This window comes from Carassius auratus, chromosome 3, assembly GCF_003368295.1.
Source record: "Carassius auratus strain Wakin chromosome 3, ASM336829v1, whole genome shotgun sequence".
Classification (NCBI taxonomy): Eukaryota; Metazoa; Chordata; class Actinopteri; order Cypriniformes; family Cyprinidae; genus Carassius; species Carassius auratus.
In genome coordinates, this window is record NC_039245.1 from 17,183,864 (window position 1) to 17,328,042 (window position 144,179).

Below are 144,179 nucleotides of genomic sequence, written 5' to 3' on the forward strand. Positions count from 1 at the left end.
ACCTCTATCGTGCACATCGGCTGAAATAAAAGCTGAGACATCAGCAAACCTCATTACTGCGGGACGCGGCTTTATGGATTCATATCGTTTCACTAAGTTTGTTTCTCTGTTAGATTACAACCCATTCTCCATTCACCGACTGAGACGGTTTGTCCATTTTCTTGGTGGCCAGCTTGACCTCTTGCCTTGTCATACTAATGTGTACAAATGCAAACACTGTCCGCCAAGGCAAACCTTGCTCAATATAAATGGCTTTGTAAGGACGACAATCTAATCTCTGAAATGGCTGTGCATTTATTTAATTACACGGGTAGAAAAGAATGGGTGTTTTTTTTTTTTTTTAGCTACTGAAACACACTAGAAGAATGTGCCTATAAAGATGACTTTGCAAAATCCCCTCGTCCTCATTGAGAAACTTTGCAGCCCAAATGAGCCGAAAAGCGGCTCCATTGAGTCTGAACAATAGACGGCTAACTCTTACAGACAAAACACATTCCTTGGCCACAAACCTTCCTGTGGAACCTGAGGACTCGGACGACTGGAGAACACAGACACTGATTTGTAAGAGACATCCCAAAAGTGAGCCAGTGCTTTGCCAAATTTGGACCCCTTATCCAAATTACTATCCCCTCCCAACACCACGGCCTTCTCCGAGCTCTGCAGCGCTGCTATCACAACCTGTTCATGTAAAATACAAAACAAGAGGCAGAAAACTCAGCAGGGGTTGTGATTGTTAGGAGGCCTTGTTTGATATTTCGCTGGTGTACGAGGACAGAGATTGCTCTGCAGCTGAAGGCCACTATAGTTCACTGGCTGACTCGAAACCAGGCAAACAAGACTAAAGGAAAACAGCACAAATAATGATCGGTTCTCTGCTGGGATCGGTGTACATCCCGGTGTTTACTCACATGCAGGTTAGTCTGAGAGCCACAGCTTTGTTTTAGTTTGTGGAAAACAGTGAGGAGTTCTGTGACCTTGATCCTAAAACACTTGCTGCCTTCGGGATCTCTTGAGAAGAACAGTGAAAAAAAAAACAAATAAAAACATAATAATTTATTAATAATATAGATAGATAGATAGATAGATAGATAGATAGATAGATAGATAGATAGATAGATAGATAGATAGATAGATAGATAAAAATATTAATATTAAATATTAAAAATATTAAAAATATTAAAAATAAAAGTAATAAAAATAAAAGTAATAAAAATATTAATAATAAAAAAATAATAAAAAAAATCCTTAATATTACTGTATATTATTATATTATGTCATGTCAGTTAAATGTATTTTTTTTACAGGTTTTCAGAGAGTGGATGCAGTTTCACTCTTTTACACACACACACACACACACACAGCCAGAAAAAATAAATAATAATACAACTATTTGAATAAATGGAAGCTGAGGGTGCAAAAAAAAAAAAAAAAAAATCAAATCTAAATATTGATAAAAACACCAGCTACTGTTTTGCAACAAATGCATATTTCTGATCAAAAATTACGTTTTTATATATTTACAGTAGAGCATTTGCAAAATATCTTCATGGAACATGATCTTTACTTAACATCCTATTGATTTTTGGCATAAAAGAAAAATCAATAATTTTTACCCATACAATGTATTTTTGCTACAAATATACCCCAGTGTCTTAAGACTAGTATTATGCTACAGGGTTACACACACACACATATACAGTATATACATACCCTGTATGTATATATATATTCAGATGTCTTGCATGGCAGAAAATTACCAGTACATTTTCAGTCAAGTTTGCAGACATTTTATTTATTCATCCCTACAACACAACATAATGCGTAATTTATGGGTAAAACTCCTGTGTAATAGGCTACGATACACTGGGCCTTATTTGTTCTGGCACTGAAGAAACACAAGATACTTAAAAGCTGTCACTTATTAGTCCCAGTAAAAAGTTTTGTAACTGAGAGAAGGATCAAGATGAGGGAGCCACGATGCTGTTAGTCCTGAAGCTAACCAATGTGCCACAGTTAGTCAAACACAGACTCGATGCATTATTGAGGAGCTTAAAATCAACACGGCTGTTTTTGTGAAGCACTACTGCTGTGAAGGGCAGCGAGACATCGCAGTGAGCCGACAATATGAGATACCATCGATCCTGACAAATCAATGTCACTGAAACTCAAGCTGTTTTACTGTTAGCTCGCAGCTCTGAGAATATTACCAGTTTCATAAAAACGAACCTTTGCAACACTCTTCTTTATTGGTATGGAGCTGTGGAAAGTCATCATTTTCATTATAAAATTGAACATTGACCTTTCTCACCCACAAACGCTCATCCGAGTGCCATTATGAGACGCTTTTCATTCATTGGCTCCATATTTTCTTGTAGCTCTTAAAACCATGTTATCAGCCATTAGAATGAACCAATTCTACAGCTCTTAAGATACACATAAGATACACATTTTCATTATTTTAAGAGAAAACTAACCTTCAAAGAGCGGCCAGTTTACCGTCAGCATTGCTGCAATGACTCTGCTTTCTCAAAGTGAATAAAGTCACAAGTCACATAGACAACCACTTCACTAAGGTTTTATATTTGCCATTACTAGTTGGATGAAACTCCTATGAATAATAGTCATATGAATAATAGTGATTGATTTAACCAATTCCACGAATTAAACTAAACGTGCAAAAGAGAGAAAACAAAAAAGGCTTGCAAAAGTATTGAATGCAAGGAAATAGTTTAAATGCTTGATTAAAGCACAGCACAAAGCATGTTTTCCATCATGAAGTTTGAGGGCATTTTAAAGTCTGGATTTCTTTCGCTCTTTGTTTAACAAAACGGTGGGCTTGAAGGCAATTATTTCAGAGAGACCGAGAGGAAGCGATCTCAGTGGAGCCATGAAACGCTGATGAAGCAAACCAGTGAGAGAGAACCAATATAAAACACGGCTCGCTCTGTAACGAGCGGAGGATTAGCCAAAGTTTCTGAGCCTGCAAAAGATTGTTTAAATTATAGATCTACAGCTTAAGACGATTAAATGTCAGTCCCTGATCAACACGGCAGAACATCGACTTCAGACCTGCTTTCTAAAAAACACAATGCATAAAGGATCTGTACTAACAGTAGTATGTGAGATTTAGATCAGTGCATCTTAAATTATAGCACATTGAGAAAAAAGTGCCAGGACTATTTTCACACATTAAATCCAATTACACTAGTAAAAAGTGTGGTTTAATATGTCTACTAACTTGGCCAAGGTTGTTTAGATGGTCAGCAAACCAAGTCCAAGTCAAAAACTCCTTCAAAACCATCACACTATACCATTCTGGCATGTTTGGTTGAACGAGCCGTTTTAGGGAAGTGTGGTTGAATCTTAACTAAAAAAATAATAAAAGCTAATATATAATATAAAATAATCTCTTTGGATTTGAGACATTAGTCTTTGCAACTTTACAGACCTTCTTTATGCACCAAGAGCTTTACCAAAAAGAGAAAGAAAAAATTCAAATCGCATCATATGACCCCTTTAAAACTATTTTAAAATCCCAGACTGCCTGGAGAGAACAGTCAATACAAGCTCTCGCTCTGAGATGTGCATCCCTCAAAGCAAAGACTTCTGCTCAACACCAATGGACTCGTTGTTTTGAAAAACTTTTGTCCAAAGTAACTGCCTAAATATAAAATGGGGAATGATTCTGCAGTTCAGAGACTTGGTCTACATATGTATGCAAATGTATATACAATGTTATCATATTTGGCCAATGCACTGCAAGCATGCAGCCCTAAAGTACATACATTAACGTGATTTTTCCGTTTCAAACCTCAGTACTCAAGGAAGCAGAGTTCTTTCAAGTCTCTGATGTGTTATAAATCAGGTATACAGCTTTTCTAGCTTTTAGATAGACAGAATCCTAGAATGGATAGTCAGAATGCTAGAACAACAGACAGATAGATGGAAAAAAAAAACAAAAAAAAAAACACGGACAACATTCACTTATGTTCTAATAATTTATCAGCAACTGCACAATAAATCATCGCTAGAGTCCTTTATGTTCACATACTAGAAGACTTGATCCTTACTGCTGGCTCTTCAATACAGAAACATCAAGCACACCCTAAACTCCCTCTCTGCTGTCTGTCTGTCTGCAGGTCATTCCCGCATTGAGCAGATCGGGAGCAGAACGGGGCTGATTTCACATGCAGCACCAGCAGGGTGTCTGGTCTCGACTCGGTCCCCAGAGATGAGGTTTGCTTCTCGACAGTCTGCTAATACAAACCTGCCTGCTGCGGGAACAAGGGAGCGACCGCACCAACCATCCTGAATACTGATGTCCTCCACTGTGCAGGATGTAACTCAATGCATGCTTGAGTCGGATACCTGCCTCTTTAAACCTCCAAGAAGGCCATTTTCACGTAGTTGCTGCGCTATCAAAGACCTGCCTGCACTGGCTTTCTCATTCTCTTATGTGATGAGTCTGTCTTTTCTCAAGGAACAAGACATGAGTGTCTCAAGTTTGACGCAGATCTGTATCTGACAGGCAGGTCAGGTAGTTTTGGAGTCTTCCAGCAATTACCGGCCTGTCCAGGTGAGCTGAAGTGCTGTGGAATTAGGCGATGATCTCTGGTGTAATCACACTCACAAGTCAGTCCACATCAGTGCCTGCTCAACTTCATGCTGAGAGAGAGAGAGACAGAAAACAGATGAGCAGACAAGGCTCTGACAGGCTTAGAAGAACTCTATAATCACCAGAAGTATGAAACAAATAGCACACAATGGGGCCGATTGAGTCGGTCACAGACTTCTCCACCTGCCTGCCTGAATGATTGTGTACCTCAAAGCATAGAAAAATCACAAGTAAAATTGCTTTAATATCTTAGTTGTTTCTCCTATTATTTAAAAAAAAAAATAGATTGCAAAAGGGGTTTTTCATAACAATGCAGTAGAAGAACCTTTTTGTTTTGGTTCCCTTAAGAAACTTTCAGTAAACAATTCTTAAAAGAACAATTTTTCTTCGCAAAGAAGATTTTTTAATTTAAAGAACCTAATTGGTTCACCAAGGAACCCTTTTGCGTAATGCAAAGATTCCATGGAAATCTTCTTCATGAAACTATCAATCACAATAAGAACATTTATTTACAAAACCGATTCCAAAAAAGTTGGGACACTGTACAAATTGTGATTAATTTAAAAAGGAATGGAATAATTTACAAATATCATAAACTCTATATACTATATACTATATAAAATAGAATATAGATATATCAAATGTTGAAAGTGAGACATTTTGAAATGTCATGCCAAATATTGGCTCATTTTGGATTTCATGAGAGCTACACATTCCATAAAAGTTGGGACAGGTAGCAATAAGAGGCCGGAAAATTTAAATGTACATATAAGGAACAGCTGGAGGACCAATTTGCAACTTATTAGGTCAATTGGGAACATGATTGGGTATAAAAAGAGCCTCTCAGAGTGACAGTGTCTATCAGAAGTCAAGATGGGATGAGGATCACCAATTCCCCCAATGCTGCGGCGAAATAGTGACACAATATCAGAAAGGAGCTTTGCCTGTATTAGACAAGAATGGGACAACATTCCTATTCCTAAACTTGAGCAACTTGTCTCCTCAGTCCCCAGACGTTTGCAGTAAGTTATAAAAAGAAGAAGGGATGCCACACAGTTGTAAACATGGACTTGTCCCAACATTTTCGAGATGTGTTGATGCCATGAAATTTAAAATCACTTTATTTTTCTCTTAAAATGATACATTTTCTCAGTTTAAACATTTGATATTTCATCTATGTTGTATTCTGAATAAAATATAGACATTTGAAACTTCCACATCATTGCATTCTTTTTTTTAATTCACTATTTGTACAGTGTCCCAACTTTTTTGGAATTGGGTTTGTATAAAAGAGTAAACAGCAATGGGGAAGAAACAAACCCTCATGTTGCTCCAATCCTGTATGCTGCATTTCCTCTCCATAAAAGAAACATTTGAAGAATCTTTATGCAGCTTTTTTTCATGTGATCACATTTATCATACTCCAAAAAGGACTAGTGTACTGTACGTCCACGTCTTCTGAAGCCATCAGACGTTTTGGCATGAGGAACCGACTGAAACTCAAATCATTATTGACTCTCAAATCAAAGCAGTGGCGGTTCTACACGGAGGTCTAGCGAGGCCCGTGCTTCTATAGACATGTCCCTGGCCTCCCTTGTGGCCACCCCCGTGCTGAACAAAAAGTAATATGATTTTACACGCGAGCGCCAAAAGCGGAACTAACGTGACGCAACGTTCTACATGGGTAAATTAGTGCAGTGAACCCAAACACTTAGGAACTTTATCATATTCAGGGATGCAAACATTGCGCTTTTCGGCGCCTCCTGTTTTTTTCACATCAGTTTGGGTAACTTGGTCATCTGAAGCAATTCCATAGCTTAATGTTATGGACAAAAGACTATTTACATCATTCAATTAAAGTTTACGAAAACCTTGTTTTCCCTCCTCTGTGGCTGTCAATCATGCTCCATTCAGTATTCAAATAGCGCGCACCTCGTCCATTTACAGCAGGATGCATGGTAAAACTCTCTCCAATATTATATACTCACATTATAATGCTTGATCTGTAGATAAAAAGGCTGTGGATTTGAATAAAATAACTTTTATTTTGTGCATTTTTATTTTATGTTTGTTGCTGTTTTTAAAAGACTCGCTTGTGCCTGTTAGATCACACACGTTTTAAAAGCCGTAAACTTTTAAAATCACTTTGTGAGCTCAGTTTTGAAGCCTTTCATATTATTATGGTTTTGCGCACTGAAAGATTATTAAAAGCTTATTATATTTTTAGCCTGCACAATACATTTATAAAATAAGCATAATTTAATTGTAGATTATTTCTGTGTAGTGTAGTGTAATCATTATAAATATACACACTTCTGAATTCTTGACATTCATATGTAAATATTAAATTTTGAAATGTATGTTTGCCTGATAGAATTTTATAAGAGTACTAATAAAAATTTGTTTTTATTAACATGTTTAGATAATTACTGTGTAGATTTTTTCAATAATTATTTTTTGTATTTATTTGCATTACATTTAAATAAAATATGTTGCCATTTATGGTTAAACACTGGCCCCTCCTTGGCCCCCCTAGTAAAATTTGTCTAGAGCCTTCACTGCTCAAATGACTCAAATGATTCATGAACCCGCTCTTAAATCGCGATCCGACTCAAATGATTCGCGAACCAGCTCTGAAGTCGCGATCTGACTCAAATGACTCAAATGATTCGCGAACCCGCTCTTAAATCGCGATCCGACTCAAATGATTCGCGAACCCGCTCTGAAGTCGCGATCTGACTCAAATGATGCAAAGGATTCAGATGACTCAAATGATTCGCGAACCCACTCTGAACTCCCGATCTGACTCAAAAGGTTCGCGAACCCGCTCTGAAGTCGCGATCTGACTCAAATGACGCAAATGATTCAGATGACTCAAATGATTCGTGAACCCGCTCTGAAGTCGCGATCTGACTCAAATGATTCGTGAACCCGCTCTGAAGTCACGATCTGACTCAAATGATTCGTGAACCCGCTCTGAAAGCGCTATCTGACTCAAATGATTCGTGAACCCGCTCTGAAGTAGCGATCTGACTCAATGATTCGCAAACCCGCTCTTAAGTCGGGATGTGGTATAGTTTCCACATACTTGTCTAAGTCCAATTTGAATAAAGAAAAAAAAGTTTTATAGCCAGTAAACTTTTGTTTATAAATGTGAAATTTAGCTAACAGGAAACATAAATTAATTATGTAATATTCTCCAGTATTCTCTTTTGAATGGTCAAACAATCCAAATGAAAACAAAAAGAGAAGTCACTTACAAAATAAAACTGAATAAATGCCAAAAAGTCTGACCAAAATTTTTCAGTGTAGGAGCATTGCCAAAATAAATGAATGAAGACTTCTTCAGAAGAATGACAAAAACAGCAACTCACGTCAATGTCTAACTTTAGTTGGGTAACATTTGTGAATTAACTTAAATGTTATTAATTTTACTTTGTTGGTAAGCAGATATCTATGAGGCAACGTCCATACTTTCTCCCAAGGTATATTCTCCACAATGCTATTCCTATAAGGTATTATCTGAGGAATTGGCATTATCTCTCTCTGAAAGAGAGCTCTAATTTTATAGTTATTTTTTTCTTGATCTGCAGAAAAGCAATCATTTCCGATCATTGTGTCAGTTAAATTCAGAGTGTGAGTACATGGCTTAAAATCACTTTGTGAGCTCAGTTTTGAAGCGTTTCATATTATCATGGTTTTGCGCACTGAAAGATTATTAAAAGCTTATTATATTTTTAGCCTGCACAATACTTTTAAAATGATCATAATTTAATTGTATATTATTTCTGTGTAGTGTAGTGTAAGCATTATAAATATATACACTTCTGAATTCTTGACATTCATATATAAATATTAAATTGTGAAATATATGATTGCCTGATTGAATTTTATAGGAGTACTAAAAGTAATTTGTTTTTATTAACGTTTAGATTGTGTAAAATTACTGTGTAGATTTTTTCAAGAATTACTTTTTGTATTTATTTGCATTACATTTAAATAAAATATGTTGCCATTTTTAATGTGCCCCTGGTTAAACACTGGCCCCCCTAGTAAAATTTGTCTAGAGCTACCACTGAATCAAAGCATTCATGCAAATAATTGTGGAGCTCTCAAATTGAATAGGTGCAGGCTTGATGTCAATAACATCAAACCTTGTTGGTTCTCAAAGATCTCAAGCACTAATGTCTCGAACTGTGCTCTAATTTATTAAGATATGAATTAGATGTCTGCAATCAAAAGCCTACATGCATCATCAGATTATATCAAGCTTAAACAATCTGAGCTGCCATCTACATTTTAAACTAAAACACACATTAGGCATCCGAGATGATACAGAGACGTAACAGAGAAGTCTCCTGGCCAATAAAATCTTCATGTCATTGCTGATTTCTCAGCATGAGATGCAGAAAACTATGAAATCACAAATTTCAGGGAGGCTTGTGCTGAAACGTCCTGCTTCTCAAATGTTTCTCCTGAGATAATTCAACAAATCTCAAACTGTGCTCAGATTTACCAAAAAATAACCAAAGGTCAACAGTCGAAACTTAAAGATCTCAATATCTCTTTAAATTAAAGAACTCAAACATTTCTCATATTTCTTCCCAAGATCAAAATATCAGAGCTGCTCCACAGTCCTTTTATGTTTCTAGACACTTTAATGTATAAAAACTAGTGATAAAATTCTGTCTCAGTTTTAATTTCACTAAATGAAGCTTAAAAGAAATCTCTGAAACAAAGTTGATACTTGATACAGGGTTGAAACGAGACATAACTGAGAACTCCATTCAGTCTCACGAGTGATGAAAGAGCAACATCTGAGCAGAGGAGAGCTGAGCTTCATATAGTGAATTTAGAAAGGATCCCTTCTGGGGCCAAACCCACATCCATAAATATGGATCGACTGTAAAGAGAGATGCGGAGAAAATACACCTGCTAGCTTAAGAGAAGAGCTGCATCACAGTGGGATATATACAGTAGACATATGCTTTTATGTGAACAACAAACAGCACATCAGACAACATAAAATCTGGAAGAACTGCAGCCGGACACACTGAACCTGTCTAAATGCATCACTGCTGTGTTGAAACTGGACACCGATCTTTTCAATCAAAACGGTGTGCTGATGCCAGAGAGGTTGAGATCAGGACTTCATCGAGCCTATTTTCTGAGCTGAAACCTGAGATTTGTCTCTCTGTAAATAAAAGTAGCTGTTACACTTACCGGACGAGTTTTATTATATTTTGGACCACAGTGATCTGCACTGTTAATATCAGAGCATTAGTTTACAGTAAAAGAGTGCTCTGCTCTCAAACAAGTTTCAAACCTTTTCAGGCTATACTTCTATGGGTCCAGTATTATACAAACTAATTATTTGTGAACAACGACCTCATCTAAATTAAATATTCAATAATTTGTTCTTCATTCATTCAGTGAGAAACATTCAGTGCTATTCCTGAGGAAAGATAGGCCTCCAGTGGCGGAGAATAGAAATACATCCAGAAAACTACAGGAACGTTATGAAAATAACAAGATGCAGCTAGAGCTCAGAGAGGTGAATATCTATCTAGGAATAAATAACAGGGGTTATTAGTAGTAGAAGAATAAGAAGACAAGAACGCTAAAAGAAGAAGAAAAATAATATTTAAGGTGAAGGAGGAAAGTATTATTTTATTTTATTTTTTACCGGCAATGAAACGATAAGTACATTTACCGCCAATCAAATATCTTATTTAAAAGTGCGCGCGCTTAGCATAAACGTGATTGTCCGTTGGTGAGGACTGCCGCGCTTTTCCAACGGAAGACCAAGTGAGTAAAACATACACTGAAGACATACACTGGAAGAAAATGTATAGTTTAAATAACTTAAACCATGTAATACCATTAAACCCTATTACTTTAACATAATATATTCAAGAACACCAGAAAGAGTCGTTATAAAGAGAATCCACCATGAGTGTATATATGTCAATCATTCGATCCCAAAAACTACCACCTAAACACAAAAATGTGTAAATTTTATTATATGAATGAATTAAGGCCTGTTTGCACAAAAATAATGACTGTGATAACGATATAGTTTTAAAACCGGTCTAAATTTGAGTCCACACCACAACAGAACAGAGGAATGATATGATCGGAATCGCTTACAAACTTTTTTTTTAATACATTAATTGATCAGCAGATGGATGATAAAATGAGTCTATCCTGCTTTGAAGAGCTTGATCATTTAAAGCTGAAGAGGAAACAACTGCAGTGTGTGCTGAAAATAAAGTGTTATGGAGCGTTTTCCTTTTTGGTGTTAACAGGCCTCCAACCTCTACAAAAATCGCTCCAACAAAAATATGACCTGCTTGTTTCTGCTTTTACAGAAAAGTCTGCCCCATAGATTTCAACATAATCGATGCCACAGATAACCAAATCTAAACAGAATTTGTATTAAATTTAGAACAATCCTATCAGAATTCACATATTTAGAAGCCTAAAGAACTTATAACATATTATAGATTCTGTAGGTTTGTTCACAAGTTTGAGCTCATACAAGTCCAAAAGACATCTTCTAAATAAAGGACATCAGAGCACTACAGCAGACTTTTAGAATTGATTTTCTTTTCATAAAAAAAAAAAAAAAAAAGTCATATGTCCATCTATCAGATTGCATCTCTTCAGATGTTCAGATGTAGATAATTCCCACTGTAATTGAATTTACAGCAAACCAAACTTTGTTTGAACCTCTAGGATTAATATTAGATCAAAACCGCTCTGCTAGCATAGCAGTGAACACCGGGACACAGCGCCGTCAACAAGATCAGAAACATTTGCGTTTTGTGTAATAATTGATAGCAGTCTCAAGACAGATGCCACATACATCATACATCGTTTAACTTTTCATGTCTCTGAGCTATATCACATCAGTTTATATTTCAAAGGCGAAATTTGATTAGATGTCAAAATAGTGTTCGACTTACACGCAGAAGGCAAAGCAAGCATGTTTTTCCATTGGGGAACATTTAATGACATAGGAACCATCAAAACCAGAGACGTGATATTAAATCAAAGGCTTTGTTGGCGGACTTTAATGACAGCTTCATCAGTTCCTATTGGAGGGAAAAATGATGATGCAGTCTTCATCTGAGTTACAGTTAAACAAAAGCATAATGCCAAACATCTCTCCCAAAGGTTTTTGCTCTTATTTAATGGCAACTTATAAATGATCGCAATTAACTTTATTCTATACAAAATTGTATAACTTATGACTACATGGTGAAAAGTCATCTTTTTTTCCTTCACTGTGAAATGTTACATCATGGAAGTAAAAATGGGTTGCAAAAACTATTTCATGTTGACTTTAACGTTCACCCCAACATCCCAGTGGTGAAAGAGTACATCTTTACTCGGGCCGTACTTTCATCCATTTTTCATGAACGCTCTACAACTTGAAGCATATCCTCAGCCTTCCTTTCTCAGCTGTATTTTTTAACTGGAAGACTCAAGTTGTGTAATGTTTAATTTACAATTTCAAATCTTTTATAAACAAATGGTCTGTAGCTGTAAGATGAGTCGCAGCTATTTCTGCAACCACCATAAATGTGAAATTAGCAAGTCTCATGCACAACATAAATTACATATACATCTATTGAAAACCAAAAAATATGCATCTAAAATGCATAACGTTATTCAAGTAATAAAAACATTTTTTTAAGAGAATCTAAGTAGCGTTTGCAGAGGAAGTGCTAACCAGATTTTGCAAAGGGCGACTGAAAATAATAATAGACAAACAGTTATCCAGGTTTACGTTTATTTCCCTAAAATAATTAGAACAGCCCAAGCTGATCAACCATTTCATAGACCTAAAATAAAATAGTACATACAGAAATGTACAAGTGCTTCTTTCCAAATATCACTGCACTCAGTTTACTTGCCAAAAAAACATACCGGATTCAAACTAAACTGAAATCCTCCACTTACAAATGAAAATGCCCAACCTGACGTCTTCCTTTAGTGCTGAAATGTTTCTGTTTCAGGTGTAAAGAAGCTGGAGGGCTGAAATTAAAATGGCAAACATTCAAAGGTTTAAGGTAGAGTACTTTTCCACCATCAACCTGCAGCTTGTGTCAAATCGATCACAGCGGGACTGACTCCAGATCTGATCCCAGCCAGGAACCAATACGCTGCATTTCAGTGTTCACTTGAAACTCAGATAATCTCCAGCTGCTTTAATTTCACCTTTTCCAATTGGAAACCGCAGACTTCTACCCAACATGACCCTTATGATACATTTAGGCCTACATTTTAAGATCATAACCCACTGGTTCAGTTTTTCCCCAGCCTGCATTCTGATTGGTTGGGTTGATCTAAACTTCAACCTGATTGGTTGTCCGTCAGTTCGTCTTAAGTCGTTTGACGGCTGCTTCCTGGTTAGGGTCATCTTGCTCTCTCTTGGTGACTCTGTTCGTCTCTTCTGGTTGTCGGCTCGTTCCGGTCTCTCCATTAGATGGAGGCTCAGCAGTTTTCTTCATCTCTCTCCTTTCTCTCCTCTCCTCCATCTCTTCAATCTCCTCTGCAAACAATGCCTTCAGAGGTCGAATGAGCCGGGGAAGCATCGGGAAATCTCCAAATCGGATCTGGAAGCACAAGAAAATAACACATCAAACTTTACATTTGGTTCAAAGTGGAATATAAATTACAATTTGATTGCACAGCATTTCTCAGATAAGAAAGTGAGGTAGGAAAGAAAAATAAACGAAGGCAAGGAAGGTTATAAGAATGTAATTAAGGAAGTAAGGAATTCAATAAGGAAGAAGAAAGGAAAAAGGATGGAAATGAGGAAAATAACTAAGGAAGTATGAAAACAAGGATGGCAGGAACAAAAGATATAAGTAAACAAGGAAGTAACTAAGGAATGAAGGATGCAAGTAACAAAGAAATGAATATATATGGAAGGAAGTTAGAAAAGGATGCAAAGAAGAAAATATATAAGGATGGAAGTTCGGAGGAACATTCCGAAGGAAGGAAAAAAGTATGGAAGAATTGCAGGAAGTAAAAATGGAGGATGTAAATAACTAAAGAGGGAATTGAGCAATAAAGGATGTTAATTCATGTAGGAAGTAACTGAAAAAGACAAGTAAGGAAGGAAATAACTAAGGATGGAAGTAAGGAGGAATGTATGGAAGTAATGCAGAAAGTAAATGGAGGAATGTATGGAAGTAATGCAGAAAGTAAATAAGGACGTTAAGAAAGATTCAAGTAAAAAATGAAATCACTAAGGAAGGATATAAGGAATGAAGGCAGTAACTGAGACAAAAAAGCAAGGAAGGAAGGAAATAACTAAGGATGGAAGTATGGAGGAGTTTGGGAAGGAAATAAGGAAGTATGGAAGTATTGCAAGTTAAAAAATGAAGGATGTAAATAAGGAAATAACTAAGGAAGAAATTAAGAAAGGAAGGATATAAGAAGTAGAGGAAGTAACTGAAAAAGGGTTGACAATTAAGGAAGGAAGTTACTAAGGATGGAAGTTAAAAGGGAAAAAACGAAGGAAGGAATGAAGTATGGAAAGATGTAATGAATTAATATGTAAATAAGGAATTTAGTATGAAAGGACAGACGGATGGATTTTAGTTAAGATAGTTAAGTAATGCAGGAAGTAAGCATAAGGAAGGATATGAGCAATGGAGGAAGTAAATAGAGAAATACCTAAGGAATGAATTAGGAAGAATGGAAAGATGCAATTAAGAACAGAAGTACAAAAGGATGGATTTGAATTAAGATACATAGGAAGAATTAGCTGCGAGTTATTTGGCGATATCCTCACCCTCATGTGGTCGAAAGAGATCCCTACTTTGCTGTTGAAGTCATCGCTAAAGAGAGGGATCTTAGCGTACCGCTGACTGAAGTGATTCAACACGATGAATTCAGCGTTCATCTTCATCCCGATGCCGATAGCCTGAGACGTGGTGCTGGAGAGAGTTTCAGATTCAAACACAGATTACTGACAGAATCATGCAACTTCTCTGAAACAAAAACCCAAAATCTGAGGCTGAACTTCAATTCTCAAACCAAAAAGGTCTTCACGGACAGCACTGAAGTGATTTCATCAATCATTTCTCATTTTTAAGGGCTGATGTAGGATCTGTTTCCTACGAAGCCTACAACACAAATCTGTACATTTGTGAATTTTAGCGGGTAAAGCTAAACCGAACCTGAACAAATCTGGAAGACGCTCTCCACTCTCTCAGGCAATCAATTCCTCACTGAAACCCAAATGAATCCCCCACAAAATCTTCAATCGATTTCACTCAAAAGCTCTCAGCATTATTCCGCTCTTAAATTGGAAAGGCCCCAGTGTGAGACAAGGTGCGCTCCAGTACTCAAGGAACCCAATCAATGCTCATCTAAGAGGAGAATCCCACAACTTTATGAGAGACCCGCTTTAAAATAGTCCTCCATCAGGAAGCACTTTATCTCCTGGAAAAGCTGACCACTTTAACTTCAGAAGAATTTCTCCATCTGACTGCAATTGACAGTGTTTTTTATCACTTAAATCAAAAGATAGAGCTATAGTGTTTGACTGTTGCATTATTGATGGATAAGAATTCATGCTAAAATGCATTCATTACATAGGAACAATGTTGATAAATTATGCCACAATGAAAAGGCAATCCCGTTATTACTTAGTTTATATGTGAATTACTGCTCAAAAGTTCAGGGTCGGAATCATTTTTTTCTCTTTTTTTATATACACACACATTTAAATGGAACGAAAGAGGGTGTTTTTACATGCTTTTTTTATTCTCAAATACTGACAGACGCTGAGATGCATTTTTGTGAATCAGTTTCAGATAAAAATATTCTTTACTGTTCTGCTGAAGAAAAAAAAAGTTACTTATATCTTTGATGGACTGAGGGTGAGTAAATTAACAGCAGTTTTTTGTTTTTGTTTTTGTTTGGGGGCAAACTAACACAATCAGATGAGAACAGAACTGAACCGAATTGAACTGAATAAGGACACTATCTTGTTCTGCTTCATAGCTCAATCAAACGGTTCATACTTGACAAATTTTGCAACACTGACACTTTTGTCGTACTGAATTGAATCAACATTGAACTGACTTCAGCCGAAAAACAACACTACTGTCTTCAGTAAAGCTGCTTAGCACTGAACTCGTTTCATAACGGATTCATTTTAGTCTAGTTTTTAAAGTTTATCACTGATTCGGTTATTTTCCTATTTAATACTGTGAATCTGCTTTGTATCGTATAAAGCGCCATATAGAGTTGACCTGACAAACACTGTAACAAAACTGAATTAAAAACGCTTGCTATGACCCTGCAGATCTGAAGTGTCCTTGATTACCTGTGTCTCTTCTCGCACGCTTCTTCCTCCATCCCGTCCTCCAGCGTGGCTTCATGAATCAAAAGTGTAGCGTTCCTGCCTGAGAGCAAACCGAGAGATGAATCAAACACTCTCCACCACACACACACACAGATAAATTACAGCGGACATGCTGTTCCCTCTTTTCCCCAGTGTAACACACACCAACACACACTCAATCAATCATGAGAACCCCAGCGAGCGCTGAGACAACAAAGGCCTTTCCTAATGAGAGAGTGGGGCGAACCATCTCCAGCGTTCAGGAGGGGAGCTCTGTTCAGGCAGAATACCCTCAGGAGCCATTACAGAGGTTTCTGTGACTGGAAGAACAGCGCCGAAGTGATCGATTGCATTGCTGATAAACACAGGAAGAAGCATTTAAACGCAGGCTTCATTCGTATCGATCCGAGAGTCACTATAGAGATTTAGGCGCAATTACAGACTCTCACTTTCCTCCTGCTGGACTGATGGGCCTTCAATGACCAGATTCTGGACTGACGGGAGTATTTTAAGAGAAAAATCTCTGCAGAAATAGACAGCGTTTGGACAATTCAGACTGAAAATCGACTGCAGACTTTAAAAAACATAACTGTGTATCTCAATATATTAATGTCAGTATTTGTGTGTGTTTGGGTTCATAAATGTCAATAACACTTTCAGGCTCACATTTCACTTTAAAATCAACATGAAAAATAAAAATAAAATAGCTCTATTCCCCCCAATCCCTCCCCCTCAAATTCTTATTAAATGTTTTGCAGATTAACAAATAATTTAGATTAACTTTCCAACAATATGGTCCTATTAGTTAACGCTGGTTAATGTTTTAAATAAAGCATTAGTTACAGTATTTTTATTTTTTGTGTTATTTCAGTACCAGTTTGTGTGTTATTACAAGATACTATTTTAGTTTTTAATAATACTCTGAATTAGTTTTTATTTTATATTTTTTGCTTTCAATATAATTTTTAAAGTTTTAGTAAGTCGGTTGTTTTTTTGTCATTGTATTAGTTTTTTGTCTATTTCGTTTTTCTCTTTTTATTTACTTTTATTTCAGTTAAAGTTTATTTTATTTCAAGTTATTTCATTATTTTATTTTATTACCATTAGTTATTGAAAATACAAAAGATAATTGTTAGTTCGCACTCTAAAGTCTATTTAATAATATGAACACACAACTTGTTTTTATTAATAACATTTAAGTCCATGTCTAAACTAACATTAAGACTTAGAAATGCATTAGAACTAATTTTAACAAATTAAAACTCTTTATAAACTATTATCATAATTTAAATATCATGCCAATGTCATTTTTAACTTAATTTAAACAAACATAAACACATAATTTCATAAGTATCATCAAGGAAAATACTTACAACCTTTGAAATGCCAATTGTAGTCAATTTTACTCTTGCATTCACTTGATTTATCAGAATATTCAGGCCAGTATGATTACATATATGTACATACACATGTGCAAAAGCATGAGTGGTCCGTGTGTGTGTTTTTACCAATATTAACGACAGCGTCGCAGGGCATGGTGTCTCCGGAGAACACGATCTGCCAACCAGACAGATGAGTCAAACTGCAGGCGAACGCGTTCTTACAGTGACGAACATAACACGTCTGAAACTACACATTCACCAGAAACAGAGGTTAAATCACCACACGCTCATGCACCGTCTATTCTCTATGAACGGACAGTAATCTGAAGATATTTTAAACATATATAATATTCTGTTGTGAATATTATGAATGCAATGATGATTTTAAACCCATATATTTCTGAGAATCAGAGTGCTAGAAGACAGAGAGAAGCTACTAAAATAAAACTTCACAGCAAATGCATAAATATGAAGATATATAGGCTATTGGACATTAAAAATGAATGGCAATAATCCTGAGAAAAGCCTGCACAGTCCACACAGACCTTGAGCAGGTCATTGTTCTTCAGAACAGCCTGAATGAAGGATCTGGTCTCCACTTTGGGAATCTCAGCCCCATCAAACAAACACTTTGACGGGATGATACTGAAAAGATGAAAACAAACGGGAAAGGTGTCAAGTGTCAACATACTTAGTTTCATTTCATTTTGACGAATGCGTTTAGTTTTAATTGCGAGAATCACAGATGCTCTCACAAAACATTATAGAAAAAACGAAAGACTCGGGCTACGTTAACACGACATCGATGTAGTCAAAATCAGAAAAAAAAGTTGTCTCCTTGTGTTTTTAAAAAGTTCACATTTACACGACAACATTTTCAAAACGACCCGCGTTTACACATCCACGAAAAAGGACATAAACGCTGTATTACGTATGCCAGGCCAGTAGTTGGCGCTGTCATCTTGTTAGTAAACAATAGCTGTAGGGAAGTGACGATTATATGTTGTATATGATGGGTCTCCGCTGCTGGCTGTAATATTGGTGAAGTAAATCCACACTTTGCTGAAGAAGCGTTAGCAAACGCTTGATCAGCAACAACAGGAGCATGTACTCCTCCATTGTTGAGTATGTTTGTTCGCACTTGCCTTGAAAAGCAGCGAGTACTGCGCTTGTCTACACACCTAACACATACTACACACGCGCATGACGTCACCGCCTTCAAAGATTCCCGTATTAGTGCGATAACAGTGCTATTTTAAAAAAACTTGCACTTTAAAATCAATTTCAGTTTCAAAAATATGCAATTTTAGTCCCCAAAACGCCATCGTCGTGTAAGCGAACAGACAAAACGCATCAAGTTTCCGGCTTTTGGCTGACAACGTTGTCGTGTAAACGGCCCTCAGTGGTAGTGTCCGGTCTCACTTGATCTGGCTGAGGATCTGCTGGCAGTGATTGTGATACTGGTTCAACCACGTCATGATCTGAACCGGAGCGATCAGGTACACGGGACTGAACGCTTTACCTAGACTCTTCTACAACACAGAAAACAGCATTATCAGCAGAATAAACCACACACACAATAAAGATCAAATAAAACAAACATGCACTGTATATACATACCAGAGCTCGCTCTCTCTCCAATAATAAATGAATCAAACCCTGCATAGATGATAAAACAGACAGGAAGGTCAGCAGAGCAATAAATAATTCTGGGTTTCTGTGGTTTAATAATGACACTACGCTTATTCATTCAGGATAATGTACCGTCACATGGTCACATAAACTGGTTATCTCGTCTCTCACCGTGTGATGATCTGCGTGAAGGTGCGACACAAAGATGGTGGAGAGTCTGGAGAGGATCTCGTCCACGTCATCTCCGTAATGACGACACAACTGACCGAACGTACCCTCGCCACAATCCAGCAGCAGCGACTGAGATGAGCTGAGGAGCACCGGGACACTCAGACACGCTTCACTTGATTATATTACAGCAATCACACACAAGAGACTGTGGCTTACTGCAGCTTCACCAAAGTCTGGACGTGGTTCTGTAGCTAATCTGAACCAGAGAGACTAAAACCCCTCGACCTCAGTAAAAACATCACACTGCAATGGACGGATGCATGCTGCTTTTGCCTTAATACGACAGCAGCACACTGCAAAATATGACTTTTCAGAGTTGTAAAAAAAAAAAAAAAAAGTTAAGAAAAAAATTTCACTTTCTACTTCAGATTTTCACATTTGCTTCAACATGTTACCTGTCGTTTTTGTAATTATTTGTCAGGCAAAATATTTCTAAGTTAAAATGGTTTAAAAAAATATTAAATAGTTCAAGTCACATATAATAAATATAAATTATTTTGGCACATACACACACACATATGTATGTGACAGTAAAATGTAATATTACCTGATGTTCACTAAAGTCCCGCTGACGTTTCTAATCTTCATCGGTAGAGACGAGCCTGTGCCCAAAAACACGATCTCAGGAAACTTCTCACCTTTACCAGCACAGAAGACAAACAAATATGATAAACATCTGAAACACAGAACAAAATTAGCACACACACACACACACACTCTATAAGAGTTTATTTTATAAATTCATATAGTCCTTATTTATTATGGCCCTTTTCCACATTTAACAAACACAGCTCGCTCGATCGGAGGCGTCTGATACAGATACAGTGGAGAGGGAACCGGAGAAGTGAAGAAAGTTTCACTCGGAGGAAATTAAACGTCAGGCTGTGGACGTGTTCTTGTCTTTCTGCTCTTCTAATTCAATCCTTCCCTCTCTGCTCACCAGACGTGGAGATGGACGCAGCCGTCTGGAACTTCCTGCATTCCTCGACTTCTTCGGAGAAGTTTGGCACTTCTGCTGCTTCCTTCACAAACTCCTCCGAGTCGCAGGACGGGATGGCATCTCTACACACAGAAGAGTTCCTCAAATAAGATCAAGTCGGGCATTTCGAACAACTAGTTCCTTGATGCTTTGAAAATGAAGAAACTCAATTTTCGTCTCGTTTCACACTTTTACGCTGCAGATCAAGCTTGTGTGTTTACAGTGAAACGATCATCTAAAAGCTCATCTGTTTCTTGCTGTTGAACTTTGACCTGAACTGACCTTTGCCACTCCAGTTTGGGCCGAAGCTGAAACTTCATCAGACACTCGGCTCTGACGACAGGAAGGAGGAGAGACGCCCGCGGCTCCTACAACAACCACCAGAGACAAACGGATTAATATTGATTCCTTTCATACTGGGGGGAAAAATAAATGCTATACACCGGTAATTAAACAAGAAATAAAATTATATATTTAAAAAAATATTAAATGTAAATATATATTTGAATGAGGAAAAAAAAAAAAAAAGAGTAAATTAAGCATAAGCATAAATAATACACTGAATGTTAAATATACAAAAAAAAAAAAAAAAAAAAAAATCTAATGAATAAATTGAATATTACATTACCAAAAAACAAAAAACATAAAAACTTAGAAAATATTATATCGAAATACAAATAAGAATTTACATCAGAAAAAAAAGGTTCCCAGAAGCAATGGTTAAAAAAAATCTAATCAAACTATTTAATATATATATATTTATTTATTTTTTTTTTTTTATTTTTTTTTTTTTATTTTTTTTTTTAATTACATTAGAAATGAGTAATAGAGAAAATCTATAAATAAATACATAAATAAATATATAGGTATAAAGACATTCAATAAAAAAAATGCATTCAATATGGAATTAAATCAGAAATTACCACACTAATAATTGGAAAGATTTTAAGATATTTAAAAAATTGGGAAAAAATGTAATACTGAAATACCTTAAGAAAATATTAAATTACACAAGAATATACTCACAAATAATAAGTTCCTACCGGCAAAGGCTAAAAGCTAAATCAAAACGACCTTGTACCTTGTAATATTAAATAAAAAAATTAATAAAAATGATATATACTGAAAAAAAGAAAGAATAAATTACAAAAAAAAGCAAACACTGAAAAAAAAAAAAGGCCATGGTATAAACTTCATGAAACGGAGACCATTTTAATTAAATTAGCATTCAATATGAAATTAAATGAGCAGAAATGTAAATGGGTGAATGTAGCCTAAAGGTGGGTGGTGCTGTACTTTAGTCTTGTAGGGTTTGAGCGGAGGGAAGATCTCAGGATGGATGAGGTTGAGCTGCGTCTGGAGTTTGTGACTGCGAGTGTTGTGAGGCGTGAACGTCTGCTCGTTCATCACCAGATGCTCAGTGCTGCTGGGAAACCTGACACACAACACACAACACAAGACAAGTCCTGGATCCCGTCTCACACACACACACACACACACACACACACACACACACACACACACACACACACACACACGACCAGATCTGTGTAGTTCAGCTGTACCTCTCCATCCAGCTCTTGTACTGATCCGTGTCCAGCACTGATTCAGGCGTCATGTGAACCACGAGAGCCGCAGACTCCTCAGATCCGCCCGTCTGATACCTGCACACATGACCGTATGAGAGACATTCAGAGAAAACAGGCCTCGTTCTCTACGAGAGACATCTGCTCGCCTCTGTAAGATGTGATTGGTGCAGAGCGGCTGGAGGAAGTCCTCTGACGGACAGTCGATGACGATGAACACTGGCCCGGGGTCAGTCGGTGTGCACAGCTCCTCGGGTCGGATCTGAAACACACAGCACACGGTCAGCTGGGAAACCTTCAGATGAACCATGGAGTCTGATATTGTGAAGGACTGGAAAATCAACCTCTTTCCCATCATGCATCACAGTTTTTCCAGCTTTCAGGGCTTCGATTATGGGTCCGATGGCTGCGGTTCCTCTACAGAGAAACAAACCATGTGTGAGTTATTTATTTTAGTCCTAAAAACAAAGATAGATGAACCGAACACGTCAGACACTTACACCGGCAGGCCCATCTCTTTAGCTTTCAGTGCCAGGAAGTTCCCTTTCTTTGAGTGCAACTGAAGAAACATTCGACAGAAAACATGGTTTTGAGCACTATATGCTCTAAAAAGGTGAAAAAAGACACATTTACAGACATTGTGTGGCTGGGAAAAATATTTCTGCGCACCTTACACACGTAAGCCACCACGAGAGATGAATCTCTGGTAACCTTTTCGTTGACTTCTGTGGAGAGGAAAAAATTATTACCGGTAGTTCTAATAATAATAATAATAATAGTAATAATAGTTATTATTATTATTTCTGCTGTTGTTATTACAAAATATAATACGACAGAAAAATAGGAGATTGAAAATATATTTTAAGAATTTATAAGTCGCTTTGGATAAAAGCGTCTGCTAAATGAATACATTTAATTTTAATTTAGCAAAACAAACCATGCAATAAAAATTATTATTTTACTCCATTATTAATTTTATTTCAATTTTACATTTAAAATTTAGAAATTTATCAACACAAATTAATAAAATGCAAAAGAATTTATTTTAATCACTTTGTTATTATTATAGAATATTATTTAATATATTTAATATAAAATTTGACAGAATGAAAATTATCAACAAAGTATGCAATTCAGGTTAAAAATTTCATTTTATTGAACAATATATAACAATATAATGGTCGAAATGAAGACTATAAATATAAAAGCATGAACATTATTTTAATTACATTTATGCATTGAATAAAATGAGAATTTTTCACAATGACTCACATTGTTTTTAAACGAGATGGTTTATGTAAAACATGCATCGTCTTCGGTCTAAGTTTCTTACAGCAGTGTCACGTGTGTGTGGTGATATTTAATGTGCATCTTGTCCTGATTAATGGTTCAGCTGTAGTGGCGTCTCACCTGGACCGGTGCTGAGACTCTGACTCTCCTCCAGGACGTCCCTCTTCTGACTGCTGCTGCGGCCAGAGCCTGGAGAACATCTGCCTGCCTCAGCTTCACACACACACACACACACACACACACACACACACACACACACACACACACAGACTTCAGACGGGAATCACTCTAAACGCTGACGGTGGGGAACAGTGTGTGAACGGGGTGACACTCACAGAACAGAGGGACTTGAGTGACAGTCATCGTGTCGTCTTTATACTGAGGTTCTGTGTACGGTCTGACAGCTGCACACAACACAGATAAACAGAACCTCACTCAGATGCACGAAGGTACAGTAATCAGAGTTACTTCAGTATTATTTAGATATCACTGGAGTATTTGTTCATTAACATTTTCAGTTAGCTTTTATTCTAATACTTTCAGTTTAATTTTCTTATGTACTTTTTTCATTCATTAGTTTTTGCTTTTATCAATATTACTATTTCTATTTAATTTATGTCAATTTGAGTTACTATTTTAGTAAGTTAAATTAATGTTGAGTTAAGCTGAGTGAAGTAAGTAACTAAGTTAAGTTTAACTTTTAAATTTAGTTTACATTTGTTTAGTTTAAGTTTTTCACCTGATATTTATATGACATTTTATCTTTTTATGACATTTGAACTATTTCTATTTCAATTGCTATTTATTTTATTTCAGTTTTAGTTACTTTTAAGTTTAATTTAAGTTGAGTTTAGTGAAGTTAAGGTGAGTTGAGGTAAGGTAAGTTTAGCTTAGATTAGTTTATTTATTTGATCTGAGTTTAGTGGATTCAGTTTAGTGGTAAATTTAGTTTAGGTGAGATCGGTTGAGTTAGGTTTTACTTTTAATTGAATTGTATTAAATTAATTGTTGGCCTTATTTCAATTAACTAGAACATTTGAAAAAGTTACATTTAGTTAAGCTTATTTTAGTTTAGTTTTAGAGTATTACTTAGATTTTAGTCTAAATTTGTGATATACATTTTCAGTTTTTTTTTTTTTATTAACGAATGATTTTTAACAATTTATATTTAAGTTGCTATTTATTTTATGTCAGTTTTAGTTACTTTTAAGCTTAATTTAAGTTGAGTTGAGTTTAGTTAAGTTAAGGTGAGCTGAGGTAAGGTAAGTTTAGTTTATTTAGTTGAGCTGAGCTGAGTGGATTTAGTTCAGTGTTGAATTTAGTTTAGGTGAGATGAGGTAAGTTGAGTTACTTTACTTTTAATTTCATTTTTTTTTAGCTCTTGTTTTAATAAACAGTAACACTGCACAAAATCGATATGAGACGATAACGGTGGACGTTTACCAAGTTTAATGTCCTCCAGCTGCCCAGAAAACACTCGAATGGCTTGTAAAAATTGGTCCTAAAACATCAGAACACAATGCAGTTAAACAGCACAAGATAATTCATGCAAATATCCAATTGCTTTGATTTTATAACAAATCTTGTTGTAGTTCAGACTGTTTTTGTTGCATGTGTCTGTGCTGTCTCACGCACCAGCTGAGGCGGTCCTGACAGGACACACTGAGGGACTCCCGTGTCTTTAAGGGTCAGGATCATCCCTGCACACACAAAACACAGAAGCAAAGCCGTCACACAGTGAGCAGTGCAAACACACGACCCCTGACCCCGCTGACCCTGCTTCATATCTCTGAGAAACACTGAATAAAGTCACGGTCTGACCTGATAAACCGCCGACCGTCTCCCAGCTCATCCTGGTGAGGAAGATGTTGTCCAAGCGTGCGATTTTCATTCTGGATTCAAACAAGGCACACAACAGACACAAAATAGATTATAATCAGCAGTCATTTATAATCATGGTTTATCATGCTTTCCTCTCTGATCAGATCTCTGCAGATGTTGTTATTTTCTCTCTTACTTGTGTTCCTGCATCAGTCTCTGTGTTCCTTCACCACAGTTAAACAGATACCTGCACATGAAAGACCTTAATTATTAATGACCCTGCAGAATTATCATCATACTATTATTATTGTGGCCAGCCTAAGGCACAACTGTGCAATAATCACGCTGTCTACTCAGCATCTTGATTTGCCACAGCTGTGAGGTGGATGGAGAAGTGCTCACGAACATAGATTTAGACAGATTTGTGAACAATATTTTAAAGAAACAAAAACAAAACTCTTAATTTATAATTTAATTCAGTATATTTATAATCATTATCAACTTATGTACTCACATAACATAGATTATGTCATATAAAGATTAACGGTACATTATCATCATTATATATTTGAAATAATATACTCATAATAACTTTTGATTTCTTTATACAAATGTAAATAATGCATCTATATGTTTATAAAGTGCTGATTTGTTATTTGATATTAACGTTTGTTAATTTTATTTAGAAAACTTTATTATTAATTTGTAACTTTATTACTAACATTACATCAATTTATTTAATTATTTATCCATTAATAATTCAGCAAAAAGTGACACGTGTATCAAATAATAATAATAATACATAAGAAAACATACAATGACATTTTACATATTGAAGTTGCACAACACTGTATTATTATTATTACTATTATTATTATTATTCTCAACTACAAAAATGATTCATGTTTTTTAAATGGAAGTAATATGATATTTTTTAATAAACTGACATTGTATTGATCTCTGCTTCTGCTATTTGCCCATACTTTGCTCAATATCAAATACTTGGCACATCACCCTAATCTCGAACACTGATGATAAAGTGTAATATTAAACTCTTTTCAGAGATCGGTGCTCACCGGTTGTATTCGGAGAAGACGTACAGCGAGGCTCCGTTGTCTCTGCTCCCGGCGCCGGTCACCTGCACATAGACGGTGGAGGGCCCGTGCAGCTCGCCCTGTCTGCGGCTCTCCTTCGCCTTCACATGGCGCAGCGTGTCTCGGACTCTGACGGGCCTGCTCTTCCTGGAGCACTGAGTCTCCATCAGTCTAACGGGCTGTCTACCGACTCCGAGTGCGGACACACAGCAGCGGAGACGCGCGAGCATCACCCACGCGCAGCGGCTACGAGCAGCGGCTCATCAGAGCTCTCGGATCAATACACGCGAATGTCACAGCCGATGTGCTGTTAAAAGTTTGTGTAGAGAACAACAACAGCAGTGTAGAGGACTCACGTGTGTGCTGATGATGGACGCGCTTCCGACGCATGAGGATGACGTTTGACGCACGTAGAGAAATACCAGCTCGAATGGCGTACAAGTATTTACAAAGTTACTCAGATATAATATAATATAATATAATATAATATAATAATATAATATAATATAATATAATATAATATAATATAATATAATATAATATAATATGGTTGATCCATTCTGGCAGCGCTGAGAAAAGTAACAGGAATCGTTTAATGGACATTGCATTCTTATTTGCATTACACTTACCAGTTCGCTTTTTATATTATTATTATTATTATTATTAAATTTGAACGATTATACTTTTAAGTGCGCAGATCTCCGAAGTAAAACTTAAAAAAATATATATTATTTTTCAAATCATTAAATAACGTACCTTTGATTAAAAATAATGTGAATGAAATTATTTTTTATAAAGCTGCCATTTTATACAATTAAAAAGTGTATAAATAAAATAAATAGTATTCATATTACTCATATTAATACCTTTATTTATACTTCTATATTTAAAGTGTGAAAGTTAAAAAAATAAGTGTTATATAATTATTTAATAATTATATAACAAATATAAAACAATACAAAAATTTAAGCATTTATAATTACATTATAAATTAAAAATACATAGAAAATAAAATAACAATGAAATCATATACTTAAAAATCTGTAATATAAAAAAATTAAATCTACATTTATATTATTTGTAATTATATACTTAATATTTTGTTTAGATTACAGTACAAATATAGAACAATAAAGATCTTTAATATAAAAATGTGAAGAATTACATTATAGAACAAATTACACTGTAAACTGAATTATTCATAATAAAAGTTATTAAAGCCATTAATGTGTAAAAACCTGAAAATTAATAAAATGTAAAATCACTTGATAAATGTCAAATCAATGGATTTCTTTCTTAATAAGATTAACTTTATATTTAAAAAAGCACCAAACATCCTTTCCATATTCCTCAGTTTTATTTTAATAACATAGTCGTTGTACAGTGAGGATTACAGAAACCCCGGACACCTCTGCATCATCATCATTCACCTTAACATACAAAACACGTTTAATATCACATACATGAAGAGGAGGGACAGGACACGAGCAGATTTCCAGTACGTCGAAGGCTTTCCGAATCATATATTCCACAAGTGATTTCAGAAGTATAAATACAATTCCAGGCTTATTTATTATTTATTTCATTACTTTATATCTGTTTAAAATCACTATTCCGCATCTGCGAGAGGCCAGACCTCCACGCGTCCCATCAGATACGTGTGTGTGTGTGTGTGTGTGTGTGTGTGTGTGAGACAGTAAGAGCGAGACAGAGAGACGAGGGTAGGAGGTATTTTACAGTGGAGCTTGTATTGAACACCGCTGTGTTCTCGTGTGTTTTCCTGGTTTAATACTGCCGTTCTGTGAGAAAGCAATGCGTCTGGTCTCAGTCCACGTACATGGGGGAGCTGGGGGACGTGGGCATCTGATCCAGGATCCTGCAGACGTAGCTGGCCACGTCTACCGTACGCTCCTCGTAGATCTGAATGAAGGGATGTTTCTGAGAGACAGAGAAGGGAAGAGTTTACTTCAGTCTTATTCTTCACAGTTTCACATGCACGTCTTAAATGAGCTGTGCTTTTATAACATTTGAAGCATGATTCAAAACCAGACTAAATTTGCTGAAACACCTAAAATGACACGAGCTGACCTCATGATAGTTCATATTTTATTTTGTCGCCTCAACAACTGTCAGATTTAAGAGCCATGATTCCTGCCATCTTGGAAATAAAACTTGGATAAATTAGGGTGTGATTTCTGGACTGGGAAGAGTCACTAAAATTAATCAAATATAGGACATGGAAGTTTATACGATGAATATACTTTTCTATTATTATTATTATGTTAAACTTTTAAATATTTTATTAGGTAGAAATTGCTAAGAAAATGCTATCTGTAAATAATAATAATAATAATAATAATAATAATAATAAAATAATAATAAATGTAATTCTGAAATTACTGAATTTAATTATTATTATTTTTGTTGTTATATAAATTATTTTAATTATTTAAGTAAATTCCCACTCTTTAAAAAAAACACAACGTACAAATTAATATAAATATAAAGCTATATATATATATATATATATATATATATATATATATATTTTTTTTTTTTTTTTCAAATGTCAAGCTTTTAGGTTCATTTATAATATTCATAAGGGAAAGTGCATTTATTATATTTTTGAAAATTAGTGACAAATTATTATTTTTTGTGATCTCTTAAATAATATGAGATCATATAAAATAACAACAACAACAACAACTGTTTTGTTCTTTTTTGTTATTAATGAGAATATTTCCTTTAAAAAATCATTAATAAATACTATTCTAAACAAAAAAGAAATGTATTACTAAAATAGCTACTACAACAATAATTTCATGAGTTTAATTTACAAGAATTACAAAAAAATGCTGTTTAAAAAAAAAAAAACTTACATACCCAAATTAGTTTCCTCTTTATTTTAAAAAAATAAGTAAAAATAATGTACAGAGACAAACTGCAAATTCTAGCCAATTAAATAAAGCAGAATTTCCATGATCAAGACTTCATAGAATTTTCTCCAGTTCTAAATATGAAAGAATTCCCTGATATGCCCAGGTTTACCATTCCATTCAAACTTCACCTCAACAACCCGTTTATTATCAGAGAAACAGTGTGTGGCTTCAGCAGGAAACAGGAACTCACCAGAAGCTCTTTGTACTTTGGCCTTTTTGACTCGTCCTTTGTAAGGCTGTTAGAAACAAACAAACAAAAATGAGCAGCTTTAATGAAAACCCTTGAGGTCAGACTGACAGGACGCTGAATCTCCAGCCCGTGCAGTTGCTGTGAATGAGCAGCAGGAGGCGCTGTGTGCATCATGTGATCGCAGGATAAATCAGAGTAATTACTTCCCTTGAGCTGAGTCAGCAAACTCTGACAAACAGGAAAGGCTCGTGTGTGTGTGTGTGTGTGTGTGTGTGTGTGTGTGTCTCTCACCACAGGTTGACGAAGTTGATGAATTTGGGGGAGAACTGTCTCTCCTCTGAGCTGCTGAGCTGCGGCGGGTCGCCCTTCACCACCTGCGTCAGCTGATCGAACACGCTGTTCCACTTTGGGTAGGGGAAGCGTCCTGTGGCCAGCTCATACTGCAGCAGAACACACACAAATCACCTTCAACATCACACAGACATCCCGTCGGAGATCACATGACCACACGATCACTCGACTCCCTCACCAGTGTGATTCCCAAACTCCAGACGTCTGAGCGCACATCATACCCCTGTCTGGAGGCGCTGGGGTCTATCCTCTCCGGCTGAGGGAGGCACACACAGACACATGAGACACATGGCCTTCATGCATTACAAATACATACATTAAGCAGCTCTTAATTTGGCATGATGCATGCAATACTAAAAAACTATTACTATTATTATTACCGTTTATGATGATGATTAGTTAATGATATTGTTTTTTTTATTAAGAAATAAATGTACTCCAATGTTTGGAACAGATTGTTCTGCTGAAGCACTGAATCATATTAAACAAACAAACAAACAAAACACTTTATTAAGCAATAAGCAAAATAAAATGAAAAAATAACTGCTGAGGTTAAAAGCATTTTAAAAGCTGAATATTTATTGAAATGAAAATGGATTACTTTTATTTCGCTGCTCTTATTTTAGCACGAATCATCAGTGTATCTTATTCTTAAGAACACTTATGTAATATTTACCATTATTATTATTATTATTTATTCATTTTATTAATAAAAGGTCATCATTTCCTAGTGTATGTTATTGAAACAGAAAAAAAAGAAGTATTAATATTATTATTAGTTTTATTATTATTGTTATTATTAATAATAATAATAATAATAATAAAAATAAAATTTTCCTTCATTTCTGAATCATTGTCGTGTTTCAGTCAGAAATACCTCACAATTTTGAGGGTACATGTGTCGCAAATGTTGTCTAATGATTCACTGTCAGAACTATTTTCATTGTCAAGACTATTTCATTTATTAAATTTGGCATGAATCAACAAAGCATTTATTCTGAAGTCCTATATATATCATAACCCTGAGACCATGGGTTCATTCATCAGTACACACACACACACACACACACACACACACACACACACAGTGATGAAATGTCTTGCTCTGAATAAAGTTCAGCAGGGTGCTTTTCCAGAACATCAGACTGTCTGCTTCACCGGCCCAAACACAACCGAAACAGATGTGCTCCCGACACACACTTCCGTCCACACAGCAGCAGGAGTGTGTGTGTGTGTGTGTGTGTGTGTATAACAGCTGTGAGTATCGGTCAACACACTGATGTCATAATGCAGTGTGAGGAATCTCCGGGGAGGATGATGATGAGCTCATGGCTCAGATTAGAGTATGACATCATCATCATCACTGCAGAGCGGAGCTTCATTCAGACGCTCCTGCACTTACATCACTCTCCACACACTCGGCTTCACAAAAGAGGAGAGGAAGTTACTCAGTTCCTATTTATGGAATTCACTTTTTTGGCCAATAATTATGAAATAAGTTGTTGTTTTTTCTAAAAATGTTACAAAAAAGTGATCAAAAATAACACTGTTATTAAAAATAAAATAAATGACTGAATAACACTTATTGTAGCAAAACAAATTATGTCTGCATTAATCCATGTTCAAAAAAACATTATTATAAAAACATTGTAATATGGAATAAAAACTTAATTTAACATGCATATTTACTATGTTTATTATATTTATGTTTATCTAAATAATATAATAATAATAATATAAAAGTGTGTGTGTGTGTGTGTGTGTGTGTGTATATATATATCCACACAAATACAAACACACTTTTATTCAGCAATCATGCATTCAATTTATCAAAAAGACATTAATGACATTCACAATGTTGCAAAAGGTTTCTATCTAAAAAAAAGAAATGATGCTCTTTTGATCTTTCTATTAATCAGAGAAAGAATCCTGAAAAATAAAATGTATCTCAGTTTCCACGCAGCAGCACAACACTGATAATAATCAGAAATGTTTCATATTAGGCTGATTTGTGAAGATCATGTGACACTGAAGACTGGAGTAATGATGCTGAAAATACAGCTTTGATCACAGGATTAAAATAAAATTTTAAAATGCATTAAAATAGAAAACAGTTATTTTAAATTGTAATAATATTTCAGAATTTTACAGTTTTTACCATGTTTTTAATCAAATAAATGCAGACTTTGTGAGCAGACGAGACGTTCTTCTGTTCAAAATCATTTAAAAAATCTTTTCAACCTCAACATCTGAATGCTAGTGTTAATATACGAATATAGAAATGATGAATCTTACTGCCATGTACGGTCTGCAGCCTGCGTCCCTGGTTTTGGCGATGGAGTCGACCAGCTGTCCGCTGATGCCAAAATCACACAGCTTAATGTTGCCTTTCCTGTCCAGAAGGATATTCGATGGCTTTATGTCTGCGGAAAGACCATGAAAGAGCTTCAGTCTGCGTAAAACAGAGCTCGTTCATACCCAAACCCACTTACACCTCCTCAAGAAACACATTCTCATCAGACTGCCTCTCTTACCTCTGTGAATAATTTTCAAGTTTTCTTTTAAGTGGTTAAGTGCTTTCACAGTCTGAAACGGCAGCGAAGAACAAAGAGCGTGTTACTGAACGCCTCGCTCGGGAAACGCCAAAGAAAACTGAACAGATGACAACTCACAGCTAGTGTTATCTTCCCTAAAATCTCCTCGGGAATCACTTCGTCTAAAGAGGAATAAACGTATTTGTAGAATTTGTCGAAGGAGGTAGACATGAGCTCCATGCATATCCAGCAATCCCCCTGAGGAAGAAGCGTTGTGAATCAGAAACACTCTCTTAAAAACATGAGACGGCTTGCCTAAAACCACACACACACCTCTCTGAAAAGAGCCCCGTAGAACTGGACGATGTAAGGACAGTCGCTGCTCCTCATGACCACATCCAGATCCATGAGCAGCTGCTTCTGTTCGCGCTCGTCCACCGTCGAGCGGATCCGCTGTCACACAAACACACGGATGATAAGAGACTTCTATTCTGGGTTTTGGATCTAAAGCCTGAAGCACAGCTGCCAGCGGTCAGTAACCTGTGACGCGTGTCTTACTTTGACAGCCATGATCTGTCCGCTGGGTTTGTGCACCATCTTGTTGACGGAGCCGTACGCTCCTCGGCCGATCTCGCCGAGATCCTTCAGGTCTTCGGCTGTGAAGTCCCAGTGCTGCTCCGGAGAGATCTTCAGCTTCCCAGACGACTCGATACTGTGTGTCCGCAGCCGCTCTCTGGAAACACACACACACACACACACACACGCTTGTGAAGGCCATCGTGGCTGAGGCTGGAAACACACGGTCCACAGAAGCTCCAAAACTCACAGGCTTTTGATTAGGGGTGCAATTAAATATCCAATAATCTGATGACTATTTGAACCAATTTGGATAGAAAAAGCTAAAAAACAAACAAACAAACAAACACAGATCCATTTCACTGGGGAGAGCAATGTTATGAACAGGAGACGTTTAGCTTGAAGCAAGCTTAAACTATTTAATCCACTCCACTCCAGCCCATCGAATAAAAGCCAAAAGCTGCATGTTTGTGAGAAACTAATGCATCATCAAGATGTTTTTAACTTTGTTTTTAAGTACTCTAGCCTTAATATCTCCTTCTCCAGTGAAAGAGTCGTCTCATCTGAATCAGGAGTGAAATATGCACAGATCAAGCACTGTTTAATAAAACAAAAACAGACCAAAACAGTGGATTTTGAAGTGAGAGGATGACAGGAGATGGACCTTTTTCACTGGAAGAAGTGTTATTATGGATTATAGACTCGCATTTTAGCTAGAAGCAAAAGTTAAAACATCTCAATGATGGATTTGTTTCTTACAAACACAGCTTTTCTCTTCATTGGACACTAACTGAGTGCTGTGGATTATTGTGATGTTTTTATCAGCTGTTTGGACTCTCATTCTGACGGCACCCATTCACTACAGAGCATCCACTGCTGAGCAAGTGATGCAATGCTACATTTCTCCAAGAAACAAACTCATCGACACCTCCGATGGCCTGAGGACGTGTACATTTTCAGCTATTCTATTCTTCAGCAGTTCATTTTAGGGTGAAAGGGCCACGAGATGGTCTGTACTCACATGTGTGGGTTCTGGAAAGGAAGTCCGGCCGTGTTCAGAGTGATTCTGGAAGTGGGTTTGATTGGAGGATTGGCAAAATTTAACTTCAGGGCTTTACGTTTACCTGACAGAGGAGGAAGAGACCGTCAGGTTAAACACCACAGTCATTTCACGCCCAAATCAACACACTCAGACAGCGTCAAGATAAAGTTGCAGGTGTATTTGGTTCAGGTTGCCACAGGATGAGATCTCTAACTAAACCATGGAAGATGAGGGAGGGTCGTGTGAAGAGAGACATGCACAGGAGAGGAACCAAAGAGCCAGATTTCCTAAAGCCATCAGGACATCTTCATCACACGATGTAGAAAACACATGGAGGGTGATGATGGCTTTAGCAAACCTGGCAGCAGAGGACAGGGACTGCGTTTAACACGACTGAATCAGCACATCTTTCCCCAGATACATCCACTCGAGGCAGACAACCGAGGGTTACAAAGATGTGATCACATCCGGACACAAAACAGAAGATCCAAATCAACATCGGAAGAAAGAAACTTAACTTCACCACATGCAAAACCCAACATAACCCAAACACAAAATGATGCATGAATCTGTAAATCTGTATGGTTTATTCAGAGAGTGAGGTGTGCTTCATAAGCACTAACAATACCCACCGCAAAAATAAAGCCAATCCAAACAACGTGGGAGAAATAGTAATCATAAAAAAACTGAAAATAAAGTTTCTGTAATTATATTTGGGGAACTGAACTTTTTATGCTGTTCAGGGCTTCTTGATATTTAATCTGAACAAATTTTACTAATTACTACCTGAGAATTATTTCTGCTAAATGCATCAAAATGCATGATCAAATAAATTATTTTGGTCCGTTTCCACCTAAATGATTTCATCCAAAACCAAAAATAATTTTATTTTTTACTGAAACACAGAAACCACAAAATATATATATATGACCCATAAAAATAAAGACGCAAAATGTGAGAAAACTAATCGAACACTAAGGTGTTTTTGTAAGGAATAACATAAGACTGCTTAATTATTAACCATCTCTTTAAATGAATAACATTCACATTATTTTATATCAATTGTACACCAGTATTTTGAACAGTAACCCTATTCAGCTTTTCCTACTGCTCTTTGTTCAAAAACTTTAACTTTATCGTTACCGAATGATATGAAACATTATATCGTGATTATTTTTAGCTATATCGCCCAGCCCTAGCGAATAAGTGAAAATTACACGACAAAAGAGAAATGAAAACAATGTTAACATAAAACAAACAACCCTTTAGATTCATGGAAGTAAGTGGAAAATGTGAGTAAGCACCTCTCTGTTTCCCCTGCACCGCATGAATCCCAACATTTCAGAAACCTCACTTCATGTGCGTCCATGTCCCAACAAGCTGGTGTTTGCTCGAGATGCTCATGCCAAAAACATCCCAGCAGTGCTCAACACTAAACAAAATGCAGACCCCAGAAACAGGGAAGACAGCTACAGCCCCCAAGGCAATGTTGACTGCACCGGTTAGTAGAAAACCCCTCCTAAAACACCCGAATCAACCACCAGCAGAGCTTCCATTACTGTGTGTGAACCACTGATCAGTGAGGAAAATACATGCTTGATTATCACTGAAGAGATCTTGATCAAGTAAAGGCTGGTTTTAATTTCAATCAAATGAAAGTCAGGACCAATCGACTGTCCCGGAGTCAATATTTTTGCCCCAAAGTCAATGGAAGCTCCAAGCTTTAGACTTGTGCCGATTTCTCACAGAGCTCCTCTTTATGTGCTCGTCTGAAACTGATGTGTGGAGATACGGGTTACAGTGTGGAAATACTGACTAGTGCTCGACTGATTTAATGACTTGAACTGAAATATCTAGAGAGAAGGGAGGATGAAATAATTCTGATATAGACATAATAATACAATCTGGTGATGAGAATGAGAGAAAAACTTTCTCTGCACAATAAAGTACTTTTTTTTTTTTTTTTAAGTACATTAACATTCAAAAGCGTGGGGTCAGTATGATTTTTTTTATGCTTTTGAAAAAACTATGCCCACCGAGATTATTATTATTATTGTTAAATATTATTGAATAATTACTGTATTCATAATTTATATTGATTAATATCATATACATTAATATATTAATTATAAACTGCATTACATGTTGAATTATATATATTACATGCAACAAAAAAAAAATACACTGGTAAACTAAACATGTCTGTTAAATACAAATGGCATATAAATTAATGAACAATTAGATTATTTAATTAGTTGTCATTGTAATAATAGTAATACAAAAATAAATTTAAAAAAATAATAAATAAATAAATAAATAATAAATAAATAATAATAAATAAATAATAATAAATAAATAATAAATAAATAAAAAACTAAAAAATAATAATTAAAAAAATTATATATATATAAATAAAATTAGATTTCCTGCTATACAATTTTTTCCTTTTTATTTTTTTACTGTAGCACCTTCTTAGTGCAGTCCATCAAAACTATCACGATGTATAAGAACTCAACTAAATAAATAACTGAATTAAGCATTAAATAATTATTTGCATTTTTTACATCATGGCAGTAGTTGTTGTTAATTTACTAATTAAGGTACGTGATTGCTTTACTCTTTTTCTTTAGGTAACATATTTCTTTATTATTATTATTATTATAAAAACAATAAAGTTTTCTTCGTATGTTTATTTTGGTCATTTTGGGGTTAAACACATCAAATGTTCCACCTTCTCTGACATGATAATGATAGGATGCGGCTCGTTGTGTCCTAGACCAGCACAAGTCTAGCAGAAACCGTGTGTGGATGGATTAGTGTCGAGCAGAGGACAGGCTTCCCGAAACCAGCAAACAGACACGGCTCAGAAGGGTTGGCTTACTTTGAGGAGGTCCAGACAGGTTTATCTGAAACCCTGGTGGTGAGAAGAACAACGACACATGGTTTGATCCGGAAAAAACACCTTCATCTGTTTCAAATCCACCTAAACCTGCTCTTCAAAGCAATGAAGCATCTGAAGCTCGCTCAAACCAAACCTGTGTGTCGGGATGTGCATCAGTGAACCGCTACACATGAGAGATGTGTGTGTACATGCAGAGGAGATTCACACACAACAGCAGGACGCAGAAATGAAGACGGCAAAACAAAAATGAAACCATTCAGATATAAACAACAGTTGTTCTGGCTCTCACCGTGGTCCGGCATCAGGGAGGATTGTGGGAAAGAAGAGGCAAAGAGATAAAATATCATGAAGAGAAATATCGAGTTTCATTGCTTAAACAACAGATTTAAAAGAATCCGTCCAGCTGGAACGTCAAACTGAAAAAAATAAAGTCAGGGTTGGAAAAGAAGTCACGTTAAGATTATTGCATGACAGACACAATGAAAAAAACTAAATTTGGAAATCTGAAATTGCTAGTAAACTTAAAAAACTTAATTACAAGGTATCACAAGCAGCACGTCAAAATCAAATGTAACGTTATGACGCTGAAAGACTGTTCTTGTAAAATGCACTCCATTATTCTTATTCAAAACGTATTAATGACATTAGACAACAGTAAGGAAGTTTTGCAACAATGATGCACAAAAGTTAAACGTGTCATTTCTTACGCAGCTGGCTTATCTGAACACAAGAACGCAGAGATTAACTTCATAAATCATGTGAAGATAATTCATGCACTTCCTCTTCCAGTGTAAAAGCGAAGCCGGTGAATAAACCTTCCCAAACCAAGCCAAATACAGGAAATACAGGAATGATGGTGTGGTGGACGAGGAGATAATGGAGAGCCACAGAAGAACAGAGAGAAGAGGCAGGTTTTTACATCCTTCAAACTAGACACATAGTCTTTATAACTGTATAAAGAGACCGAAACCAATGCAGAACAGCATGAAAATGAATTATATAAAACACTAGTTCTACACATAAACCAATCAGGAAACACACCAAGAAGTGAATCTCTCAAAAAACATGTCAGCTTCATATTCACACCAAAATCTGGTGGGAAAATGCATTATGCATAATTCTCATTACTGTTTCATAGTCACTTTTATATAATCACCTTTCAGTTTGCAGCCTGTATCTTTAACCACTGCACCACACCACGTCCAAAATAAACCACAGAGAGAGTCACTATTATCTAAATGACTCATATTCAATCATGCATATATCATGTGGTAGATTGGGTCATAAAACTACCCAAATCACAATCATAAACATGTTGTGATTTATGCTTTTCAAAAATGCGGGCCAGGGGGATGCTTGGGGGTTCAAGGAAAAGTTTTGAGATAACCTGTTTAAAACATGTAGAGGTAGTAATGATCATTATAATAAATTATCATAATTGAGTAGAAGTATAAATAACAATAGGATGCAGTTAAATAAACATTGATTAAAATAGATGAATTAGTAAATAGGTAAATAAAATAAGAAATACAAATAAGAAAAGAAGATATAATTTTTATATATATATTTTTAAAAAATCATTTTTAATAGTAAAGTACTAAATGTGTGGGGTGGGGGGGTGAACACGTAATAACTTAACAGAAAATAAATATTTTCTTATAAAAAAAAAATACTACAGTATAAATTGGGGTTTCCAATAAACTAACTTATACAGTATAACGAGAGGATTGTCATATTTTGGGGAACCCAGGCATCTCAAATAATAAAAAACCCTTGGTTTATGATATTTAAATCATACAGATTAGCGGTGATTTTACTATTTTTACTAAAATTACGATTTTACTAAAATTACACTGTCTAACAGTGTAATTTTCTTCACGAAATCAGGTATTCGTATATCTATTGTCCATAAATAACTGAAATACCATCTTAGTATTTACATTTATTAAGAAACGACACTTTAAATGCCCCTCGCATTTACCTGAAGTTCGCATTAGCATTATTGTACCGCTAGCCACCAAGCTAAAAATGTCAACAAACTTCAACGACAGTCAGAATCCAAACGATGACATTAAATCAATAATTATAACATCAGCTGCGACATGGACTTAGAAAATGTTAATTTAGACTTGGGTTAGTAGTAAACAATGCAATTATCACGCTGAGAAAATGAAATATTAATGGGCCTGTCCCTGTTTGACTGAAGCTGTTAGCCGTGCGGCTACAGGACACTGAAGTTACAATAAAACTACTCGTGAAGAGCAGATAAACAGATGTTACTAGTTTAAAACACACACTTGAGAGCGTGTAAACGCGACTGTAAGTCGAGAGCTGAACTTGTATTGCGGTATGGTCGAGTCTCAGGTGGTGTGTGTACACTGTCACCGGGAGCATGTGCGGTTCGGCTGGTTCTGACCTTGCATGCTGCTCATGGTGCTGCTGTGCTGGCTCTGGTTCGGGTGGTGCTGCACACTGCTGCTCAGGCTGGAGGCTGCTGCAGGGTTACTGCTGGGGCTGGACGTCGCCATTCGGGTTTGACTTCCAGCAGCCAGCGCTGGGCTGCAATCATAGACTGGCTGCACTGCAGAGACAGAAACAGAAACAGCAGAGTAACCTACAGCGCGCGCTCGCTCGCTCGCTCGCTCGCTCGCTCTCTCTCTCTCTCTCTCTCTCTCTCTCTCTCTCTCTGTCTCTCTCTCACATTAATGTCAAAGTATTTTACCTGTGTACAATACAAAACATGATTGAACCATCAAAGTAAAAAAGAGACAAAAAAGAGTAATAGAGAAAATAAATTAATAAATACAATAAAATCTCTTGCACACTTTTGTTTACTTAAGATTTTTGATGATTCAATACATTGCTTGTACATTGACTGTATTTAATTACCTTGTACCCACATGTGCAATGACAATAAAGTTGAATCTAATCTAATCCAATCTAATCTAAAGAAGAATTTAAAGTAAAAAAAGTCTCTCTGTCTCGCGTGCACACACACACACACACACACACACACACACACACTTGCATGTAGTTTGCAAGAAAAATATTAAATAATATATATATATATATATATATATATATATATATATATATATATATATATATATATATATATATATATATAGATAGAATATAATAGAATAGAATAGAATGAGATGGAAACACTGCAGAGTAAACAATGGGGCGAGGAGATTTTACATGCATAGAAAAACATTTACAAAATATTTTTTCCAAAATTCATGTTCAAAATTCATTCAGATTCATAAGTGTGTGTAATATGTAGTACTCTCTGAATCAGTTATGATTACATGAATAATGATGGCGATAACTATTTGTATTCAGTATTATAATCATATTTTATTAGTGGTTGGTTTCAGTGTATTAATTAATTTATTCAATAAATTTTGTTGTTAATCTAAATGTTAATCTAAATGACTGAATGAATCACAGTGTCATGGACTTCATTTCCCACAATTCCTAGCTTTATCCCGTGGGCCGTCAATGTCATATCCGGAAAACCGTACAGTTATAAAGTCCAGTGTTTCGTTTCAGAGAAATCTTGATAAACTTCTTTGTATAAATGCACAGGAGTCCAGATGAAGAACAGGATGAGTGTCTCGTGCTCTCAGATCATCTGGAGAGTTTGTAATTTATTCATGTCAGTGTTTTTCTCGCTGGCAACTTATGTGCAGGTAAATGTCACTTTCAGCTTTATTTGCACACACTGAATGAGCGATGATCATCAGATGAAGCTCTCGTTTATGTACATATGAAGTCATCAGTGATAATTAACAGTTTAATCGCTGATTTGTTTGATTATCTTCAGATAAATGATCCGGATGCTGTTTTGTGGATGGTAAGACTCAAATAAGAAACATTTCTGCCGCTTTAAACACATGTATGCGCCTTAGATAGGTTAATTCTGTGTTTGTTTCTGCAGGTCGGTTATTCAGTTCCAGCTGGACTGTGTTTTCTGCTTTTCTGTCAACCACAAATAACAGGTAAGAAAGTGAAAAGTTCATCAGAAATCAAAATGAGACGCGAAGCTGCCATCTAGTGGAGGAGAAATATTAAAAAATATCACGTAAATAATGGAAATACCGTATAAAAGTGAAAGTGACTTTGTGAATAATAAATAATAAATGTGAATATTAAATACTTTTGTTTTACATAGATTTGCTATTGTCTGTGTTATGTAAAATATTTTTACAAGCATGTCATACATCACAAAGTCAATAATATGCTATATTTACTTCATTTACCACATAAAGCACAATGTTTTGCATTAAAAAGACAACAGGAAAGGGGAAAAAAAGGAGTGAACAGAAGAGAAAGAAGGTAAAAAGAGGAAAAACTACTTTCAAAAAATATTACATCTTAAAAATAAATGTTAATTTGCATAAATGTATTAAAAGTGTTTGAATTGAAAGACAAAGTATAAATAAAAATACAAAAAGTCAATACAAAAATGTGTGCAAACAAATTTATGTAAAAAAATATATACAGAAGACACAAGACATGAGTTTAGTCTGCATGTATTTTTCTCACAAAATGTCACTTCTTGGAGACTATGGTAGATTTTAAAGTTATAAATTCATGTATGTTATACTCTTTCCAGAGTCACGCTTCTGGAGGAGAATAGCTGATCTGCATGTGCTTGTATCCTCTACGTTCGGAGTCATTCTGGGCTGGAAACTTTATAAAGAGGGAATTACAGACATTTTCCAGCAAGAGGAAGGAAGGTAACAACCATTCAGAGGAGTTCTGACTAATATTCAGTTACATTAGGAGAATAAAACCGATTTATTTCATTTATTGCATAATCGTTGCTGTTAGGGAATGTTCTGGACTCATGCTGACGGTCTTCTGGCTGCTGTTGTGTCGACATTCAGGAAGGTAAATGCATTAGTTTCTGATTTGAATTATTGATTGTGAGTGTTTGTTAATGTTTCTCAGCTGTATTAGGATCATGAATGTGTGTGTTTGGTCCTGTAGGAGTTCTGTGGGCTCTGTGAGGATCTGCACTGCTGTGGGAATCACTGTGTTTCCCTTCATCACATGGATCTATTACTACATGAACACAGAGCTGAGGAAACACTGGCCTGAACACTGTACGACTGCTCTCTGAGGAGAAGAACAACACTCGAGAAACCACATCTCAACTCGGGATCAGCAGGACATACAGATGAACTAAACCTGGAAAATCACTTCTGTTTGTAGCTGTTGTGTCTTTAAATGGACTTATACTTTGGCACAAAATGACTGAAAAGAAATGTTGAATAAATAAGCTTTTAACATTGCAAAATAGACTCTCCAGACTGTTGAAGTTGGTTTACGGCTAGGATCAGGTAGTCTACAGCTAATTACAACTAGTCTTAAAAGCAAATCATCATTACATGAATGTAAAAAAATATGATTCCACAATTAGCAATTCATTTAGAGCTACTTAAAAAAAACAATTGTGTTGTGCCTAATGAAAGGGAGCTTTGCAAAGACACACAGACTCCTTGCACAAGGAGGGCATAACATAAAAGCTCATTACAAAAGAGACTGGCTGTTCACAGAGTTCTGTGTCCAAGCACATTAATAGAGAGGGGCAAATAAAATACACAAAGATTGAATGAAATTCTGCCTCCTCGTTATTGCAAACACAATTACATAACTTAAATAGTAGTAACAACCAACTTAATTTAAGTTTCTTTACATATTTAACATATAAATACATTTAGATGAATACATGAACATTTATAAAGAAGAGTCCATAGAATTGATGAGAAACAGAAAATGTATGAGGTAGGTTGTGGGTGATAAGTCACAGACACATGACTCTTCTCTGGCTGGTGCTGCTGAGTCCCACGCAGTCTAAATGAACGGTAGTGTATGTTGTATAGGACATTTCTGATTATCGCAAGCAAACATGTCATCAAGCTCTTCAGGCTGTCTGTAAAAGCACAACAACACAGCCTTTTCACATGCCCTTCTTTTGGGCTGGAGGGTGTTACCTTGACCAGTCGCTCTGCTCGTAAGGATCGAGTCCTTTGATTCTCTTTATTTTCTCGTCATATCTCATCTTTGCATTAGGATTTAGTTTTAGATGGTATGGTCCGACAATGTTTTCTTTAGCCCGCTGCATTTTTTAGGATTATATTCTGTATTTCACAATAATTTTTCATTATTTTCATGGCAGAACACTAGCCTGCTATGCCAGACCATATGTTAACTGGCCAAACATACCCATAATTCTTTGCGTTCTGATGACATTGCCGCCCAGTTGGTCACATGTGTTAGCGATCTTATACCTCCGCTCACGGACGGCACGCCTCCAGGAGCTCAGCTTTTTCTGGAAAGAATCAGGAAGCAGTATTTTTCTTTTATAAATATGATTAAGCTTTTCTTTTATAACTATGACTTTTTTGGAGATATGAAGGATGCAGTACTACTCTATAGGTACTCAAGATTAACATGAGATTAGGCGAAACTGTGTATGTTATGTACCCTCACACCAAGCATCACTTGGATACAGAAGATTTAAATAAAAATAAGACACTTTCATGAGAATTTTATTTAATGCTTGTGCATGACAGCATACTAATAAAAATGATGTGCCCCCACTCTCTATTATAGATCAGTGTGTGTCCCATGGTAAATTAAATAAATATTACGTGATAATGGTTCAATGATCTCTCTCTATCTCTCTTCATGTAAGGATTCTAAGATAATTTGTACTAAAAATAATATAACATTTTATAAAATTATAATTAAGTGCAGTTTAATGCAGTTAATTGATTTGTTAATTTTGAAATTATAATGTTTTGACTTGCCATTTCAAAGATTACATTAAAACAATAATGCACTTAATTAAAATGTATGTTATTATTTAATAATTTTAATGCGATATTGTATTCATCTAGTTTATCATGGGTCACATAATATGCTGCCAGATCTTGCCTGATTAGGGCCACATATCACTGGACTGATCTGAGCCACACTCCTCCCATCAACAGTCGGCCCTCATGTTGTTTGCCTGATCCACGCCGTGCCGTCATTGCCACACATGGCCCTGCTCTGGCTGAAAGGGTACATGCCATTGCCAACAGGAGGCCAGCAGTGCCAGCTTGAGGCCACATTTGGGCCAAGTCCATTTGTGGGCATTGGCAGAGGGACAAGTTGTCATAATGCAAACCAAAAGGATATGACCTCCTTGGAAAAGTAAAGGAGGTGGAGAAGGAGCCTCGGTCATATCATATCCAATGCAATGGGAGTACATACAGGAGGAACCAACAACACTTCCTTCCCGTTGCAGAATACCTGCTCAACATGTTTTTATTTCCGTATTGCCAGTATCATTCTTTGTTGATGTGTTTTCTTAATGCATACAGAGTATCAAAGGTTGAATGGTTGTAATGGCTCTTTAAGAACATTCTCTCCCTCATTGTGCACATGTACTAGGAACACACAACCACAGTTTCAATGTGTGATGTGTCGTGTTTGACACAAGCTCTATTAATAAATATCCCACTCCCATGCGGCTGTCACTGCGTTTATTCATGGGACAAGCATGGTCATTATAAAGGCGTTGAAAACCAAATACATTTACTTGCACATATTTGGGAATCAGAATATCATACATTTCCTAAAATAATTAACAGGTTTGTGAATATAAAAAAGAAAAATGAATATCACTTATTCACAGCTGTTGTGTTATGTGGTCATTCGTAGTGTTATGTGACAAGCAGGCCACATTGCCATTGAAACAATAAAGAAATACATTCTTAACAGGCTTTCAAAAAAAAAAAAAAATTATATAAAGATATCTTTCTACTGACTGAAAAACACCAGAGGAAAGATGCCCAGGGTTCCTGATCACCTGTGTGAACATGCAGTTCTGTTGCAACCCCACCTTCAGAAGCACCACAGAGGACAAAGAAACAACTGTGTCTCGAGAGAAAAAGAAAAAAAACTTGCATGGGTACAGGATGTTTTAATGAAATTAATCTACTCTCTAAATATACAAGTTCCGGTCTTTTTCCTAAATGTTGACATATAGTCTTGGAACCAACATTTCCTTTGCTAAAAACACAGAATCTTGTTGACTGTGAACTCTACATGTGTATCGTCCCTCATCTTCAGCTCTCAGATTGTCCAGACGGAGAGAGAAGTTTCCATGTTGAATCTGATCAGTAAAGAAATGAGCTCTATCATTATAATCTTTGTGCTGTTCCTCTGGTCGACTCTCACCATCTTGATACAGATGAACCAGAGTCTGAGTCTGTTCTTATCCATGTTTATTTGTATTTTTGCTCTCTTAAAGCCACACAAACTGACTTATAACATCTAATTAGATTTCTGCATGCCACATGATTGAACTGGCCCAAAACTAACTTGGTGGCTGGTAGCTTGTGCTTGGGCTTTTGGTTTTAAATTAACATTAATTTATAGTTTGGAACAGCTATTTCATTATAGTTTTGTCCATTTTTGGACGACCCATCAATAAAAATGTGTTCGGTTGAATATGAATCTTATCTTTTTCTATAATTTACGTTCATGTTTGAGATCCCTCTGAAACAGTTTCTATCATGTCACTCCTATTAGCCTCCTCATCTTTATTCAGTAGAGGAATTATTTCATGTGATTCTGTGGTTGTCTGATGCTGGTTTAATCCATCGGTTGGGGTTTCTTCAGATCTTGCTGAATTCTGAGTTCAGGTTAAGAGATATAAAAATAAATTAAACTATATCTACATTAAAAAAAGATGCTTTTCATTGTAGGACACCTTATATCATTATGATCTTATAAAAGATATTCACCTGCGAATCCCAGTTCTGGTCTGATCTGGTGACTGGAAGGTCAGAAGGCCTTGCTGCTTTCTGAATAAGATTCGTAATATACAATGGGAGGCTTATTGAAAGCTAGATTAGGAAACAAGCTATGCATATTAAATATAAAGTACATTTCAATGCAGTGATACTAACCTGAAAACACTGTAGACACTTCATGTCTGAAATCCCTGTGTTAAGAGCAGTGAGAGGAGGATATTTTAAAGTAAAGTCTCAAGCGAAGACTACAAACGGATTTGACATTCAGTTTTCACTTATCACTCGTCATTCTCATTTGGTCATCCATTCCTGCTGATTATCAAGTTGAAATTGTTAAATAAATATACTGAATAAACTGCATGATTTGTAATAGTCAGTTTAGTTTGTTATTGCTGTTCATCCTTCATGTAAACGGAGCATCTCTCAGTGAATTAAATCAATGACTGAGAGTGTTTAAATTCTGAAAAACACACTGTTAATCAAACACCAACATGCATCACAAAGTGAGAGATAACTGAATCCTCATCAGAATATAGACTCTTGACATTCCTTCTATAAACTGCTTGGTCAAGAAAGATATGTTCCATGATAATTCCAATAAGAGTTTAACATGTTTTCTCGTAAACATATTGATTAAACAGGTTAGAATTTGTAATGAAACCAAAGAAACCGCTTCAGTTGTACTTACAGGGTCCAAACATGAGTAAAATGAGCAGAGAAAAGGCAAAGAGGCTCTCAGAGGAATAGACGATGACTCTCAGATCTCCCACTGCACGCTCGCCATTTACTGAGGATGAGCGCCATTACACAATCACACAGTAAACAACAACAGCAACACAAGTTCATTTGAAAGTTTTGTGCTGTCAATGCATAACATAATAATCAGTAACCTATCTGAGCTATCTCTGAAATCTGAACAATATAGGGATAGAGAAAGATGTCAGAAAGGTCCATCTATTGCCATATAAACCAGAAAATAAACACGTGTGCAAGTTTTGAAATGTTTAGAATATTTAGAACAGAAAAAAAGAAAGGAAAAAAAAAGGTTTATCTGGTAGAAATGAATCTTTTATAAACATTTAGAAAAGGTTGCCATGATGTTCAAGTGTTTTTGTTCTTTACCTGTTTTCAGTATCAGTTCAGTCATCAGTGAACCAGAGTTCAGTAGAACAACGCCAACTGATCCAAACACATACAGCATCTTTTTAAAGAGGATGGCTAGATCTGTAATACATGAGATATTAAGTACAGTATAAAAATAGTGTAAAATAGTTGTTTATAAAAGATATTTTAAGCTTAATGGATACATTTATATATTAATTAGTTTTTATAACGGGTACAGTCGTTTAACTGAAGTGGAAGTTTTATCTAAAATAAATACTAGATGGAATAAATAGGTTATGCTATATTAATTCAATTTCATTTGTGTTTTTGTAAATTATAGAATGATCACATGAAAATAGTGGGGCATGCGTGTGTGAAAATTACCTAAGTCTAAACGCATGTATTCACATGTGGAATTCAAGGATGTTGTTTTCCCCCTATTTCCTGTTTTCCAACTGGCAATAAATATAATAATTGCGATCATCCACAGGGCTTGCTGAAATATAGCCATGCAGATCCATCCTGCACCATCTGTACAAAAAACAAAAAAAGTATGTTTTTATTACATAAAGATTGAATAAAGGTAATTTAATAAAACATATATGGAGCTTTAGCTCAATAAAACAAGATAAAGACGTTTTAACAATTTCCTTTATTAGAAATATAATTATACCTCTTTTATTTGTCAGTATTGTGATGTAGTAAAGAATCATTACTGTATCAGTGTTAATTTCGTTGACTAAATATTTTCGTCATTATTTTCGTCACGAATATATTTTTGCCGACGAAAACGAAACGAAAACTAAAATAGAAGGCACTGATGGAGACTAAAACTATGACTAAATTGATTGACATTATCGTCAACGAATAAAGGACGAGACGAAAATAGATTGTGACGAAAATCAAATCAGCAGACGGGAGAGATGCGAGGAATGAGCAAAAGAACCGGCAAAACAGAACAGACTGCATGAGAGAAGAGAACCAATCAGAGCCTGACTTATTGAGACGTGAAGCGAAGGTTTTCAGTTTTTAAATTAGCTCCCGCGAAGTCGGCATTCGAAGAGGTGATAGGGACTTTAAGCAACAGCCTCTGGTGGAACGGCAACGCCAGCGCCTGTGCGAATTTAACTGCTACTTTCTGACGATCTAATTTAACGGTCTACTACGGGAGAACAGCTGATTTGCCAGAGTCGCTACAACGTGAGAGGTTAGGTAAATAAATGTTATGTTTTTAGACTTATTTACATCATACAATATTAAAAACTCCTCATCTGACAAAAGATTGTCATTTAACGCCAAAAGCAATCCTTCTCTTGCTTTTTTAAATTATATATATTTTTAGATCTCAATAAATGAATTAATGCTGCGTTGCGCTGTTCTGTTTTACCGTTGCTTAGTGACTTTTACGTTCTTGGCTACAGCGGTGTGACGGCAAACTTCCGGTCGCTGTAGCCGTTCCATTCGCAGCTGTTGCTTAAAGTCCCTACTGTCTAAAAGAGCGACAAAATGTCCACAGCTCACTTCACGTTTGACGACGAACAAAACAAAGTGTAAAGCACGCGGAGCGCTCATTCGTGGCAAGAACACAACCAATTTGAAAAGACATTTACAGACGAGCCACCCGGACATTTTCTCAAATGTAATTTTACAACGATGTTCTTTTGTTTATTGAGCTAAGCAAAATTGGAATAGTGCAGTGCGTAGATGTTGTAGCATTAAATATTACGAACTGAAAAGTACTGTAAAATAGCCCCTTCTTCAAATTAGATGCGAGCACAATACTAATACGTAATATCATGATAAATACATTTGATTAATAATAAGGTTTAGTATATTTTATAATGTTCTACTTGTTGACAATATCACAAATATTTCTATATTAGTCATGTGAAACATGAATGTTCACATCCTATCATTATACATACAAATCTAGCAATATTGTAGTATTTAAAACATACAATATTGCTAGACAAATGAATATCTTATAAAATCTTGTTACTTTTTTTATCCACCTAGCTGCCAACTTATTAAATATTTACTTTAAATGTATGCACTTATTGTTCAGCTCAGCTGTAAGCTTTAAGGTCCTGGACCTAACTTTATTTTTCTTTTATTGATGGTCAATTGGCAGCTAGTTATTGTTTACATTATCATGACAGTGTTTGTTGCTGCATAAAAGCTTTTGAAATTGTGTTGAAATAAAGTTGAATTTGTGTTTTATATATTTTGGTTAAGTTTGTTTCCTATACCAGCTGTTAAAAATTGTCTAGTAAATCTGTTATTGATTTTAGTCTTATTTTAGTCGACTAAAATACCAAGCAATTTTAGTCGACTAAAATACCAAGCAATTTTAGTCGACTAAAATAAGACTAAAATTAAAACAAATCAGATGACTAAAACTTGACTAAAACTAAAAAGAATTATAGTCAAAAGACTAAGACTAAAACTAAATTAAAATTTCGTGTCAAAATTAACACTGTACTGTATTCATGATAAACATGTAGATTATCCATGCTGTTTTATTGAGTAATTCTAAACCTGAAAAAGATGTTTAATCATTATAAATGAGCTGACTAAATACTGTATGAATGTGAAAATAATCTACAGACAAAAGAATACATCACATACTTACAGCTTTTCCCTCCCCGTAGTTTAAACAAACAGGAAAATGAGAGAAAATAAAAAACTGGGACAGCTATCGACACATAATACCCTAAAAAATAAGATTTATGTAAGATTTACTGACAGATAACACCTGTTTTGTAACTGTTTGTCTAGGTTAATTGTCAATAAATTGATTGTTCTCTATTAAACTGATGGGTCACTGACCTCCTCTGGCAGCTCCAAAAGCAAAGTACACAACAGCAAATTGCAATGAAGGAAGAATTAAAAAGATGAATCCAGATGCAATTGCTAATTGATCCCATATCCAATTACATATCGCTCCATGACATGACATCTTCTTCTTTTTAGACAATACTAGAAAATAATTATAATAATAATCCACGCTTTCTTCTATTCTTTGTTAGAAGTTATTAGTTACTTATGGCATGAAAATTAATTTCACACAGAGTTTCAAAGAACTTTGTATGAAATAGAAACTTACGGTAAATGATGCCGATGACAATAAACAGAATCATGACGCCATACACAGCCAGCACCACGATTTTGTCAGACTTGGCATAATTTACAACTGATTCCCAAGCACGACGCGTAAGAACTAAAACAGAAAAAATGAATAAATAAATCAAGGCTAAAAGAATTACACACTTTGTTAGGAGATTAAACATGATCACTGGTATATTAAACATGATAATTGGCTAAATATTTGTATTTACCAACCTGAAACGTAAACTACTATAAAAATGACGATTTTGGTGAAAAGAGCTTCACCTGTAAAAAGAAACAGAATGAATGCACTGGTTGAATATTGGGAGTGGGGTCCCGCTTTCTGTTTATCAAAAAATTAAAGCTGCTGTAGGTAACTTTTGTAAAAATATATTTTTTACATATTTGTTAAACCTGTCATTATGTCCTGACAGTAGAATACGAGACAGATAATCTGTGTTTTTAGCTTGTCCTGAATCACTAGGGTGCACCTATAATAAGTGTTTATATTCGGACTATTTTAGATTGCTTCGGGGGTACCGCGTAAAAGTGCCTTTGTGATTCTTCATAGACATAAACAGAGAGAAGTAGTTCCGGCTACGATGTTCATCCGCAAGACGCAAGCAGTTCTGTTTATTAACCGCTAGAGCGTCAAAAGTTACCGACTGCAGCTTTAAAGAATCTTTCAATAAATAAAAACAAAGTTTGAACAGTAGTGTATATCATGTTAGATTTTAGAGAATAGACATATCAATAATAAAAACTTTTAGTATGCATGCAAACAAATTTAATGTTATGAATACATGTTATGGAAAAATCCAAACCTGACATCTTCTCTAAATATGGTGCAACATAAAGCAACATAAGAGGTCTCAGTATATAAAGAGCACAGCAAGAGACCGTCTCGTACAGAAAACCTGTAACACATTCAGATCCTTCATGAAAATGATTGGCTAATACATTCTAAATACTGATAGTCAAGACAGTAGTCATGACACACTGCACTGAAACACACTTGTGAACAGAACTAATTCAACTGAGACATCAGAATAATGTTGTTTTTGGAACAGTGTGATTAATAGATCTGAAAGACTCACCTTCAGTAACACCCCAGAATACAAAGGCCACAGACATCATAATATTTGGAAGAAACACATGAAGATAGCCAAGGGTTCTGATACGTTTCTTCACAGCGGAGTCGCTGAGAGCTAGAAAAAAATATGTACATTGATTACTTGTTTGAAATAGTTTATAACTTTAAATTTAGTTAATTGATTAGCAATAGCTATCAATTATCTTGGTATGATGCATATATAAAAAAATAATGTTTTTATTATCAAAATAGACTTTTTAAACAGATTTAAGCGAGCAATAACCACCATATATTATCATCAGTTCTCTCTTCACAGCAGTTCAGTCAGTGCACTGTTTGAGTACATGAATTACTCCGGGATATTAGTTTGTTTGAACTCAGAGGGAGTGTCAGCCACATTAAACAAGTTAACAGCTTAAGTCATTTGTGGATTAATGCATATTGGATACGCAAACCGTTTCAAACTATTCAGTTCGATTTGGTGAACTGGTTCAAAAAGATCTGGTTACATCGAGTGATTCGTTCGCAAACCGGATATGACAAACTGCTTTGTTTTGAACTCTCTCACAACAGACAAGGAAGAGAAGACAATGATGAATAAAGTCGTAGTTTTTGCAATTTTTGGACCAAAATTTATTTGTGATGTTTCAAAAAATTCTAACTGACCCTCTGACGTCACATGGAATACTTTGATGATGTATTTCTTACCTTTCTGGACATGGACAGTAGACCGTACACACAGCTTCAATGGAGGGACTGAGAGCTCTTGGACTTATGCACGTTATATCACGGGGGACACACACACCGTATGTGTGTGCATTGTTTGGGAGTGCAGAATGCGCAGGCAGCTCTCGAGGGGGCTGCTTGTGAGGATTATGAGAGATTGCCAATTCGTGTGCTGTGCTCCCGCTTGGCCTTTTTCAGAGAGGATGACCAGGCTCGCGAACCCTGTGGTGACTTCTTCATGGGGCTCTCAGATGGTTCTGGCGGAGGATCCTGAGACTGCCGAGGCATGTTCTCGCGATTCATCTGTCAGTTCCGATGCTCTCTCGCCTCGCGCGGAAGCCCGTCCCGCGGCTTCTTCCGCACGAGTGGAGAGCCCGGTGTTTGAGCTGTCTGCTTCCGAGGAACTAGATGTGCTCAGCATTGAAGGCAGGGATTTTGGGGATGATTCGCCACCCCTAGTCCCCCCATATGAGGAGCTGGTGGAGGTTGTCTCTCGTGCAGTGGCCCGTCTTAATATCAGTTGGCCACATGAGAGGCAGGAGACGCTTATTAGAAGCAAGTTAGACGAGCGATTCCTGCTGCACAGAGAGCAACCTCGTCATCGGGGTTTACCGTTCTTTCACGATTTACACGAGTTGTGTAAATTGTGGAACAAACCACACTTATCTCGCGTGTTCAAACCCCCTGTGCTAACTATAATAATAATATCTTTGGGGGGCGAGACAACGGTTATGGGATGCTGCCTCGGGCGGAACAGCCACTTACAAAGCACCTATTTAGGCCCCGAGACTGCATCATCCATTAAAACCCCAGTGCTGCCCACTAAGCCGTGCTGATGCATCTACGTTAGTGGGCAGGGTTTATATGGCTGCGGGTCGGGCTGGTGCTAGTCTGCATATACTGGTAGTACTGCAAGCATACCAGGCCGACCTTCTTAATGATATTGATGAGGGTGAGGGTCCAACTCCGGGAGTCATGGCGGAGTTGAGGAAGGTTCGCCTTCTGGCCTATTCGGCGACTAGGTAAGTATAATGTCGTCATCGACAGGTTTCAGGTGGCGCAGAATAAATCTGCATCCTTCAGACAATAACTCCCTCGCCGCTCGAAGCCTAAGAGGCCTGCCCCAACCAGCTCGAGAGGCTGGTCTCTTTAGTAGAGTATTCCGATGCATGGAAAAATCTCACGAATATTTCTTCTTGGGCTCTGCGCACCATTCAAAAGGGGTACACATTACAGTTCGGTTCCCGCCCAACAAAGTTCAATGGGGTGGTCTGGACTGTAGTCAACCCAGAGCAGAGTCGGGTGTTGGAGCGAGAAGTAAACACTCTGCTGGTAAAGGAGGCTATAGAATGTATTCCTCCTCCAGACAGGGAGTCAGGGTTCGACAGACACTACTTCTAAGTTCCCAAGAAGGATGGGGGGTTGCGTCCAATAATAGATCCCAGGCACTTGAATCAGTCTCTGTGGAGATTCAGGTTCAAGATGCTCACTATTCCCATCATCGTGAACCAAATTCAATCCGAGGATTGGTTTGTCATGATAGATCTGAAGGACGCATACTTCCACATTTCCATCCTTCCATCTCACAGGAAGTTCCTGAGGTTCGCCTTCGGGGGCGAGGCGTACCAATATCGGGTTCTTCCGTTTGGCCTAGCTCTCTCCCCTCGCACATTTACAAAATGTATGGATGCAGCTCTAGCACCACTGAGGCTTCAGGGTATCAGGGTTCTCAATTATATCGGCGACTGGCTGATTCTAGCTTAGTCACAAGAGCTGGCAGTTCGGCATTGAGATGTTGTCCTTGCCCACATCCAGAGCCTGGGATTGAGACTCAACACAAAAAAGAGCGTGTTGGCACCAGCCCAGAGAACCACGTTCCTGGGAGTGGTGTGGGATTCAGTCACGATGCGGGCACAATTGTCTCCTGCATGGATCGAATCCATCCTGGCCATGGTGACCAGGATAAAGCTAGGCCAGGCCATCACAGTAAAACATTTCCAGAGAGTGTTAGGTCTCATGGCAGCAGCATCCAATATCATATGAGAGGTCTATGGCAGGACCATCATTCCTTCTGGCATATAAAATGCCTGGAAATGTTGGCGGTGTTCCGAGCGCAGAGGAGCTACCTGCCAGATCTCAAGGGTCATCACATCCTTGTGAGGATGGACAATATGTTGGTGGTGGCCTATATAAACCATCAAGGGTGTCTGAGGTCTCTCCCTCTATGCAGACTGGCACATCAGATCATCTTGTGGTCCTAGGGGAAATTGTTGTCGCCCAGAGCAACATACATCCCAGGGAATCAGAATCAGGGAGCAGACATCCTGTCGAGGCAAGGGCTGAGACCCGGGGAATGGAGACTCTATCCCGAGGTGGTGGAGCCAATATGTCAGAGGTTCGGCCCAGTGGAAGTTGATCTATTCGCGTCTCGAGAGACGACTCACTGTCCACTGTGGTTCTCCCTCACACATCCAGCCCCACTGGGGTTGGATGCCATGGTACAGACTTGGCTGAGGCTGTGTCTGTATGCCTTTCCCCCGATCAATCTGCTCCCGGGAGTTCTAGAGAGGGTTCCCCATCTCAAGGTGTATGTAGCTGCCATTTTGGCTTTCCATGCTCCTCTGAGTGATGGGCCTCTGGGGAGACAACCGTTGGTCGTATGTTTCCTCTGTGGGGCTTGGAGGATGAGACCTGCGGCTCGTACCTGGTTTCCCACTTGGGACCTGGCAGTGGTTCTCGGAGGGTTGGTTGAGGCCCCCTTCGAGCCGCTGGAGTTGGCTGAGGCCAAGAACCTTTCCCTTAAAATGGCTTTTTTGTTGGCCATTACTTCTCCGAGTAGGGTAGGAGATCTCCAGGCGCTTTCTATATCTGACGGGTGACATCAAAGCCATCCTACTTCCTATGCCTACTTCCACAACTTAAAAAAAAAAACACTTTAATCATACTTTCAGTGTATCCTACAAATATTTATTACAGTGAAGACGTTCATTTACTATTTAAACATACCCTTATTTGGTGATTTGCAGTGGATTATAAAACAGAGCAGAAGTGTAGATCCAGATGCAGTAATACAAAGAATCAACGCCATTGTGTGTAAAATTGAGAAACCTTAAAGAAAATGCAGAAATTATATTGTACAGATCCAAACTCAGAAGCAGGATTTTTTGGATTCATAGACTGCTATGCCTTTTTAAGAGAACACAGCCCTTTTCTTCTAAGCTTATGTTTATTTATATCCATTAACTCACCCAGTTGCTCCAGTTCTACAGTTGCATTGGCTGAAAGTCCTCCAGCAAACACTTGACACATGTAAACTCCTTTATCCTCAGTTCTGACACTCTTCAGTCTGAGAGAGAAGTTTCCTTTGGGGATTTCAGCAGTGAAGAACTCAGCTCTGTCTCTGTATTGTTCATCTGATGAATCTTGTAAAGTCTTGTTGTTTTGGAAGAGCAGAACCAGAATATCTTCATCTCCATCTGTTTTCCTCCATGAAACCTCTTCAATGTGTTCAGGTTTGATGTGAGAGTCTACAGAGCAGTTCAGAGTGACATCCTCACCCACAGACACAGATATGGATTTTTCTGAGCCTGATACTAGCAAACGCTCTGAAAGACAAGTAAAATATAACAATAGGAAATGTATGACCCGGATTAAAAAGGTTGTGATCCACAATTAATGTGATCCACACTCACCAACATCTTTTACCTGAACCACAGTCTCTCCAGAATCCTGCTGACTGTAAACTCTACATGTGTATCGTCCCTCATCTTCAGCTCTCAGATTGTCCAGACGGAGAGAGAAGTTTCCATGTTGAATCTGATCAGTAAAGAAATGAGCTCTGTGATGATAATCTTTGTGCTGTTCCTCTGGTCGACTCTCGCCATCTTGATACAGATGAACCAGAGTCTCTGAGTCTGTTCTTCTCCATTCCACCCTCAGATCCTTCATTAGCAAGAGTTCATTAACATAACAGGGCAAAACCACTGAAGATCCCAGAGAAGCAAACAGAGGTCCAGAGCGACTGTGAACAATCAATCCTGAAACAACAGAGAAGAGAAAGAGTGAGAGAGAGAGAGATAGAGAGAGAGAGATTATCTGAAATTTCTTTTATTCAAATTTTTATTTTTAGGACAAAAAAAACAAAAACAAAAAAACAAGGAAAGGTGGTGCTCAGCTTAATTGTCTAGTGAGTTAACCAGCATAATCCAAGAAGGTATGCAAGGGATTGTCAAAGGTCCTTAAAAAACCAGTGCCAACACTGACCAACATCACCAAAAATCACCAAACGTGAATTTGGGTCAAAATCGGTCAAAGGTGCATGCCATTCAGATTTTAGTCATTCAATAATTTAGAAACTTTCTAAAAAATACGAATAAGTTCCACTGGTGCATGTTTGCACTGATTACATGTGTGACAAACAGAAGGGTATATGTTAGCATGTTTAGCATTAGCATAGTAAGCCTATGTAGAATCTTACATTCTATCAGGCCAAACTTTGCACATATTGATGATTTATTAAACTAGATCAGACAACTAAAACACCAAGTCTCCCTTCAGAGAACCTTTAATTTACTTGGAGAACCTGGATTAATATTATGAATCAGGATACAAGGTTTTGAGCATGGTTCAAGTTTTAAATATATAAAAAAAAAACTTCCAATGGGGATTCAGGGGGACGATTTGGGAAATGAGGGAATAGTTTTTGAACAAAATGCCTGACTTGAAAGTGGTAATTAGGTAGGTCAGATCTCTTGGAAAGATTATTGTGGGATGAAAGCTCATCAGTGACAGATCATTAATGGTTATTATGCCCCTACTTAACCAGTTTTGGAATACCTCATCCATAACAGATAGTAAAACAAAAGTTTTGAAAATCAGAAAACATGTAGAGAATGTACTTTCTAAACTCAGTTCACATCATAATGGAGTAAGATACTACAGAGGAGGAAGCAACATTGGACGGTGACTCTAATTGAGAACAAATAACCAAATACAGAAAGAGTGGTGTGCAGTAAGCCCAACAAAGATGTTCAGCATTCACATTTAATCAAGCTACATTTTCTGGATGTTGCAAGCCCAACAATTTAATCATATATATATATGTATAGAAATGCATACTTAATGTATATCAATTAGCATGCCTATATCTACCTATACTATAATCTAACTGTACAGTACATACAGTATACTTCACGAGATTGATTTACATGAAAAACTTTGGAAGTATACATGAATTAACACAAGTAAGGCTCACTCCTCCACCCATGATTAGTCTATTCATATAGTATTGCACATGAGAATTGCACATGAGATGTATGACTGTATACAATTTTGTAATGAACAGTCTTGGGATAATTAGCAGCAAGAAGTGTGAGTGAGAAGACGGGTGGGAGGGAAGCTGTTGAGCAGTTTGGCAGATAGAGTTTGGATGCTCTCGTACCATTTTCTTGATGGCAGGAGCTGGAAGAGATTGTTGGAGGGATGAGTGTATGGGTCCTTCACAATGCTGTTGACTCTGCTGGAGCACTGTGCAAAGAAAATCTCCAGGGTGAAGGAAAGAGGGGCATTGCTGATCTTAGCAGCTGTGCACTGCATGAAAAGGTGCGCTTCCGGACTCTTCAGGTCAGCGCACAAACTCGAACATTTCCGTCAGTTTCCGTCTATGTGCTCTTGAGTTTCTGACTTCTGGATACTGCCAGAAAGTCCGCTCACTAACGCAATAAACTCCCAGACACGGACGGAAATGTTTATTCACTCACTGGTAAATCCACATAGTCTACATCTCTGTGCATGAGAAGTAAAGTCTTTATAAAATCAAGGGTAAAAGCAGTTACATTTCTGTAAATGGACACTAGAGTCTCAGTTAGTCTATAAATTACTGTACAAGTAATGTGTTTTAAATGCTACGTGCCTTCTATACAAAAATGTGTCATATGCACTAATAAAAACGGTCAACAAAGCCACAAACAGAGCAAGGCATCAACAAAACAAATGTTTAATTTTTCAGCAAATGCAAGACAGCAAACAGGACTGCATATATTATTAACCTCAGCAGGACTGCAACATCATTCAAATTGAGAAAAATATTTGTAATATTTTGCAAAAAGACACTTCAAGTAAATCAATAAGATGATTGAATAATTGGGGTAAAAAAAAAAAAAGTATACTAACCAAAAGACAAACACAATAATTAATAAACTTGCAATGGAGACTGTAAAGTCAGGACAGTGATTACTGCTCTGTCAATCACACACACACACACACACACACACACACCCACACACACACACACTCTACAACTCTAATGGCACCATCAGGACCATGACATGTTTTTCATCTTGTATCTGTAGTATTAGAGTGTAGACGGATTAGAGTTGTACACGGATCGTACACCTCAAGTTTCACTGAAACTTCCCATATCAGATTTCTCCCGGAAATTCCTCTTTTCACACAGTGGTGTTCACTGTAGGGTTCCCTTTTGTTTGAGGAACTGCAAAATTTATTTCCACATTTGAGCCTACATCTCCAAAAGGTGCATTTGTCCATATCCATAAAACATTGTTAGAGTAAGTTGGAGAGAGATGCATTGAAATAAAAATTTGTGATTTTTAAATCAGGAGCTATATTAAATTTGGGAAGATTAACAAACAACAAAACTGCTGAAAACTGGATACATGAAGCAGAAAAATGAACCGGTATTGAGTAAAACAGGAGAGATACAAGGCTGGCCATCTTTACCTTACTGATTTTACACACTGCTGTAGAAGGAAAGTGTGCTTGAAACTTGAAGCTTTAAATTGTACATAATTGTTGTTGTGCTTTTTTTTCAGAATCAGCCTAAAGAGAGAAGAACGATGTACATACCATCAGAAATAACAGGAAAAACAGCCAGAAAAATAAACATAAGCAGGTCCATGTTGATCTGAAACTGTGTATGTAATCTCTCTGGATCGTCAGGGTGTCGGTCGAGTGTGCGATCAGACACATGAAGACAAGCTGTTTTTTAGAAAGAGATTTGTGAATCTGCGTTTAATCCTGATGAACCTGTTCTAAATAAATAGTAAAACATCACTGTGACGAGTGGGGCATTATCACTTACTCCACTGGCCTGGCTCCGTTCCCATGGCTCTCGGCTCCGCCCATACTCGTCACAATCACTATGACAATTATAATGCAACTGTAATGGGAGTTGCCCGAAACTGCTCACTATTATTAATAGATCAAGACATTAACATGACCTTCTACCATACACACACACACACACACACACAAACATATGTACATGTACACACCAGTGGTGTAGTCCTACAGAAAAAAAAGTGGTTTACTATTAACCAGTCGACCCCCAACCCCACCACCACCACCACCAAAAATAATAATAAATAAAAATAAGTAATTATTGTTGTTTTTTTTATTAGTAATTTAAATAGTAATTTAGTGAAATCAATACAATGCACTCTAAATTTGATCAACAGATTATTTTTAAGTAGTCTACAGCATGACTTCCAGGTTGTTCCAGCCTCTGTCGACGCATTATTACAGTTCTTTATAATTTCAGCATGTTTCTTTGGAATTTTATTAATTGTGAAAAGTGCTTCAGTACGGAGCCCCGCACATGACATAAAAAAAATAAATAAATTGTAAGTAAATTACTATGGTGCTTAATTGACAAGCCTATGTAGGCCTGTTTGTGTTTTACAGTTTGCCTCTTCATGCAGTTTACATTTAGTTGTTTTCAGCCAGCATCACTACAAAACCTTTAATGCTCAATTACAACAAATAATCACGAGTTTCACACAACTTTATGGTACTCCATTAAAGTGGAAGCTATAGTAGATCATGGACTTACGAAGCAAAAAAAACAAGTGGGTATACCGAGGATATATGCAGATATTGATCCGTCGAAGTCGTAATATGTAAATGGCCCAGGGAAAAAAGTAAGCATACAGAGTGTCCTTGTGTATGGTCCCGACTACACCACTGCCACTGCCTCAGCATCGAGTGTCTGCACACCTGATGGCCATGTTTGATCATTTGGTTCATATGTGCAGTATTTTTGGAAAGCAGTGCCTTAAAATAGCAAAGAAGTGACATCATGTTAGATTTCTGTGTCTAATGTAGAGAAGTGTGTTTAGTATCTTGCAAAACAAAATGTGTAATGATTAGCAAAAAGTGTGAGGCTGAGAATGTGCTTGTATTTGTACACATTTGGGCTTAGGTTTTGCTCTTTGAGGTTAAGGTTTCACAAACTGTGTGTTATTTTGAATTTTAGTGTTTAGAAGAGATTCATGTGAAGCTACGTCTTTCTGTGTTGAGAACAAATAATTTATATTTCAAATATAAATCTGCTCCATATTCATATAAATCTGCTCCAAAAAGGAAAATAAGTGAATTACAACTATTCATGACAACATTAATGCCAACAAATGTTTAATAAAAGGATTACAGTAAAATTAACAGCCAGCCTCTTTACCAGATCTCTGTCCATCAGAAGATATGTCTAAACATCAGAGTTAGTCTGAAATCCAAAACCAGTCAACTTTTTCATGTTAACTCAGCTGAGAGAGGTATCGGGAGACCATAAGTGATTGTACATATACATTTATTCAATAATGTCAGTTGCATCTTTCTAAATGCTCTGTCTTCATTTGAGCAGCACAAAGTGTTGTTATATCATGCAAAGACCACAGAGAATGACTGCTTCACAACATCATCAATCATACTGGAAACCTTCACTTATTCCTCTAATTTGAGAATAGATAAAGCAAACAACATAACAAAAAAAGAAAAAAAAAGATTCAAAAGAACAAACAACAATCAGAAATGGTAAGTATAAGTAATACACAGAATAAAGTAAATATTCCTGTGTATACATGAGAAAACATGAAATAAACATTGACATAACAAATCAAGAATAACAGATCACGAAGCTGCACACACTGACTGTGATTATAATGTCAAATGAGATCCCTCAGTCCTTCTACATTCTGATAACGCACATCTGAAATGCTCAAAAAATAACTAACTTCTTGGCCGACGGCTTGTTCAGGTCCTGTAGCTTTAAGGATCCTGAGTGTTTGTGAGTGGCTTTGACAGTCTCGACCTTCTCTTCTCTTCTAGTTCCTTTTGGATCTTATAGATCTTCTCGGCCACTAAATGGTAATATTCACCCTTAACACAAGACATTTAGACATGAAAACAGGACAAAATCACCAAATAAAAATAAGGTTGAGGCATCATGAAATCATGATTCAAATTCAGGCTTTTCTAGTGTAAATAAAGGGCAAAAATATTAATAAATCATGCTAAAATGTGGCATTTACGCTTATGTGGTTTACCCTGCTGTTGGCAGACTCATAGAAGTCCCCTTCAGCTTTACATGCGTAAGCAACCAAGTGCTCCATGCGTTTGTCCTGCAGTGCTGCAGGGTTCGGGGCGGGGAATATGGCTTGAACCCTACAAGAGCATTTAAGAATTTTAAAAAATGCTCAAAAACAACCAAAGACACCCATTGTGATGAGAAACAGTCCTTTTTGAACTCACAGCTTGTGCACTAGGTGTTTCCTCAGGTCCTGAGTGATGTTTTCATGCCAGGACTTCTTCGTGCTAGGTAGTGACAGTGGTAAAGATGCAGAAAGGTTATCTGTGAAGGGTTAAACATTTTAGAGAATTAAAAGTTTTATCTCCAAATAAACATCTTTCTTTCCTCTATTACACTCATTGAAATCAGCAGACAAACTGCATTTACTTATGCACTAGAAAACTGATGCACTTGTGTGCAGTGTTATTAAAAGGTAAATATTATTCAGTATAATCCCAGATGAGTTTAGAAATTAAGTTTAAAGATGAATATGGTGCATGCCGCTGCTGATGGTGGATGCAGGTGCTTGACTGACGAGAGGAGCCTGGATGTCAGTGTCAGGAGAGCTCAGTGTCACTGAAAACAGAAGAAATCAATGCAAAATGTAATAAATAAATAAACAATGCAATCCAAAAACAGATGATTTATAAGCCAAAGTAATAATAGAAACAAATGAAGATATTGTGCTTATAAAAGTAAAATACACTGCAGGCATAAAAAAACAACCAACTTTGTAGCATAAATAAATGGCTTTATGTTTGACAGTGATTCGATTTCATAGTTTTTGATAGTAAAAGATACTAACAGCATTAAATGAAATGAAAAATGAAAGCCTACTATTATTTCAGCAATGCAATGTTTTAATGCACTTCTATTCGTTGCTTTTATTCTACTCACAAAATTCCGGGGGGGGGGGGGGGTTAAATATTCATAAATTTATAGCAGAGTCAATCGTGATGCCCGGCGTCTATGAATAGTGATATTTTGAGTGAAATCCTACTGTCCTGAAGAGAGATAAAAAGACATGGACCGGACGCACAAGGGGCGATAAGCACTGATTCGCACAATCGCCACCAGACGACGCTGTTTTCTACACTCTCGTTTCCTGGAACAGTCAGAGAGCGAACAACATGTATTTCCTTATTCGTGGCATAAAGATTCTCAGTTAATAAGAACTAACGCCAATACAATTCTTCTTTGGATTCGAATTCCAAGAAAATCCCGGAAATGTCGTCGTCGAGTGTTTGTTTGTAAACAGTTAACGTCATCGCCGCGCAATTTAAAATGTGTTGCTTAAAACGTTTAACAAAATTATACTAATCTATTCAGTCATTCGATTCCTTCGCTCAAGTCGTTGTGATCTGTAACTTCAGAAATTTTTGATGGACCTGCTCAACAGTCGTTCTTGTAACGTACTTCACACAAGGAAGTAAAATAAATTACAAGGCGTTTAATCTTGGGTAAAATAATGACAAACTCTTTCAAATCATTTAAGATTTAACAAGCGTGTACTTGCAGTTTTGCAATAATTCCTCTTCACATGGGAGATCCATTTTTGCTGCCAGAGATCGTTCCTGGCAGAGGGAGAACTGATAGCACTTTCTGCTCTTGTTGAGAAAGACCCCAGTTGAGCCGTGACCAATGTGGGGGGAGCCAACCATCATTGGGGAAGCCCTCATGCTTCAAAGCAGCTGCATGAGTAATGTTTACAAAACAACCTACAGGTGGCAGCGTTCATCTTAAGAAGAACAAAAATCGGCAAAGTCTAGGCCAGTGGTTCCCAATCTTTTTAAACTCGCGGCCCAAACAGCCGAACACATATGTTTGCGTGGCCTACTGCAATTTTTTTTTGTTACTGACCCCGCTATTGTTGGGTTAATAACTTAGTACTCGGAAGCTTGTTAACTGTATTTATTGAATAAACTGACAATGAACAGAGCAGTCAGGAGGGAACATGTTGACAGCCATTTATGCATGTTTGGATTTGTTGTTCTGTAGCATATGCAGCAAAAATATTTAAGATAAATTGGCGGTTTATTTTTAAACCAATCAGCGAGCTCGAATAGTGGAAGCATAGTTACAGTTTAATATTTTTTTTGTTATATATATGAAATGATGTTATTATGTTATGAGTCATAAAACATAACATAATAAGTGGGCTGATGGTATTGCAGGTTGGCTGCCAATTAGCCTACTATTAAAATAAATAAATAATATATATATACACACACACACACACACACACACTACGGGGCCGTTGAATGCTTGAATCTGATTGGGTGACAAAAGTTCTGAAGTGTGCAATTATTTTCTGGGAAATGCACGGCGAACGTAGTACCAGGCAGCATGTTAACTGTAATAATGGTTAATTACACTGTTTGCACTGCCCTGATGATTTGATCAGTTAGCCTATTCAGTGTAGCATCTTAAAGTCTACACATGATATTTCTCACTAGCATGGTAATAACAGCGCTGTTTAGAGACGCTGCTGCAGAAGAGTGTTTAGAGACGCACAGAAGTAATTACGTTAGCCTAATTCACACAAGTTCTCTCTCACTCTCTCTGTGTCTCTGTCTCTGTCGCTCTCGCTCGCTTTCTAATAAGTTCATTAATAACTGCATGGGAATGCTATCAACGGCTCAAGCCTCTGTTACCAGCTTTAAAACAACGTTTTGGAACCAGCAAAAGAGACATTGGATGAGATGCGGAAGAAATAATCCTACTCACAATAGTGATTTAAATACAAAAATATCTGTAAGTTAAGAGTTGTTTATAATATGCATGAGATCTATTGAACTAGAATCGAGTTTTATTGTTGTTATTGATTTCCTATCTTCTCTAGTTATTATACAATTAAAATCACCCATTTGTTATATTTAATAAATAATATCTAATGCCCTCTCATCTAACCAAAGGGTCTATGGACCCTTCCCCAAAAATGCAACTATCACCTCAAAAAAGGCAGAACAGGCCCACTATCTGATAACACACAAAGACTTGTAAAAATTACCCTCCAAAAGGTACCATTCCTCAATGGCTCATTCAAATCCTGAGGGAGACATTGTCACCCTAAATGGGTCACTGATCACCAGATCAGGGAGGTTCTTTTGATTCAGGAATTCCAGGAGAAGATGCTGAGCTAAGGGCCTTAAAAACCACGCTAAGCTTTTGCCAGGCTTCGGCCTTGACTATTCATTCATCAAGATCCTCTGATTCAAACTGATCTTTCTCATCAACTCACTTCAGCAGAGACCAACCGGAGCCCTAATGTCCCCAAAGGACTCTTTATCAAACAGTCGAGACATGCAAGTATCAAACTTAGTCTTATTAATTGATACATTTAAGTATCATATGCACCATTTACAAAGGAGTGTTTGAACTAAGAAAGTGATGTTTCCTTCAGGCTGTAGATCAGCTGAATATGAAATTATATGATAGCTTCATGTTTTTATTTCTCTTCTCTTTACTGCTTAAGCTTTAACCCTTTTTTCTTTCGATAAAGTCAATATAGAGCTTTCAGCCTCTCTTTGCGACTGCAGTGAGGAACTTATAGTAGACATTTCCTGGGGATCCATTCCATCTTGGGAGAAAATCTGTTAACTTCGAATGGGAGCAAGGACTCTAATAGCAATCCCCAAGTCTTCATAGTTCACTACATTTACATTTTCCTCCATAATTCTGTTGTTTTGTTTTATTAGAGTAAGCTTGAGGACAATCATGAAACCTGTGGCGTTCTGCTCCACAAAGGTTGCATTTCTCTGGTAACTGACAATATTTGGAGCCAAGTTCTTTACTTTTACATTGTCTACACATTTCCAGTTCACAGTTTACAGTTGATCTAAGGAGCCACATTTCCTGCATTCTTTTGGTAGGAAACATAGCCTCTAATTTGGCCTAATTGGATTAATGAGGAAAGGTGGTGGTAATAACCCTTAGCATTCTTCTTCAAATGCACTTGAAATTTAGATGCTCCATTTTTGATCCCATCCTCATCACTCACCAATATATAAATTCAACGCTCAATGCATGTTTTAAAATTCTACACAACATATGTCATTTTTAAAACATCTTTTTCTGCAGTATATACGCAAAGTATGCATGTTGTATAGGGCCCCAGAAATGCCAGGGGGCCACCTTTCTCTAAAAGGCTATTTAAATTTATGTTTAATTTTTGATTTTGGCCAGTAGTTATGAAAACATGAATGTTTCTTTGCTTAATGTGGTGTGCTGTCGCCCATTCGATGTAACATCCAAATCAGTCAAATCATGTAACGTAACTGTAATATTCAGTCTCCTGCCATTCTTGCTCGATACTAAAATAAGAGAGTTAAATTCACACTGAGCTGCGAAAGAGACATTGTTCCCCAAGCGATTTCCGTGTGCACAATTAGAGAGTGAAACACATATAGACTACTTTGCACTTTGTATATGTCAAAATATCTGTCTTGCCGAATTTTCACTAAACACAGCAATTATGTCTTAAGTGAAAAAAAAAACAGTTTTAGAAGAAATTGAATGCTAGTCAGTATCTTAATTTATATGGTGAAGTATATATATTTGTATACCAGGCTGTTATGGGCTAAATATTTAAACTGTTGCCCTATTTCCAGTGCCAATTTTACCCACCATCATGATGCTAAGATCTGCCATTATTACAAAATATAAAAGGACAGATGTAAACATGTACTAAATAAAGATTTATGCATTATAGACTCGTCTCTTGATAATGAACACGTTAAGAAAATCTGACCAACAGCATACGATTTCCATTTCCTTAATTATAAACTAATTACTAAGTTACTGGCTATGAAATTCTTATGTGTGGAATTCAGATTGTACTATTATTATTATTATTTACATATTCATCATTATATCATCACACACTGACATAAATTTACAGTTATTACTGACATAAATTTGCATAATGGTGACTCACAAAAATTAAACTAACAGATTGGGTTGGGTATCGTTTGGGTTTTTTACGATACCGGTGACATTTCGATACTTTTAAAATGGTACCGGTGCCTAAACGGTGTCTGAACTGATACTTAAAAAAATTATGGATAACATTAAAGAACATTACAAATGTTTTAAATTAATCCATAGCTTTCACCTTGGATGCTCTCATTTGCCAGGTTGTAATTCCCTTACTCGAAGACTAATAAATGTATTTCATGATCTGGGTCATTGTTTAATACAAAACCACACATAATGTTTCTACTGCATCTCTGTCACTCACTCTGATATTTAGTTAAGATGAGTGCTGTCTGTCACTGTCTTTAATCATTCCTGTGAATTACTGTGTGGTCATTCTTTATAAAGCAGCAACAATGTTGTTTGTAAAGTACAGTACTGTGCAAAAGTCTTTTCACACACATTATGGCACATTATGTATTATCAACCCCCACAAAAAAGGGGTTTAAGCCAGTTATTTATATATTTTGCTGTAGTGTGCAGTTTTATTTGCTAAAAGTTATCTGCTGCCATTTTTTTTTACAGTGTGTAAGTTGCAATGATCTTTAACTGTTATTTCAAGTAATTGTAAATGTTTGGTACATTCAATAAATTAGTTTTTTTTTTTTTTTTTTTTTTTTTTTATGTCTATCCAATCAACTTCTTTTGTTGATCTCTCTAACTCAAGCATGTCCAAACTTGGGCCTGCATAGTTTAGCTACAAATTGCCTCAGCACAACTACCTGGAAGTTCCCAGGATACTAGCAAGACCTTGATTATCTGGTTCAGGTGTGTTTAATTGGGGTTAAACTCTGCAGGACAGTGGTCCTCCAGGAGCAGGATTGGACAACCCTGATGTAGCTTATTTGTACTCTGCAAAGTCAAGGAAGAAACTTTGCTTCATTTATTGTACCATTATAGGGCTATCATGATATATATATTGTGGTAGCTATAGAAACTTGGGAGGAAAAAGATATCAGTCTAATTATTTTTTACTTTGTTTGAGTTTTTCTTTTTCACCCAATGAATATAAGGATACTGGTCAACACGGGACAAGACTCTGGCTTTCTTTGTCTTCTTTGAAGCTCCTATGAAATAACGAGAAAGAAAATACTGTCAACAGTAATAAATATTAATGGTAACACTATACAATAAGATGTCATTTGTCATTATAAAACATTAATGTATTAACTAACATGAATGAACAATTAACAATACATTAATTACAGAATGTATTAATCTTTGTTAATGTTAATCAAAATAGAGTCATTCATTGTTCATGTTAGTTCATAGTACATTAATGTTTACAAACCCAACTTGTGATTTTAATAATGCATTAGTAAATGCAGAAATTAACATGAACTAAGATTAATAAATGCTGTGGAAATATTGTTCATTATTATTTATGTTATTTATGTATGTTAACTAGTGTAATTAACTAATGTTAACTTTCCTTATTGAAGAATAACCGCAGATGAGGCATTAAGTGCATGGCACTGTGAGCAACTTAATATTTTACAGAGTTTAATGTAGCAATGTGGTCGCTCAGTTTTTCAAGATCAGTTTTAATTGTGTAACTGTAAATAAATTTGAACAAAGAAATAAAGTGTCACAGGATGTATTAATTGCAAATATATATATAAAAAAAAGACAAGTAAAGAAAATGCAGTACTTAGTAAAATAATCCCCCTTTACTTCAATATAGGAACACAGAAAACCATTGTTAACAGGTTAATATAACGTTTCCCATTCTATGACTAGTAAAATAATAACAACTTACTCTGACGAACACAGTTCTTCTCAAAGTAGCTGAGAGCGCTGCATATATACTGCCACCTGAGCACTCAACAGTATTTACATGTGGTGTTATCATAATAAAACGGTTCATTTTAAATATTGTGGTTATTGCTAATACCGGTATATAGTCACACACTAAATTAACACAATATCAGTAATTGTTGCTTTGAATATCACGGTTATCGTCAATACCAGTATATTGCAATACCCCTAGTACCATTGCAATCAGGTTAAATCTTTTTTGGAGGACTTAAGTTGTTATTGGTTGTTCTTTTATAAAATATGATTTAAAATTTTGGTTTAAATATATGTGTCTTTATCTTTCTGGCAGTGATGTGTTTTAAAAGCATGCTACTGATCTTGTTGTAAAATTTCCTTGTGTTGCATTGTAAATATTTTATAAATAATAATTTTGTAAAAATTTATAAAAAAATAAATAAATAAATAATAATAATAATAATCCTCTCAGGATTTGATGTCTTGCTGAGATTTTGCCTATTGTAATATCTCTTAAACTTGATTATAGCAATTTAAGAATAACAAGTTTCTTTATCATTGATGATATTCTTCTTACTGATTGAGGTGGTTGTTTTTCTTTGTCATTATTTTTCTTCCTTTTCCTTTTATGTTACTGTATTTCAATGCAATGCTATTTCTTGTCTTGCAATACAAATAAGAAAAAAATATGGGTAACACTTTAGTATAGGGTCCAATTCACTACTAGTTGCTTATTAGCATGTGTATTATTAACATATTGGCTGTTTATTAGTGCTTATAACGTACATGCATGACATCCATAATCCTACCAAATACCCTAAACTTAAACTACCTTATAAACTATTAATAAGCAGCAAATAAGGATTTAATTGAGGCAAAAGTCATAGTTAATGGTTAGTTAATAGTGAGAATTGGACCCTAAAATAAAGTGTGACCAAAATATGTCCTCGCTTTCAATTCTGCACATGACTGCAAGCTGCAGTATTGTTTTCAAAGTGAGTACAAGACAGGCAGCAACAGGATTTTACTTTTGTAACGTGCCTGACTCCACCTGCAAAATTCTTCCTGATCTGGTGTTGGCAATAACAAACTTTTAAACGCGATGGAACCTCAACATACAGGTAACGCATTTCCTTATAATTACCCTCCTTTATGTTTGTTATGTTAAATATAAATGAGATGCAATAATTAATTGTGAGATTAATTATTAACGGAATTATTAAATGTATTGTACAGTATCAGTGAGTTAGTTTTTGTTTTTCTGTGTGTAAAATAATGTGTTGAGAATCAGAAATGTTAGGTTATGTCCAGTTCTACGTGCAAATGTAACATTATTGGAACAGGAGATGCAGGAGGTCATTGCATAAGTTGAAATAAAAGTGCCATACCATGTTGTTTAATACAAATTCCTTAAAACGAAAATGCCTTTAGCGATTCAAATACTTCAGTCAAGATTCAAGATTTTTATTTGTCACATACATGATTATATAGAGCATATATAATCAGCAGTGAAATGTGAGATCATGTCCAATCCTTCAGTGTGGTTCTAAAGAGCAGTTTATTTCTGTCAGCTGTCATTCATAAAGCATGGAAATAAGCAACGTCACCAAAGTGATGCTTCTACAAGCTTTACTATGAGATTCTGCTTTATTTCAAACTTTTCATTACTAACATTGTTTATTGAGGAGTCTGCTTTAGAGAACAAGTTGAGTCATGAGCTCTTGGACAGAAGTCAAATCTGTTTGACTTCATCATGGATTATATGAGAACATATTAAGTTGTAAAACAGCTTTTTATATACTATGTACAGTAGTTAAAATGAGTCAAAATAAAATGATATCAAAATAAACAATAATTATTGTTCAAGCCCACAAGTCAACTTTTACTTTAACCATATGGCTGCTTGGATTAATACTTTAAGGATGTTGATTTCTATTGGTTCATGTTTCTGTGATGACAGAGTCAAATGTAAGTCTAAAACATTTGTTTCCTAGCGATGGCTGGCCACAAACCTGTGTGCAGAACACAGAGCAAAGACAGACCTCCTACAAGTAAGTCTTACATACAAACACATGGAATAATAAATAAATTATGAGAAGAAAAAAAAAGTCAGAATATAAGCTTTGTCATGACAACTCTCTGAGGGTCTGGCATGACAACGACGTGCACAGAGCGGGGCAGGGGGGCTCAAGCCGGCTCAAAAGTGCCCTTTCTTTGTGATGTAGATGCCCCCTGAACACGATTGTTACTGAGGATAACCCTAACCATCCACTCTATTTAAAATGTAATAAGTATTGTAACTCATTCCATTTGATTACTTTTTAATTACTTTTCAAAAATTCTAATGAGTGTTTTCAACTGTTTACAGTCAAACGAATCCTTCATTCATCCTTCAAACGAAATTTCAGAATCCTTCATCATTTGAATTAAGTTTAGTTTATTTGTAAAGCACATCCACCACAAAAGCACCTCTTTTTACTTTAAGATTGTTCTGAGGTTAAATACAGATTTAAAACCATATAACAATAAATAGTTTAATAGCTATGATACCATTTTTGAAATCAAACCTTTGCATGGTTATGAAAGGAAACAAAGGCATCTAACAGTTATTAAAAAAATAGGTAGTTCCATTACATGTAACTTAATTCCCCACACTGCTGAGCATGGCCCCTCAAAATGTCTGTGCATGGCCCTGATTCTTAATATAATATACAGTGTTTTCAATAAATATGTGTGTGTTTGCAAACTATGGCACTTATAGAATTCAAATATGTTTTTTGCAGTTACCATCTGGTAGAAAACTCCTGATCTCCTTTGAGGAGTGTTCAAATGTGTGTGTTGTGTGTTTCAGTGAGTGATCTGAAGATTGTTCTGCTAGGGAAGAGCGTGTCAGAAAACAGTGGTGTCGGAAACTTCCTGTTAGGACGAGCAGCGTTTGACAGTGAAGCTCCTCAAGGTGTTGTAGAGCGAGTCAGAGGAAGACTGAAGGACAGACATGTGACCATCATCAACAGTCCTCAGCTGCTCCAGACAAACATCTCATGGTATCAGAGGAGACAGACAGTGAGAGAGTGTGTGTATCTGTCTGATCCAGGACCTCATGTGATCGTGCTGCTCCTCAAACACGATCAGTGTTCAAGAGAAGATCAAGAGTGTGTGGAGAAGGTGCTGGGATCTTTCTCTGAGCGTGTTTTTCAACACAGCATGGTGCTCACGACACAAGAGCCCTCTAAAACAAATGCAGTCCTAGAGAAAAGCATTCAGAAATGTGCAAACAGACACTTCAGTCTTCAGAGGAGCAGCTCTCCTGATGATCTTCTGCAGATGTTTGAGGACATTGTACACATGAATAATGGACATCACCTGGTTTGTACTGAATTTGAAGGTTCTTCATATTTTATAATGAAGCAACAGGCCATAAAAAGACGTGAGTATAAAATAATTAGATTTTTCTACCATTAAATGAAATATAATTCAAGTTTTATTTATTTCTCCTTTTTCTATTATTTTCAGAGGGTGTGAAGCTGAATCTGGTTGTGTGTGGAAGTGACGGGACATTGAAATCCTTCATATCAGAGCAGATCCTGCAGCAGACAGACAGAAGATCAGATGTGGAGCTTCATGGACATCAGATCAGTCTGGTGGAGCTTCCAGCTCTGTTTAACATTCGGCGCTCAGAGGAGGAAGTGATGCGTCAGACTCTCCACTGTGTGTCTCTCTGTCACCCTGGAGTTCATGTTTTCCTCCTCATTATTCCTGACGCTCAACTTAATAATGAAGACAAAGCAGAAATGGAGGAGATACAGAGGATTTTCAGCTCAAGAATTAATAAACATGTCATGATCCTCATAATGCAGGATTCAGAGCATCAGACAGAAGAACTCAATGCAGAAACACAGTCTGTCTTTGAGAGTTTTGGAGGACGGCATCATTTCTTTGGTCCCAGCACACAAGTGTCCACATTGATGGAGAACATCGAGCAGATGGTGGAGGAAAACAGTGAAGGGTTTTTCTCCATGGAGACATTTTTGGATGCACAGATGAAAAAACTGCTGCAATTTGAAGAGATGAAGAAGAAAATCAGCTCACTAGAAAAACATATTCTGTCAAAAAGTAATAACCAAACATAATTTCAAATCTTAAACTACAGAGCTAGAAAAAATGTTTTTTTTTTTTTTTTTTGTTTCATAAATTTGTATTTAAAAAAAATCATACATTTATATTTTTAAACAGCTGAGGTGAATTTCAGAACTCCAGCATTCTCCAATTCAAAAATTCTAATTCAGAAATTCTGTACAAAAACAAGGTCAAAGGTCAAGCTTCACAGTCAAGTCGATCCTTTTGGCCAGTCACAGAACTATTACACTTCTCTATAATGCTGATATTGAAAGTTCTGATGTAAGTTTATAATATGAATATTTACAGATAATTTGTTATTCAAACAAAATCTATAAAATACACCATAAATACATTTTTGGTTTAATGTCACATCTAAACTAAAATATTTACTAAAATATTTACAAAATTCACAGTTTTGGTTTCATCTCTGAAACACATGTGTTATAAAACACATTTTCTCAGTTTGTGACAGATAAAAATATATAGTAAACCGTTTTTAAGTACAACAGAACATTAATGTTTTGTTATGTTTCTAGAGGTCTACTTCCAGGCAAAACTTAATTCAAACTTCTAACAAACACACTTGAACTAAATAATCAAGGTCTATTGGTGGTGGAAATTATAACCTGATCTCATGCTTCTGCGTATCAATTCCACGAGTTTGTTTTTCTATTAGGCGTACTATTTAAATGGCGTGCATTTGATATACAATAATTAGGATTCAAACACGTGCGTATCACATGCACACCAAACTCGATTTCTGTGTATTAATAGCACACCAAATAGAAACCAAAAATCATGCTATTGATACAAATTTTCATGAGATTGGGCTCCCATTTAGTGTGAGGATCAACAGGGCAGATTCTCACAAAGGGACTCCACCACTGGTCATTGTGTTTTTATTAAGCTTTAATATTATATATATTTTTTTTAAAGGTTCAGCAGAGAGCAAAGATGATCTGAGGAGGGTGCTGCTGAGAAAAGGTGTTTGTGCAACCGGAAACAGCATCAGAATCGAAGAGAAGATAAGAGAAGTGGGATTCAGAAGAGAAATACCAAAACAAGAAGCATATCAGAGAAAGATACGTGATGAGATGAGACGAGAACAGGAGACATTAAAACATGACATGGAGGAAATGAGGCAAGAAAAAGAAGAACTTCAGATCAAATATGACACAGAAATAGACAGACTGATTAATATGATAGAGAAACGAGAAGAACAATATAAAATAGAAATAAATGAAAAAGAAAAGAAAGAGAGAGACATCCAGGATGAGATGAAAAGAGAACGAGATGAGTGGGAGAGACAAAAACTAGAAGAAAGACAAAGAAAAGAAGAAGATGAGAAAAGGAGAGAGAGAGAAAAACAGACGTCTGACGAACAGTTTCAGAGACTCAAGAGTGAAATGGAGGGAATAATCAGGGAGAATGAGAGAATAGAAAGAGAGAGACAAGAACAACTAGAGGAATTTGAGAAGAGACTGAAAAAGGAAAGTGAAATGAGAGAAAATCAACAACATGCTTTTAAAGAAACACTGAAACTCCTTGAAGAGAAGCAAACAAGACGAGTAGAGTGGAGAGAATATGAAAGAGAGAAAAAGAAGATCTGCTCTGAAACTAATGATTCATTGCAGGTTAGTGTTCATGTCACTTCTTGTCTTTCATGTTCTGTTAAATGAACTATAATAATTAGGATAATAGCAGAGCAACTCTCAAAACAGACAATGACAATGAAAGTTGACTGTTTTTTGAATATTTTGTTTACTGAATGATTTTTGTTGGTATCAACTTCAGAAGGTCATAGCCTACAGGAAACTGGAGAGCGAATACAGCAAGTGGTCCTGGAGTCTCCACAGTGCCATCATGAAGACTGAGAACAAACTACTCAACCATATAGAAAATCAAGCAATGTGTAAGGTTGAAGAAACTGATCTTCAAAAAGAACTGAAGGAGACAAGTAAAAAAGTAGAAAAATCCATGTCTGAATTCTTTGAGAAAGACAAAAATAAAGATATACCGTTACAATGGAAAACCTCATGTGAAATCAAAATCAAAGAGCTTCAGGAAAACATTGTGAGAGAAACAAAGAGGAAATTAACTGAGGTTCTCCAGCAGCGAGACCTGAAGAAAAAGATTGATGCTCAGAGGACACACCATGAAAACACTCTCTATGAAAAGAGCAAAGAACTTGCCTTAAAACTCAAAGACAAAGTAAGAGATAAAGAAACACTGAATAAAGAGTTTGATTTGTTTTGGGAACAATGGATGAGGAAGATCATCACAGACACTGGTCCAATCGAAGACACTGACATAATGAGAGATGTGAGAGAGATCCTCAGTGACGTCCATGATGCTGTTCCTATAGACCACAAGAAGTGGAGGCATATGTTTTGTGTGTCGAATTATTCAGATTATGTATGGTTAAAGAGATTCAGTGGACTTACAGGAATCTTAACGAATGTCTACAAATCAGCTAAAGAGAACTTGAGTGACTTTCTGTCTAAAGAGGACAAAGACCAAATAACGTCTTTTATCTCAGATGTTGCTCTGCAGACAGACACAATGGTTCAGTTGTTTGACATTTCAAAGATGGGCTACAACATCAGCTGCATTCAACAACTCATAGGTTACATCAAGAGGAGAGTAACACAGCATCAGGAAGGACCAGTGAAATATGTGTTCAAGAATGAATTCTTCATTGATTTGGTTTATACCATCTGTAATAAGGCAAATAAGATTATCACCGATGAACACAGGATGTTCATGGAAGATAATGATCCTCTTCTCTGTTTGGAGGAGAAGAGAAAGGAATACTATAGTATTTTCCAGAAACACCTCAATGGAGCCACATCGGCTGCCATTTTTGGTGAGATCATCTGTCAGAAACTTAAAGAGCCTATTAAGCAGAGTCTCTACAAAAAGACGGCAAGAGATTTGACAGATGATATAATGACTAACTGTGAAACACTGAAGGGAAACAGATCAAAACTGGAAAAACACGTCCTGAAGTTGTTGGCAGAAAATGAGAATTTTTCTGCATACATGGACTACATTAATTATCCCAGAAATCACTTCAAGAGTTTCATCAGGGATGAAGTCAGTCGGTACATCACTGGTAAGTTCAGTGCGAGTGTTTTGCCCAAGATGAAGCAGAACATCATACTCCTGCAGCAGAGGATAATGAAGGCATCACATGAATCTAATGAATGTGTTGAAGAGAACAGTGGAGATGTTAGTTTGTGGATAAAGAGTTTCACACGGCAGCTCTCAGATGTGCTGATCTTCTCAGAAGAAGACCTTGATGGAGTGAAACATGATGGTGTTGATTGTAAACTCTTAAAAGGAGTGATAAATAAAGTACTTCCTAATATTATGTCAGACATCAGCAGAGAATTCAACATCAACACATTTAATGAAAAACTGAAATTCAAGTCCAAGCCAGATGAGATATTGATTGATCACTTGTGTTGGTGCTGTTGGGCTCAGTGTCCGTTCTGTAAAGCCACCTGCACCAACACAATAGAAAACCATGAGGGGGATCACAGTGTTGCATTTCACAGAGTGAGGGGAATTAATGGCACATGCTACCGTTTTACACAGAGTCTTTGTGCTGATATTTGCACAAATTTAGTGGCAAATGATCAGGATATTTGTCCATCAAGTGGAAAGATTTCTTGGAAAGAAATCAAAATAACAAGGCCTAAATATGACATGTGGAGCATCATCCCTGGCCGCTCAGTGCTGCCCTACTGGAAGTGGTTTGTGTGCAGATTCCAGAAAGATCTGGAAACATACTACAATAAAACATTTGAGTGTGAGGGTGAGATTCCATATGAATGGAGAACATACACAAAACAGGATGCTATTGAGAGTTTAGACAAATATATTATATAAATGCAGCAGATACAGAATGAATCTTTTACCTCATAACTGGAGTCCGCTCTGATCACAAAACCTCACTGAGACTCAGAATTCATCAACATCTCAGAAGAACATTGATGCACAAAATAAGTTTGAGTCAAGTATTCTCTTTCACATAAAAGTATTTGTAAACATATTTTTGGAGAATATGCCTGATTGTGGCAAAGAGACAAAACTCAAATGTTTGATGTCATGATAGACTGTTCATGACATAAATATATTGTTAAGACAAGAGAGAAGTATTTGTTTTGTTGTTTTGAAAGACCACGCCGAAAATATACACACAATGGTCGTTGGATGTTTGGCGACGAAGCTGGCTATCAGTTATCCATCAGCTGGCTGGCGTTGAAAAGAAAAACTTGGGCGAAAAAGTCCGCCTTAACATTCTGATCCCATTGATTCTGATTCGGATGCCATCAAGCAGTATCTCTGGTCGTAATCAGTCCTTCACTGACCAATCAGCGTTCATTAGCAGAATGCTAGCGTGTTATCAGCAACAACAACTCAACCTGTAAGAAATCGAATGGACATAAGTACTCGTTCATTCAACTTTCGACCTATAACCCATGTTGAATTTGCAAAACCTTCAATCAGATCTGAGATTTCTCAAAGGCAATCGGGTGAAAGGGACAAATTTAGCCATCTAGCCCCATAGACTCCCATTCATTTTGCACTCAGTGGAACTCTGGTGGAACTGCAACCAAAATTCGGTACAATAAGACTTAATAGAGAGTGGGAAGGCTCTCCGTAGATGGGCTCTGATTGTATTGAGGATTGAGGAAGTGGCATGTCTCTTATAAATTGTCTCTGCCGAAGTTACACATACGGTGTTTCACTCAATTGAGGCTAAAGCAAAGGTTTTTTGATTACTCACTCACTCTTGAGCGTCTGCCGTGAGTGATTTGAATGTTAAGTCAATGTTAAGGTCCTGCGACGCGAATGAGGCGTTTAGCGCGGCGCAGGCGCGTCCAGTTCGCGCAAATGAGGTGAATTGACTAGCACAGATAATGCATCTGTCTTTTCTATCATTTCATTGATTTAATTCTTGCGTGTTTTTTCATTGTGCTTGATCACAGTTCATTTGTATGGGGAAAGATAAGCTATTAGAGTAAAAATATTGCATTAGGCTGCTTCATGAGTTAATAAGAAAAAAGATTTTACAATTTCTGCAAATGCAGTGATGAAGTTCATGTTCTCATGATTGATTTTTATGAATTAAAATGTTTCAAAACACCCCCCGCCCTCTGTTTTTTTTTTTTTTTTTTTTTTAAATAGCACCCTGAGCATATATCTAACTAATATTTTCCATACATGCTCATCAGGTGGAAAGGTTGTTTGCTTCATTTGCAGTAGATGGCGTTTCACAGAACGAGCATACATTGAAATTTCACACAGCATCTCTGTGTTGCTATGGAGAACCATATCACCATGGCAACTTCTGTGCAATCTGAAGACTAGAGTGATGTTGTTTTGAAGGATCATTACTTGGAAGTTAATTAGACACATCAACATATCAATTACATCAGGCATTTAGCATCATTGCAGTTTAATTCGACTCATTCATGTCCTTTGCTTCTTAATAGCTTTTAAAACTAAAAATAAGTCAAATGTGTAATAGTTTGTGCCAGAAACGTTACATTGCGTGTACAACCTGTTGTGTAGTTTTCTTTCTTTTTTTCTAATCATCCATCTTTTTTTAATGCCGCAATAACGATAAAATGAGTAGAACATCAAAGGAGTGCAACATTATCTTTCACCATGACTAAACAGACAGATCTCAAGCGGTCACTAAACCTATAGAGATGCTATCAGATAGTAATACAAAAGTACTTTGAAATACTTTGATGAAGGTTCTTCATGCTATGGTTTTACTACGATACTATATAAACAAAACAATACGTTAGGCCTACATTTTATGGTAACATGACGAAGAAAAAAACTTATTACTAATAATATGGATGATGTTTTTAGTACTCCCTAGACCTGATTAGTTATTTAACACTGGCAGTTTTCAGTTCATGTGATCATATAATCTCTAAACCTACTGCCACGTGCCAAATGCTTTTGATGTCTACGGTGTGAGCATGAGACTGCAGAGACAAAGCATATGACGTTTACACTGAATGACCACTAGAGGGCAGTTTACCCTTACATGACAAACCGTGCAAACAGCTCAGAGCATCTATCCATCATCTTTAATTATGATTCATTATTTATATTTGTGTACTTTGTTCATAACTATTTTAAATCATTTTTCTTTAATAAAATATATACAAAATAATTCTAAACATAATCTAAATAATAATAAATAAATCAGTTTAATAAAATAAATGCATTGAAAATATAATAATTATAACAAATACTGGGTAGATTGCTTACAAATTGTAGTCTGTTACTGATTGCAAATTACATGACAAAAATTGTAGTTAGTAACATAATCCACTACATTACACTTTTTAGTTAATGTAATCAGAATACTCTTTGATTACTTTTGACCTAACTTCATCAGATTGATTTAAATAGGACAATCTCACACCATACTGATATAAAACATACAAAGAGTAAGAAAATATAATAACATGTTGTAATTAATAACATGAAGTGTGTTTAACATTATATTACTTCAATTTTTCCCAAACTGGGGTTTGTAAATGAACTGCAGGGGCTTCGTGAGTTTAGTAAAAGGATAATAATGCATTAAATCATAAAAAGAAAAAAAAAATTGTATTCTAGCATTTAATAACATCAATCAAAATAAAACACTAAAATAAATGTGTTTACTTACATGCACTTTAACCAACAGGGAACTGTAAACATGCAAATGTGATAATTATTAAAATATTTATTTTAAAATCTCAGGGTACTTCAAGTTAATATATTAGGTAAAAAAGTGCAGATGGCAAAAAAGTTTGGGAATGCCTGCATTGCATATAAATGAGAAATAATATGAATTTGTGTATCTCAAAGGGGTCATATGATGCAGTTTAAAGTTTTCCTTTCTCTTTGGAGTGTTACAAGCTGTTCATGCATAGATTAGATCCATAAAGTTAATACTCAGTCACATGTCTACAAAATTGGAAGACTTTCTGAATGCATAGAAGCAGTAGATTATTTTACAAATGAACATTTAAAAGATGAAAAAGAGCAGTTGGGAGAATCAATAAATTATGAAAGTGATAAATTGAAATTCGTGACATTTGCAAAGTATGGTGACCCATACTTGGAATTGGTCCTCTGCGTTTAACCCATCCAAGTGCTCACACACAGCATTGAGTAGAATAAGGGTATATCATTTCTTGCTATTGTGTTAATAATATGTTATCATCTATTCAATAAATAAGTAACTGTAGTCTGGTTAAGAGTATTTAACTTAATCTTATTACAAGTACTTACTTTTTGGAACCTGATTACGTAAAGATAAAATAATATAAAAATAATACAATGTATAAATCTATATAAAAATGTATATTATAATTTAATTTCTTATTTTATAATGATTTATTAACTACTATTAGTAAATAATGTTGCTCAGATAAAAATGGCATGTTATCAAAGTCACTGGATAAAATCATAGCTAAGCTTAATATAATATAATATAATATAATATAATATAATATAATATAATATAATATAATATAATATAATATAATAATTTTATTTAAACAATATTATTTAATAACAGTTATAATTCCATCATATAGGCATATTACTTCATCATGAAAATCCTCATTAGAACAAAAAATGGCAAAGTGCAGAGAATAATCATTTAGACATTTTATTGGGAAATATTGAATACAAAAACAAATATATATTTTCTGAAAGTAACAGTCAAAGCAAGAACACACGTACCCTTGTGGTGCCATGCCATAGTAGGCTACTTTTTGCGATTATCTTATTCATGCAACAAAGTTTTTAAAGTGTACTTTATAGAATTATTATGGTATTTCCATCAAATCTTGTAACCATGATTACACCAATGTTGTCAGATGTAGACCACACTTTGTTATATTGTGTTCTTCACATATGACAATGATCTGCCTCAATCTAATCTAGTTCAACTTATTCTAGATAACTTTTTACATTCAGTATGAACAATTGTCCCTTTTACTAGCTCTTTTCAGCAGAAAGTAATAGCCAATCGAATCCAGACAGCATCTGGTAGAAGAAATCCACTCAGAGACATCAAGAAACACATGCACAAAGTCACGTGAATCATCTGATGCTACATATTGCAACAAAAGACCAATATGAACGGGCGTGAAGCAAACTATGAATGTGAACATGTTCGCAGTGATGATATCGGCAATGTTTGTCCTTTCCATTTTATCTCTGCCTTGGACACGCTTAAGGGATCTGATCAGGATGTAGATGGTTTGTGTGGAGCAAAGTATGACGATGAGCACTGGAATAAGATACCCTAAAATCTCTAAAAGATAGAAAAATCTTGTACCAAGCTTTTCTGATATTTTTCGGTCATAACAGGTCTGTAATTTGTCTGGGAGAAGGTCATCATAGTTACTAGCACAGATGACTGCTATTATCATCCAGATGAAGATGCACTTTGAAATGGCGATCATCTTACTTCTGGAGGCCAGTGCTTTGGTCAGAAATGGAAACTTGATGGCTATGAATTGGTCAAAGCTGATGGCTGTAATGGTGAAGATGCTGCTGTACATGTTGGAGTATTGGGTGCACAGCAGGAATGTACACAATACACTGGGTTTAATCAGGCAAAAGGCTTCCAGTATCCTGAAAGGTAGAAAAATAATGGCTAGGAAATCAGCCACCAGTAGATTGAACATGTAGATGTGCATGTCTGTCCAGCGCTTGAGGCGGCAGAAGATACACAGAGCTGTGATGCTGAAGAAAATGCCCAATCTGAAGACAGGTGGGTAGGCCACACGTTCAAAGTAACTGAGAGCTTTGTCTGTGTCGTTCATCTCTGCACTGCAGTTATATTCCATCTAGACCAGAACCAATGACATTGTACAAAGGGTTAGTGGTCATTTAAGTGAGAAAGCTGCTTGAAGAGGTTTAAGTTCTTATCATTACAAGTAAAATATTTAAATGCATGAGCTCAGATGCTGCAGGATAACCTTTTAGTTATAAAGTTATTTTGGCTCGTTTTTTTATTAAATAGCTAAATGTGTCAGACGAATAATGCAGATTCTTTTCTCAGTATTCATTTGATCAGTATCTTGTAGTTTTGGTGGTTTGCGCTGTCTGTGTGAAGTCAATTCTTATGAAGTTATAGGTGGGTTGTGTTTCATCATGAGCAATTAATCATCATGAGCAATTAATGTTTCCCAACCAGGAAGTGTGCAAATACATTTTGTTTTATCATTTAAATAACATACTACTTTTTTGTCAGTTATTTATATTGGAAAATGTACTTTGTGTAGAATAAATGCCACATGGTTTTACATCATATCTATGATATTGACACATTTTTAAATGTAGCTTAAATTTATAAATAGTTTCTTGACCACTGTATGCAGACTGTAGAGCGTGTACGTGCAGATAAGCATACTGAAACATGCAGCTTGATGTAAAAAAAAACACACTGTGGTTTTAAAACAGTCATGTATATTTAAATACATAAATGAGGACAGGAAGTGTAGCATTTTGAGGTTACATGCAATGCTTTAAAGGGTTAGTTCATTGAAAAATCAAAATTATGTCATTAATAACTCACCCTCATGTCGTTCCCAACCAGTAAGACCTCTGTTTATCTTCAGAACACAGTTTAAGATATTTTAGATTTAGTCCGAGCGCTCTCAGTCCCTCCATTGAAGCTGTGTGTACGGTATACTGTTCATGTCCAGAAAGGTAAGAAAAACATCATCAAAGTAGTCCATGTGACATCAGAGGGTCAGTTAGAATATATTGAAGCATCGAAAATACACTTTGGTCCAAAAATAGCAAAAACTACAACTTTATTCAGCATTGTCTTCTCTTCCGTGTCTGTTGTGAGAGAGTTCAAAATAAAGTAGTTTGTGATATCCGGTTTGCGAACGATATCACAAACTGCTTTGTTCACAAACGAGTCAGTCTATTGTTCGTTATCTGGCTCGGCTCTGTGTTCATCTTCAGTTCTCTCTTCACAGCAGTTCAGTCAGTGTACTGTTTGAGTAAATGAATTACTCCGGGATATTGGTTTGTTTGAACTCAGAGGGAGTGTCAACCACATTAAAAAAGTTAACAGCTTAAGTCATTTGTGGATGAATGCGTATTGGAGATGCGAACCATTTAAAACGATTCAGTTCAACGATTCAAACGATTTGGTGAACTGGTTCAAGAAGATCCGGTTACATCGAATGTCTCACAACAGACACGGAAGAGAAAACAATGCTGAATAAAGTCGTAGTTTTTGCTATTTTTGGACCAAAATGTGTTTTTGATGCTTCAAAATATTCTAACTGACCCTCTGATGTCACATGGACTACTTTGATGATGTTTTTCTTACCTTTCTGGACATGGACAGTATACCGTACACACAGTCTCAATGGAGGGACTGAGAGCTCTCGGACTAAATATAAAATATCTTAAACTGTGTTCTGAAGATAAACGGAGGCCTTACGGGTTTGGAACAACATGAGGGTGAGTAATTAATAACATAATTATGATTTTTCGATGAACTAACCCTTTAACAAACTATAGCTTTAATAATGAATAAGAAGTTGATTGTTTGAAATGGTTTTATATGCAGTTTAGAAACATGCGTTAAAGCTCGGAATACAAAATCATAACATGTAAAACATACAGGTTTTAATGCTCTTATTTTTATAATAATAAAAAGTATATTCCTGCTACAGGCAGTATAATTACAAATATTACATTTGTAAAGAATTTGTTATGATTTTAGGATTTACTCTTTGTATTTAATATTATTTTATTTTATTATTAATGTATTTAGCTAGTTTATTTTTAAACTTGTTTCTTAAGGTGCTATATAAATAAATCTGTCAGTGAAATAACCATGAATATGAATTATATGTTATTAAAAATTATGCTAGATGTTTTGAATAATTACATGATTCAGCATGACTTCTGTAAACTCTTCCGTAATCCCTATAGCATTTAAACTCATTGCTTTAAATACCATAATTTTAATAAAACAAGCTTGACTGCTACTTGAATAATCTTGTTTTTTGTTTTTGTTTTTTTACATCTAGTTATTCCTTCATTTCCCTGATTGACAACAAGAACAACTCACCATGATTTCTAGCTTGTTCTTCTTTCAAAAAAAGCCTGTGAGTCTGTCAGAAGTGCAGTTCTGGATGCTGTGACAAGCCCTAGGTTTAAAGAACTGAAAAGTGTAGGCTGTATGTTGCATGACCTGACAGCCTGCGTCTTTCCTCTGCTGATGCTAAATGATGTTGCATCATCAATGTAGATTGATTGAACCTTTGACACTGAAGGTCCTATAAGGTGTCAGAACACTGGTACACACTCTGATGCGTATGGTTTTGGGGGTGTGCAGAGAATTTAGTGTGTACTGTATGTGGTTAAGCACGTACACACACATGCACGCACACATACACACACACACACATACATACAGGGTTCGATTTGCCGGGGGGGGGGGGGGTGTGGTGCGTGGGATTTCCCCCTTTCTGTTCAATGAATCCCTGCCTCTGCTTAAATATTTTTATAATTTATCATTTTATAATATGATAAATTTATCCCCCCCTCAAAGTGATCAGTGCTATACACTAGTGGCGAGACGGATCACAAAACTTATCACGGATCCGTGGTTTGATTAAAGTCAATTTGATTTTAAAATGCGCTACTTTGGCTGACTCTGCCATGCAGCCTCCCTGTATTCTCCCTGTATTCACCACTCTGCAGACTTGCTCAATGTCCCGCCCACGGCGCTATCTGATTGGTTACACCCCACGAGTAATAGCCTATCGACATTTACGAGACGGTTGAAGCCAGTCCGCTGGGCAGTGGAGTTGCCAACTTGGCGACTAGTGATGGGAAGTTCGATTTTTTTCCGCGAACCGGTTCTTTCGGACGGTTCGATTCAATAAACCGGTTAAAAAAACCGGTTCAGCGGTTCTTTTACGCTCGACGTAATGACGTCATTGGCGATGACGTAATGGCGTCACGTCTATCAAACATTAAAACATATGAAGTCAGTAATCATAACTTTAGTCGGTTAAAAACCTCATAATCATGAAAAGTTTACATTTGAATTTTGCAACAACACCCAAATACAGATTGGAAACATTCATCTAAAAAAAAATTCTAAATAAAATATAGTTATTTTATCACACTTTCCGATGTTTAACAAAATACTTAAATTACACGCATGCGCAGTATCATCAGTTCATCGGTTCTCAATTCGGAATGGGTCCGACAGAAACGATTCTCGGTTGAGTGTACTGGTGATCCGAAAACCGATGCAACCGGTTCTTGACTCGAGAACGAGAATCAGCTCATCGGTTCTCAAATCGGACGCCTCCGACAGAAACGATTCTCGGTTGAGTGTACTGGTGATCCGAAAACCGAAGCAACCGGTTCTTGACTCGAGAACGAGAATCAGCTCATCGGTTCTCAAATCGGACGCGTCCGACAGAAACGATTCTCGGTTGAGTGTACTGGTGATCCGAAAACCGAAGCAACCGGTTCTTGACTCGAGAATGAGAATCAGCTCATCGGTTCTCAAATCGGACGCGTCCGACAGAAACAATTCTCGGTTGAGTGTACTGGTGATCCGAAAACCGAAGCAACCGGTTCTTGACTCGAGAACGAGAACTGCTCCAGCAGTGGGCGTGTTCGTTCATTATCTGGCTTGGCTCTGTGTTCATCTTCAGTTCGGTCTTCACAGCAGTTCAGTCAGTGTACTGTTTGAGTAAATGAATTACTCCGGGATATTGGTTTATTCTGACTCAGAGGGAGTGTCAGTCACGTTAAAAAAGTTAACAGTTTAAGTAATTTGTGGATTAATGCTTATTGGAGATGTGAACCGTTTCAAACTATTCAGTTCGATTTGGTGAACTGGTTCAACCGGTTCACTAAGAAGAACCGGTTAAATTGAACGATTCGTTCACGAATCGGCCATCACTATTGGCGACGTTGTCACAAGATTTTTCCAAAAAAAGCAACTAGCGACAAATCTAGCGACTTTTTGGAAAATCATTATTTAGTCTCTGAGACTCTCTGGTGCTGCCGCACGAGCGCGAGGTCTCTCTTTCCCAGCGCGAGCCTCTCTCTCTGCATCTGCTGTGTTCAGCGAACGCAGAGAGGAGCAGTACTTTCAGTAAAAAAAAAAAAAAAAATAGATATTCTGTTGCTTCTAACTCTATTTTACAAGCAAGTATAGCCGACATCAGTCACAGCACAACCACTGACTTTATCCTATGTGTATTTGAATTCATTAGACATTAGATGTCTTGAATAGGATTTTAGTGCAGATTAATGTTTGAGAGCTGGTTATGTAGTCTTAATTAAGACCATTAATGGACCGCATTTCAGTCATTATAACATTTGTTCCATTGTCTGACAACAGAAACATTCAAATATAGAAATAAAAACAGTTTTATTGAGAATTTGGCTAAATTAAAATGCAGTATGTGAGCATAGGGAGGCAATACAATATGACGCATTAACATAAATGGCGCAGGCGCGTCCAGTTCGCGCAAATGAGGCGAATTGACTAGCACAGATAATGCATCTGTCTTTTCTATAATTTCACTGATTTAATTCTTGCGTGTTTTTTCATTGTGCTTGATCACATTTCATTTGTATGGGGAAAGATAAGCTATTAGAGTAAAAATATTGCATTATGCTGCTTCATGAGTTAATAAGAAAAAAGATTTTACAATTCCTGCAAATGCAGTGATGAAGTTCATGTTCTCATGATTGATTTTTATTCAAAACACCCCCCCCCCCTCTGTTTTTTTCACAAATCGCACCCTGCCTGTTTCTGATGCAGAAAAGCTAGTTCATGCATTCATGACCAGTGTTTGGGATAACGGCGTTTAAAAGAACGGCATTAGGTAACAACGTTATTTTTTCAGTAACGGGGTAATCTAACTAATTACTTTTCCCGTCGCTACAACGCCGTTAACATTACTGAACGTTAAATGCGGTGCATTTCTACTCATTTCAACTGACTTGAGAAAACTGCAACAACAACAAAAAAATCTTTGACATATAGCAACTTTTTTATTTTTTATACAGTAACGCAAATAGTTACTTTCCCTGGTAACGAGTTACTTTTATTATAGAGTAATTCAGCTACTAACTCAGTTACTTTTTGGAACAAGTAGTGAGTAACTATAACTAATTACTTTTTTAAAGTAACGTTCCCAACAGTGTTCATGACCTCTAGACTGGACTATTGTAATGCACTTCTAGGTGGTTGTCCTGCATCTTCAATAAACAAGCTACAGGTAATGCAAAATGCAGCATCTAGAGTCCTTAACAAGTCAAGAAAATACGATCATATTACCCCAATTTTACAGTCTCTGCACTGGCTACCTGTTCTGTTTCAGTAACAAATTATTATCACTTACCTATAAAGCTCTTAATGGTTTAGCTCCTGTGAACCTAACTAGCCTTATGCTGTGCTACAATCCATCACGCTCCCTAAGGTCACAAAACGCTGGACTTTTGGTAGTTCCTAGGATAGCAAAGTCCACTGAAGGAGGTAGAGCTTTTTCACATTTGGCTCCCAAACTCTGGAATAGCCTTCCTGATAATGTTCGGGGTTCAGACACACTCTCTCTGTTTAAATCTAAATGAAAAACACATCTCTTTAGCCAAACATTTGAATAATGCATCTCATGATCTTGGACTGCAGTTCAATCTGATCAAATGTGCATTAATAGATCTAGAACACCTGAGAAGAGATGATGCCAACCCCTCAGAGGACCCCAGATGATGCCAACCCTGAAACAACATACAGAATTAACAAATCTGTTTGATTAGAACATATAATAATTGCTGTTAATCACCACTGATAAGCTAATACTAAATTATTTTTCTGTGAAGTTTCTTTGCAATGATTTTTATCGTAAAAAGCACTAGCACTATACAAATAAACTTGAATTGAAATAGGAGCTTTAAATATTTGTATATATATATATATATATATATATATATATATATATATATATATATATATATATATATATATATGCTCCTCCATCCCGGATACTTTGGACCCTCTTCAGTTTGGCTATCGCCCCAACAGATCCACTGGTGATGCCATCTCTCACATCCTTCACTTTTCTCTTCCACACATTGACAGCAATAACAGGAACTATGTAAGGCTGTTATTTATTGACTATAGCCCTGCTTTCAATACTATAGTCCCCATCAAGCTAGCTTCTAAACTCATAGACCTCGGCCTGAATTATTCACTCTGCAACTGGTTTCAAGTCTTCCTCACTGGCAGACAAGTGGTGAAAGTAGGCCAGTACACCTCCATCACCCTGAACGTAGGAGTCCCACAGGGCTGTGTTCTGAGTCCCCTGCTCTACTCTCTCTATACACATGACTGCATGTCTTCGCACAGCTCCACATTTATTATCAAATTAGTTGATGATACTGTGGTTCTGGGCCTCATTCACAACAATAATGAGACCACATACTTGGAGAAGGTAGAGAAACTAACATCATGGTGCCAGGACAACTGTCTCTCTCTGAATGTGAGCAAAACTAAATAACTGATTGTGGACTTCAGGAAGAGACAAAAGCAGCCCTATACTCCTCTTATGATCAGCTGGACCCCTGTGGAGAGGGTGAGCAGCTACAAGTACCTTGAACATCTCTGAGGACCTGACTTGGACTACACACATTCAAACTCAGGTTAATAAAGCCAGGCAAAGACTGTACCATCTGCGACAGCTGAGGAAATTCAGGGTTTCACCAGCAATTCTGAAAACTTTCTATTCAGGGGCCATAGAAAGTGTATTGACTCAGTGTATCTCAGTGTGGTATGGGAACAGCTCCAGTCAAGACTGCAAAGCCCTGCAGAGAGTTGTGCGCTTAGCTAAGCGCATCTCCGGGTCTGCTTTCCCCTCTCTGCAGGACATCTACCTCAAACGCTGCAAAAGCAGAGCTGTTAAAATCAGCAAGGACTCTATCCACCCCAGTAACCATCTTTTCACTTTGCCGCCATCTGGTAAGGTGTGTATTTTATTGTTATTATATTGTGAATTATTGTTTTTAATCACTGACCTGATATAAATAGCATAGCAAGCCATTAAAAAAAAAACTCAATATTCCATATTGTCAGCTGTGGCTTTATGTCCTATTTTACACCTTTGTTGCATAGCGTCCACATACAGTTAAATCATTTTTCAGTAAAAAAAAAAAAAAAAATGAAAATGGATTAAAATTTTAGCATCATATTATAGTAATAAAAAGAATCATTAAAAAAATCTAGTTAATGTTTTCCATAATTCATTCGTGAAAGGGTTAAATATAACTGTGTAAGTAAGGCAATATAAATGCAAATGGGGCAAAAAAAAAAAAAAAATGCAATGTCAGGCCTAATTATTTCACCAAGATAAATGGGAGATCATGCAAAAATTTTTTTTTTTCAAGACACTGCTATACATCAGAAGTGTACCTCAAGTTTGAATATGAAAAAAAAAAAAAAAAAAAAAACCTTTTTTCATAAGAATAATTGGAAGAAACCTAATACTGCCACAAAAAAAATACAGCATGTTTTACTTTTGAAATTATTTGGCAACCAATACAATTCGATTCAAGTTATTTGTAACAGAATGTCACCAGATCATCCGCTTGAGCTTGGGGGGGGGGGGGGGGGGGGGCGGGCGCTCCTCTTTTGCAGACAGACAGAGCAGTCAGAGTACAGGATAAATGTAGACGAGTTGGTTTCTCATATCTTGTTCTGTAAAACATCAGGATCAGCCAGATTCTCCATTTCATGATTCTGTGTTCTGTGTAAAAAAAAAAAAAAAACATTGCTATTTGGCAACTACACATCTCTACTCCAGCAGAGATCAAACCTTATATCGATGATCAGCTGACACATCATATGCAATTATTACATTACCCTGAGATGACATCATTGAGGTGAGTTATTTGATTGTCAGTAAATCTGTATAAGAGAGGAGAATTACAGATTAACTCATTAATGCATGCATATATACATACCTCATAGAAAACTTTCTGCATTTTTAGATTTTCAAAAAGAAAATGTTATTTAACTCTTTTGAATTACGGAGACACCGGAAGTGTCCTCATAAACCACACACACACACACACACACACACCGGTCAGAGTTTGGGATCAGATTGATTTTTTTATGTGTTGTTGTTGTTGATGTTGTTGTTTTTTACAGGAGTTTACTCATCAAAACTGCATTTATTTGATCAAAAATACAGGAAAAAGTGAAACATTATTATGAAGTAAAACAACTATTTTATTTGAATATACATTAAAATCTATTTTATTTCTGTGATTGTCAGCATCATTCCTCCAGTCTTCAGTGTCACATGATCTTCACAAATCAGAATAATATGATAATTTATATGTTGTTGTATAACCAATTATCAATATATAGTTTTTGACCAGCGAATGTGTGCAAATGTGAATTTTGTTTTTTTGTCCGTCATTAAAACAGCAACGGCGCCTCACATTATTATTTTCATCTACAGGTTACAAACTAGTTTTTGTAGCTTTATAGACGGAGCGCTCAGTTTTTCCTGTGGTAAAATGCATTTGGCCAAAATCGCATTTTATAAAAGATAAAATGCTACTGTATGCACAGGCTATTTAAGTGTTGGCTATGAATTGGCTATGACTAGATGGCAAATGCTAGCCCTCTCTCTCAGGCGACGTCCCACATGTCTCAGTCAGTGAGTCAGTCAGACATCAAATAAATAAAATATAAGCCTTAATAGACATAGTGTTTAGTAGTACTTATTCAAACAACAAGATATTTATTCACCCTTCGCAAAACTTTGTTCAGCTCAGCTGTTGTCTACTGTGCGGCTGCTGTGGGACTTCAGTTGATTCAATGAATATAGAGGGGGCGGAGTTATCAGCTTACTGACAGCTTGAGGATTGAATAAGATTTACACAAGCTCGTTTTAAGAACTTTCATCTGCTAAATATTTGTAAAACAGACAGACAGACGTAAAGGGTGACCAATAGCATTGATTAAAAAAAAAAAAAAAAAAAAAAAACACAACCAAAAAAAGGGCACTTCGGAGTGTAAGGGCAAAAAGGGCATGTGCTCTGCACAGGTTGAGCCCTACCTGTGCACGTGCCTGTCACACATCCTTTCATTATTATGCAACATAGTTTTCTCCTCAGATGAGTATTTAACATCTTTATTCTTGTGGGGATTAGTGTGTAAGTGCTATACACAAACACACACACACACACACACACACCGGTCAGAGTTTGGGATCAGATTGATTTTTTATGTGTTGTTGTTGTTGTTGTTTTTTTTACAGGAGTTTACTCATCAAAACTGCATTTATTTGATCAAAAATACAGGAAAAAAGTGAAATATTATTATGAAGTAAAACAACTTTTTTATTTTAATATATTAAAATCTATTTTATTTCTGTGATTGTCAGCATCATTCCTCCAGTCTTCAGTGTCACATGATCTTCAGAAATCATTCTAATATGATGATTTATTATCAGAGTTGTGCTGCTGAAACTGTGATACTTCTTTCAGGATTCTTTGATGAATGAAAAGTTAAAAAGAAGAGCATTTATTTAAAATAGAAGACTTTTCTAACAATAAACACTATAGAGTTCAAAAGTTTGTGGTCAGTAAAATGGATTCTTTTTTTTCTAAAAAAAAATATAACTCTTTTAGGAGGTATTGTTGATTGTTTTGATTCAGATCGGGAATTCGGAGCATGTTCGCGACTCTGTTGATTCAGATTTATCAACTGAGAAATAAAGTTGAGCAGAAATGATCATGAACTCTTGAAGATGATGATGAAAAGAAAAGGTAATATCGCATATAAAATTATATCCTCCTATATAAATTATATTCCTCCTCAGATGAGTATTTAACATGTTTATTATTGTGGGGCATTAGTGTGTAATTGCTATACACACACAAACACACACACACACCGGTCAGAGTTTGGGATCAGAAAGATTTATTTATTTATTTATTCACAGAAATAAATTATATTTTAAAGGATATTCAAATCGAAACCATTATTTTATATAATGAGGACCAATATATAAAATAATGGTGAGGACCAAACACAGCAGAACGGTAGGAAACTTCACTCCTCTTATTATTTCTCTTTTACTATAGCGATTTATTTTTAGATACGTGATCTGAGTCTTTCATAGAGTTGTTTTATAAATGCAGTAACTTTGAAATCAGCTCTGAAAGTTCCTGTCAGTGTTTAAAAACTAATTATGTTTTAATAACATGTTGAATGAATTTGGTAAGAACGGTATTCTGTTTTATTTACATAGAGGTTATTAATATAGGCTGAAATATAATGTTTTTTTATAGTGTAAAGGTGATCTTATGGTGCATTGCTCGTTAAAAGTTAGGCTGTTAATATAATATAGAGAAAGATCATTCTAAATTATTTTTACTATATTAAAACGCATTTATTTTTTACATTCGTTGGTCGAGGTTTTCAGATTGTCACATCGGAGTCTGTTCGCGACTCGGTTGATTCAGATCGGCACTTCGGAGCATGTTCGCGACTCTGTTGATTCAGATCGGCACTTCGGAGCCTGTTCGCGACTCGGTTGATTCAGATCGGCACTTCGGGGCCTGTTCGCGACTCGGTTGATTCAGATCGGCACTTCGGAGCATGTTCGCGACTCGGTTGATTCAGATCGGCACTTCGGAGCATGTTCGCGACTCGGTTGATTCAGATCGGCACTTCGGAGCATTTTCGCGACTCGGTTGATTCAGATCGACACTTCGGAGCATGTTCGCGACTCGGTTGATTCAGATCGGCACTTCGGAGCATTTTCTCTACTCGGTTGATTCAGATCGGCACTTCGGAGCATGTTCGCAACTCCGTTGATTAAGATTGAGACTCCGGGGACTGTTTGTGATTTTTTTTTTTTTTTTTTTAATTCAGATCTGTACTTCGAAGCAAGAAGTGTTTGTCAAACAGTTCATTAGTGATAACTGAATATTTGGGCCTGAGGCTTTTTTTTCTAACCTGTCGATTTGATTTTTAAATGATTTCAATGACAGGAAGTTGCATGTGTTGTGTTTTATGAATTGTGGATGGATTTATCAACTGAGAAATAAAGTTGAACAGAAATGATCATGAACTCTTAAAGATGATGATGAAAAGAAAAGGTAATATTGCATATAAAATTATATCCAAGTATGAACTAACTTGCGCAATACTTTAAATATTCTTACTCTACCCTAAATCAGTGAAAATGTTTTGCTCAGTTTACAGAAAGTGTACGTCACACATCCTTTCATTATTATGCAACATAGTTTTCTCCTCAGATGAGTATTTAACATCTTTATTCTTGTGGGGATTAGTGTGTAAGTGCTATACACAAACACACACACACACACACACACACCGGTCAGAGTTTGGGATCAGATTAATTTTTTATGTGTTGTTGTTGTTGTTGTTTTTTTTACAGGAGTTTACTCATCAAAACTGCATTTATTTGATCAAAAATTCAGGAAAAAAGTGAAATATTATTATGAAGTAAAACAACTTTTTTATTTTAATATACATTAAATTGTCAGCATCATTCCTCCAGTCTTCAGTGTCACATGATCTTCACAAATCAGAATAATATGATGATTTATTATCAGAGTTGTGCTGCTGAAACTGTGATACTTCTTTCAGGATTCTTTGATGAATGAAATGTTAAAAAGAAGAGCATTCCCTTGTCAAAAAATCCTAAAGGATTCCAATAAGAAAACTGTACAGGATTCTAATTGGATTTTCTATCATATTTTGGAACCGTTCCTATAGGATTCTGATAGGAATAGTCTTGTAGGACAAGACATAAATATCCTGTAGGATCATTCCTATAGGATTTTAATGGGATCCAGTTGGGTGACTGTTTATATGGGATTTTTTTTTTTTATTCCAAAATGTACACTTTTCCATTGTATTTGTTTTATGAACAAATAGTACTTGCAGTTTGCCTAAACTCACCCTGATGTAGACATTGTTCATTGTACGTTGCACGACCTTCAGTAACATTGTAAAAAACATAAGAGGTGATTTGTGCAGCAATACAGCATTAGTGCAAAAATTTCTAAGGGACTGATAATGGATTGATCACACACACACACACAATATGTAGCACTTGTGCTTCCAATGTAAATATACACTAAACCAGTTCTAGACCCAAAAAGGAAGGAACATATCTAGAGTGAGGAGGAACATATAAAATGTATACAGGAGACCAGAAGTTGAATATAAAAATAACACTTTACTGTAACAATAATAATAATAATAATAATAATAGCAAATACAATCACATCACAACACAGAACAATAAAACATCAAACAATATGTAGAATATGATATTGTCACTCAGTATAATACACCTCAAAGGGAACTTAAACTGTTCATTTCATTTAATACAGTACTATTTGTGTGTAATGTAAAAACAGAGAAAAAAAAAAACTGAAAAATATTGTATCAAATATATTCCAAAGCAATCACTAATGCTCTGTCAAATGAACATATGCACGATTACTTCCTGGTTTTAGATAAGCCAGCTCAGTCATTTCGAGTCGTACTGTGCTTTAAGGGGAGAGCACTTTTCTCAGCTTCTCTACAAAATCTATTCACAATTTGAAGAAAATCTTTGTTAATCTAAAAGGACCAAACATCCACATTTACCATTTCAGAAATGACAAACACGAGTGTTAAATATTACGCCGGTAAATCTGCTAAATTTTTCTGGACTCATTGCTTCGATTGACAGTAATAACGGAAGACGCCATCTATTCTCTTGTCATGCGTGTCTTCATGTACACACAAATATCACGGGAGAACTGTATCATGTCAAACTTTTTAACTGGAACATAGAACCTAACCTGCACAACAGAACATATTAATCCATCAATACAAATAAATTCAAAATGTTGGCAGAACAGGCATTTTGTACTCGCTACTTCAGTGTTTTATACAATTACATTTTATTATAAATGGCATACATTATTATTTCATTAATATCAGTTGTTAAATTAGCTTTTGCTATCTAAAGTTAATGGCAAACAGCAGATACAGTAACTAGATCAACAACTCAGCAAGAGATATAATTACTTCACCCAAAATGGTTCGTTTGGGATGCAGCTCAGATAAGTATCATTATTTCTTCCTTTTTAGAGTCTTTCAATACATTTTTAACAAGTTTAACAACGTTAATCACTCGATGTCTCAGCTTCCTCACCTGACCGTTAACGTTCAAATTATGCACGCTACAGTGTCACGCGCACTACTACGTTCGGATTTCTTAAAGGGGAAGCGTCACGACAATACCATTATAGATGTTTGTGTTTTTATGAATTCTTAGTCACATGTAATACATTTTAACTTATTCGGATATTATATTATCAATTAAAATATTTTCCTTACTGTATTTTGATATATATATATATATATATATATATATATATATATATATATATATATATATATATATATATATAGATATATATATATATATATATATATATATATAGATATATATATAGATATAGATATATATTTGTGTATATGTAGGCTGCATTTTTATGGGTTACAAATACACACACACACATACACAGTGCTACTCTAAAAAAGTTAAGTTACTCTTAAAAAGTAATTAATAGAATCAAAGAAGATCCTACAGGACAAAGTGAATTTCCATTTGAAAATCACAATGTCCAATACAAATCAATAGAAGATCACATGAAAAAAATTAAATCCCATTAAATTAAACACAATATCCAATAAGATTCTAAACATCAAATAAAATCCTACAGGACAAAGTGAAATTCCATTAAAATGAATCAGAATGTCCAGTAGGATTCTAAGAATCCAGTAAGATCCAATAGGACAAAGTGAAATTCCATTAAAATCAATCAGAATGTCCAATAGGATTTTAAGAATCCAGTAGGATCCAATAGGACAAAGTGAAATTCCATTAAAATCAATCAGAATGTCCAATAGGATTTTAAGAATCCAGTAGGATCCAATAGGACAAAGTGAAATTCCATTAAAATCAATCAGAATGTCCAATAGGATTTTAAGAATCCAGTAGGATCCAATAGGACAAAGTGAAATTCCAATAGGATTTTTTGACAAGGGAATTTATTTAAAATAGAAGTCTTTTCTAACAATAAACAATATAGTTCAAAAGTTTATAACTCTTTTAGGATGTATTAAATTGATAAGAAGTGAAATCAAAGATTAATATTGTTAGAAGAGATTTATATTTTGAATAAACGCTGTTCTTTAAAAAAAAATGTATACATCGAAGAATCCGGAAAAAAGTATCGCAGATTCCAAAATAATATTTGGCATCACAACTATTAATAATTCTAATAATAAATCATCATATTAGACTGATTTCTGAAGATCACGTGACACTGAAGACTGGAGGAATGATGCTGAAAATACAGCTGCACATCACAGAAATAAATTATATTTTAAAGGATATTAAAATATAAACCATTATTTTATATATTTTATTTTGATAATTTTGAATTATTACTGAAATACAACCTTTTTTTGTATCAAACAGTTCATTGAACAATAATAAATGAATTACCTGAACCTGACAATGAAGTAAATGTATAATAATTAGCAAAGATGATTAATTTAGCGCTGTAAACGCGCGTGTGATGGGGCGGAGACGCGCCGCGGAGCGTCAGACGCGCATGAGGACCAAACACAGCAGAACGGTAGGAAACTTCACTCCTCTTATTATTTCTCTTTTACTATAGCGATTTATTTTTAGATAAGTGGTCTGAGTCTTTCATAGAGTTGTAGAGTTATTAGAGTTATTATAGAAATAGAGTTATTTTTTACATTCTTTGGTCGAAGTTTTCAGATCGGGACTTCGGAGCATGTTCGCGACTCGGTTGATTCAGATCGGCACCTCGGAGCCTTTTCGCGACTCGGTTGATTCAGATCGGCACTTCGGAGCCTGTTCGCGAATCTGTTGATTCAGATCGGCACTTCGGAGCCTGTTGACTCCGTTGATTCAGATCGGCACTTTGGAGCCTGTTCGGGACTCGGTTGATTCAGATCGGGACTTCGGAGCCTGTTCGCGACTCAGTTGATTCAGATCGGCACTTCGGAGCAGGAAGTGTTTGTCAAACAGTTAATTTGTGATAAATGAATATTTGACCTGAGTTTTTTTTTTTTTTTTTTTAACCTGTCGATGTGATTTTTAAATGATTTCAATGACTTTTTGATGTCAATACTTATTGTACCTCAGTTGCATGTGTTGTGTTTTATGAATTGTGGATGGATTAATCAACTGAGAAATATAGTTGAACATTAATTATCATGAACTCTTAAAGATGATGATGAAAAGAAAAGGTAATATTGCATATAAAATTATATCTAAGTATGAACTAACTTGCGCAATACTGTAAATATTCTTATACCCTAAATCAGTGAAAAAATGTTTGGCTCAGTTTACAGAAAGTGTACGTCACACATCCTTTCATTATGATGCAACATAGTTTTCTCCTCAGATGAGTATTTAACATCTTTATTCTTGTGGGGATTTGTGTGTAAGTGCTACACACACACACACACACACCGGTCAGAGTTTGGGATCAGAATGATTTTTTATGTTTTGTTTTGTTTTTTCTTACAGTTTACTCATCAAAACTGCATTTATTTGATCAAAAATACAGGAAAAAAAGTGAAATATTATTATGAAGTAAAACAACATTATTTTTATTTTAACATACATTAAAATCTATTTTATTTCTGTGATTTCCAGCATCATTCCTCCAGTCTTCAGTGTCACATGATCTTCAGAAATCATTCTAATATGATGATTTATTATCAGAGGTGTGCTGCTGAAACTGTGATACTTCTTTCAGGATTCTTTGATGAATGAAAAGTTAAAAAGAAGAGCATTTATTTAAAATAGAAGACTTTTCTAACAATAAACACTATAGAGTTCAAAAGTTTGTGGTCAGTAAAATGGATTCTTTTTTTTTTTTTCTAAAAAAAAAATGTAACTCTTTAAGGATGTATTGTTGATTGTTTTGATTCAGATCGGGAATTCGGAGCATGTTTGCAACTCTGTTGATTCAGATTTATCAACTGAGAAATAAAGTTGAGCAGAAATGATCATGAACTCTTAAAGATGATGATGAAAAGAAAAGGTAATATCGCATATAAAATTATATCCTCCTATATAAATTATATTCCTCCTCAGATGAGTATTTAACATGTTTATTATTGTGGGGCATTAGTGTGTAATTGCAATACACACACAAACACACACACCGGTCAGAGTTTGGGATCAGAAAGATTTATTTATTTATTTATTCACAGAAATAAATGATATTTTAAAGGATATTCAAATCGAAACCATTATTTTATATATTTTATTTTAAAAGGTTTGAATTATTACTGATTTTTGACTGTAGCATCACTACCAATAGCCGCGTGTCGACATGTATAATAATTAGCACAGATGATTAATTTAGCGCTGTAAACGCGCGTGTGAGGGGCGGAGACGCGCCGCGGAGCGTCAGACGCGCGTGAGGACCAAACACAGCAGAACGGTAGGAAACTTCACTCCTCTTATTATTTCTCTTTTACTATAGCGATTTATTTTTAGATACGTGATCTGAGTCTTTCATAGAGTTGTTTTATAAACGCAGTAACTTTGAAATCAGCTCTGAAAGTTCCTGTCAGTGTTTAAAAACTAATTATGATTTAATAACATGTTGAATGAATTTGGTAAGAACGGTATTCTGTTTTATTTACATAGAGGTTATTAATATAGGCTGAAATATAGTGTTTTTTATAGTGTAAAGGTGATCTTATGGTGCATTGCTCGTTAAAAGTTAGGCTGTTAATATAATATAGAGAAAGATCATTCTAAATTATTTTTACTATATTAAAACGCATTTATATTTTACATTCGTTGGTCGAAGTTTTCAGATTGTCACATCGGAGTCTGTTCGCGACTCGGTTGATTCAGATCGGCACTTCGGAGCATGTTCGCGACTCGGTTGATTCAGATCGGCACTTCGGAGCCTGTTCGCGACTCGGTTGATTCAGATCGGCACTTCGGAGCATGTTCGCGACTCGGTTGATTCAGATCGGCACTTCGGAGCATGTTCGCGACTCGGTTGATTCAGATCGGCACTTCGGAGCATTTTTGCGACTCGGTTGATTCAGATCGACACTTCGGAGCATTTTCGCGACTCGGTTGATTCAGATCGGCACTTCGGAGCATGTTCGCGACTCCGTTGATTCAGATTGAGACTCCGGTGACTGTTTGCCCTTGTCAAAAAATCCTATTGGAATTTCACTTTGTCCTATTGGATCCTACTGGATTCTTAAAATCCTATTGGACATTCTGATTGATTTTAATGGAATTTCACTTTGTCCTATTGGATCCTACTGGATTCTTAAAATCCTATTGGACATTCTGATTGATTTTAATGGAATTTCACTTTGTCCTATTGGATCCTACTGGATTCTTAAAATCCTATTGGACATTCTGATTGATTTTAATGGAATTTCACTTTGTCCTATTGGATCTTACTGGATTCTTAGAATCCTACTGGACATTCTGATTCATTTTAATGGAATTTCACTTTGTCCTGTAGGATTTTATTTGATGTTTAGAATCTTATTGGATATTGTGTTTAATTTAATGGGATTTAATTTTTTTCATGTGATCTTCTATTGATTTGTATTGGACATTGTGATTTTCAAATGGAAATTCACTTTGTCCTGTAGGATCTTCTTTGATTCTATTAATTACTTTTTAAGAGTAACTTAACTTTTTTAGAGTAGCACTGTGTATGTGTGTGTGTGTATTTGTAACCCATAAAAATGCAGCCTACATATACACAAATATATATCTATATCTATATATATATATATATATATATATATATATATATATCTATATATATATCTATATCTATATCTATATATATATATATATATATATATATATATATATATATATATATATCAAAATACAGTAAGGAAAATATTTTAATTGATAATATAATATCCGAATAAGTTAAAATGTATTACATGTGACTAAGAATTCATAAAAACACAAACATCTATAATGGTATTGTCGTGACGCTTCCCCTTTAAGAAATCCGAACGTAGTAGTGCGCGTGACACTGTAGCGTGCATAATTTGAACGTTAACGGTCAGGTGAGGAAGCTGAGACATCGAGTGATTAACGTTGTTAAACTTGTTAAAAATGTATTGAAAGACTCTAAAAAGGAAGAAATAATGATACTTATCTGAGCTGCATCCCAAACGAACCATTTTGGGCGAAGTAATTATATCTGTTGCTGAGTTGTTGATCTAGTTACTGTATCTGCTGTTTGCCATTAACTTTAGATAGCAAAAGCTAATTTAACAACTGATATTAATGAAATAATAATGTATGCCATTTATAATAAAATGTAATTGTATAAAACACTGAAGTAGCGAGTACAAAATGCCTGTTCTGCCAACATTTTGAGCGTTTTGAATTGTGCTTTACGGTTTTGTGTACGCTTTATTTGTATTGATGGATTAATATGTTCTGTTGTGCAGGTTAGGTTCTATGTTCCAGTTAAAAAGTTTGACATGATACAGTTCTCCCGTGATATTTGTGTGTACATGAAGACACGCATGACAAGAGAATAGATGGCGTCTTCCGTTATTACTGTCAATCGAAGCAATGAGTCCAGAAAAATTTAGCAGATTTACCGGCGTAATATTTAACACTCGTGTTTGTCATTTCTGAAATGGTAAATGTGGATGTTTGGTCCTTTTAGATTAACAAAGATTTTCTTCAAATTGTGAATAGATTTTGTAGAGAAGCTGAGAAAAGTGCTCTCCCCTTAAAGCACAGTACGACTCGAAATGACTGAGCTGGCTTATCTAAAACCAGGAAGTAATCGTGCATATGTTCATTTGACAGAGCATTAGTGATTGCTTTGGAATATATTTGATACAATATTTTTCAGTTTTTTTTTCTCTGTTTTTACATTACACACAAATAGTACTGTATTAAATGAAATGAACAGTTTAAGTTCCCTTTGAGGTGTATTATACTGAGTGACAATATCATATTCTACATATTGTTTGATGTTTTATTGTTCTGTGTTGTGATGTGATTGTATTTGCTATTATTATTATTATTATTATTATTGTTACAGTAAAGTGTTATTTTTATATTCAACTTCTGGTCTCCTGTATACATTTTATATGTTCCTCCTCACTCTAGATATGTTCCTTCCTTTTTGGGTCTAGAACTGGTTTAGTGTATATTTACATTGGAAGCACAAGTGCTACATATTGTGTGTGTGTGTGTGATCAATCCATTATCAGTCCCTTAGAAATTTTTGCACTAATGCTGTATCCCTTGTCAAAAAATCCTATTGGAATTTCACTTTGTCCTATTGGATCCTACTGGATTCTTAAAATCCTATTGGACATTCTGATTGATTTTAATGGAATTTCACTTTGTCCTATTGGATCCTACTGGATTCTTAAAATCCTATTGGACATTCTGATTGATTTTAATGGAATTTCACTTTGTCCTATTGGATCCTACTGGATTCTTAAAATCCTATTGGACATTCTGATTGATTTTAATGGAATTTCACTTTGTCCTATTGGATCTTACTGGATTCTTAGAATCCTACTGGACATTCTGATTCATTTTAATGGAATTTCACTTTGTCCTGTAGGATTTTATTTGATGTTTAGAATCTTATTGGATATTGTGTTTAATTTAATGGGATTTAATTTTTTTCATGTGATCTTCTATTGATTTGTATTGGACATTGTGATTTTCAAATGGAAATTCACTTTGTCCTGTAGGATCTTCTTTGATTCTATTAATTACTTTTTAAGAGTAACTTAACTTTTTTAGAGTAGCACTGTGTATGTGTGTGTGTGTATTTGTAACCCATAAAAATGCAGCCTACATATACACAAATATATATCTATATCTATATATATATATATATATATATATATATATATATATCTATATATATATCTATATCTATATCTATATATATATATATATATATATATATATATATATATATATATATATATATCAAAATACAGTAAGGAAAATATTTTAATTGATAATATAATATCCGAATAAGTTAAAATGTATTACATGTGACTAAGAATTCATAAAAACACAAACATCTATAATGGTATTGTCGTGACGCTTCCCCTTTAAGAAATCCGAACGTAGTAGTGCGCGTGACACTGTAGCGTGCATAATTTGAACGTTAACGGTCAGGTGAGGAAGCTGAGACATCGAGTGATTAACGTTGTTAAACTTGTTAAAAATGTATTGAAAGACTCTAAAAAGGAAGAAATAATGATACTTATCTGAGCTGCATCCCAAACGAACCATTTTGGGCGAAGTAATTATATCTGTTGCTGAGTTGTTGATCTAGTTACTGTATCTGCTGTTTGCCATTAACTTTAGATAGCAAAAGCTAATTTAACAACTGATATTAATGAAATAATAATGTATGCCATTTATAATAAAATGTAATTGTATAAAACACTGAAGTAGCGAGTACAAAATGCCTGTTCTGCCAACATTTTGAGCGTTTTGAATTGTGCTTTACGGTTTTGTGTACGCTTTATTTGTATTGATGGATTAATATGTTCTGTTGTGCAGGTTAGGTTCTATGTTCCAGTTAAAAAGTTTGACATGATACAGTTCTCCCGTGATATTTGTGTGTACATGAAGACACGCATGACAAGAGAATAGATGGCGTCTTCCGTTATTACTGTCAATCGAAGCAATGAGTCCAGAAAAATTTAGCAGATTTACCGGCGTAATATTTAACACTCGTGTTTGTCATTTCTGAAATGGTAAATGTGGATGTTTGGTCCTTTTAGATTAACAAAGATTTTCTTCAAATTGTGAATAGATTTTGTAGAGAAGCTGAGAAAAGTGCTCTCCCCTTAAAGCACAGTACGACTCGAAATGACTGAGCTGGCTTATCTAAAACCAGGAAGTAATCGTGCATATGTTCATTTGACAGAGCATTAGTGATTGCTTTGGAATATATTTGATACAATATTTTTCAGTTTTTTTTTCTCTGTTTTTACATTACACACAAATAGTACTGTATTAAATGAAATGAACAGTTTAAGTTCCCTTTGAGGTGTATTATACTGAGTGACAATATCATATTCTACATATTGTTTGATGTTTTATTGTTCTGTGTTGTGATGTGATTGTATTTGCTATTATTATTATTATTATTATTATTGTTACAGTAAAGTGTTATTTTTATATTCAACTTCTGGTCTCCTGTATACATTTTATATGTTCCTCCTCACTCTAGATATGTTCCTTCCTTTTTGGGTCTAGAACTGGTTTAGTGTATATTTACATTGGAAGCACAAGTGCTACATATTGTGTGTGTGTGTGTGATCAATCCATTATCAGTCCCTTAGAAATTTTTGCACTAATGCTGTATCCCTTGTCAAAAAATCCTATTGGAATTTCACTTTGTCCTATTGGATCCTACTGGATTCTTAAAATCCTATTGGACATTCTGATTGATTTTAATGGAATTTCACTTTGTCCTATTGGATCCTACTGGATTCTTAAAATCCTATTGGACATTCTGATTGATTTTAATGGAATTTCACTTTGTCCTATTGGATCCTACTGGATTCTTAAAATCCTATTGGACATTCTGATTGATTTTAATGGAATTTCACTTTGTCCTATTGGATCTTACTGGATTCTTAGAATCCTACTGGACATTCTGATTCATTTTAATGGAATTTCACTTTGTCCTGTAGGATTTTATTTGATGTTTAGAATCTTATTGGATATTGTGTTTAATTTAATGGGATTTAATTTTTTTCATGTGATCTTCTATTGATTTGTATTGGACATTGTGATTTTCAAATGGAAATTCACTTTGTCCTGTAGGATCTTCTTTGATTCTATTAATTACTTTTTAAGAGTAACTTAACTTTTTTAGAGTAGCACTGTGTATGTGTGTGTGTGTATTTGTAACCCATAAAAATGCAGCCTACATATACACAAATATATATCTATATCTATATATATATATATATATATATATATATATATATATCTATATATATATCTATATCTATATCTATATATATATATATATATATATATATATATATATATATATATATATCAAAATACAGTAAGGAAAATATTTTAATTGATAATATAATATCCGAATAAGTTAAAATGTATTACATGTGACTAAGAATTCATAAAAACACAAACATCTATAATGGTATTGTCGTGACGCTTCCCCTTTAAGAAATCCGAACGTAGTAGTGCGCGTGACACTGTAGCGTGCATAATTTGAACGTTAACGGTCAGGTGAGGAAGCTGAGACATCGAGTGATTAACGTTGTTAAACTTGTTAAAAATGTATTGAAAGACTCTAAAAAGGAAGAAATAATGATACTTATCTGAGCTGCATCCCAAACGAACCATTTTGGGCGAAGTAATTATATCTGTTGCTGAGTTGTTGATCTAGTTACTGTATCTGCTGTTTGCCATTAACTTTAGATAGCAAAAGCTAATTTAACAACTGATATTAATGAAATAATAATGTATGCCATTTATAATAAAATGTAATTGTATAAAACACTGAAGTAGCGAGTACAAAATGCCTGTTCTGCCAACATTTTGAGCGTTTTGAATTGTGCTTTACGGTTTTGTGTACGCTTTATTTGTATTGATGGATTAATATGTTCTGTTGTGCAGGTTAGGTTCTATGTTCCAGTTAAAAAGTTTGACATGATACAGTTCTCCCGTGATATTTGTGTGTACATGAAGACACGCATGACAAGAGAATAGATGGCGTCTTCCGTTATTACTGTCAATCGAAGCAATGAGTCCAGAAAAATTTAGCAGATTTACCGGCGTAATATTTAACACTCGTGTTTGTCATTTCTGAAATGGTAAATGTGGATGTTTGGTCCTTTTAGATTAACAAAGATTTTCTTCAAATTGTGAATAGATTTTGTAGAGAAGCTGAGAAAAGTGCTCTCCCCTTAAAGCACAGTACGACTCGAAATGACTGAGCTGGCTTATCTAAAACCAGGAAGTAATCGTGCATATGTTCATTTGACAGAGCATTAGTGATTGCTTTGGAATATATTTGATACAATATTTTTCAGTTTTTTTTTCTCTGTTTTTACATTACACACAAATAGTACTGTATTAAATGAAATGAACAGTTTAAGTTCCCTTTGAGGTGTATTATACTGAGTGACAATATCATATTCTACATATTGTTTGATGTTTTATTGTTCTGTGTTGTGATGTGATTGTATTTGCTATTATTATTATTATTATTATTATTGTTACAGTAAAGTGTTATTTTTATATTCAACTTCTGGTCTCCTGTATACATTTTATATGTTCCTCCTCACTCTAGATATGTTCCTTCCTTTTTGGGTCTAGAACTGGTTTAGTGTATATTTACATTGGAAGCACAAGTGCTACATATTGTGTGTGTGTGTGTGATCAATCCATTATCAGTCCCTTAGAAATTTTTGCACTAATGCTGTATTGCTGCACAAATCACCTCTTATGTTTTTTACAATGTTACTGAAGGTCGTGCAACGTACAATGAACAATGTCTACATCAGGGTGAGTTTAGGCAAACTGCAAGTACTATTTGTTCATAAAACAAATACAATGGAAAAGTGTACATTTTGGAATAAAAAAAAAAAATCCCATATAAACAGTCACCCAACTGGATCCCATTAAAATCCTATAGGAATGATCCTACAGGATATTTATGTCTTGTCCTACAAGACTATTCCTATCAGAATCCTATAGGAACGGTTCCAAAATATGATAGAAAATCCAATTAGAATCCTGTACAGTTTTCTTATTGGAATCCTTTAGGATTTTTTGACAAGGGATTGCTGCACAAATCACCTCTTATGTTTTTTACAATGTTACTGAAGGTCGTGCAACGTACAATGAACAATGTCTACATCAGGGTGAGTTTAGGCAAACTGCAAGTACTATTTGTTCATAAAACAAATACAATGGAAAAGTGTACATTTTGGAATAAAAAAAAAAAATCCCATATAAACAGTCACCCAACTGGATCCCATTAAAATCCTATAGGAATGATCCTACAGGATATTTATGTCTTGTCCTACAAGACTATTCCTATCAGAATCCTATAGGAACGGTTCCAAAATATGATAGAAAATCCAATTAGAATCCTGTACAGTTTTCTTATTGGAATCCTTTAGGATTTTTTGACAAGGGTGTGATTTCTTTTTTTTTTTTTTTTTTTTTTTTCAGATCTGCAAGATCTGAAGCAAGAAGTGTTTGTCAAACAGTTCATTAGTGATAACTGAATATTTGGGCCTGAGGCTTTTTTTTCTAACCTTTCGATTTGATTTTTAAATGATTTCAATGACAGGAAGTTGCATGTGTTGTGTTTTATGAATTGTGGATGGATTTATCAACTGAGAAATAAAGTTGAACAGAAATGATCATAAACTCTTAAAGATGATGATGAAAAGAAAAGGTAATATTGCATATAAAATTATATCCAAGTATGAACTAACTTGCGCAATACTTTAAATATTCTTACTCTACCCTAAATCAGTGAAAATGTTTGGCTCAGTTTACAGAAAGTGTACGTCACACATCCTTTCATTATTATGCAACATAGTTTTCTCCTCAGATGAGTATTTAACATCTTTATTCTTGTGGGGATTAGTGTGTACGTGCAATACACAAACACAGACACACACACACACACACACACACACCGGTCAGAGTTTTTATTTACATAGAGGTTATTAATATAGGCTGAAATATAGTGTTTTTTATAGTGTAAAGGTGATCTTATGGTGCATTGCTCGTTAAAAGTTAGGCTGTTAATATAATATAGAGAAAGATCATTCTAATTTATTTTTACTATATTAAAACTTCGGAGCATGTTCGCGACTCGTTTGATTCAGATCGGCACTTCGGAGCCTGTTCGCGACTCGGTTGATTCAGATCGGCTCTTCGGAGCATGTTCGCGACTCGGTTGATTCAGATCGGAACTTCGGAGCATGTTCGCGACTCGGTTGATTCAGATCGGCACTTCGGAGCATTTTCGCGACTCGGTTGATTCAGATCGACACTTCGGAGCATGTTCGCGACTCGGTTGATTCAGATTGAGACTCCGGGGACTGTTTGTGATTTTTTTTTTTTTTTTTTTTTAATTCAGATCTGTACTTCGAAGCAAGAAGTGTTTGTCAAACAGTTCATTAGTGATAACTGAATATTTGGGCCTGAGGCTTTTTTTTCTAACCTGTCGATTTGATTTTTAAATGATTTCAATGACAGGAAGTTGCATGTGTTGTGTTTTATGAATTGTGGATGGATTTATCAACTGAGAAATAAAGTTGAACAGAAATGATCATGAACTCTTAAAGATGATGATAAAAAGAAAAGGTAATATTGCATATAAAATTATATCCAACTAACTTGCGCAATACTTTAAATATTCTTACTCTACCCTAAATCAGTGAAAATGTTTGGCTCAGTTTACAGAAAGTGTACGTCACACATCCTTTCATTATTATGCAACATAGTTTTCTCCTCAGATGAGTATTTAACATCTTTATTCTTGTGGGGATTAGTGTGTAAGTGCTATACACAAACACACACACACACACACCGGTCAGAGTTTGGGATCAGATTGATTTTTTTATGTGTTGTTGTTGTTGTTGTTGTTGTTTTTTTTACAGGAGTTTACTCATCAAAACTGCATTTATCTGATCAAAAATACAGGAAAAAAGTGAAATATTATTATGAAGTAAAACAACTTTTTTATTTTAATATACATTAAAATCTATTTTATTTCTGTGATTGTCAGCATCATTCCTCCAGTCTTCAGTGTCACATGATCTTCACAAATCAGAATAATATGATGATTTATTATCAGAGTTGTGCTGCTGAAACTGTGATACTTCTTTCAAGATTCTTTGATGAATGAAATGTTAAAAAGAAGAGCATTTATTTAAAATAGAAGTCTTTTCTAACAATAAACAATAGAGTTCAAAAGTTTATAAATCTTTTAGGATGTATTAAATTGATAAAAAGTGAAATCAAAGATTAATATTGTTAGAAGAGATTTATATTTTGAATAAACACTGTTCTTTAAAAAAAAAAGTATACATCGAAGAATCCGGAAAAAAGTATCGCAGATTCCAAAATAATATTTGGCATCACAACTATTGATAATTCTAATAATAAATCATCATATTAGACTGATTTCTGAAGATCATGTTACACTGAAGACTGGAGGAATGATGCTGAAAATACAGCTGCACATCACAGAAATAAATTATATTTTAAAGGATATTAATATATAAACCATTATTTTATATATTTTATTTTGATAATTTTGAATTATTACTGAAATACAACCTTTTTTGTATCAAACAGTTCATTGAACAATAATAAATGAATTACCTGAAGCTGACAATGAAGTAAATGTATAATAATTAGCAAAGATGATTAATTTAGCGCTGTAAACGCGCGTGTGATGGGGCGGAGACGCGCCGCGGAGCGTCAGACGCGCGTGTGGACCAAACACAGCAGAAAGGTAGGAAACTTCACTCCTCTTATTATTTCTCTTTTACTATAGCGATTTATTTTTAGATACGTGGTCTGAGTCTTTCATAGAGTTGTAGAGTTATTAGAGTTATTAGAGAAATAGAGTTATTTTTTACATTCTTTGGTCGAAGTTTTCAGATCGGGACTTCGGAGCCTGTTCGCGACTCGGTTGATTCAGATCGGCACTTCGGAGCCTTTTTGCGACTCGGTTGATTCAGATCGGCACTTCGGAGCCTGTTCGCGAATCTGTTGATTCAGATCGACACTTCGGAGCCTGTTCGCGACTCGGTGGATTCAGATCGGCACTTCGGAGCATGTTCCCGACTCCGTTGATTCAGATCGGCACTTCGGAGCATGTTCGCGACTCGCTTGATTCAGATCGGCACTTCGGAGCCTGTTCGCGACTCCGTTGATTCAGATCGGCACTTCGGAGCCTGTTCGGGAGTCGGTTGATTCAGATCGGGACTTCGGAGCCTGTTCGCGACTCGGTTGATTCAGATCGGCACTTCGGAGCAGGAAGTGTTTGTCAATCAGATAATTTGTGATAAATGAATATTTGACCTGAGTTTTTTTTTTTTTTTTAACCTGTCGATGTGATTTTTAAATGATTTCAATGACTTTTGGATGTCAATACTTCTTGTACCTCAGTTGCATGTGTTGTGTTTTATGAATTGTGGATGGATTAATCAACTGAGAAATAAAGTTGAACATTAATTATCATGAACTCTTAAAGATGACGATGAAAAGAAAAGGTAATATTGCATATAAAATTATATCTAAGTATGAACTAACTTGCGCAATACTGTAAATATTCTTACTCTACCCTAAATCAGTGAAAAAATATTTGGCTCAGTTTACAGAAAGTGTACGTCACACATCCTTTCATTATGATGCAACATAGCTTTCTCCTCAGATGAGTATTTAACATCTTTATTCTTGTGGGGATTAGTTTGTAAGTGCTACACACACACACACACACACACACACACCGGTCAGAGTTTGGGATCAGAATGATTTTTTATGTTTTGTTTTTTGTGTTGTTTTTTACAAGGAGTTTACTCATCAAAACTGCATTTATTTGATCAAAAATACAGGAAAAAAAGTGAAATATTATTATGAAGTAAAACAACATTATTTTTATTTTAACATACATTAAAATCTATTTTATTTCTGTGATTTCCAGCATCATTCCTCCAGTCTTCAGTGTCACATGATCTTCAGAAATCATTCTAATATGATGATTTATTATCAGAGTTGTGCTGCTGAAACTGTGATACTTCTTTCAGGATTCTTTGATGAATGAAAAGTTAAAAAGAAGAGCATTTATTTAAAATAGAAGACTTTTCTAACAATAAACACTATAGAGTTCAAAAGTTTGTGGTCAGTAAAATGGATTCTTTTTTTTTCTAAAAAAAATATAACTCTTTTAGGATGTATTGTTGATTGTTTTGATTCAGATCGGGAATTCGGAGCATGTTTGCAACTCTGTTGATTCAGATTTATCAACTGAGAAATAAAGTTGAGCAGAAATGATCATGAACTCTTAAAGATGATGATGAAAAGAAAAGGTAATATCGAATATAAAATTATATCCTCCTATATAAATTATATTCCTCCTCAGATGAGTATTTAACATGTTTATTATTGTGGGGCATTAGTGTGTAATTGCAATACACACACAAACACACACACCGGTCAGAGTTTGGGATCAGAAAGATTTATTTATTTATTTATTCACAGAAATAAATGATATTTTAAAGGATATTCAAATCGAAACCATTATTTTATATATTTTATTTTAAAAGGTTTGAATTGTTACTGATTTTTGACTGTAGCATCACTACCAATAGCCGCGTGTCGACATGTATAATAATTAGCACAGATGATTAATTTAGCGCTGTAAACGCGCGTGTGAGGGCGGAGACGCGCCGCGGAGCGTCAGACGCGCGTGAGGACCAAACACAGCAGAACGGTAGGAAACTTCACTCCTCTTATTATTTCTCTTTTACTATAGCGATTTATTTTTAGATACGTGATCTGAGTCTTTCATAGAGTTGTTTTATAAACGCAGTAACTTTGAAATCAGCTCTGAAAGTTCCTGTCAGTGTTTAAAAACTAATTATGATTTAATAACATGTTGAATGAATTTGGTAAGAACGGTATTCTGTTTTATTTACATAGAGGTTATTAATATAGGCTGAAATATAGTGTTTTTTATAGTGTAAAGGTGATCTCATGGTGCATTGCTCGTTAAAAGTTAGGCTGTTAATATAATATAGAGAAAGATCATTCTAAATTATTTTTACTATATTAAAACGCATTTATTTTTTACATTCGTTGGTCGAAGTTTTCAGATTGTCACATCGGAGTCTGTTCGCGACTCGGTTGATTCAGATCGGCACTTCGGAGCATGTTCGCGACTCGGTTTATTCAGATCGGCACTTCGGAGCCTGTTCGCGACTCGGTTGATTCAGATCGGCACTTCGGGGCCTGTTCGCGACTCGGTTGATTCAGATCGGCACTTCGGAGCATGTTCGCGACTCGGTTGATTCAGATCGGCACTTCGGAGCATTTTCTCTACTCGGGTGATTCAGATCGGGAATTCGGAGCATGTTTGTAACTCTGTGGATTCAGATTTATCAACTGAGAAATAAAGTTGAGCAGAAATGATCATGAACTCTTGAAGATGATGATGAAAAGAAAAGGTAATATCACATATAAAATTATATCCTCCTATATAAATTATATTCCTCCTCAGATGAGTATTTAACATGTTTATTATTGTGGGGCATTAGTGTGTAATTGCTATACACACACAAACACACACACACACCGGTCAGAGTTTGGGATCAGAAAGATTTATTTATTTATTTATTCACAGAAATAAATGATATTTTAAAGGATATTCAAATCGAAACCATTATTTTATATATTTTATTTTAAAAGGTTTGAATTATTACTGATTTTTGACTGTAGCATCACTACCAATAGCCGCGTGTCGACATGTATAATAATTAGCACAGATTATTAATTTAGCGCTGTAAACGCGCGTGTGAGGGGCGGAGACGCGCCGCGGAGCGTCAGACGCGCGTGAGGACCAAACACAGCAGAACGGTAGGAAACTTCACTCCTCTTATTATTTCTCTTTTACTATAGCGATTTATTTTTAGATACGTGATCTGAGTCTTTCATAGAGTTGTTTTATAAACGCAGTAACTTTGAAATCAGCTCTGAAAGTTACTGACAGTGTTTAAAAACTAATTATGATTTAATAACATGTTGAATGAATTTGGTAAGAAAGGTATTCTGTTTTATTTACATAGAGGTTATTAATATAGGCTGAAATATAATGTTTTTTTATAGTGTAAAGGTGATCTTATGGTGCATTGCTCGTTAAAAGTTAGGCTGTTAATATAATATAGAGAAAGATCATTCTAAATTATTTTTACTATATTAAAACGCATTTATTTTTTACATTCGTTGGTCGAGGTTTTCAGATTGTCACATCGGAGTCTGTTCGCGACTCGGTTGATTCAGATCGGCACTTCGGAGCATGTTCGCGACTCTGTTGATTCAGATCGGCACTTCGGAGCATGTTCGCGACTCGGTTGATTCAGATCGGCACTTCGGAGCATGTTCGCGACTCGGTTGATTCAGATCGGCACTTCGGAGCATTTTCGCGACTCGGTTGATTCAGATCGACACTTCGGAGCATGTTCGCGACTCGGTTGATTCAGATCGGCACTTCGGAGCATTTTCTCTACTCGGTTGATTCAGATCGGCACTTCGGAGCATGTTCGCGACTCCGTTGATTCAGATTGAGACTCCGGGGACTGTTTGTGATTTTTTTTTTTTTTTTTTTTTTTCAGATCTGTACTTCGAAGCAAGAAGTGTTTGTCAAACAGTTCATTAGTGATAACTGAATATTTGGGCCTGAGGCTTTTTTTTCTAACCTTTCGATTTGATTTTTAAATGATTTCAATGACAGGAAGTTGCATGTGTTGTGTTTTATGAATTGTGGATGGATTTATCAACTGAGAAATAAAGTTGAACAGAAATGATCATAAACTCTTAAAGATGATGATGAAAAGAAAAGGTAATATTGCATATAAAATTATATCCAAGTATGAACTAACTTGCGCAATACTTTAAATATTCTTACTCTACCCTAAATCAGTGAAAATGTTTGGCTCAGTTTACAGAAAGTGTACGTCACACATCCTTTCATTATTATGCAACATAGTTTTCTCCTCAGATGAGTATTTAACATCTTTATTCTTGTGGGGATTAGTGTGTACGTGCAATACACAAACACAGACACACACACACACACACACACACACCGGTCAGAGTTTTTATTTACATAGAGGTTATTAATATAGGCTGAAATATAGTGTTTTTTATAGTGTAAAGGTGATCTTATGGTGCATTGCTCGTTAAAAGTTAGGCTGTTAATATAATATAGAGAAAGATCATTCTAATTTATTTTTACTATATTAAAACTTCGGAGCATGTTCGCGACTCGTTTGATTCAGATCGGCACTTCGGGGCCTGTTCGCGACTCGGTTGATTCAGATCGGCTCTTCGGAGCATGTTCGCGACTCGGTTGATTCAGATCGGAACTTCGGAGCATGTTCGCGACTCGGTTGATTCAGATCGGCACTTCGGAGCATTTTCGCGACTCGGTTGATTCAGATCGACACTTCGGAGCATGTTCGCGACTCGGTTGATTCAGATTGAGACTCCGGGGACTGTTTGTGATTTTTTTTTTTTTTTTTTTTAATTCAGATCTGTACTTCGAAGCAAGAAGTGTTTGTCAAACAGTTCATTAGTGATAACTGAATATTTGGGCCTGAGGCTTTTTTTTCTAACCTGTCGATTTGATTTTTAAATGATTTCAATGACAGGAAGTTGCATGTGTTGTGTTTTATGAATTGTGGATGGATTTATCAACTGAGAAATAAAGTTGAACAGAAATGATCATGAACTCTTAAAGATGATGATAAAAAGAAAAGGTAATATTGCATATAAAATTATATCCAACTAACTTGCGCAATACTTTAAATATTCTTACTCTACCCTAAATCAGTGAAAATGTTTGGCTCAGTTTACAGAAAGTGTACGTCACACATCCTTTCATTATTATGCAACATAGTTTTCTCCTCAGATGAGTATTTAACATCTTTATTCTTGTGGGGATTAGTGTGTAAGTGCTATACACAAACACACACACACACACACCGGTCAGAGTTTGGGATCAGATTGATTTTTTTATGTGTTGTTGTTGTTGTTGTTGTTGTTTTTTTTACAGGAGTTTACTCATCAAAACTGCATTTATCTGATCAAAAATACAGGAAAAAAGTGAAATATTATTATGAAGTAAAACAACTTTTTTATTTTAATATACATTAAAATCTATTTTATTTCTGTGATTGTCAGCATCATTCCTCCAGTCTTCAGTGTCACATGATCTTCACAAATCAGAATAATATGATGATTTATTATCAGAGTTGTGCTGCTGAAACTGTGATACTTCTTTCAAGATTCTTTGATGAATGAAATGTTAAAAAGAAGAGCATTTATTTAAAATAGAAGTCTTTTCTAACAATAAACAATAGAGTTCAAAAGTTTATAAATCTTTTAGGATGTATTAAATTGATAAAAAGTGAAATCAAAGATTAATATTGTTAGAAGAGATTTATATTTTGAATAAACACTGTTCTTTAAAAAAAAAAGTATACATCGAAGAATCCGGAAAAAAGTATCGCAGATTCCAAAATAATATTTGGCATCACAACTATTGATAATTCTAATAATAAATCATCATATTAGACTGATTTCTGAAGATCATGTTACACTGAAGACTGGAGGAATGATGCTGAAAATACAGCTGCACATCACAGAAATAAATTATATTTTAAAGGATATTAATATATAAACCATTATTTTATATATTTTATTTTGATAATTTTGAATTATTACTGAAATACAACCTTTTTTGTATCAAACAGTTCATTGAACAATAATAAATGAATTACCTGAAGCTGAAAATGAAGTAAATGTATAATAATTAGCAAAGATGATTAATTTAGCGCTGTAAACGCGCGTGTGATGGGGCGGAGACGCGCCGCGGAGCGTCAGACGCGCATGTGGACCAAACACAGCAGAAAGGTAGGAAACTTCACTCCTCTTATTATTTCTCTTTTACTATAGCGATTTATTTTTAGATACGTGGTCTGAGTCTTTCATAGAGTTGTAGAGTTATTAGAGTTATTAGAGAAATAGAGTTATTTTTTACATTCTTTGGTCGAAGTTTTCAGATCGGGACTTCGGAGCCTGTTCGCGACTCGGTTGATTCAGATCGGCACTTCGGAGCCTTTTTGCGACTCGGTTGATTCAGATCGGCACTTCGGAGCCTGTTCGCGAATCTGTTGATTCAGATCGACACTTCGGAGCCTGTTCGCGACTCGGTGGATTCAGATCGGCACTTCGGAGCATGTTCCCGACTCCGTTGATTCAGATCGGCACTTCGGAGCATGTTCGCGACTCGCTTGATTCAGATCGGCACTTCGGAGCCTGTTCGCGACTCCGTTGATTCAGATCGGCACTTCGGAGCCTGTTCGGGAGTCGGTTGATTCAGATCGGGACTTCGGAGCCTGTTCGCGACTCGGTTGATTCAGATCGGCACTTCGGAGCAGGAAGTGTTTGTCAATCAGATAATTTGTGATAAATGAATATTTGACCTGAGTTTTTTTTTTTTTTTTAACCTGTCGATGTGATTTTTAAATGATTTCAATGACTTTTGGATGTCAATACTTCTTGTACCTCAGTTGCATGTGTTGTGTTTTATGAATTGTGGATGGATTAATCAACTGAGAAATAAAGTTGAACATTAATTATCATGAACTCTTAAAGATGACGATGAAAAGAAAAGGTAATATTGCATATAAAATTATATCTAAGTATGAACTAACTTGCGCAATACTGTAAATATTCTTACTCTACCCTAAATCAGTGAAAAAATATTTGGCTCAGTTTACAGAAAGTGTACGTCACACATCCTTTCATTATGATGCAACATAGCTTTCTCCTCAGATGAGTATTTAACATCTTTATTCTTGTGGGGATTAGTTTGTAAGTGCTACACACACACACACACACACACACACCGGTCAGAGTTTGGGATCAGAATGATTTTTTATGTTTTGTTTTTTGTGTTGTTTTTTACAAGGAGTTTACTCATCAAAACTGCATTTATTTGATCAAAAATACAGGAAAAAAAGTGAAATATTATTATGAAGTAAAACAACATTATTTTTATTTTAACATACATTAAAATCTATTTTATTTCTGTGATTTCCAGCATCATTCCTCCAGTCTTCAGTGTCACATGATCTTCAGAAATCATTCTAATATGATGATTTATTATCAGAGTTGTGCTGCTGAAACTGTGATACTTCTTTCAGGATTCTTTGATGAATGAAAAGTTAAAAAGAAGAGCATTTATTTAAAATAGAAGACTTTTCTAACAATAAACACTATAGAGTTCAAAAGTTTGTGGTCAGTAAAATGGATTCTTTTTTTTTCTAAAAAAAATATAACTCTTTTAGGATGTATTGTTGATTGTTTTGATTCAGATCGGGAATTCGGAGCATGTTTGCAACTCTGTTGATTCAGATTTATCAACTGAGAAATAAAGTTGAGCAGAAATGATCATGAACTCTTAAAGATGATGATGAAAAGAAAAGGTAATATCGAATATAAAATTATATCCTCCTATATAAATTATATTCCTCCTCAGATGAGTATTTAACATGTTTATTATTGTGGGGCATTAGTGTGTAATTGCAATACACACACAAACACACACACCGGTCAGAGTTTGGGATCAGAAAGATTTATTTATTTATTTATTCACAGAAATAAATGATATTTTAAAGGATATTCAAATCGAAACCATTATTTTATATATTTTATTTTAAAAGGTTTGAATTATTACTGATTTTTGACTGTAGCATCACTACCAATAGCCGCGTGTCGACATGTATAATAATTAGCACAGATGATTAATTTAGCGCTGTAAACGCGCGTGTGAGGGCGGAGACGCGCCGCGGAGCGTCAGACGCGCGTGAGGACCAAACACAGCAGAACGGTAGGAAACTTCACTCCTCTTATTATTTCTCTTTTACTATAGCGATTTATTTTTAGATACGTGATCTGAGTCTTTCATAGAGTTGTTTTATAAACGCAGTAACTTTGAAATCAGCTCTGAAAGTTCCTGTCAGTGTTTAAAAACTAATTATGATTTAATAACATGTTGAATGAATTTGGTAAGAACGGTATTCTGTTTTATTTACATAGAGGTTATTAATATAGGCTGAAATATAGTGTTTTTTATAGTGTAAAGGTGATCTCATGGTGCATTGCTCGTTAAAAGTTAGGCTGTTAATATAATATAGAGAAAGATCATTCTAAATTATTTTTACTATATTAAAACGCATTTATTTTTTACATTCGTTGGTCGAAGTTTTCAGATTGTCACATCGGAGTCTGTTCGCGACTCGGTTGATTCAGATCGGCACTTCGGAGCATGTTCGCGACTCGGTTTATTCAGATCGGCACTTCGGAGCCTGTTCGCGACTCGGTTGATTCAGATCGGCACTTCGGGGCCTGTTCGCGACTCGGTTGATTCAGATCGGCACTTCGGAGCATGTTCGCGACTCGGTTGATTCAGATCGGCACTTCGGAGCATTTTCTCTACTCGGGTGATTCAGATCGGGAATTCGGAGCATGTTTGTAACTCTGTGGATTCAGATTTATCAACTGAGAAATAAAGTTGAGCAGAAATGATCATGAACTCTTGAAGATGATGATGAAAAGAAAAGGTAATATCACATATAAAATTATATCCTCCTATATAAATTATATTCCTCCTCAGATGAGTATTTAACATGTTTATTATTGTGGGGCATTAGTGTGTAATTGCTATACACACACAAACACACACACACACCGGTCAGAGTTTGGGATCAGAAAGATTTATTTATTTATTTATTCACAGAAATAAATGATATTTTAAAGGATATTCAAATCGAAACCATTATTTTATATATTTTATTTTAAAAGGTTTGAATTATTACTGATTTTTGACTGTAGCATCACTACCAATAGCCGCGTGTCGACATGTATAATAATTAGCACAGATTATTAATTTAGCGCTGTAAACGCGCGTGTGAGGGGCGGAGACGCGCCGCGGAGCGTCAGACGCGCGTGAGGACCAAACACAGCAGAACGGTAGGAAACTTCACTCCTCTTATTATTTCTCTTTTACTATAGCGATTTATTTTTAGATACGTGATCTGAGTCTTTCATAGAGTTGTTTTATAAACGCAGTAACTTTGAAATCAGCTCTGAAAGTTACTGACAGTGTTTAAAAACTAATTATGATTTAATAACATGTTGAATGAATTTGGTAAGAAAGGTATTCTGTTTTATTTACATAGAGGTTATTAATATAGGCTGAAATATAATGTTTTTTTATAGTGTAAAGGTGATCTTATGGTGCATTGCTCGTTAAAAGTTAGGCTGTTAATATAATATAGAGAAAGATCATTCTAAATTATTTTTACTATATTAAAACGCATTTATTTTTTACATTCGTTGGTCGAGGTTTTCAGATTGTCACATCGGAGTCTGTTCGCGACTCGGTTGATTCAGATCGGCACTTCGGAGCATGTTCGCGACTCTGTTGATTCAGATCGGCACTTCGGAGCCTGTTCGCGACTCGGTTGATTCAGATCGGCACTTCGGGGCCTGTTCGCGACTCGGTTGATTCAGATCGGCACTTCGGAGCATGTTCGCGACTCGGTTGATTCAGATCGGCACTTCGGAGCATGTTCGCGACTCGGTTGATTCAGATCGGCACTTCGGAGCATTTTCGCGACTCGGTTGATTCAGATCGACACTTCGGAGCATGTTCGCGACTCGGTTGATTCAGATCGGCACTTCGGAGCATTTTCTCTACTCGGTTGATTCAGATCGGCACTTCGGAGCATGTTCGCGACTCCGTTGATTCAGATTGAGACTCCGGGGACTGTTTGTGATTTTTTTTTTTTTTTTTTTTTTTCAGATCTGTACTTCGAAGCAAGAAGTGTTTGTCAAACAGTTCATTAGTGATAACTGAATATTTGGGCCTGAGGCTTTTTTTTCTAACCTTTCGATTTGATTTTTAAATGATTTCAATGACAGGAAGTTGCATGTGTTGTGTTTTATGAATTGTGGATGGATTTATCAACTGAGAAATAAAGTTGAACAGAAATGATCATAAACTCTTAAAGATGATGATGAAAAGAAAAGGTAATATTGCATATAAAATTATATCCAAGTATGAACTAACTTGCGCAATACTTTAAATATTCTTACTCTACCCTAAATCAGTGAAAATGTTTGGCTCAGTTTACAGAAAGTGTACGTCACACATCCTTTCATTATTATGCAACATAGTTTTCTCCTCAGATGAGTATTTAACATCTTTATTCTTGTGGGGATTAGTGTGTACGTGCAATACACAAACACAGACACAAACACACACACACACACACACACACACCGGTCAGAGTTTGGGATCAGATTAATTTTTTATGTGTTGTTGTTGTTGTTGTTTTTCAGATCGGCACCTCGGAGCATTTTCGCGACTCGGTTGATTCAGATCGACACTTCGGAGCATGTTCGCGACTCGGTTGATTCAGATTGAGACTCCGGGGACTGTTTGTGATTTTTTTTTTTTTTTTTTTTTTAATTCAGATCTGTACTTCGAAGCAAGAAGTGTTTGTCAAACAGTTCATTAGTGATAACTGAATATTTGGGCCTGAGGCTTTTTTTTCTAACCTGTCGATTTGATTTTTAAATGATTTCAATGACAGGAAGTTGCATGTGTTGTGTTTTATGAATTGTGGATGGATTTATCAACTGAGAAATAAAGTTGAACAGAAATGATCATGAACTCTTAAAGATGATGATAAAAAGAAAAGGTAATATTGCATATAAAATTATATCCAACTAACTTGCGCAATACTTTAAATATTCTTACTCTACCCTAAATCAGTGAAAATGTTTGGCTCAGTTTACAGAAAGTGTACGTCACACATCCTTTCATTATTATGCACCATAGTTTTCTCCTCAGATGAGAATTTAACATCTTTATTCTTGTGGGGATTAGTGTGTAAGTGCTATACACAAACACACACACACACACACACCGGTCAGAGTTTGGGATCAGATTGATTTTTTTATGTGTTGTTGTTGTTGTTGTTGTTGTTTTTTTTACAGGAGTTTACTCATCAAAACTGCATTTATCTGATCAAAAATACAGGAAAAAAGTGAAATATTATTATGAAGTAAAACAACTTTTTTATTTTAATATACATTAAAATCTATTTTATTTCTGTGATTGTCAGCATCATTCCTCCAGTCTTCAGTGTCACATGATCTTCACAAATCAGAATAATATGATGATTTATTATCAGAGTTGTGCTGCTGAAACTGTGATACTTCTTTCAGGATTCTTTGATGAATGAAATGTTAAAAAGAAGAGCATTTATTTAAAATAGAAGTCTTTTCTAACAATAAACAATAGAGTTCAAAAGTTTATAAATCTTTTAGGATGTATTAAATTGATAAAAAGTGAAATCAAAGATTAATATTGTTAGAAGAGATTTATATTTTGAATAAACACTGTTCTTTAAAAAAAAAAGTATACATCGAAGAATCCGGAAAAAAGTATCGCAGATTCCAAAATAATATTTGGCATCACAACTATTGATTATTCTAATAATAAATCATCATATTAGACTGATTTCTGAAGATCATGTTACACTGAAGACTGGAGGAATGATGCTGAAAATACAGCTGCACATCACAGAAATAAATTATATTTTAAAGGATATTAATATATAAACCATTATTTTATATATTTTATTTTGATAATTTTGAATTATTACTGAAATACAACCTTTTTTGTATCAAACAGTTCATTGAACAATAATAAATGAATTACCTGAAGCTGACAATGAAGTAAATGTATAATAATTAGCAAAGATGATTAATTTAGCGCTGTAAACGCGCGTGTGATGGGGTCGGAGACGCGCCGCGGAGCGTCAGACGCGCGTGTGGACCAAACACAGCAGAAAGGTAGGAAACTTCACTCCTCTTATTATTTCTCTTTTACTATAGCTATTTATTTTTAGATACGTGGTCTGAGTCTTTCATAGAGTTGTAGAGTTATTAGAGTTATTAGAGAAATAGAGTTATTTTTTACATTCTTTGGTCGAAGTTTTCAGATCGGGACTTCGGAGCCTGTTCGCGACTCGGTTGATTCAGATCGGCACTTCGGAGCCTTTTTGCGACTCGGTTGATTCAGATCGGCACTTCGGAGCCTGTTCGCGAATCTGTTGATTCAGATCGACACTTCGGAGCCTGTTCGCGACTCCGTTGATTCAGATCGGCACTTAGTAGCATGTTGGCGACTCCGTTGATTCAGATCGGCACTTCGGAGCATGTTCGCGACTCGCTTGATTCAGATCGGCACTTCGGAGCCTGTTCGCGACTCCGTTGATTCAGATCGGCACTTCGGAGCCTGTTCGGGACTCGGTTGATTCAGATCGGGACTTCGGAGCCTGTTCGCGACTCGGTTGATTCAGATCGGCACTTCGGAGCAGGAAGTGTTTGTCAAACAGTTAATTTGTGATAAATGAATATTTGACCTGAGTTTTTTTTTTTTTTTTAACCTGTCGATGTGATTTTTAAATGATTTCAATGACTTTTGGATGTCAATACTTCTTTTACCTCAGTTGCATGTGTTGTGTTTTATGAATTGTGGATGGATTAATCAACTGAGAAATAAAGTTGAACATTAATTATCATGAACTCTTAAAGATGATGATGAAAAGAAAAGGTAATATTGCATATAATATTATATCCAACTAACTTGCGCAATACTGTAAATATTCTTACTCTACCCTAAATCTGTGAAAATGTTTGGCTCAGTTTACAGAAAGTGTACGTCACACATCCTTTCATTATGATGCAACATAGTTTTCTTCTCAGATGAGTATTTAACATCTTTATTCTTGTGGGGATTAGTGTGTAAGTGCTATACATAAACACACACACACACGGGTCAGAGTTTGGGATCAGAATGATTTTTTTTTTTTGTTTTTTTTGTTTTTTTTTTTTCTTATAGGAGTTTACTCATCAAAACTGCATTTATTTGATCAAAAATACAGGAAAAAAGTGAAATATTACTATGAAGTAAAACAACTATTTTATTTTAATATACATTAAAATCTATTTTATTTATGTGATTGTCAGCATCATTCCTCCAGTCTTCAGTGTCACATGATCTTCACAAATCAGAATAATATGATGATTTATTATCAGAGTTGTGCTGCTGAAACTGTGATACTTCTTTCAGGATTCTTTGATGAATGAAATGTTAAAAAGAAGAGCATTTATTTAAAATAAAAGTCTTTTCTAACAATAAACAATAGAGTTCAAAAGTTTATAAATCTTTTAGGATGTATTAAATTGATAAGAAGTGAAATCAAAGATTAATATTGTTAGAAGAGATTTATATTTTGAATAAACACTGTTCTTTAAAAAAAAAAGTATACATCGAAGAATCCGGAAAAAAGTATTCCAGATTCCAAAATAATATTTGGCATCACAACTATTAATAATTCTAATAATAAATAATCATATTAGACTGATTTCTGAAGATCATGTTACACTGAAGACTGGGGGAATGATGCTGAAAATACAGCTGCACATCACAGAAATAAATTATATTTTAAAGGATATTAAAATATAAACCATTATTTTATATATTTTATTTTGATAATTTTGAATTATTACTGAAATACAACCTTTTTTGTATCAAACAGTTCATTGAACAATAATAAATGAATTACCTGAAGCTGACAATGAAGTAAATGTATAATAATTAGCAAAGATGATTAATTTAGCGCTGTAAACGCGCGTGTGATGGGGTCGGAGACGCGCCGCGGAGCATCAGACGCGCGTGAGGACCAAACACAGCAGAACTGTAGGAAACTTCACTCCTCTTATTATTTCTCTTTTACTATAGCGATTTATTTTTAGATGCGTGGTCTGAGTCTTTCATAGAGTTGTAGAGTTATTAGAGAAATAGAGTTATTTTTTACATTCTTTGGTCGAAGTTTTCAGATCGGGACTTTTGAGCCTGTTCGCGAATCTGTTGATTCAGATCGGCACTTCGGAGCCTGTTCGCGACTCGGTTGATTCAGATCGGCACTTCGGAGCCTGTTCGCGACTCGGTTGATTCAGATCGGCACTTCGGAGCCTGTTCGCGACTCCGTTGATTCAGATCGGCACTTCGGAGCCTGTTCGCGACTCGCTTGATTCAGATCGGCACTTCGGAGCCTGTTCGTGACTCCGTTGATTCAGATCGGCACTTCGGAGCCTGTTCGGGACTCGGTTGATTCAGATCGGGACTTCGGAGCCTGTTCGCGACTCGGTTGATTCAGATCGGCACTTCGGAGCAGGAAGTGTTTGTCAAACAGTTAATTTGTGATAAATGAATATTTGAGCTGAGTTTTTTTTTTTTATCATGAACTCTTAAAGATGATGATGAAAAGAAAAGGTAATATTGCATATAAAATTATATCCAAGTATGAACTAACTTGCGCAATACAGTAAATATTCTTACTCTACCCTAAATCAGTGAAAATGTTTGGCTCAGTTTACAGAAAGTGTACGTCACACATCCTTTCATTATGATGCAACATAGTTTTCTCCTCAGATGAGTATTTAACATCTTTGTTCTTGTGGGGATTAGTGTGTAAGTGCTATACACACACACACACACACACACACACACAAGAGCTGTGTTGATAACAAATTTGAACTTACCCAGATGTAACAATCCTCCCTATGTGACAGAATAGAAGAGAGAGACTAACTTGTTTAAAAATGTTAATAACTGATTGAGCAAAATTATAATCACTGTATAAAAGGCCAAACTTAAGTAACGCTGTCTCCCCCAACTGGACACTTTTAATTTGATGCATTTATATGTTTTACCAGACTTTAAACTCCATTTCAATTACTGTGTGCATTTATTGCAAATCAGCATTATAGATATTTGCTAATATATCAGTGACTCAACCGTTCATTTCAGGCAAATACAGTACTGGGCTAATACTAATATAAAATTGTGCAAAAAAACAAACAAACAAAAAAAACGTATATATATATATATATATATAATTTTATTTTTTGCATAATTTTATATTAGTATTAGCCCAGTACTGCATTGTACTGTATTACTGCCACTTTTTGACCAAACTTTCCAAAAAAAAAAAAAAAGTTCATGCCCATGACATTCCTGAGTTTGAGTTATTATTTATAACACTATAATGTTCTCTGTTGGGACATTGGACAGTCATACAAGTCTCTCTTCTTTGACAATAAATGTAATATATCTATCCCTGCCAATACTGTCACGTCTGTATTGGGTTGTGTAATAAAGTCCAATAAAAAAATTAAATAATAATAATAATAATAAAATATTTTACTTACAGAAAGCATGCATTTGTAAAACCAGCCAATACAAAGCAAAAACACATTCAGAAAGGAAGACAACGACTCTCATATCCTTCATGACACGCTCACCATTCCCTAAGAATCAAAATGAAAGAATAACATTGAATAGAAAGATGCATGGGACATGTGAAAGCAAAACAGTACATTTTTAGTATTTGCGTAATGTAACCCTGTTAGGCTCTGTTTATTTTCAGCGAGGTCTTTTTGTAAAAATGGTATGATGCTACACACACATAATTATATATAAACAAATATACACACACATATACAGACACACATACAGTTATTTGCAGAAATGATAGATATTCACTTACGTGCTTTCAGGATCAGTTCTGCTGTCAGTGTAACAGAGTTCAACAAAACAAGACCAACTGCTCCAAACATGAACATGATTTCATTACAGCGAGACACTAGAACACACACACACACACACACACACACAACAAGCAAACAATCAAATGGTTTCTTTAATTATGCAAATCTCTTTTCGACTGTCAAATTGTCTTTATGGCAAATAATGTAAATACAATAAAGCTTACAGTAAATTTTAAAAAAAAAGTGACGTGACATTCAGCCAAGTATGGTGACCCATACTCAGAATTTGTGCTCTGCATTTAACCCATCCGAAGTGCACACACAAAGAGCAGTGAACACACACACACACACTGTGAACACACACCCGGAGCAGTGGGCAGCCATTTATGCTGCGGCGCCCGGGGAGCAGTTGGGGGTTCGATGCCTTGCTCAAGGGCACCTAAGTCGTGGAATTGAAGGTGGAGAGAGAACTGTACATGCACTCCCCCCACCCACAATTCCTGCCGGCCCGGGACTCGAACTCACAACCTTTCGATTATTATGATTTTACAGTCAGTAATTACATGTATTTGATGCTTTTTGGCTCGTCTCAGTCTGTTGTCTTCGTCCCTCGACTACTGAACGTTCTGCCTCTGATAAAACACAAACTACACAGATTACAGACTCAGACTCAGACTCACAGACCACAGACTCGAACTTCAATGAACATGAATGTGTTTTTATGACAGACTGTTATGTGACTTTTAGCATGCACGAAGTCTTAAGGGTATATCTATGTATGAAATAACCAATAATATAACTATTTATGCATTATAATTACAAACAGTATAGTGTCGGTGCTTTATTTTTTTATTTGCATATGTAAGACATACCACATAATTTTAACTTCTTAGCACCATATTTGTATGCTCTTTTATAAATTACAGTATGGCGTAATAAAGGACATAGCAAACACAAAGTCAGTGATGGATAATACCTTGCACATTTTCTTTAAAGACCACTATCATCTTCAGAACTTCTATAAATAAAATGACACAGGTCCATTCAAAATACTCTGTTAATTAAAATCAAGAAATTTTGATCAGCTCAACATGTCTTGCAAAAACAAAAACAAACATTTATGTGGATTCAGGTAGACCTGTCAAAGTATTAGCTATTATGCGGGCTACCACTTATCACGAAGTTGAAAAACTTCCTGTTGGATCTAGAAAATATATATAAATTAATCATTATTCCTTACATCAGGGGGCTGTTTCACAAAACAAGTTTACCAAATAAGCCAGGCTTTTTTCAGTTAGTCGGACTTATTTTGAACCAAATCAACAGACAAGAAGTCAAACTAACTGAAGTAAACCTAGCTTATTTGTTAAACTTGTTTTAAACAGAAACAGCCCTGAGTTGTCCCACAACAAATCTATCTAAAAAACACTTTTCTTTACAACTTTATTAAAGGTTTTTTTTTTTTTAAGAAAGTTTTACATGAAAATGACTAAAAGTAAAGACAACATATACCTCTCTCTCTTGCCAAAGTGGCTAGAAGAACATAAATCAATAGGATGATATCCAGGAGTGTTATTGTTATTATCCACAATGATGTCATCCATCTATGGCAGAGAACTGTGAATGTAAAGATGGTCATCAGCATTCATTAAAGTTTCACAATGCCACATACAAAAACTGAACTCAGGTCCGATACAAATCAGTTTAGAGTCGGCATGAAATCAAAATTTATCCTATTAATGTTCTTAAAGGGATAGTTCACCCAAAAATGAAAATTCAGCTGAAATGACATTCTCTTGAGTACATGCATATGACAATTATCAGAGGAGATTACGAGATTATGGTTTATGATGGATGGATGAACTTTATTGGGATTCAAAATCTGGACCACCAATCACTGCCATTATAAAGCTTTGTCATATACACTTATGATGACTTGAGGGTGAGTAAATCATGGAGTCATTTTCATTCTTGGGTGAACCAAGGCATGTTTTTGCGGCTCAATTTATTCTTTTGTTTCTTTGTGTATTTTTAAAAATATGCCTTTTTTATGGTAAACACTGCTAACTTTTGCTGACTTAAGTAAATATTATACAGGTTGTATTTCCATTCATAGAATCCTCACAAATGTACGCATACAGGGACATTATGTGATTTACTCTTTCCACAACTATATTAATACAATAAGAATTGAATTCAGCATGTACTTACATTTGAATTTTGCTTGCAGATGAGGTAAAAGTGGTATACAAATAAACAGTAGTGGTTGAACAAATACCACAACAAGAATTTCTAAAATAAAAGAATAACAGTCCATTATTTTCCCATTCAAACAAGTCAACAGTCAATAATATGTCATTGAAACTTATCATATGAATTGTTCAGAAGTTCTTAAGCATAAATGTTCAAAACACTGAAAAGAAAGTCTAGATGTGGTTTTCTTGTGGAATACTTAATGACTTAATTAAAGTACATTTATGTAAAAATATAATTACATATAAGTTCTACATCAAGGTGTGACACTGGCTGAATTGTATTTTATTTTATTCTTTTTTTACACAGAATAAAAAGTTATGAATGTGGCATGTTTACAAAACACTTTTTGCATATCAGTTTCATAAATTATGAAGGTAAACAGTATTCAGGTGTTACCTTCAGAGGGAATAAATAAGATGATGATCTGGAACAGTTGACAATCAGAGAGGATAGAAATAATCAGACAAAATATAAAGAGCTTGTGTCTGCAACCTAACCAAAAAGGAGAGAGAAGAAAGGCAAGCATTAATGGTATGTATTACAAGATTACAAATACAGTCTATCACACAGGGATCAGATTACTCAAATTAATGTTATAATTTTGGCTTAGTCACATAATGACATGATGTTTTCTGTAGTTGGTCTAAGTAGTAACAGACTGTGGTAACAGTCAATAAATATATTTCAGATTTATTTTCCCCTTTGTTTCATGTGCTTTATCAACTCATTAACACAGTTTATATTAAACATTTTTTTTTCTACAATTAATAGTGCTTTGCAAAAGATTGTGTTCACCTAGAGTTTGGTGGCATGGGGAAGCCCCGCTTGGCCTCTCTTGACTGGGACACCTTGAGACATCAACTAAAAAACAAACACACCGAACACAGTTAGGTCTAAAAGAAACTGTTTGCATTTTCTGTATGCATTTGATTATCGTTTTTTGTAATTGTAGAATTTAAAGATGTCTTTGAACAAAACCACTGGCAATAAACTTATCAACCTAATAAAGCTATGCTCTTATATATTTACTCATCCTACCATTTAGCTTTAACAGTGTATAAGGAATCAAATCATACAGAGACTCTTACCTATACCCAAGATGAGACAACTCAGCACAACAATTCCAAATAAAACTGCAGAAAACATGCGAGGTTTGATGTCTGTATCATGTGCTCTCTTTCTCCAGACATATATAAAAAGAACTATAGAAATAGACACAAATAATAAAAATAAATATCACACAAAATAGATGATGTCCTGAGCAAGAACAGTATAAAGATGTGATGAACTGACGAGTGTGTCAAACAATGGTTTACTGAATCTAATGAGATTATTATGATATTTGAGGAAAGATAAGGTATCAACTATAAATGCATGTCTTATTTTGCAATGAAGAACATTTCAAACATGTCGTATTTAAAATTGACACCCATGCTTTCTGTTATACTACTAAAGCAATATGCAAAAAAAAAAAAAACATATTAATAATAATCCTCTGACAGATAACACTGAAATAAGTGTTATGCGTAAACACACTTTTAATCAGCAAAAAGAAAGTAATCTTGGGTTACTAGGCAGCTGTAAGCCTTTTAGTGATTTGGAGTAATCAGGGTTGTTCAGCATGACTTCAGGCTTCATGATTACAGGATTTTGGAGAGTGGGGTTACATTTAATGGATACATTTTTGACAGGTTTATTGGAGTTATCAAAACAAGTAATAGTCCATAAAGAGGTAGCTATGCTTCCATCCACCTATTTTTATGTGAATTTTGAAATAATAATAAAAATAAAATAAAAAACACAGAATATAAACATATAGATGTGCATAGATTCTATTTTCCCCCTTTATCAGATGAGTGTGAATATGTGAATAAACTACAATCTCAACACATTTACAGAACAAATTTCTCAACGCTCATCAAAAAAGTCATGTGACTTTGCCTCAACAGATCATGTAATTGGATAAACAGCACTGATCCTATCGCATGCCATCTTAAATGTTAAATAATTTTTAAATGCCTGAGCCAAAGTCCATCAACAAAATTATTTGGTATGATCACCTTCCAGTACTGTCTCACACATCTGCATTCCTAAACATCGGGCATCCAAACTAACATGACTGAGGTACAATTGATTTATATTGTAAGGAAAAAAAGAGACACAATCTTCCCCAGTTGCAGCAACCTTAATTACTGATATCTTGAGCCAGTTCCCCAGGAAGTGACAACACATGGGATTGCTTTATTGGCAAATGTTTTATGCAATATTCTGATTTTGAAGGAAACATATCTACTGTTAATGTCAGAATAATGAACATGGCCTCTGTTGTGTGAAATTTGCATTTTCCTACCTGAATATACAAAGACTGTAAAAACAGCAAATTCTCTTGTTATTCTGAAAAACCTGATCCATGATTTTAGGTTGCCTTTGGACAGAAAGAGTTAATATTAATATTAATAATCAAATTAATAAAATTAATATTCTGTAAAGTACCATGAACTGACATGGTACTGTTTTATTTTGTATTTCTTTCCTGATTGACTAAATTATGTAATATATCTGTTATTGGAGAACAGCATTTTTTTACTCGCAAAGTAAAACACTGAAGCATTAAGAATATTTTTATTAACAAAATTCATGGCATTACTATGTACTCATTGCTGCCAAAAATATAATTAGAAAATAATATGTGGCTGAGTTTGTGTTTTTTTTTTTTAAAGTCAAGCTTCAGTAATAGACATTTTAATGTATTTAAATACAATAGAATTAATCACTAACCATATTCTAATGCAATGTCTTAATATACAAAATGCATTTACTGAGCTTCTTAAAAAAAAAAAAAAAACACATACCTTGAAGATACTTTAAATAGCGCAAAGCCCAAATCAACATTACAGGTCTCAGAAAATACAGAGCACAGCAGGTGACAGTCTCATGCAGAGATCCTGGAACAGAATATTTAATTATAGACTTCAGATAATAAATGTCAAAAAACTGTGCTATGTGAAAGTGTCAAAGAGTCCCACCATTATAGAAAATACAACATAATACAACACAAAAAAGACCAACATGTGAATCGGGGGATGAGAAAAATCTTACAACATTGAAAAAAAAAAACTCTACCACTTTTTAAAGATTATGTTAATATTATATTTCATTTGTACAAATATAATATCTTGGTTACGTATTGTAAACCTTGTTCCCCGAAGGACAGAACAGAGACATCATGTCGGTGACTGATGAATTGGGAATCTCACCACTAGAGAGACCAAACTACTTTGAGTGTAAATTAAATGACCCAATACACATTGGCATGCAATGATTACATCCAGGTGCATTCCAGTGTCCTGTTCGAGCCACCATGCGCCGCTTTTTGGAGTAGGCCTGGGCTCGCAACAAGAAGGCCAGTCACTCTTATCGTAGCACTACCCACTCAGTGAGATTGGATAACACTGGGAAAACATACCCGTTCCACTTGGAACAGGAATGTTTATGGAAGCCCCATCCTTCCCAAAGGAGGTTTCGGAAGCACTTGCACAACCGTTTAGGTGCATATGGAGAATTAGAGTGATTGTAACCCTCTTCTTCTGGCAGAAGTCTGTCTGGGAAACACGGGCTCTGAGGCTATACCATGGACTTTACACATATGGGATCCACTTAGGTCTCTACATATGGAACCCTGCCCTCTACTGGTTCTCATAAAATCATCAAGTTAGGGCCTGGCACCGGACGTTCTGTCATGTCTGTCAGCCAAGGGGATGGACAGTATGACAGGGTCTACAGTACGGACTCTCTGGTGTGGTTTTAGCAAGCCAACACTAAACCGAGGCCTCTCTGTGCTTCTACCCGTTTGAGGTGAGAACACAGGAGGAAACCAGTTCAACACGAAGGTTATAGAACCTAGCGACCATGTTGGGGGTCACCCAGCCCACAGCTCTAAAAATGTCTGTCATCGAGGCACCAAGAGCCAGCGCCCAGGAGGATGCAACACTTCTAGTAGCGTGAACTTGAAACCTGAATGGGTAAGGCACACCTTGTTCTTGATAAGCCAGGGTGATGGCATCCACTATCCATTAGGCCATCCTCTACTTGGAGAAGACATTCCCCTTCCACCGGCCTCCATAACAAACAAAGAACGGTCCTGTGGTCCTGAAGCTTTGCAACTGGTCCACGTACAATCTTAAAGTGCAGATGGAACAAAGCAAAGCAAAGGCTGGGTCTGCCTCCTCCGTGGGAGGCACTTTCAGGCTCATCACCTGATCCCTGAAGGGAGTACTAGGATCCTTGGGCACATAGTCAGGTCGGGGCCTAACTGTGCGTTCACACCGCCGGCGTCGAGAGCGTCAAAAATCGCTCTTGCCGCTCTGCTCAGGACACTGCAGAAAGATTTGTGAGTGCTCAGACGCTCTGACGTAGATCGAATGCTTATTTTGTATTTAAAGCGGCCGCAAAGCAAACAAGCTTGTTGATCTCGTGCAGACTAACCACAAGGAGGGTAACGTTATAAGTTAACCTCATTAAATATTGTTGTGGACGAAATATTAAGATACTTTACTTAAAATGAACAATCTCAGACAACTTGGTCCACGTATCACTTTTAATTTATGTTTTATGTCCCTGTACGCAAACTGGGACACATCATAGATTATTGCAAACGCGAAACAGCAATAATCAACCTGTCCTCCATTGTGCTTGGGAACTAATGGTCGGAGCTGCGTTCTCTGGAATTCTCTCAAGCGGTGGACTTCTACGTTCCGATTGGTTGCTGCCCAACCGCGTCATAGCTCATTACCATAAAGTTGCCTTGATTTCAACTCTCCTCGATGCTCTCAACGGCCAAGTCGCGCTTACATTGAAAATGAATGACTTCCGGCCGCTTTGATGCTCTCGACGCCAGCGGTGTGAACGCACAGTAAGGATTACCTGGGAGTCAGCCGGCACAAACTCTAAGCACAATTTGTCGACCAAAAATGCGCGCAGGTCCACTACCCTCTTAATGGAGAACAGTGTAATCAGGAGCAGAGTCCAGGGACCAGACATTAAGTTTTCAGAGGTCTGGACGTGGTGCCAAAGGGTGCCCCATCTCTTCCTCAGAGGAAGCTGTCACGAGAAGCATCAGCTCTGGGAACCAGATCTGAGTGGGCCAGTAGTCATACTTATGAGGAGGTGGTGGGCGGGTTGCGACATACGGAAGAGCAGAACATCTTGTCAGTTGATGTACACAATAGTAGCAGTGTTGTCCATACAGACCAGTATGTGACTGCTTTGTAAGCATCCTCTGAGATGGTTCAAGGCAAGGCACGCTGCAAACAACTCCAGGCAATTGATATGCCAATTCATTTGGGGGCCGGTCCCGTTGTACGTGGCACCCCAGCCAGTGATGGAGGCATCCGTGTGTACCACAGCATGCCGTGAGACCTGTTCTAGGGGCACTCCTGCATGAAGAATTGTGAGGTCTGACCACAGGGTGAAGGTTTGGCAGCAGGCCTCTCTGTGCTTCTACCCATTTGAGGTGAGAATACAGGAGGATACTGGTTCAACACAAAGGCTATAGAAGGACTGTGATTTCTGCATGCAAGACATGAGAGTCGGCTGCCTCCACTGGTGGATGCCCCTGAACTTTGGGGGATGCCAGGAGAACTGAACTGCATAGCTGAGTCTGATAGTCTAAAGGAGCCAGCAAGACAGGCTGGGCAGTGTTAGCCAGGCTTCCAGATACCATACAAGTGGGACCACGGGATTACCGACATACCCACAGTGGGGCAGCGAGGTGGAATGCAGTACAACGTACAACACCCACTGCTGCCTGCTGGTGACAGAGGAGGATGAGTGTCATCAGGGTCTGGACCATCCTCAACTCTCCACCCGGCCCTCCTCCGTGCGTGGTGCATGGTGCTGCCCGCTGGGGAAAGATGTGTTGAATCACCTCTGTCTGCTTCTGTGCAGCCAAGAACTGCTGGGTGAAGTTCTCAACTGTGTCGCCGTAGAGGCTGGTCTGGGACACAGGGGCATTAAGGAACCAAACTTTTTTGGAATCCCTCAAGTCGGCCAGACACAGCTAGGTCTGGGATGATAAATCGATTCAGAATCGATTCGTGGATCGATTTTCAGAATGCATCGCGATTCCTCTGGTATTGATTCTGAGATTAGATTTTAACAGCAGATGGCGCTCTAATCTAGTTTTTATCTGCACACTCAAATGCTCATGAAGAAGAGTGATAAAAAGTGCTTGTGCGTTCAGATGAGTCATGAAATTTCACTTTATCTTAGAATGCTTTTATGATGCAAGATTAATGTAAACATAGCCCACTGTGAACTCCTTTGTAATTCGCGTCAACCTTTTAGAAAATTATGAATGAATATTTTAGGTTCAGGTGTTTGTAAGGATTTGGAAACGAGCAGAGCACGGAAAAAGCATGCAGTGCCATCTGCTGTTCAAAACTAAGCTCAGAATTGATTCAAGAAAGAATTGCGATGCATTCGGAAAATCTCAGAATCAATGCCAAATCATTTCTCAATTCGCGATGCATCAATTTATTTTCCCAGCCCTAGCCAGAAATGGCACGGACCGTTTAGTTTACACTCTAAGTAGATTGGTCTCTCTAGCGAGAATTCCAATTTGTAGGTCACCGATGTGACGTTGAAAGAAACCAATTGAAAGAGAACTAAAAACAATAAACCAGGGGTTTTCAAACTGTGGGGCCCCAGGTGGGTGTCAAACACCTGTCAAGGGTGGCACGAGCATCAGTTACTTCAGAGACACTCCCTTGAGGATTTTATGAATATGAGTTAACAAATCTTTAGCTGTTCACTAGGGGGCAATCTAACTCCCACTACTAGTCGACAGTTAGAGCAGTGCTGGCTCTTAATGATCAGGCCAAGAAAATGTTTCATTCTCACGTGTCTTAAGTCTTTTAAACATTAAAGTAATTTTAAACCATTTAAGCCCAAGACATATCAGTGATAAAGTGTTTCTATGCGAACCGTGTACACATCTGAAGCAGTCAGTTGTTTTAAGTGAACGTAAACTGTAAACAAAATATCAGATGTACATCATTAGAATTTATCTGTGCATTTCGTGTTTAAATTTTAATCAAAAAGAGCAAAAGAAAAATAATTTGCTGCTTTAATAGCTTTAATGGATATTTGAATTATGTTGATGTAAATAAAGTAATTCGTTATGAATACAGTGAAATTAGACAAACTTGGGGGGTGCATGGTTGAAAACCCCTGCACCAAACTACTGCACTCACCTTCAGTAAATCCCCAAAGGATGAAGGCAAAGGACAGACAGATGTTTGGACAAAAGACCAGAGAAACCTGAAGATTCCAGATTATGCTGCTGGTGACTGCAGAGAAGATGCAGAATAAATCACAGTTAAATTATTAAAACAATTACATTGAAATACGCTTAGTTACATTACACAAAATAAGATTTATTCTCTTTCAAACATACCAGTGTTTTTTGATCTATAGTAGTTCAGACGGCTGAACAGAAGCACAGCTCCAAATGTAGCAGTAAAACATAAAATCAACACAGCTATGTGCCAAGCAGAGAAACCTGTGAAACACAAACATGAATCAACTTTGTATATTTATTCATAGTTTTTTATAGAGAAATAATTAGGATGTTTGCAATTAAGGCAATTCATTCTTGAAATGAATTCCGACAACTATTATATTTGGGCAGCGGCTACTTACATTAAATGATAAAAGTTATTTGCTCTTTACTTTTTTTTTTTTTTTTTTATATAAACTTTTTTAACTATAAGAAAAAAAACAACATTTCATTCACACCAACTGCAAGTAAATAATAATGATAATTACAGATACTGCTCATACATGTCAAAAGCTAGTTTACAATTTTTTTTGTTTGTCGACTCACCCAGTTGGTCCAGTTCTATAGTTGCATTGGCTGAAAGTCCTCCAGCAAACACTTGACACATGTAAACTCCTTTATCCTCAGTTCTGACACTCTTCAGTCTGAGAGAGAAGTTTCCTTTGGGGATTTCAGCAGTGAAGAACTCAACTCTGTCTCTGTATCGCTCATCTGATGAATCTGGTAAAGTCTTATTGTTTTGGAAGAACAGAACCAGAATATCTCCATCTGTTTTCCTCCATAAAATCTCTTCAATGTGTTCTGGTTTGATGTGAGAGTCTATAGAGCAGTTCAGAGTGACATCCTCACCATCATGTGCAGATACAGTCCGATCTGATCCTGATACTAGCAAACACTCTGAGAGAATAAAAATGGTTTAAATCCATTACACAAAATACATCCTATGTCATTTATATTTTCAACAGAATTCAGGTGACTCTCACTCACCATGTTTTATCTGAACCACAGTTTCACCAGAATCCTGCTGACTGTAAACTCTACATGTGTATCTTCCCTCATCTTCAGCTCTCAGATTGTCCAGACGGAGAGAGAAGTTTCCATATTGAATCTGATCAGTAAAGAAATGAGCTCTATCATGATAATCCTGCTCCTGAGACTCTGGTCGACTCTCACCATCTTGATACAGATGAACCAGAGTCTCTGAGTCTGTTCTTCTCCATTCCACCTCCAGATCCTCCATTAGAAAGAGTTCATCAACATAACAGGGCAAAACCACTGAAGATCCCAGAGGAGCAAACAGAGGTCCAGAGGGACCGTGCACAATGAACCCTATCAGAAAAAAAAAAAAAAAAAAAAAAAAATTCCAGGAAGCTAATCTATTTTCGTACAATAACATGAAGAAAAAAAAAAACTCATAAAATAATAACATGATGTATTAAAATTAGAAAAACTAACATAAGATCATAAATTATCATTAAATGAGCACACAGAAGACAACCTGTCTAAGACAACTAAAGAAACACTTTCACTTTCGCTTTTTTTGAATTACGCGGGTCAAAACTTGATTTGTTGTACTAATAAGGACAAGCGCTGGAAGTACCGTTGAAAAATCACATTCTGTAAGAGTTGAGTCTCAGAGTTAAACTCTAATCATGTTTAGCAAATAGAAACTGCGAAAGCTCCTCTTGTTTATGTTCTGCGTTTGGTTATCCAGCTCAAAAATTTAGACGTCGATATTTTACAAACATTAAGGCCTATAAAACCTTTTTGTAAGCCTAGCTGGCATGCCAAATGTTTTGTTTATAAAGCATAAAAGCAGCTGGATAAGTAAGGTAAAATATGAAAATATTACAACACATGACAAGCAAATAAAACTGCACCACCATGAAAATGGACGGCTTTTTATGTTGTAGTCTACTTCACTATTTTTTTTTAAATAAGATTAATAATTATACGATGCTGGGAGGGTTGTACAAACATATATGCATACCTATGAGTACAAAGACCAGAAACTTTTTAGTGTAAATAACTATTATTTAGAGACACTGACCAAGAACAGTGTACTGTATATAGGGGCAAATACAATACATTTAAAGATTCAAGATATTCATGTCCAAAAGCCACAATGAAAATCTGGAATTTTGAGCCCACGTACTGGCACTACAATTTAGCAGAACTGTGATAAAAGCTGAGTCTTGCATACGTCCTCAAGGCTGTCTCATTTCAGAAAAGTGAGTAGGACGCTTCAAATGTGACCTTCTTTCAAAGGAATTTGGAGGTTGCATGAGGTGTTTCCTTTGCTGCTACAGATAACCCACAATTATTTCCGTCGCCGTTAACAACCACCGTTTATTTGCAAAACAAAATGGTGGCGCTGGCAGATGTAATGTTACACTCAACTGACCATGTGGTGTTCAAATATAAGTATTTTCAAGTTCTTCTTATTTAAGTAGTATAACCTGTAGGATTACAAATTTAAGAATATGTTTAAAATTTGCTGATCCTATGTTCTGACATAGCATCACATGAAAAGCTAAGGTTCTGTATATTGTGTATTACTTTTTGAGGTAAAGATGATGACATTCTAAGAAGATCAAGTCAAGCAGCCCAGGTGTCTGAGACATTAACCTTTTGTCTTCATGCACTTCCTGACTATTGGACAGGGTCCCAAGTTAAAGAGGAATGCTCTCATGATAATGTGAAGGTATGGGCGATACTGTCAGGCTGACTGGATTAGCACCTATGCATTTGAATGACACTTTTATGCTGATTGGATCAGGGCTGGGGAAAAGAGTCCTGCTGAAGATACTCCTTCGCTTCTGAGTTTCCAACAAACCTCAGTTGGTAGATGTGGTAAACAGGATTACAAGTGTTTCGTGATTTTAAAATGTTGATATTTTGCTAGCAAGGTGAGAAATTATTAATTCGTTTAACCCTTTGGGATTGTACATTTAACTATTCAACAACTATATAAATGTGTTGATATAGCAACATGATACTTCTTGTTTCCTTTTCCACCCCCTGTGAAGGCCATCTTGATTAATTCCGGGTTGAGGACACTTGTTGGCATTAATGGAAGTGAATTAGCATGGTTTAAATCGTACTTATATGATCGCCATCAATTCGTAGCAGTGAATGAAGATGTATCATACCGTTCACAAGTGCAGTATGGAGTAACTCAAGGCTCAGTACTGGGGCCGCTACTCTTCACGCTTTATATGTTACCCTTGGGAGATATCATCAGGAAACATGGTGTTAGCTTTCACTGTTATGCTGATGATACTCAGCTCTATATTTCTTTGTGGCCCGGTGAAACACACCAATTTGAAAAAGTAATGGAATGCATAGTCGATATCAAAAACTGGATTATGAGTAATTTCTTACTGTTAAATTCTGAAAAAACAGAGGTGTTAATTATAGGACCTAAAAACTCTGCTTGTAATAACCTAGAACACTGTCTAAGACTTGATGGTTGCTCTGTCAATTCTTCGTCATCAGTTAAGAACCTAGGTGTGCTATTTGACCGCTATCTTTCCTTAGAAAGCCACGTTTCTAGCATTTGTAAAACTGCATTTTTCCATCTCAAAAATATATCTAAATTACGGCCTATGCTCTCAATGTCAAATGCAGAAATGTTAATCCATGCATTTATGACCTCAAGGTTAGATTATTGTAATGCTTTATTGGGTGGTTGTTCTGCACGCTTAGTAAACAAACTACAGCTAGTCCAAAATGCAGCAGCAAGAGTTCTTACTAGAACCAGGAAGTATGACCATATTAGCCCGGTCCTGTCAACACTGCACTGGGTCCCTATTCAACATGGTATAGATTTTAAAATATTGCTTATTACTTATAAAGCCCTGAATGGTTTAGCACCTCAGTATTTGAATGAGCTCCTTTAACATTATAATCCTCTATGTCCGCTACGTTCTCAAAACTCAGGCAATTTGATAATACCTAGAATATCAAAATCAACTGCGGGCGGCAGGTCCTTTTCCTATTTGGCGCCTAAACTCTGGAATAACCTACCTAACATTGTTCGGGACACAGACACACTCTTGCAGTTTAAATCTAGATTAAAGACCCATCTCTTTAACCTGGCTTACACATAACATACTCCATAACACCTGATGTACTTGCTACATCATTATAAGAATGGCATCTACGCTAATATTAGTCTGTTTCTCTCTTATTCCGAGGTCACCGTAGCCACCAGATCTAGTCTGTATCCAGATCAGAGGGTCACTGCAGTCACCCGGATCCAGTACGTATCCAGACCAGATGGTGGATCAGCACCTAGAAAGGACCTCTACTGCCCTGAAAGACAGTGGAGACCAGGACAACTACAGCCCCAGATACAGATCCCCTGTAAAGACCTTGTCTCAGAGGAGCACCAGGACAAGACCACAGGAAACAGATGATTCTTCTGCACAATCTGACTTTGCTGCAGCCTGGAATTGAACTACTGGTTTCGTCTGGTCAGAGGAGAACTGGCCCCCCGACTGAGCCTGGTTTCTCCCAAGGTTTTTTTTCTCCATTCTGTCACCGATGGAGTTTCGGTTCCTTGCCGCTGTCGCCTCTGGCTTGCTTAGTTGGGGTCACTTCATCTACAGCAATATCATTGACTTGATTGCAAATAAATGCACAGACATTATTTAACATCACTGAATTAAACGATGAACTGCCTTTAACTATCATTTTGCACTATTGACACACTGTTTTCCTAATGAATGTTGTTCAGTTGCTTTGACGCAATGTATTTTATTTATTATTATTTAAAGCGCTATATATTGACTTGACTTGACTCCATATGCACATCCTTAGATGTGGCATCCAGAGGACGCAGCCTACTAAATGAGACACAGCTATAAAGTGGCACGGCCAACCTGAAATAGGACTGTCGCCCTCACTTGATCTCCCAAAATCATTGGGCTAGAGTACTGTCAAGCTGACGATGCCTTTATGCCATTGGATCAGAGCACTGGGGGTGGATTGGTGCATGTAAAAACATTGTTAATATCTAAATTATCAATATCTGCCATCACAGATACTTCATCAGCCAAAAATAGAAATTTGTAAACATTTGTAAGCATACCTGTAAGTGATTTATTATTATTATTATTATTATTTAATTTTATTTATTTTTGGGGGGCTTCTCAGCACCAGACTATTGTTGTCTTTCCTCTAGGTGTGTGGGGTAAGTATCTTTTTTTTTTTTTTTTTACTTATTTCGAAAGTATACGTTCTCTACATTTCTTTTTTTTTTTCAGCACTAATTCAGTTAATTAAAGGGACATTACTGTATATATCACCTGTAGTACAAGTACCTAGTCTGTCTTTTGATGGTGTCCAATTTGTTGACAAAAAATTTAATAACAAATTGTTAAGGTCTCTCCTTACAGCTACTTACTTTCCAGCTCAACTAAAGAGCAATTTTCTTCTCAAGAATTTCACTCCGAAAACCATTTCAAAGATAAGAACTAGTTATCTCTCTTTTCCAGTCTCACCGAAAGTTAAGGAAATTCACTTTAAATTACTGAATGACATTTATCCTTCAAATGATTTCCTACACAATAGATTCAATATCGGTATTAATACATGTACAGTACTTTCTGTCATTCTCAAATTGAAACGGTGGAACGTCTCTTCTTTTCATGCCCTAACACCAAATAGTTTTGATCAACTCTCCAGAATTGGTTAGCCTGTAAAACTTTTTTTCCAGTTCTAACTTTTGATATTATCAAATATGGTTTTACAGAAAACAAATCAAATAAGTCTACAGAATTTGGAAATAATAATCTTCTTTTATTGGCAAAATTGTTTATTCATAAATGTCGGTTTTTGAAAATGTCTCCCATCTTTGAAGCTTTCAAAAACTAGTTAATTTTGTTTAATAGTGCATTGGAAAAATGCAAATTTTCTAAAGCCCGGCTGTTAAGAGATTTTATTTTAGTAGTACTTTAATAACTATGTTTAATCTATTTATGTGCTCGTATTTACATATTTTATTTCTTTTAGTTTATATGTTTTTTTTTTTATTTATTTACTTTCTCCTTTTTCATATTTGTATATAAATGTTGAAAAGATTTGTGCTACTCTGTACTGTTCTACATAGCATTTTTTGGTGCTCTGTTATTTTACATTCTGTAACGCCTTGTTGTTTGATAAAGGTTTATAAAAAAAAAAAAAAAAAAAAACATTTCATTTTTTCCAAAATGGCGCCTCTGTGATGTCACACATAATAAATGCATGTGGCTGGCAAAAACAGAATGCAATTCTTCTTTGAAACTGAATTTCAAGATCTCTGATGTGTCATCGTCGAGCATTTTAAATAGTAAGACTATCAATTGCAAATAACACAGTATATATCATTTAAAAAATGTTTGCTTGAAATGTTTTATAAAATAAATTATGAACTATTTTACATTGTTCCAGGGAGCGTTTCCCAAATACAACTTCCGTTGTTACTAATATTCATCAGAACTTGCGACCATAGTTAGGTTAGTTAATGCTTTTGGGAAACACTCCCCTGATCTGTAACTTTTCAAAATTGTTTGATGCTCAACAATTATTCTTGTAACTTATTTTACTTCCTTATGTTAAGTTAAAATAATAACAATATCACTTTTTGCTCTTGTTGAGACACCGGTGACCCGCCCCGTGACAAATGTGAGGGAAGCAAACTGTCTCTGGTGAGCTGTTTCAACTGAAAAAAAAAATTCACCGATTGATCTTAAAATATGTCAGTGCCCTTATTTTGTCTCAAAGATACACACCAGTAATGTGTTTTTTTAAGGCATATTTAAAAATACCAAAAGTGTCCTAATTGAACTATGGCCTAATCCTTGCTTAGTCTAAGACAAATCAGGGCAAATGTTTATATTTATAGCAAAAACAAAAAATGTATCTCTCAAAAATTATTTTTGGGTCTTGTTTCACACCACAAGAATAAAAATAACATTAAAACATTTTGTATGTTTGTGCTCACTAGCTGAAGTTTCATCAGACATATCCTAAAAAAGCCATTCAACAGTAGATGTGTAAACATAAGTTATATATTAATACTTTTAATTTGACACTTACTTGTGACTTCTTAAAAGTATGTTATGCTATATATGTGTAGTATGAATGAAATTTGGACACATTACATTCATGCCAGTCACTGTCATTCACAAATCCTTCCCTGTGGCCTCATGGGATAATAAAATGAATATGAATATGAATATGCAGTTCAGGATCTTGAAATAGAAGGTCATCTAGGTACATTTTGCATACTGTTTTTGCCTACTATATAGTACAGATAGACATATTTGGACGCAGCATGTGTGTTTTTGTGATGTCATCAGCCAGTCAGTGTGTTATCATGATGTCACCTTATTTTGAATACAGAGTGTATTTCCTAAATTTTCTATTCATATTAATCATATAAATTATTCTACTTTTAAATTTTCTATACTATTTTCTATTTTTCTATATAGGAGCTAAAAATGCATCAATTAACAGGTTTTTATTGTAGCACCCTTTTACATAAAAAATAAAAATAAAATAAAATAAATAATAAATTATATTAGCAGAAAAACATTAAGAAAATTATCAAGTTTAATAACTAAACATTCTCCTTATATTACAGATCAATTTTTTAAATATAATTTACATTAAATACAATACTAACCTGGGCCCATATTCACAAAACATTTTATCTTACCACTAAAAGTTCTACTAAATAGCAGTAAAAGTTTTTAACTAACACTTTTCTCTTAAAAGCAATTAACAAAGTTGCTGAGACCAACTTTTATTAAGGAACAGAGAGAATTCTTTGGCTCAGAGTAAGGGGGCGGGGTTAACCTCGTTGCTATAGATGATGTCAGTGATTGGCTGATAGTCTCTGTCAGAGATTTATTCGTGGAAATATTTTAGAGAGCAATATCATGTTGCCATATTCAAATAAAGGTTTTAAAATAAAAATGTTAATTGCCACATTCAAATAAAGATTTTAAAATGCAGGCAAGTGTCACTAGTTGATCAAGTAGACTAAATATTCAGCTAATGGTCAGCCTCTTATATGCTTCTGATAAACAATTAGTCAATATACATTAGTGCTGACCTCGACTGAAGATTTTTCTGGACGACTAGTAGTTGTTCATTTTAAGCATTAGTCAACTATTAGTCACACTTTTATTAATAAACTATATAAATCATAATAATGAACATTTAGTTGCCTAATAAGCACTCAAGCGCAAATATCGCCGGCAAATATAATAATTATGAATGTGTTATGGATAAACAGCAAGTAAACTGCATTAAGATTTTAATAATGTGTTGATAGACTAGGGCTTTCTGTTTTCAGTTTAAGAAATGAAGTCGGCAACACTGTGACTCGTGTTCTCCGTCTGTATGTTTTATACGGATGAGATAATCTGAAAATATGTTTTCTATTTGAATTGGTTCATTTAAACATCTCACCCTCTATAGATATATTTATCATGTCTGTGTTACCGGCCTCAGACCTAGGGGATATCTGGGCTGGCAGCAAAGGACACACAGGCAGTGAAGCACTGTGTATCTGTGAAAACACTGTGAATAAATAAAGAGACAGACAAAATGAGTGTCGTTCCTTTGGTGCGTCAGTTTACTTCTGAGATCTTAAAACTTTAGTAATTGTAAACACTTCTTTAGTTACATACAAAAATAACTTCATCTGCACATTAACTTCTGGTGTACACATAAGATATATGAATACATACACACTTGCATTCCATAGCCTGTTTCACATAAGAGCAATATATAATTTACATATTATGTGGAAAGAAGAGTGTGTACAAAATAAATCAATAAAGATTCACATAAATGTCACTCATTACTAGAAAGATGACAAATGTGTCACTTAAACACACAAAATGTATAAACTAAAACCCAACACCATTTTACATACACCACTTCACCCAGATTGACTCGTGTCATTCATTAAGCGTGTGCGCCAAAGCACTCAAAATGGCGATTGAATTGTTAATGCAACAGATATACTCAACTACTCAATTAAAACACAAAAATAACAAGCACCCTTGCACTGCCGATACACTCAAACATCACCACAATGCTGTATAACAATACTTTTGAATGCATTTACTAAACAATAAATCGTTTGCATTTAAGACCCTTGAGTTAATTCAATTTGCATAAAACACATTAGAGCATGACAAAGTTACTCAAAACACTTCACAATCACGTTCCTAAACCTTCCTATAGTCGTGTGAACAATCAGAAGAATGTTTAAAGTGCATATTATTTTACCTGTGAATAAATAAAGAGACAGAAAAAATGAGTGTCGTTCCTTTGGTGCGTCAGTTTACTTCTGAGATCGCACCCGGGAAAAAACTAGTCTCTATGGTGTGCTTCACAGGAGCGCTCAAGCGCCATCCGTTGGCGTGGCGGTGAACTGATTCTGAACTATTGGTGTTCACATTAAAAAAAAATATAGGGAGGTATCAGTTTTCAATTAATTATTGAATAAACATTTTAACACCCTTTACACTCTCCCCAGCTTTAAGAGATGCCTCCGGGCATCCAGAACTAACCCAACAGAATAGAAGAACGTTTTTTTTTTTTTCTGAAGATAAGAGAAATGAGCTATCAGTCTGATCAAAGGACAGGGAGGTATTTGAATGTCAACAGTCCTGCCTCATTTGTCCTTTCTTAAGTCTAATATGCCCACACAAGTGGAGAAGGATAGTGAGAGGCATCAGGTATGACAGGGTAAGTATGAATAGGGTACAGTACACAGGTGTGCATTGCATTCACTCCTGGTCTCAAAGGTAGGTATGTGGGTTGTCCCATCTGATTATATGTGAACATCTCCTTTGGCTTTACTGCCCGTGCTGACCTCCGCAGGGTGATGTCTTCCCCATTCATTGGCTGTGCAACCGGCTCCACTCCCAGGTCAGTATCCTCATTACTTCTTCCAGCTATGTAGTCGTCTACTTGTTCCTGAGTTTCCAGAGATGGCAACAGGTCAGCCAGTACTTGCTCCGATTCTGGTGTCACAAACCGGAGTGGTTGCTCATATGTTTGAGGGTTATCTGGCTCAGCTCTATGGTGTTCCGGATGAAACTCTGGTGCCGCTACTCGTAGATCACTACCTGGCTCATGATGGGACTGTTTGAGAGTGGCTTTTCCCCTTTCATATACTGGGACTGGTCTGGGATTACAAGCATATTCTTCCTCATCCCCTGAATCACCGGAGTCGTGCTCTAAGGTATCAGACCTGTGATGTTGGCTGTTCTTGTGATGTTGCCTCTGCCTTTGTTGTTTCCGTGTCCGATTTTCCTCTCCATTATGTTCAATAGGCAGATCATTCACAGGCAAGAGAAGATTACGGTGCAAGACACGTAGAGTGCGATCACCAGTTTCAGCTTGAATTCGATACACAGGACCAACTCCCATCCTCTCAACAACACGGTGAACCTTGTTCTCCCAGTAAGGACGGAGTTTGCCGGGCCCGCCCCTCTCTGATAGGTTGCGTACAAGCACACGATCACCTGGCTGAAGCACACTTCCTCTGACACCACGATCATAGTATTTTTTCCCTTTTGCAGAGCTCTTTTTACTATGTTCAGAGGCGATCTTGTATGCCTCCTGCATCCGAGAAGCCCACTTCTGTGCAAATTCCTGACGGGTTTCAGTCTGTGGCTCAGGATCCAGGTTAAAAATCAAATCAATGGGCAACTGTGGGGCCCTTCCAAAGAGGAGAAAGAATGGTGAATAACCTGTGGCTTCATGTCTCGAACAATTGTATGCATGCACTATGTGTGGTAAGTGGTCTTTCCATTCAGATTTCTTTTCCTCTGACAGTGTCCGTAGCATCTGAAGCAGTGTTCTATTTAAACGCTCAACGGGGTTCCCTTGTGGATGATAGGGTGTCGTTCGAGAATGGGTAATGCCAGCCAGTTGCTGAAGCCGCTGGAATAAGTTATTCTCAAATTCGCGACCCTGATCATGGTGAAGCTTTTGTGGATACCCAAAGCGTGGTATAAAGTCAAAGAAAATCTTTTCAGCAGCCGTTTTTCCAGATTTGTTCCGTGTCGGGTAGGCCTGGGCGAAACGAGTAAAGTGATCTACAAGAACCAAGATATACTCGTAGCCACCCTTACTCGGTTCAAGATGCAGATAATCAACAGACAGTAGCTCAAATGGTACACTTGTTGTAATTGAGCCCATTGGTGCCTTTTCAGGAACAGCAGGCCGCTTTTGTTTAATACATGGGCACTGGCGGATGACATAATC

At 35.9% G+C, this 144,179-nt stretch overlaps 6 protein-coding genes and 3 long non-coding RNA genes across 14 annotated transcripts; 2 read left to right on the plus strand and 7 right to left on the minus strand.

Moving 5' to 3' along the window:
* Positions 1 to 12,396: 12,396 nt before the first annotated feature.
* On the minus strand, positions 12,397 to 26,399 carry LOC113054860 (zinc phosphodiesterase ELAC protein 2). Of its 2 annotated transcripts, XM_026220649.1 has the most exons (25): positions 26,358 to 26,392; positions 25,984 to 26,272; positions 25,104 to 25,154; positions 24,908 to 24,978; positions 24,722 to 24,786; positions 24,530 to 24,587; positions 23,422 to 23,490; positions 23,207 to 23,299; positions 22,466 to 22,521; positions 22,297 to 22,355; positions 22,141 to 22,213; positions 21,946 to 22,058; positions 21,776 to 21,874; positions 21,507 to 21,645; positions 20,493 to 20,578; positions 20,172 to 20,293; positions 19,779 to 19,869; positions 19,172 to 19,310; positions 18,989 to 19,027; positions 18,791 to 18,900; positions 17,914 to 18,013; positions 17,495 to 17,615; positions 15,969 to 16,047; positions 14,427 to 14,571; positions 12,397 to 13,239 (listed from the first exon to the last, which is right to left on the minus strand). In XM_026220649.1, the coding sequence occupies exons 2-25, from the start codon at positions 26,229 to 26,231 to the stop codon at positions 12,997 to 12,999; spliced, it is 2,469 nt and encodes an 822-aa protein (XP_026076434.1). In that variant the 5' UTR covers positions 26,232 to 26,272; positions 26,358 to 26,392; the 3' UTR covers positions 12,397 to 12,996. The 2 variants fall into 2 exon arrangements, with proteins under 2 accessions (XP_026076434.1, XP_026076431.1); XM_026220646.1 differs by having other exon boundaries at positions 25,984 to 26,399.
* Positions 26,400 to 27,336: 937 nt separating this feature from the next.
* map2k4a (mitogen-activated protein kinase kinase 4a) lies at positions 27,337 to 39,169 on the minus strand. Of its 5 annotated transcripts, XM_026221259.1 has the most exons (12): positions 38,952 to 39,169; positions 36,515 to 36,547; positions 33,613 to 33,715; positions 32,574 to 32,748; positions 32,349 to 32,468; positions 32,154 to 32,273; positions 32,016 to 32,067; positions 31,777 to 31,904; positions 29,660 to 29,737; positions 29,422 to 29,570; positions 29,131 to 29,176; positions 27,337 to 27,939 (listed from the first exon to the last, which is right to left on the minus strand). In XM_026221259.1, the coding sequence occupies exons 1-12, from the start codon at positions 39,061 to 39,063 to the stop codon at positions 27,826 to 27,828; spliced, it is 1,230 nt and encodes a 409-aa protein (XP_026077044.1). In that variant the 5' UTR covers positions 39,064 to 39,169; the 3' UTR covers positions 27,337 to 27,825. The 5 variants fall into 5 exon arrangements, with proteins under 5 accessions (XP_026077044.1, XP_026077063.1, XP_026077054.1 ...); XM_026221278.1 differs by lacking the exon at positions 36,515 to 36,547 and having other exon boundaries at positions 33,613 to 33,703; positions 38,952 to 39,168; XM_026221269.1 differs by lacking the exon at positions 36,515 to 36,547 and having other exon boundaries at positions 38,952 to 39,168.
* Positions 39,170 to 40,016: 847 nt separating this feature from the next.
* tmem220 (transmembrane protein 220) lies at positions 40,017 to 42,148 on the plus strand. The gene is made up of 6 exons (XM_026222024.1): positions 40,017 to 40,230; positions 40,365 to 40,394; positions 40,479 to 40,539; positions 41,157 to 41,280; positions 41,375 to 41,434; positions 41,534 to 42,148. Exons 1-6 carry the CDS (start codon positions 40,135 to 40,137, stop codon positions 41,664 to 41,666), a joined length of 504 nt encoding a protein of 167 aa, XP_026077809.1. The 5' UTR covers positions 40,017 to 40,134; the 3' UTR covers positions 41,667 to 42,148.
* A 6,789-nt stretch (positions 42,149 to 48,937) lies between these two features.
* Positions 48,938 to 49,853, minus strand: LOC113055977 (uncharacterized). The gene is made up of 5 exons (XR_003277634.1): positions 49,801 to 49,853; positions 49,565 to 49,678; positions 49,288 to 49,437; positions 49,091 to 49,171; positions 48,938 to 48,996 (listed from the first exon to the last, which is right to left on the minus strand). It is a non-coding gene; the product is annotated as an uncharacterized LOC113055977 (long non-coding RNA).
* Positions 49,854 to 50,086: 233 nt separating this feature from the next.
* LOC113054285 (junctional adhesion molecule-like) lies at positions 50,087 to 58,434 on the minus strand. Its single transcript, XM_026219724.1, has 7 exons — positions 58,250 to 58,434; positions 55,078 to 55,422; positions 54,634 to 54,990; positions 54,392 to 54,493; positions 50,664 to 50,774; positions 50,396 to 50,483; positions 50,087 to 50,129 (listed from the first exon to the last, which is right to left on the minus strand). The coding sequence occupies exons 1-7, from the start codon at positions 58,299 to 58,301 to the stop codon at positions 50,087 to 50,089; spliced, it is 1,098 nt and encodes a 365-aa protein (XP_026075509.1). The 5' UTR covers positions 58,302 to 58,434.
* A 1,534-nt stretch (positions 58,435 to 59,968) lies between these two features.
* On the minus strand, positions 59,969 to 62,440 carry LOC113055561 (CREB-binding protein). The gene is made up of 5 exons (XM_026221956.1): positions 62,263 to 62,440; positions 61,248 to 61,322; positions 60,929 to 61,028; positions 60,724 to 60,841; positions 59,969 to 60,556 (listed from the first exon to the last, which is right to left on the minus strand). The coding sequence occupies exons 1-5, from the start codon at positions 62,423 to 62,425 to the stop codon at positions 60,446 to 60,448; spliced, it is 567 nt and encodes a 188-aa protein (XP_026077741.1). The 5' UTR covers positions 62,426 to 62,440; the 3' UTR covers positions 59,969 to 60,445.
* A 6,104-nt stretch (positions 62,441 to 68,544) lies between these two features.
* Positions 68,545 to 75,893, plus strand: LOC113054722 (interferon-induced very large GTPase 1-like). Its single transcript, XM_026220473.1, has 6 exons — positions 68,545 to 68,614; positions 69,488 to 69,544; positions 70,345 to 70,920; positions 71,007 to 71,606; positions 72,549 to 73,246; positions 73,410 to 75,893. The coding sequence occupies exons 1-6, from the start codon at positions 68,596 to 68,598 to the stop codon at positions 75,504 to 75,506; spliced, it is 4,047 nt and encodes a 1,348-aa protein (XP_026076258.1). The 5' UTR covers positions 68,545 to 68,595; the 3' UTR covers positions 75,507 to 75,893.
* A 48,889-nt stretch (positions 75,894 to 124,782) lies between these two features.
* LOC113055998 (uncharacterized) lies at positions 124,783 to 126,384 on the minus strand. Its single transcript, XR_003277639.1, has 4 exons — positions 126,356 to 126,384; positions 125,957 to 126,052; positions 125,516 to 125,596; positions 124,783 to 124,921 (listed from the first exon to the last, which is right to left on the minus strand). It is a non-coding gene; the product is annotated as an uncharacterized LOC113055998 (long non-coding RNA).
* Positions 126,385 to 126,654: 270 nt separating this feature from the next.
* On the minus strand, positions 126,655 to 128,517 carry LOC113055988 (uncharacterized). Its single transcript, XR_003277637.1, has 3 exons — positions 128,413 to 128,517; positions 127,911 to 127,985; positions 126,655 to 126,762 (listed from the first exon to the last, which is right to left on the minus strand). It is a non-coding gene; the product is annotated as an uncharacterized LOC113055988 (long non-coding RNA).
* Positions 128,518 to 144,179: the final 15,662 nt, after the last annotated feature.

Coding starts and splice junctions, on each gene's coding strand:
- LOC113054860 (XM_026220646.1), bottom strand. CDS start 26,231: ATGCTCGCGCGTCTCCGCTGCTGTGTGTCCGCACTCGGAGTCGGTAGA. Junction 23,300..23,421: donor CACTCAAGTCCCTCTGTTCT/GTGAGTGTCACC, acceptor GTGTGTGTGAAG/CTGAGGCAGGCAGATGTTCT. Junction 22,059..22,140: donor TGATGCATGATGGGAAAGAG/GTTGATTTTCCA, acceptor TGTGTGTTTCAG/ATCCGACCCGAGGAGCTGTG.
- map2k4a (XM_026221259.1), bottom strand. CDS start 39,063: ATGGCGACGTCCAGCCCCAGCAGTAACCCTGCAGCAGCCTCCAGCCTG. Junction 32,469..32,573: donor GACAGATCATGGCTGTCAAA/GTAAGACACGCG, acceptor TTTGTGTGACAG/CGGATCCGCTCGACGGTGGA. Junction 29,177..29,421: donor ATCAACTTCGTCAACCTGTG/GTGAGAGACACA, acceptor TGTTTCTAACAG/CCTTACAAAGGACGAGTCAA.
- tmem220 (XM_026222024.1), top strand. CDS start 40,135: ATGAAGAACAGGATGAGTGTCTCGTGCTCTCAGATCATCTGGAGAGTT. Junction 40,231..40,364: donor CGCTGGCAACTTATGTGCAG/GTAAATGTCACT, acceptor GATTATCTTCAG/ATAAATGATCCGGATGCTGT. Junction 41,435..41,533: donor TTGTGTCGACATTCAGGAAG/GTAAATGCATTA, acceptor TTGGTCCTGTAG/GAGTTCTGTGGGCTCTGTGA.
- LOC113054285 (XM_026219724.1), bottom strand. CDS start 58,301: ATGGACCTGCTTATGTTTATTTTTCTGGCTGTTTTTCCTGTTATTTCT. Junction 54,991..55,077: donor GGTTCAGGTAAAAGATGTTG/GTGAGTGTGGAT, acceptor CTTGTCTTTCAG/AGCGTTTGCTAGTATCAGGC. Junction 50,130..50,395: donor GCACCATATTTAGAGAAGAT/GTCAGGTTTGGA, acceptor ATGTCTATGAAG/AATCACAAAGGCACTTTTAC.
- LOC113055561 (XM_026221956.1), bottom strand. CDS start 62,425: ATGAGGGCTTCCCCAATGATGGTTGGCTCCCCCCACATTGGTCACGGC. Junction 60,842..60,928: donor AAACACCTAGTGCACAAGCT/GTGAGTTCAAAA, acceptor ATGCTCTTGTAG/GGTTCAAGCCATATTCCCCG. Junction 60,557..60,723: donor ATGAGTCTGCCAACAGCAGG/GTAAACCACATA, acceptor TCTTGTGTTAAG/GGTGAATATTACCATTTAGT.
- LOC113054722 (XM_026220473.1), top strand. Junction 69,545..70,344: donor CAAAGACAGACCTCCTACAA/GTAAGTCTTACA, acceptor TGTGTGTTTCAG/TGAGTGATCTGAAGATTGTT. Junction 73,247..73,409: donor AAACTAATGATTCATTGCAG/GTTAGTGTTCAT, acceptor CAACTTCAGAAG/GTCATAGCCTACAGGAAACT.